This window comes from Cupressus sempervirens, chromosome 4 (assembly GCF_028749045.1).
Source record: "Cupressus sempervirens isolate cs-2001-9-10 chromosome 4, ASM2874904v1, whole genome shotgun sequence".
In the NCBI taxonomy this organism is placed as follows: domain Eukaryota; kingdom Viridiplantae; phylum Streptophyta; class Pinopsida; order Cupressales; family Cupressaceae; genus Cupressus; species Cupressus sempervirens.
The window spans coordinates 4002715-4146893 of NC_143121.1; the positions used below are offsets into that span (position 1 = coordinate 4002715).

At 35.4% G+C, this 144179-nt stretch overlaps 1 pseudogene; it reads left to right on the forward strand.

Moving 5' to 3' along the window:
- The first annotated feature begins 12984 nt into the window (after window positions 1-12984).
- Window positions 12985-95380, forward strand: LOC149559643 (plastidial pyruvate kinase 2-like; annotated as a pseudogene).
- Window positions 95381-144179: the final 48799 nt, after the last annotated feature.

Below are 144179 nucleotides of genomic sequence, written 5' to 3' on the forward strand. Positions count from 1 at the left end.
AAAGTTTTGGTTCAACATTGCATTTCTTTTGGATTTCTTGTTAATAATCCTACATGAAGTCGGATTGGCTTTCGAACCCTTCTTATCATGCAGGACCCTATGCACATACATGGCTCTTTTGTTATCAAGAGCATCTAGAAAGTGTGGAAAGTTGTAAAGCCTTGGCTTCATTGGTCTGGTGATGGGTTTCGTGATGGGCTCTCTTTGAATCAACAAAAAATTTGGTGGTCTCTGTTATTTGTCATCCACAATGTTCCTTTGGCCAAGACTCAAGGTGCAGTGCTCTAGATTTTTTCAAATATGGCATCAAGAAACCTAAGGACCTCTATTCTATGGTCTCTATGAGTATCAGATCTTGGGACAATATGCAAGTCCAATTCCATCTTGCCCATTCAGATTGATGAACTTTTGATTTGTTGCTTTCTACAATTCTAGATCACTTAATTCACAAGGTGGGTATCTAGTCTATTCAACCTTGGTGTACAAAATGGAAGTGGTATCCTTCCACTCCCTTCACTAGCTATAGACCAAGTCTATGGTATCAATGGCTTTCTCCCCATTTTCTAATGGTGGATACCCTCAACCAGTGTTGGCATTTGTAGTCTTCCCTTTCTCAGTGGAGAAAGCATTTTGACACTATTTGGACTGTCATTACAAAGCCCAAGATTGCTCACTTTTCTTAGTGTCTAGTTTTTCAAGGTCTTCCCCTTGGGCCTCAGCTCAAGCATATTGGGCTTCTGGATCCTCGATGTCCTTTTTGTGGGTAGTCATAGACATGTTTGCATAATTTTTGGTTCTATAGGTGTGGTCTAAACTATTGGAACTAGATTCATGATTTCTTTAAGTCATTTTAGCTTGAACCTTTTTCCTGGCATATGGTTATTTTGGGTGACTCCCCCAGGTTCCCTAGACAATTTACCTTGATCTGGCATACTTTCAGGATGGAGATTTTGTTTACTTTGTGGAAATAGGAATGTTGTTATTTTCACTCATAGTATTTTTGATATAAATGTTGTTATGTTCACTAAAACATGCATTTGTAACAATGTAATGATGCAGATTCAAGTACAAGCCAATAAGGTAGCTCTGGAGGTGGCCTACCTTCAGGAGTTACTCATTCTTTGGGGTAATTCTCCTTGTAACAGATTACCTCCTGATGCATTGACTAACACTACTCCACCCAGGGGCTACCACCGAGAGCACTACTCTTTTGGATGTGGCTCACAGGCTTCTTGCCACTGCTATCCCAATGGTGATGATAGTTGTTGGTGTCCTCGCTTAGCTTCCTCACCTTGTAGTCGCACAGGCTAGTCCTTGGGATAGGTGGCTCCCCCTCCTAGTGCTCGACATATTGTTTATGGTAAATGGCTTTTTTTCTTGGAGTTGGTTATTTCACCTCCACTGACTGATACCAAAGATGAAAACTAGACCCCTGATGATGCTACTCATGGCTAGACTATTCCCAGCCTACTTGCCAATCCTAACGATGACTGGGGATTTCATGTGCAGGATGAACCACCCCCTCAACTGGCACTGCATTGACAGCCTAAGGGTTGTTTCTTATAAGTTTTTTTAGATGAATAGTTGTTGATTCTAGGTTCGGCCGTGTGAACTTTTGTGGGGTGATCTTGTATCCCCCAACCCATTTTTTTGTGAATTGTAGCTAAGTATATTTATTAATAGAAAATGAGTATTCATTAAAAAAAAAAAATCAATTTAATTAAGGTCAATTATAATTAATAAAAATTTACTTTAAAAACTACAATATTATTAATATTAAACATAAATTAATAATTCTTTCAAGTTTCATTCAATTTCAAAATGCACTTGTCATGATTTTGAAAGCTTAAGCCCTAAAATTCTTTCAGCAAAAACTAGTAGAGGAGATGTGTTTGGGAGTGAACAATTTAATAAGTAGAGAGTACCATAGAAAATCACTATTTCATATTCTTAATCAATATTGTTCTATTTTGTAATTGTGATATAATGAAGCCTAAATGGCTATGTGAGTTTTGGCATTGTTGAATGAAAAATAATTATTGTGATCTAAAGAGTAATCAAACTATATAATCAAAGAGATTAATTATTATCTATTTGTTTGAAGCAAATTTATTTTGCCTCAACTTCTAGCTAGTTTGAAATTTGTGATGAATTTTATGCCTACTACTAGAGAAAAAAACTTTTCTTGTTCCTTGCAATGAGCTTTCTATGAATGAGGTTTGAACTCGTGTCCTCTGTATCTTCAATCATTCAGAGTGCACCATTTAAAATTTGAACCTCTACCTCATATTGGATAGTCAATTCTCCACTTGTAGGGGATAAACAAACATTACAATAATAGCTTCAAGAATTGATAGATTTATAAGAGCAATAGTGAACTTATTTATAAATCCTCAAGTGCAAAATTAAATAAATTATTTTCAAAATATTTCATAGATCAAACCGCGAAATGCTAAATTGGAAATTGTATAGTGCTACGGATGAGAAAGGTGATAAATTAAATTGATGTAAAGAAATTAAAACTCATTTGAAAATAATGAATTTAAATGAAATTTTAATAGTAATCCATATGAACTGATACCTTAAACTGATATGAGTTTAATCAAGTGTAATTGATAATTAATACATAACAAATTAGAATCATTTTCTTGACAATCAATTCTAAAGAAATAGTAAACTAAATTGAAATTTGTATGAATTGAACCCAATGCAATTAATAAATATCCAAGGAAATTATGAATATTAAAGATGATCATAAAATAGATTGATGCAGATAAATTATAATTAATTTTAAAACAATGAATTCTACATAGTAATGTAAGTTGATTGAAAAATCAAAAATTCATATGAGTTGAATGAGATGAATTCTAAAGTGATGGTACTATCAAAAAAACTAAATTGATATGAATTGAACACGATGAAATTAACATTTAATATCTAAATTAATCACAGAATTTACCTAATGTAGTGTCAAAGGACTAAGCTTGACAAGCTCAAGATTCTTCTCCTTGGTAGCATAAGGATTACTCATATGCCACTGGTGCTACCCTAGCCATTTCCATTGATGGATCACAAGGAGCCACCTATATCTATACTGATGGTGTGCTAAACTTTTCACTTCACAATATGCATTCAAACCCTAATCTCAAAATTTCCCCTTTTATACTTCTATGACTTTCAAATGCATGACCTAGAATGACAAGTGAATAGTACAAAAATCTTAGGGCCTTTGTTTTGTTGCATTCTCTCCCACTTAATTTGTAACTCACTTGGAACCCAAATCGTATAGTGTGAAAAATTACACGACAAACATAACTAAATTATGCAAAACCCCATTACAACCCTCACTATAGTTCTTTCAATTGTAATAGAAATTTTATTGTAGTATAATAAAACCATAACAATCAATTCGAACAAAAAAGAAAAAAATATGAAATAAACTGAATTGATAATAAATTAGAGTTGATACATTTGCCTAATTCATTGCTTATGGATATGAGGGTCTTGCAAATCTAAACAAGAAATATTAGGATAGGAAAACCTCACCTTCCTCTACTCCTATCTTGTATAATAATATTTCTTGTGATAAGATAAAAGTGGATGGGTTCTAAACAAAACATTTATAAATAATACATTTATTATTGAATACATGCAGCTCTTCGAATTGATGGTATGCCAATGTGTTGATGGGAATGTTTGCATGCAAAAGGCCATGTTAAATACTCTATACAAGTCTCTTCACCACTTGTCACCACTTCATCCATTGCTTGATGGTTGAACTCAATTTTATGCTGAATTTTTAAAAAATTTAAAAAAAGATCGCCAAGAAAAATACTTCAACAAATCAAAAATTAGTAATTGTGTAAGGGAAAATTCATTATATTAGAAATTAATCTTGCGACCATAATATAGAGCAATTTTTTTTACTATTTTCACACAAATGTATATAAAAACTATTGAAAAGAAGAGAATAAAAAACTATAGTCTCCCCCTATAAATAGGTAGGACTAAAAATATGAGTAATATAAGAAACAAAAACTTTGAAATGGAACATCTATGTCATATAAGACCTACTGCTCTGTTGTCTATTGATTTGGTTAAAGAGTGCATGGTGTACATACAAATAGATGAGGTAGTCAAAGGATACATTTAAAAGGTTCCAAGCTTATTATTTTTATTTTAATATTCAAAAAAAGGTTTATCCACTTATGTGACTACAAGCCATCTTCATTACAACCTACATGACTACAACATATTTAGTTCAAATTATCACTATATTCATTTAAACATTTTTAAGGGAATGCAAAATAACATTTAAGTGACTCTTCTTTCAAACATTGAAATAATAATACATGGAGTTAATCTCTTTCACAAGTGCTGATAGAAAAAAATTACATGGAGATCATCTCTTTCGTGAGTCCCAGTGCCCCATTGCTAGACTTTTTTTTTTTAAGTTTGATTTTTTGGACAATGTTTTTTTAAGAGTTTTTCTTAATGAAGGATTCTTATGTATGTAGATTCTTAAATTTCTTAAATTTCTAGTTATACGTTCCTTTCCTTTTAGGTATAATTGTTTACCCTTTTTCTCTCTATTGAAATTTGTTTGTAGAACCATTATGTAGTAACATTATCTGGGTGTGAATAAAATAATAATTTTTTTAATATTAGAAATCATTTATGAATTATATTCATATGATTTTTGGGCTCTTTTTAATCACAGTGTTCTAGACTTTGGACTCACAAGGACATGATCAATTAGTGTTGATAGATACTCTCTCTAGATGCAATTTTTCTTCTTTTGTATCAATGACTAGATTTTTTCTTTTCTTGTTCTTTTCTCTAGGAGCCATTTTTGAATCAGTTATTATTAATATAAATATAATGTTTTGTCAAAAAAAAATTAAATTTTTTCTGTCTTCATGAATTGTGTGAGAGAAGGGAAACAGTTGAGAGAAGGGCAACAGTTGAGGAGGCAAACCATGAATGATGCAGACTAGTATTGTTGCATGATTTTGGATATTTTTAAACCTAATATGTTCATGCATACTATATGAGGGAATTGACTTCTATTTAGCGTAGTCAGAGTTAATAAATGACCTCTTATTTATATAGATTTTTTCTTCTTATAATGCATGTGTTCAATTTAAATGTTTTATATTGTTATATATTTTTAAAATTATAGTTTGATCATTTGGAAAAAGAGGGATAAATATTTATTAATACATAAAGGATTACAACAAGGAGATCTCAACAAGGACCTCTATCTTGAGCTTCTCATCAAATTCATGTAACAACTCAGGTGGAAGCTGCCCCTATCCATAATATTCTAGCCCAAAGTATGACCAGAAGCCCATTTGGCCAAACAATCAATGGCTATGTTCCATTCATGAGGAATATAAGTAAACCTAATAAACTCAAGAGAGGTATAAAATAGAAGAGTTTGATTAACAATAGTGGCCAGCTGCCAACTAACATCCTCAAGCTTCAGAGAGGAAAGCAAGTTCACCACTTCTTGGGAGTCAGACTCACAGATAATCTTGTGCCATCCCTGCAAACAATATTGATCCACAACATTTAAAATGGCCTAAGCCTCCATAAGATTGTTAGTATGGTCACCCTTATGCACTAAGAAAAATAATTTAACTTCACGAGAACTACAACAAACCACTCCCCCAATATTAGCAGGGCCTAGATTCCCCCAGGAAGAGCCACCAGTGTTAATTTTTAGAACTCCATGAGGGGGAGGAGTCCAATTCCCCTCTCAGTTGACCCATCCTTTCCCATGTTACTGAGGTTGTTTGGGCACTGTTTGATACAATTGAGTTTCCACCCCATCCTGAAGATAAAAATTGAGGCGATTGCATATAGCAAGATCAGCTGGATCCATACCCCCTTCTAGCACACACTTCACTTGAATAGTTTTCTAAAGAGAATGTGAGATCTTCCACCAAAGATGCATAACACCAATCATAATATCTTTGAAGATTTGATGATTCCTCTCTAGCCAAATATGCCAAAGAATGAAAGATGGACCAACAATCCAAGCATCATGGAGAGGAGAAGACTTGGAAGGATCACTGCTAATTAGGCCTAGAACATGGTCAACGAACGAAGGACTTTCCTATTTTGGCATATTAAGTGCAATTGATTTATTCGTTGTTCTAGTCGACTAGGGTGATGAATATTAATTATTCTAAGTTGTATTCTATCTAACTTGACAATATGAAATATATAAATATAATGTCAAGTTGAGATTTAGAAAGTAAGAAAAATGCATGGAAGATAATTAAAGATTTAATGATTCTAAGAGGAAGAAAATCAGAAGGATACGAAGAATATCCTTGAGTAGTTGAAAAGATATATTCAATTAAGAAGGATCAAGTATACAAGCTAGAATTGAGATCTATAATCAACAATTCAGGTGCATCAAAATTTAGGTCATGTCATTGTTATTCTCCAACCATTGTAACAGTGATCTAAATCTCTTAATACAGTTGGCTTAATAGCTATTTGAAAATCCTTTAACATGGTAGCATTTCTATTGAATTGTCCAAAGACATCTAACAAGGACACTCCTAACAGGGTGATTAAATCCTCTAATAGGGTCACACCTAACAGTTTGTTTTGTAACCTTCAACAGAGTCAGCTCCTAACAAGGCTCACTTCAAAAGAGTGAAAATCAGTAATTAGTTGCAATTGGTGATTTTTTCCAAATTGGGTTTCCACATTAAATCTTGGAGTCAAATATGTTCAAGCTATTTCTCTTATATGTTTACACCTATATTAAAGTAATAACAATCACACAAAATATCTTAAGAATTACATGTTAAGTATTTGTCGAGCATTTTTAGAATTTACCGAGTTACAACATTTTTGTGTGTTTGTTGAGCATCAACAGAGTTCAATTTTTAGAGTTTATTTTGTACTAACATCTGAGGGATCTGGGATTTATTTTTGTGCTAACTGATTCACCCCTTCCCTCTTAGTTACTCCTCTTATATTTCCAACAATTGGTATCAGAGCATTTGGTGCTTGCAGAGAAGGTTTCAAGGACCTAAGCTAAAGATCAAGATGTCTTACAGAAGAGAGATTCCCAGCTTGAAATGAGACAACTTTGTAGCATCGTAAGGACTTATGAGATTACATTAAAAAACTATCAGCAATCTAGGTTGTGTTGGTTTTTGAAAATGCTAGAGGGTTTTCAATTATCCCAATGAGAATATGAAACATCTAGGGGTAGCTAACTCCAATTTTCAACATGCCATTTCAAACACCAGGCCAACTATAAGGCATGACTCTTCTTCTACTTCAGGCTCTGCTAAACCTAGGTGGGTAGACGACAAATTTAATTGATACCATACAAGTGTAAAAACATATCCCTGAATTTATTAAGCGGATGAAAACCCTTATATCTCCTAATGACATATGAAATGACACAAATTTACAGTAGCTAATGTTAGTCTCAAAATGGCTTTTGACAATTGAGTGCCAACACACTTAATCACTTTTTACATTGGAGCTAAGCACACTACATATACTGGGCCACAACATGAGCCGAGTTAGGAAACCCAATAGGTGCTGACTAGACTTCAGGTGTCGAGTGAAGATTAGGTGCTGAGCATGATACAAGTGCCAAGTGACATTTGAGTGCCGAGTCATAGATGATGCCGAGCAATATAGAAATACAACAAGTGTTGAGTAAGCCAGTTTAGTATAAGTGTCGAGCATCAGAGATCAATAAGTGTTAAGCAACACAGAATGCACATATGAGTTTGTAACATTAAAAATTTAGATGTAAACTATTTTTATGGCCGACACATGATGAATCTTGAAGGATTGAAAGATAAGATCGAATCTTTTTTTTTCTCATGCAATCAACATGCAGCTAATAAGAAAAATGGATAAGGCATGCAACCAATTGTTAATATGCGAGGAATGAGCGGGAAATAGAGATTCAATATGTATCGTAGATACATACCTAACCCTAAGTCTTTGAATGTCTTTATAAGGAAGATGAAATCACATTGAATCCTATGGTGGATGGATGAGGGTGTGCAAGGAAAATTAATTCTCAGAGTGAAGAGTATCAGATCACAAAGGATCAAGATCAGAATAAGAAGATCAAGTTCTTGCATTTAGCAATCGAAGGATTGTAAGCTATCAGGTTTATTATACTTAATACTCTCCAGCAATTGTATTAGAAAGAAAATCCTATGGTAATAGGTTAGCTCAGCAGCTATTTTTTAAATCCTATAAATAGGTGATGAAATCCTTTAGCAAGGTAACACTTCGTGTAAAGTGTTTGAAATCCTTTAACCAGGTCACTATTGATATAGTGTAAAGCCTTTAACAAGGTAGACCATCAGAAGTGGTTAAAACCTTATTGCTACAATAAATTTTGTGGGTATCATCCCCACCCTAGTTTTACCTTCTTATTTCTAGAGGGTTTCTGGGTTACCAAAATATCATGTGGTATGTGGTGATGATTATATGTTTTTCATAATTGTTTAATACGTTTATATGCATGCAATCTATTTTCAGTAAATAAAAAGTTTTAATGGACAAAGCACAATACTTCTGATTCACCCCCCCCCCTCTCAGAAGCATTATTCCTATTTGAATATTCCAACAATTGGTATCAAAGCAGCAAGGTTCTTACAAGAAGAAGTCTAACAACTTGGAGAAAAAGATCTAAAGATGGAAGTCTTCAAACTTGGGAAGATTATTGAAAATCAATTGATCAATGTGCAACTGGCTCTACACAAAGTAGAGAAAGCAAGGGAGGAATTGAGAAAATCCTTGAAAAAAAGGAAGGATATAGCCATAACTGAAATTAATATAAACTACAAGAAGATTGATACCACAAAATTATGCACCAATGGAGACACCAAAGAGTAGTTGAGGACAAAATCATGATGGAAAATGACAAAATAAATCTTGCAAATAGACTTGAAGAAAAATGTACTGAATTGACAAGGATCTTAAACATGCAGATGGATACACTTGCCCAAATGATGAATCTTCATCATGAACTCAACATAAAAGATATTGAGATTTCTACTTTAAAAATGTAGAATGAAAAACTACAAAATGAATTGAATAGAGAAAAAGAGGTAGTAGAGAATCTCAACAAATCAAGTGAAGTCATCAAGTACTTTGAACAATTGATGAAATTTCCAAGATCAGCCCATGATACATTAGGACTTGGATACAATAGCACTGAAATTGGAGAATCATCAAAGAGCATTGAACAAAGAAGTGACAAAGGTAAGGATTCTAAACCTACTTTTCATTACTGTAATAAAAGGGGGCATACTGCTAATGTTTGCAGAAGTAGAAGAATCAAGCAGACAAGCACACCCAAAAACAAAAGTTACTATCACAAATGCAACATGCAAGGACATATGACACAAGATTGTAGATCCAAAGTTACAAGGACACAAAGATTTGATGGACATTGTTATAATTGTAAGAAGTATGGATACAGAGCATTTGAATGCAAATCAAAGCCTATGTGGACATTAAATCAACAAACAAAAACAAAAGGAAATGAAAGTCAGTACCATTGGGATTACAACACCAGGTATAACTGTCATTATTGTCAAGAATATGGACATATACCCCAAAATTGCACAAGAAAATTTTTTAGAGGGAATTATAGCAAGTGGCTAAGCCAAACCACATGTTTCAGTTGCTTGAAAACTGGTCACATCAGCAGAAATTGTCCTACAAGGTCAAAAGCACCAAAAATTGAATAAAAAAAGGGCAAAGAAAAGATTGATGAGGAATACATTAGAACAAACATGAAGAAGACATGGCAAAAAAAGAAAGAATCAAGTACATCCAATGAAAGGGTCACTTCACCCACAAGGTCAAGTGATCATTTCTCATCTAATTAATCTCAAGATGAGTCTATGGGGTTGATACATACAAGGAAGTATCTTACATCAGCCCTAAATCATGAAGAAGCAATGAAAAGTACAAATCTGCATGAAACAAGATGCCAAGACTGTCTTTGGATGCCAAGTAAAATACTAGTGGAAGCCGAGTTCCTAACAGTGATCGAGTTGATGACTGATGTCAAGTTAAGAAACTCCTATGCAAGCCGAGTAAAATAAGAATGTAGTGCAAGCTGAGTAGTGTTAAAAATCCTTCATAAGCCAAGTTTGGTGTTGAGCATTTAATGCGATGGAAATAGGGTATATTATTGTGATTTCAATCATTTTTCCTCATCGTAATCAAGGAGCAGAGGAGATAAAGAGTACAGAGCAACTTCACAACAGAGAATCTAGTATTTCAAGAAAATTACAACCTCCTACAATGAGTTTTCATCAATCTTAAGGTATTTTTATTTGTGCCAAGCTACGCAGTTTCGTATTTCTATGTAAAAGAAACCCTAGTTTACATAAATGGCTTTGAGTTCCAAGAAAACCCTAGAAAAAGAATCGTTTAAAGTCCAGCTAGTGTCTAATGAAGTTAGGTAGCTTGATTTTTTCCCTATTCCTAAAGTGGCATACAGGAATGACCCAACTGGAGCCCTTTCTTGCATACCCCCAAACGTCATCATGGTTCAGGATGTAAGAAGATGTTACAATTGGAAGATAGGAGCCCTAGGAGACATGGAAATTAGAGAAGCCTTTACAAAGCTATGTGTCAATGGAGTATTAAAAGATGAATACAAAATTGTTGAAAGGAAGGGTTTGACACAAGTTTTAAGTTTTCCCATCGTATTCAAGACAGAGTGGATCAGACTTGTATTGAGTTGAATTCATGATGGTAGTCTATGGTTAGGAGATGTCCCTGTCAAACTAACAAAAGGAATAATTCATAGGGTAACTGGATATCCTACTCTAGATCGACACAAGACCTTGAGAAGTGAATCCAAGGAGATCATTGAAAAGAATACAGGTGCTCAGTGGAACAAGAGAGGAATGACTATTTATACCATTCAAGATCCTCTAGTTGAGTTTGCTGTTAGAGTTATTGCCCAAAAATTCTACCAATCCAGTAGACTCAACAGTGTGCTGTGCATAGTAGAAGATGTAGGTTATAAACTGGTGAAAAAGGATCATACTTATGATCTTGTTGAACTACAACTACAATAGATAAATAAAAACCTAACTGCCATAAGAAGGAAAATGGGTGCTCAATGTAAATTTGGAGCAATTTTGGTTTGTATATTCTTTTATGTTCAGAATGAATTTCCTTCTTTCGGAAAAGTGACATGGAGGAATGATAAGACAATTATATCCCAAATAAATGATTATATAGAACAAATGGGAGAAAATTTTGATACTTTGATGACAAGCTATTTTGAGGATTTCAAGAAATCCTTGAAGCAAAGGGTGAGAATACCAGTTTCTTTAGTAGTAAAACATATTAATGATATATGTTTCTTAGTTGATATTGACTTCACCTACATTCAAGCTGCAATTCCAAGGTTGAGATGGCTAAGGCCATTTGGTTATGAAATCAATGTTGATGAAGCATCTGCAGCAATAACTGCATTGTTGGCAGAAGAAATAGATAAGAGTGCCCCACATTTTGGCACTTATGATGTGGTAAGATAAAAGATAAATCTAGAATTATAAACTACTTCCACATTGAAAAAGAAAGATAAATTGATGAAGAAACTTAAGAAGCAATTTGGTGAAGGGGTAGACGCTGAAGCTGAAGATGACGATGATGAAAATGATGATGAAGAGGATGAACAAGAGCAAGGCCCAATGGAATTATCTCAAGGCCTAGGTGAAGAGAAGGAGGAAGGTGCTAAGGAAGAAGAAACCAAAGAAGCACCAACCTAGGCTGAGCCAAAGAAAAGAAAGACAAAAGATCAGCTTTCAGCTTAGCCCAAACCAAAGAAAGCTACTATACCATCACCCCAAAAGACAACAACCAGAGCTACAACAAGGGCCTCAACTCAAAAAGCCAAAGAGAAAGAAAAAAGGAAGAAACCAATCAAGAAGACATAGGATGAGCTTAGGAAAAGAAGAAGATATGTAGCTCAACCTGATATAGATGAAGAAGATCAATCTGAAAACGTAAGTCATTCTTTAGTTGATATATTATGTAAAAAGATTGGAAATGGAGATTTAAGAAATTTAAATAAAGTTGATTTTAATAAGTTCACTAAAGAAGAATAGAATAGAATAGAGGAATCAATTTATGGAATGATGGCACAGTTCAAGTACACCCCTCTTGAACTAGATGGAAAATTGCCAGATGAACTGTCAAAAATTGTAGAAGACAGATGACATTTTTGTTTAAGAATGGAAAAGGAGATGAGAGAAACAACTCTAGCAAGAATACTCCTTGATTTAACCAAGAAGGAAGTAGAAAAAGTAGTCAAAAGGCACAATGCCAGGTTTACACCTAAATACAGGGCATTCTTCATTCTCTAAAACAACATGGAAGATATTGTACAAAGAACAACCAAATCATGGAAGACCTTGTACAAAAAGATTGAAGATTTTTTTGAAGAAGAATACAAGGAAGAAGCCTCTGCTCCACCAGAAGAAAGAAGAAAAAGGAGAGAAGAGAAGACATAAGTAGAGCAAGGTAGAGAAGTGAAGAAGGAAGAAGAAAAGAAACAAGAAGAAGAGAAGAAGGAAGAAGAAAAGAGAGAAATGGAGGAGGCGACACCAAAGCAAGATAAAACTGCAACAACTGAGCAAACAAGATCAGAATGTGCAAGACACACAATTGCCACCACCAAGCCCTCTGTTGGTCTGATTTTTCAAACCTAAAATTCTTTAAAATCATGGTAAGAAATCATTTGAATTCTTAGGTTGCCCTAAGTCTTGCCCTGTCTCATATGTTATCAGAGTCTGTTTATTTCTCCAGGTTGATCTCCTAAAAACACCCATGATTTTGTCCTAGGTCCGAATTTGATGGCATCCCTTTTGAATTTCTCAGAAGGAGTTGTAAAATGTTTTAAGTTGGTCCTTTACGTTCCTACGGTGTGAGGATTCATGTAACAACGGAATGCCTTTTGTTTTTTTTTTTCCGTGGCCACGCTTTTTTGATACAGCAAAGAGGCGTAAAGGATTATCACACCTGGAAAAGCTCTCGTTACGGGCTTACGAGTAAATACCCTGAGCGAAGGAGCAGGGAAGCCTACAATGTGGCCTACGCATATGCACCTCAATGGGTAGCGTAAAAGGCATAAAGCATGATTTGAAGGGCACGCGAGGGTATCACGGTGTTACGAGTAAAGGTTTTCCGTAAGCACGGAAGCAAGGTTTCATGGTGTTTACGTGTCTACGATTCTTACGTTTGTAGACAATCGTAAAGCTTTGCTCTTAGTGGTGAAGGAATCATGTGGGACCTATTGAAGTGTTAGAAGGGCTCAGTTGCAGAAAATCAGATGGAGACACGACATTTATGTCAGATAGGCCCATCCCTCGTGGCATATGACTTAAGCCTTTGATATTACGCCCTTACCCTTGTGGGTTAAGCATATGAATGAAGAGCTATTTTTTCTTTCCTCCATGGTTACAGATCCAGTCTCAGTGTGTAAGCGTAAAGAGGTGAGAAGGAAAATCAGTAAAAGGGGTTTATGCTCATACGACAAAAGGAAGACGTAAGATCGCAATAGCAGTTGAGAGGGCTCTCCGGTGATATGAATAAAGCTGAGTCGTAAGAGCGGGAGATAAATTTTGAAGCCTTACGCTACTTCGAGGAATGAAGTAAGCGAAAACACGTAGAAGGAATTTCCAAGGTCTCCACAGATACGTGCACGTAGGAGCGTAAAGGCAACCAGAATGGCTTGAATGAGGGTTTTACGCTCGCACGAGGAATATTAAATCGTAGAGGCGGAGATACATAGTAATAGGGCTTGAGATCCTACGGGGTAAAAGGTTTCATAGGAACGTAAAAGGGATTTGTAAAACATTGTAAGAGCATCATTACGTTCCTACGACTAGGGCATTTTGAAGCTTTCTTCGAGTCAGCGTAGAGATCCATCAAGAGCTTTTTTGGCATCACGAAGATTGAAGATGTAACTCAGCGTAAGAACGGAAGGTAGTCATATAAGAAAGAACTTTTGATGTATCATGACAGATAAGCAAAAAGGACAAAACTACTGTAATCAAGCAAAGTAAGGTTTTGAAAAGTACAATCAGAATCAAATTTTGCAGCCGATATACCTTGATGATGACCTTGCGATCATAAGTTTTAAAGATCATGCATGCTAAATTTATTAAAAGGGTTGGCAGATATATAATTAAAACATCAAGGATTTATCTAAATTACCAGCCTCAAGAAGCTTGTTCCTGTGTTGTTCTGAAGTTTTAAAAAATACAGAGCTCTGTGTATCCTATGAAGTTGCAGAAGAATTCAAAGTAAAAAATGGCCGACCAAGAAGTTGAAGAAGTTCACGCAGAAGAATTTGAAGTCGAAGATGAGGGTGATGATATGGTAGAAGTCACACCAGAAGGAAAAAGGAAGAAAATTGTTGTTAAAATAGAAAAGAAGACAAGGATCAGAAAATCGAATAAGCATGCAGAAGACTAGTTAAAAATTCCTCCAGGGTTGTCAAATGCAATTTTTGCAAATGATCATATATTCAGGGACCCTTATGCTTTTTTTCGAGATGCTGAATGCCCTAGAATTACCGGCTATGATCTTTTCATGTACTTTTATCAGAACAGAATAGAGAATGTGCCAGTATGTAACCCTTGGAATAGAAATATGGCAAAACTAATTTTTCCAGAAGTGTTTGTTGATGTTGACCTATTGAAGGCCCTAATAAAGTCATACAATCCAGTAACCAAGACTTTTCATAGGCATAATGGGAGTGTATTATGTACATTGAATAGAACTTCTTTTATTGAAGCTTTTGGATTGATGGGACAAATGGATGTACCTATTGACATAGCAGACTTACAAGAAAAGTTCGCTAGGAATAAAACCTATTTTGTAAACAATGTCATGCTGCCACACATTCCTTACAGAGTTAAGAAGGCAAGGTTAATTCCAAGAAAGGTGGGAGATTTTTTACCTCTGAGTAGGTTCAAGAATTATTTCAAAAACACAGTTTATGAGTTGTACAAAGTATTGGGAAGTGATGGCGCAGAGGATTGTGTATATGGTTCTCTTTTTCTAATGGCATGCGACATACAGGATCCTTTTCATCATAAAGAGTATGATTATTGGCCTTTATCATTGATAGTATGCACATGCAAATCTGTGATGCTAAGAAAGGAGAACTGAAAGACTTCAAGTTCCACCATTACTCATTATTGATGCACCTTATCCTGTATAACAACATTGGGTACATCAGTGGAGACTTCATTGATCAAAATTATGATGAATTTGGTGAGTTACCTATGCAACTCTGGACTCGTATCTGGCACAAAGATTTCTTCTATTCAAATGCTCTAGTTTTTTTCAATTTGTTTAATTCTGTTATTATGAGGCAGCTAGATCATACTTTCTTTAGGGCACCCAATGTTTTGAAGACTCTTCTTAGGCCCCTTTTCTTAGATGAAAAAACAAAATTAGATCATAACTGGGGAAGCATATTTTTGTTTAAAGAATGTACTTTAATCAGAGTTTTTGCATGCCCACAGCCTCCTCATCTATTGCCTAAATATCTACCCCCTAGATTAGCCATTATTGAATTCTTTTGGCAATTCTTGGTGATGAATAAAGAAATGATCCCTCCCTCGTTGCATAAGCCTACTTTTGTGTGTAGAACCTTTAAGGTAGGAGATTTTGAAATAGGCAAGAATTCTTTTGAGGAATTGAGTGACTATTTAGGTCAGTATAAATTTTCTATTGGGCCCTATAGGGTATATGATCTTGACGGTTACATTGCAAACAAGGTTAAGACCATTAGGGGTTTTGTTCTGCCTCCAAGTAAGCCTATCCCTGTAGAGGACCTAATTGCCAACATAGTAGCAACAGGGGAGGCAGATGAGTTACTAAGGAAATATGAAGAAATAAGGAAAGTAGAAAATGCTCTGAAGAGGACCAACCCTAATTTTAAGGGTTTTTATACAGAAATCCCATATCCTAATAATTTGAGGAAAATGATTGAAGAATTTGATCATATTATGTTACAAATGCCTCATGAGCCAGAGGGAGAAGAAGCTGTTGTAAATAGAAAATCCCCTGAACCAGATACATAATTAGAAATTGATTTGGAAGAAGAGTAGCCATCAACTTTAGCCTTGATACCACAAGGAAATAAAAGAAAAAAGACAATGCACATCCCTGAAAAGGTGGTAAGCAGAGCTATATAGGTCATGTCTGGAAGTATTGAGTATTTTGCTGATATTAGGCAAAATTATTTTCATCAAAGGGCTACTGAAGCAGGAAAAGCTTCTAGTGACATGCAAATTGCAGTGTCAAGGTTGGATGACAGGCTCATTCAATCTGAGAAATTCATGGAAGATGATGATTTTATTAAATCATCATAATTTAAAAGTTTTCTCTATAAAATCAAACAAAATGAACTCACATTGAGTCTCATGCCAGGAGAAGATCCAGAAAAAAATAAAGAGTTAGTTGAAAAACTATTGGCTTATGACCCTGAAAGCGAAACAATGACTGCCATAGAAGCTAGGGAATTAGTACATAGGAGTGGTATGATTCTAATACCACATTGGGATATAGAGAAAGCTTTTATATTGGACCAAATGAGAAGACAAGATAAGGCCATCAGTTATGAAGCCACTAGCAGTGAAGGTTTTAAAAGAGGGTCAGGTTTTAATGTGGACACTAGAACCCTAGCAGTATGGAGCATGGCTCCTGACACCAAGAAGCCTAAGATGATGGATATAGAAGAAACTGCACAGGGAAATATGATTGTGTGGACATTGGAGAGCACTACTGGGAAGGAAATCTCCAGTTTGGTAAAACATTTTCCTCTAATGAATGAGGAAAAGGTTGATGAAATTGAGGATAAGTTAGCTGCAATGTTTAATGAATGCCTTGATATCAGGAGAACATACAAAGAAGAGCTCAAAATGAGCCATGTACAGAAACAAAGAATAGAGGAGTTGGAGGAAAAAATTAAAATTTTGGAAACAAAAATAAAATCCCTCAAAAAACAGCTCAAGATAGCAGCAGAGGCAGAGCATGCACCAAGACAAGAGGAAGAAAGAGGGCACAAAGTAGAAGCAGAGGCCCAAACAGAAGAAATTCTCATGGAAACAACAGTGTTAGTGCCTATGATTAGTGTGGAAACAGAAGTTTCCCAAGTTGACAATAATACCAAGAAAACTGTTTTGATGAATGTATTAAATCATAGAATCAGCATTCTGAAAAGAATATCTCAGGATACTTATAATACATTCATGAGTCTACAATCTGTGGAACAGGTATACATGGGTGCAGTTGGGTGGCTTGAGCCTATTTTTCAACAATGGGGACCCTATATGCAATTTTTTGACAGGTTGATACCCTTGTTAGACAAGAAGCCAGATCTCCCAGATAAAGTTATTATTGTGAAGGAAGGTATGGACAAAGTGAAAGAATTATTGCAAATCTTCACAGGGAAGTTGGCAATAATCCAAAGTAAATTAAAAATGCTAACAAATGGTTTCTATTCTTTGGTTCCTTCTGTTATCGATTCTAATGATAAGTTAAAAGATTTTGATGAGTGGTCTAATTCTTTTGATCACATTATAGACTTGCCACAAATGGTGTCCGTCCTCCAAGATGGTATTGATGGATGTCTTTTCAACAAACTAATTGATACCCTTTTCAAAATTGAAATTGAAGTGAATAGGTTTATCATAGAAGGAAGGTTGATTACTGATGCCAGGTGGCAGAATACAGTGAATGAATTAACAACAGTTAAAGAATGTGATTGGCCCACTAAAAGAGAAATATTTGTCTGGGAAGCAATCATAGAAATCAAAGCACTACCAACTGGGAGCAGTTAGAGAAAAGGACAAAATTGAAGATTTTATGCTCTAGCTGTCATTTGCCTTTTGTTTTATTTGTTTTGGTTTTGTTTGTTCGGCTCTCTTTTGAAAAGGGGTAATTTACCAAATTTTTGTAAAAGGACACATGTCACTCTCTTTAGCCCTAAGCTTGTTGCATCTCACACTATTTAAGTGATATCCCAAGGCTAAAGAAGGGTCCGAATTCTTTTGTTCTAAGTGTTGTGCTTAGTCTAGTTTTTGGTCCAAATTTTGAAGGCAAATTTGTAATGTGCTTTTCTGTCAAATTTTTTGAAAATACATGAAGATAGAATGAACTGTGTTTATTTCTGAAGGCTATTCTGAGTTTATTGTAAAAGATGTACCATTTTCAAAGGAAATGAATACAAACTATGAACTGTCCCCATATCAGTTCTTTCTGAATTTTGTCTCCTGCTCAATACTTAGCTACCTTGATGTTGTATGAGTAAAAGCCTGTGCAATTGAATGCAATCTAGTTAGGTTGTATATCCATCTATCATTGCTGTTAATTCAATGGATTAAGTAAAAGCTTTGATGAATGTGATAAGATTCCTTAAGTATTGAAAAGGATTTTGAATGATAAATTCTGATAAGAATTGCTGATATAATTTGTTGTAAGGCAACAAATTAGATCTTATATTTTGCTATAGACTCTGAAACCCCAATGGATTAGGCACTGATGAAGTTATTTCAGCTGAAAGAGAAGTACCTTACAAATGGTTGTTCAAATACATCATCAAATCAAATTTTACTTTTATTTCCTGTAGATCTTCAAAGTTGGCCAGCACTTGTCTGCATGAGATCTTTTTAGCTTCAGTTAGCCATTGTTGTTAAAAAAAAAATGTCTGCAGATCTATAGAAGATTTCTTGGCCATATCTATTTATGGGATGTGTTTTGGCAAATTAGTAAGAATTATGTATATATTTGAGGATTTTGAAATGCGAATCAGAATGAAACTAAGAGTAATCCTCATACAGTAGTTTCATATTTGAACCATCCCTGGGTATGCCGACCCTGGTTGTGCAGAGCCAAAAGAGTAGAAAACCATTTGTGTTTTTATTGAAGTTGGGTCCAAATACCTTACATATGCAATTGTTGATAAGAATAGGCTAGTCTTTAGATTGTGTATGTACTGTCATTCTGGTATTAAGCTTTTTGTCGCTTAGTAGTTTTATTACCTTTTCAACAATAATATTATTGCTTGCTATTCCACCCAACCATGACAAAGCCTTATTCTTATGTTCTTCCATTCTAAAAAGTTCAGACAGGGGCACTTTTACAGTAATTTGAGATAACATGGATATCATATCAACAGGTTCAACCACAGTAGGTTTTACAATAGTACCTGAAGTCGGAGTCTTTTGAGCAGTAGGCACCACATTTTTCTTTACAACATCCGGTTCTGATTTTTTTGGTTGCACGACTGGTGTTGTTGCTTCACTTATTTAAAATTGAACCTTCTTCTTTGGTTCCCATTTCTTACCCTTGTTCTCCTTGATTTTAGGCACATATACATGGAATTTCTTGTCTTGATCATTTATCTTATGAGTGATGTCCTTGATGAAGACACTAGATGGCTTTCCTGCATCATTCTTTATTGCTCTATTTCTCAAATTATAATTGCTATGAACTTGTGAAATCATTTCGGCTGTAATTCTGTCAATTTCCTCCTTGGAGGGCATTCTTGGACTTGTGAGACCTACATCAGAAAATGTACTGCATACCTTATCTGCATCATACCCTTCATCATCTGAGAGTACTTGCTGATGATGTAGCTGGTAAGCAATTCTTTGGCTAGTAACATCATTTTTAGGCTCTTCTAGATCATAATCTATCAAATCATCATACATGCTCACCATATTGCAGCTTATATCATCATGGCTTTTATCTTCAGTTTCTTCTTCAGCTTGCACTCCTTGGACTTGGGCAAATGACTGAGCAACAGCACAATAATCAGTAGAATGAGGTGATTGGCATATAATGCACCATGGTACATCATCATTCATATTTACAATGTTCTTTTGCAGGGGGTCTGGAGTACCCTTGTCCTTCACATTTTGGGTCTGGTTAGGAACCGGTTTACCATCTTTCCACTGAGTGGTATAAGGGTAATTCTGCATCCTAGGCTATCTATTGAAGTTTTTTTTATTCACTGAGGGTCTTTCAGCAACATTTGGCTTATTGAAACTAGTGGGATTCATCTTCTTGAGCATTTCTAAAACCTGGCCTATAGTAGGTTCTTCGGGCTTTTTTCCTATAGGGGTTCTGTCACCCTCCCTTTTATTATTGTTCTTAGAATTAAAAAGTTTAAGATCATCCCTCCTACCTATTTTGCCAGATGCCTTTCTATTATTCTCTATATTTACTGCAACTCTATAGGCATCTCTCAAGGTTTTAGTATCTTTATCCCTCAATTGATAAGCCATTTTGCTATCAAAAGCATTGAAGTAGGTTGTAAGACAGACATCTTCATTTAACCTCATGAATTTCAAAAAGTTTGTACATACCCTTTTGGAATCTCACATTGAAATCAAATGTGGACTCATTTGGATTCTTCTTGATATTGTTGAACTCGTTCAACATGAATCCTGCATTGGTATTGTCCCCATACTGCTCTTTAAACAACTTTTCCATATCACTCCATGAGGTAATACTGTCATCAGGCAACCTCCTGAACCAATCCCTTGCATCCTCTGTTAATGAATGCACAAACAATTTCATTACCATGTCTTCGTGTTCAACTTCATAATCATTCAACATGTCAATGAAAGTCCTCAAATGTTCTTCACCAGTAACATCATTGTTTCCAAAAAACTTAACCACTTTATCCGTTAAATCAAATGATATGGGATGGGGGGCACTAGGAATACCAGCAAATGATATCTGTCTGTACTTTTCTAGGTATATAGTTTTCTTCTGGAAACCTGGAACATTTGAGGTGCTAGCTATATTAGTTTGACTAAGGGGGCTAGCTTGGGACTGTTGTGGTGGGATAAATGGGACTTGGGTGCCAATATTTGGGTATGAGGTAGGCGCAGATTGGGGTATTCCTTGGGTTGAAATTGTGGGAGCACTAACTGGTGTAGGATTTGCAGGTGGGATAGACAAATTGGGCCATGAAGCCAATGCAGAATTAGACTTTATGAATTGGATTTTCCTTCTAGTTTCTGCAGCTTGAGCTTCATTTTCAACCTTCTTAAGTTCTTTTGCAAGATCTTCCCTCTCTTTTCGAGCCTTCTCAAGATCTAGATCTAGCTTCGACATGGAGGGTTGTATAGGTTTTCTTGGTATAGCTTGAGGCTTGTTTATGTGGATTCCTATAGCCTTGTCTTTCCCTTTATCTGGAGCTTTTGCAGTGGGCTCTACAGGATCAATTTGAACAGGTTTATAGGCTTGAACTTGAGCAATAACTGGTTCTTGCCTTCGATTGAGGTGTTTCTCCTGTTCTTGCACTTTAGCTCTCAGAGTATCAATATCTCCAAAAACATCCTTATGGAGAGTTATATTCTCTTCAAATTTTTTATTTTTCTCTTTCAAAGCAGCCATCCTTCTTAATAGAGTATCTCTTTCTATTATGGCATCTAAGGTGGCTTGCTCCTTCTCTTTTTCAACATGAATGCATTTAGCTTCTTCCTCAGCAATCCATTTTTTCGAAAATTCTATCTCAAAGTGCACTTCTTTAGGATCCGTAGAAGTTGCCTCGGAATTAGCAGGGTCATCCAGATCTATTAGGTTTGGTTCTACATATGGGGTTGCTCTAGGATTAAAAGGATTATCAGATGAACTCCTAAATCCTAGCCTATAATTTACATCAGCTACATGATCTTGTCTTAATGAAGCAATTCCCATAGTAGATACGTCCTTGTCTTAAAAAACTCTCTCATCTAGTAATGGGGTACTGAAAATGCCTCCTAAGAGTCTTGTAATTTCGGACTTAGAGCTAAGCAAAGAAGACTCTCTTCCTATTATTGGTTGATAATGGGAATTGACGGATGCATTACCTCTGGGTTTCCAAGTAGGATTTGGATCTATCTTTTTCTTATTTTGGTTCTTCCTACCACCTTGGGGTAAATCAGTATACATTGATACATCGGGATTGGCTCTTATGTAAGCTCTTGTATTTTTCCTCTTGTCGGCCATATTTACCTTTTGTTACAATAAGCACTAGCTTCAAAACCTTGATTGAGTCGCCACCCTATTTCGGGAAAATATATAATAAGACTTTTAGCTGATCAAAAGAAACTGACACACAAGTAGGAACAAAAATATACGGCACAGGCAGACTAATCACTGATGTCGTAAGACTGCAACTCTTGCTTGTTTAGATAAGACACTTGGATAGGCTAGATACGTCAGAGTGTAGCAATGGTACTTGGGCTCTATCTTCTTTAAATTCTCAAGGTTTGACACTAAAAAGATTCCCTTATAACCACGAGAAAGACATAGATCACATTGACACACATGTACACAGCAGGACTAAAGAAACTACAGTACTTTTCACAGAGGTGTCGGACAAGTCCGCAGCAGAGTCGCCATTTTGTTGGTGTTTTAAAAGGTAATAAAACTACTAAGCAACAAAAATCTTAATACCAGAATGAAAGTACATACACAATCTAAAGACTAGCCTATTCTTATCAACAATTGCATATGTAAGGTATTTGGACCCAACTTCAACAAAACCACAAATGGTTTTCTACTCTTTTGGCTCTGCACAACCAGGGTGGGTATACCCTGGGATGAATCATAATGAAACTAAGAGTAATCCTCATACAGTAGTTTCATATTTGAACCATCTCTGGGTATACCCACCCTGGTTGTGCAGAGCAAAAAGAGTAGAAAACCATTTGTGGTTTTGTTGAAGTTGGGTCCAAATACCTTACATATGCAATTGTTGATAAGAATAGGCTAGTCTTTAGATTGTGTATGTACTATCATTCTGGTATTAAGCTTTTTGTTGCTTAGTAGTTTTATTACCTTTTAAAACACCAACACCCTCCTCACGTACCCATAACTATAATAGTACAGGATGTCCCTGACACTTCTGGTCAGAACATCAATCCATTAACTGCAGAGGATCTCAAAAGAATCCTTGACCAATCTACGCAACAAGCAAGATTATTTGCAAATCCAGTATTGGTCAGTATGGATGAACTTAAAAAACTAGTAGAAAACACAATAAGAGATAAGGTGAAATCACAAGAACCACCTTCCAACATCTCTATAGCTACTAGTGGTCAACTTCAAATGCCAACAGTTGTTTCAACAGGCATAGTTGACACCACAGTTTAGAAGATAAGTGTTGCAGCAGACAAAGAACCAAAACAAATAGGATAGACTATTACATCTGATCCTACAGCAAAAACACAAGGTGCACTTCCTACAATTACAATAACTGATCAAGGAAGACAGCAGGAGGAGAAAATAGAAGAAACCCCTAAAGAGCAGGAGGCAATACAAAGATTGATAAATTTTCCTACCTCGGGGACTCCTACACAAAAGCCTTTGTAAATATCTACACCAGGATCAAGCTCTACAAATATTGCAAGAATACTTCACTATGGAGACCCTGAACTAGATGAAGAGATAGTCATACCGAGTTATGACTCAAAAACAATTAACATTGATCAAATCAATAAAGTGTAGGAAGCACTAAATAGATGAAAGAGGCAAGAAATACTCAGAAAGGAGTATCAACAAAAGAAAACAATGCATGAAATTAAAGATATATTTATGGATGCTTTCATTATTTAGTCACTAGATGAGTCAAAGCATATCATGGAACAATTATCAAATATTGTTGAACAAGTGACAAATGCAGACCTAGAAACAAATGCAAAACTCATGGAATGGTCTGAAAGAAAATTTCAAGGAAAAGTTAATGAGAAAATATCCAGTGAAATAGCACTTTCTTAGACAAAATTGGCAAAGTTCATAGACAAAGTCAAAAAGGTACTTGAGGCCACAACAGAAGAGGCCACCATCAGGGCCAAACTATTATAGCTCCAATCCTCTATAACTCCACATTTGGAAATCCTCCATAAAGAACAAGTCTATGCTGAAACTGTTCTCAAGAAATACCCTAATCTTTCTACTTCAGAAGGACTTATTCATCTTGCTACAGAAACTACCTTCCAGCATAAATCATTGGAAATTGCTTTGCATAATTGGGATGCAGCTCTTAGGATGATTATGGAGGTAAACAACACATTTTTGGCAAAATATGGTCTTAACCCTTAAAACCCTCTGACATAAGTGTCAAAAAGGGGGAGATAATAATAAAAAGGGGAGATAAGAATAAAAGGGAGAGATAATAAAAATAGGGGGAGACGAGATAATGGGGGAGATAAGACAACGAAGGCAGAGCATGATATACAGCATCAAATTTTGGTTACCAAGATAGCACTGATAATGATACAATCAACTAAGGGGAAGTTACAATACTTTTGAGGTATATATATTGTACATTACAAATTTTGACTATATATACCGAGTAGATTAGTACATGTACTCATAAGGGTAGTTAAGTATTTTTGTCACTCATGTCAAAGGGGGAGATTGTTAGTCTCAAAATGGTTTTTGACAATTGAGTGCCAACACACTTGATCACTTTTTACATTGGAGCCGAGCACACTACATATGCTAAGCCACAACATGAGCCGAGTTAGGAAACCCAACAGGTGCTGAGTGATCTTCAGGTGCCGAGTGAAGATCAAGTGTCGAGCATGATACAAGTGCTGAGTGACATTTGAGTGTCGAGTCATAGATAATGCCGAGCAATATAGAAATACATCAAGTGTCGAGTAAGCTAGTTTAGTATAAGTGCCAACTATCAGAGATTAGTAAGTGCCGAGTAACACAGAATGTACATATGAGTTTTTAACATTACAAATTCAAATGTAGACCATTTTTATGGCTGACACATGATGAATCTCGAAGGATTAAAAGATAAGATTGAATTTTTGTTTTTCCCATGCAATCAACATGTAGCCAATAAGAAAAATGGTTAAGGCATGCAACCAATTGTTAATATGCAAGGAATGAGTGGAAAATAGAGATTCAATATGGACCGTAGATCCATACCTAACCCTAAGTCTTTGAATGTCTTTATAAAGAAGACAAAATCACATTGAATCCTATGGTGGATGGATGAGGGTGTGCAAGGAAAATTAATTCTTAGAGTGAAGAGTATCAGATCACAAAGGATCAAGATCAAAACAAGCAGATCAAGTTCCTGTATTCAGCAATAATACTCTCCAGCAATTGTATTAGAAAGAAAAGCCTATGGTAATAGGTTAGCTTAGTAGCTATTTTGTAAATCCTATAAATAGGTGATGAAATCCTTTAGTAGGGTAACACTTCTTGTAAAGTGTTTGAAATCCTTTAACCAGGTCACTATTGATACAATGTAAAGCCTTTAACAGGGCAGACCATCAGAAGTGGTTAAAACCTTATTGCTGCAGTAAATTTTGTGGCTATCATCCCCACCCCAGTTTTACCTTCTTATTTCTAGAGGGTTTCTGGGTTACCAAAATCTCAAGTGTTATGTGGTGATGATTATGTGTTTTTCATAATTGTTTAATATGTATATATGAATGTAATCTTTTTTCAGTAAAGAAAAAGTTTTAATGGACAAAGCCCAATACTTTTGATTCACCCCCCCCTCAGAAGCGTTATTCCTATTTGAATATTCCAATAGCTAAATGTAGATCTATGAATCTCAAAAGTTGAGTGAGCGCATTACATTTAGGTCCTTCAACATGAAAGGGTAAAACATGTTTGATTAATAATGTTGAATTTAATAAACCCTCAGATATGCAGCAGTAAGACTTAATGATCCTGTAGCTAATTAGTGCCTAATCCATTGGGCAATTCCATGAATCAATCACACACATATATGGATATCTGATACTTATGTATATATTTAGATATACGATCTATCTATTTACCTTGTAAATAAACATCTGTGCTCAATCCAAACCTCATTCTTACATGATATCCTTCTCAATAAAATTGCAACCCTGTGGATTCACTGAAGCATTTACATAACCCCTCAAGTTACAAGCAACAATAAGACAACATGCAGCCTTAAGGAATTGCGAATACAATCTAGGCTCTTTGTTCAAACATCATAAAATACTGAAGCTCATTGAGATAGGAGACAAAGATTCAAGATGAAACTCAACCTGCTATTCTTTGTATTAATTTCTTTGAAACAAGACAACCATATCCATGAAATAAAAACATGAAATGACCTAACAGATCTGAACTATCTATATTATCCTTCCTAATGCTATTCATACAAGAGAATTATGCTGAAAGAAATGGTTTCACAGTAAAACACTGGAACCTTGCTGGTATTACCCAGAGAAAACTGCCAACCTCCTGCAAAAGAGAAGAAGGAAGAAAGATATAGGAGAAGAGTTCATTCCCAGATCTAATCTGAACATGACATCTGTCGATTTGGAAAACCTTCTCAACACGTTAAAAAAAAACTCTCTAATCTCTCCCCTCAACTAGTGAATCAAATCTTCATCATTTGGCCCTCAATAGCACAAAATATCTCAGATATTTGATGAAAAGAATAACTAATTTTATGCCTAATTTTAACTCACAACAACAAAAAAAATTAGTTGAAATATGAATTCTAGAAGCATGCAAACTTTTCCAAAAATTTTTTTAGCCTCAAAAGACTCCAATATATGTTCCCCAACTGATTCTGACTTTCCATAATGAATTCTGCCCCTTTTACTAAGAATGCCCCTGAAATTGTAAATATGCTTACAGAGTGTACCGATGAAGACCTGCACAAAAATTGACCTCAAAAATGAAAATTTGGATTTTCCTGATTCTAGTGGTATATTGGAATGTCTATTTTCAATAAAAATCACCCAAGTTATGGCCTTCTGAAGTTCAAACCCCCGTTCATAGGTTTGCATAAATAAAGGAATGAAATTGAAAATTTTAAAATATTCCCTAGTTTGAACTATAGAAATATTATAATCTAAAACCAAATTTTTTAATCCTAGAATGGATGTGCAGGCGCATTTGGATTTTTTTAGAAATTTTCTTGTATCTCCTTACCCAATTAGACAACACCACTTGGCACACCCGCACTAGCTCTAATCTACTCAACAATGCCACTTGGCACTTGGTGATAGGCCACTAGATGCAAGCAAGACCCAGCTTCAAATTCCACTAGATTCTTCAAATTTTTGGCAAGTCACCAAGTCGCTTGCTGAAATTTGTCAACTTTTTTGGTGGCGACTTGGCGTGAGATTTTTTGCCTACCTCACCTATCCACATTGGTGCCACCTCACCATGTGCCACATCATCATCACTACATCGCTATGGTTATCTGGTGAGCATCTTTGCTTAGTAAGATAGCGCTGATCAGTGGATCATCCACGTGGTGCCATCTAAACACATCTTGGGTTTGGATGCCATGTTATCATTCTTGCATCTTTGTCTAAAACTTTTCTTAGGTTACCTTCATTTGACATCATTGACAAGTAGGTTCCACCATTAACTCAACCTTTCCATAAAATGTGAGGCTTTAGATACATGTGCATTGTGTAGTTTCTTATTTAAAGACTATATAAGTCTATTATGGCCTGTATGTGGGACTAAAGGCTTCAAAAGAAAAAGGCTTTCTGTTGTACTCCTGCACGCATGTCTCCTTTGTCAATACATGGGTCTGCTGGTTTGACTTTCCCTGCTATTCTTTTATAGCTGCGAGCTGATTCTCTTAACCATGCGTGAACAGAGCTCCCTATTTTAAAACTTTTCCACTCTTCCTTTGTTGGCATTGCTCACTTCCATGGTGATTTTCTCTTGCAATCATTTCTCTACTACTTAGCATGGGAAATTGCTCCATTTTTATGAGTCCTCTTTTTACATGCATTAGGGATTTTGATGCGCAAGGTTCCTACACTGAAGAATACCTCCACTCTTGGTGGCTTTTACATACATTATTTGCAACACTATTCCAAATAAAAAAGTCCATAGGATCATCCTCTTCTTCAGCAAGAAGTTCATGCACGAACCTTCCCTTAACATTGCCAATCTCAATAAATTGATCTTTTCCCTTTACAAAGCTAGTGACCCATTATCTTCAATCTCTGCTTGAACTTGACTAGATAAAATCTTTGGGTAAGTTTTCCAAGTTGAAGATAAAGAACCCTCCTAAAGATAATTGTCCTGACAGCGTGATCCATCCAGCTCCTCCACCTTAAAAATTTCATAATTAGTACCCATACAAGGCATATGATTCTCAAGTATAGATTCTCTGATTAGGCTATCAGCAAAATCATCAACTGAGAATGAATAAATGTTACAATTCTGTGATGCCTGTGCAACTTTTACAATTTTCTATATAATTTCTTCTTCTTTAGAGGGATCATTCAGCTTCTTAGATAGAGGAGATCCAATCAGAGTTCTTGGCATGCTCAACCTTGCATCACTAAGATACCCTGGAACATTCTCTACTTTTATCATTGGGTGAGGAAAGCCTTCCTGGATTCTTGGACCCTCAAATACAGAATTGTCCTTTCCATTTTTATTTGTATCACTGAATCCAAATTCCAGAAACCAATCATGTGGAGCTTTACAATCATTCTTATCATTTAGATTTTTAGATGAAGCTGCCAAGGGCGACATCAAGTTTTCCTAGATACCACCTTCCTCGTGCCTGATTTGTCAGTATTTTTTCCTCTGACCAGTATTGAACATAGTCAAATGAGGGCATGGCTTCAAAAAAGGAATTGTTCATTGAAGAAGACTATATATTATTTCCTATTTGTGCTTCATTCTTTTCACCATTCATTTGCTCTATTCCATTTTTCTTGAAAATGCGGCACAAAACAAAAGCATCCTGCAAACCACTCAGACCTACACATTGCATCTCATCTAGACGATATTCATGCATCACCCAATCTATTCTTTTCCCCTTTGGGGCTCAGCCCATGTAGAAAACTAGGGTTTTCTTCATTCCCATCGCACCCAAGTGAGAGTTTATTTTACGATCTTTACCAGTTACTTTCCAATAACTAGCTTCAGTGGCCCTATTTGTGCGTGACCCATTTGGATACTTTCTATCACGAGGACTGAAGAAATACCATTCCAAATCCCTATTGGGCAAGAAAGACTTATCTTGTTTTCTTACTCTCAAGAAAGCATTTTCAACTTTGTCACTCATTCTCTTTTGTCTACCATATGACTTTATCAGAGGAATGAATGTCCAAACATTAGGCTTTAAGCTCAATGCTCCATTTTCCTGAATAAGCTCTTCCACAACCCCAAACATATTCCATGTACATGTCATTGGATTTGAAGAGGAATATAGTTATGTCTAACATTCAATGAGTCACAATTGTTTCAATCTACCAAATTTTGCACCATCCCACATACCTATTAGCCTGATGTAATAAGTCGGGCCCCAAAGTGGGTCTGGCAAAAATTTTTTCATTTTCAAACAACTGATGTGCAAACTGATTTATCGATCACCTTAAACTAATCAAAACCAAGTTTGACCACTGATTAATCAACTGAAACCCATTTTACCACTGATTTGCAAACTGTGAATTTCATGTCAAGAGGTCTGTTGACTGGCCTTAAAAACTGACCCAAACACCTGATTGAGCTCTAAAAACTGGCACACTGACTCTTTGTTCTGCATACTTTTACCATGTTAGATCTCGTCATATGATGAATTCCCAATCAAAAGATATTTATTGTCAAAGTTGCCTTCTTAGAATTACCTACAAGTAAACAAGTCAGAAAACAATAAATTGGGTTTGGAATTGGCCTTGAAAACTGGGTAAACTGACACTTGGGGAAACAAAAACTGGGGTGTTAGTTCATTGTCAGGATGTGAGTATGAATCTATGATTTGGGCTCATGAAAATTAATAAGACGTAAATGGTGCTCAGTCAAAGTGGGCTACTTGGAAATTGTAGACTGAAACAATGGTAGAAAAGTGATTTTGACAAATGGAATGGACCTAAAAAAGTGTGCAAATGAATTCTTCATGACTTAAGAACTGACACACTTGGAGTATTTTCAGTGAACAACATAGTGGTACAATCCATTTGATCTTACCAATCACAGATCTCAAGTTATGACGTCCCAAATAGGGGTACCAAACAATCTACATTTGTTGACACCAGTAAAAAGATAGAAATTGCGTTTGGAATCGCATTTGAAAATTGATCAAATGGATTCGTTATAAGTTGAAACTTGAAACATAACAAGTCTCTGACGTCTACAATTCAACACTAAAAGAATTTCAACATTTTGGTCAATTGGGTCAAATTTATAACACGTCAAACAGGGCTACATAGAATTTGGAATTACTTGCAAAGGCATGAAAATAGTAAATGACCAACTTTGAGGGATTCAAAATCTAGTCAAACAGACTCGAAACGACTCAAAATTTGAAACATAGTTTCTTGGATATGGACACTAGACACTCCCAAAGCAGTGAATCACAAAACATTTCTGGGTGTGAGATATTCAAATGCAAATAACGCCTCCTACCACTATTTAACAAAGCTGAAAATGCAGAATCGACACTAGCTCAAAACAAGACTTCGCCAAATGACTTAGAATCTCAAAATAACTTCATGAAACACATAAATGCATTGAATGGAAGGTGCTTGAAGCATTATACACCTCATAATCTTTTCAAGTACAACCAGGTACATAGGCATCAAAAGGCATTTATAGGGCTTAGTCTCTCAATGGAACTCAAAATTGGGGCTACAATTTTGAGCACCCACTAGTACATTTGCACTTGTTGTTTTGCCAAAAATTTTGACCAAAGCTTCTTTTTTTTTTCATTCCCGCATTGGTCAAAAATTAAAAATAATTGCTCGATTTGGTCAAAATTTCGACCAACGTAAGTTTAATTAAGTTGGTCAAAATTTTGACCAACTTGAAAATCACATTATGAATTTTTTTTTTAAATGACCTTATGTTTCAATTTTATGTTGAAAATTGCAATTTTCTTGCGGGTTCATTCATGCAAGTAGTTTTGGCTTCATTCATGTGAGTAGCTTTGTTCAGCTTCTTTTGTGCATTGGGGAAGCAATTTTGTTGTGGCTTCTTTTCCATAATAATAATGCTGATCCTTTGTATTGATTCATTGTAGTTGTATATATATCATCTACCTAGATGTTAAATCATATCAATCTTTTATCAGGGATTGTGATATCATCGTGGAAATTTTAGGGTTCTCGATCAATCATCATTTTTAATGAGTTTTTATGAATCTGGGCTTAGATCTATTTCTATGCATTTTCTATAACTATTTCTGGGCTTTAATCTGCAATGTGAGATGCTTGTTTTGTTGGTAGGTAATTTAAATAGGAAGCATTTTCTACCACTAATGTTTGAGAGTTTGTTTTATAAATGATATCTAAGTTTATTATTATCAATATGCATGAAATCTTATAATAGGAGAATATTATCAATATGCATGAAATCTTTAGGGTCATACAAGATTTTCTTTCATCTAGAGTTTCATAGGTGTTGAAACTCCTTTATTATATACAGGTTGTTGCTGGAACTAACTATTTGAAAACATCATAATGTGGGTTATTTTCATATTGCAACACTGTTAGCCAATCAGAAAAGATGTAGATTTGAAATCTGTTTCACTTTTTTTTTCATCCTAAATTAAAATACATCTACATTATTAATAGTCATTTTTTGCGTTTCAGGTGCAATTTATTAGATATCCCCCTTTTTTATATGTTTTTTGAGTTAGTCCTTTGCTCAAACAATAAATTATAAGATCATTTTATCATAGGGCAATGAAGTCAGAAGTGGAGATCTACCACAGCCTATCATGCTCACAAAGGGACAAGAGTTTACTTTCACAATCAAAAGAGGAGTGGGCTCTGAAGACTGTGTAAGCGTGAATTATGATGATTTTTTGAATGATGTGGAGAAAGGAGACATACTACTTGTTGATGGTACATTCTCTTGTGTTGGCTTGAAAATTCATTTATTAGTTGAAAAGAACAAAGTTACTAATGTTATTCATAGCATTTTCATAGCTTTCTATTTCTTATCGTGATTTGAATTTCTCTAGGGGTGATGATGTCACTGCAAGTGAAGTAAAAACCATCGGATTTTATAATTTGTGAAGTAATCAATGGAGGAGAGCTTAAATCACAACGACATTTAAATGTGCGTGGAAAAAGTGCTACCCTGCCTTCCATTATAAGTTAAGACCATCTTATCAACTCTCAGGCATGCATAGAAAATTAGATTTTTGTTGCTTATTGACATGTACATCTCAATCTGCTTCTTTCTAAAGGACTTTGATTTCATTGTGATTTCCCTTTTTTATACCTAATATTGATTGATTGAAGTTACCTAGAATATAATTGAATGATATGTTTATCAATCTTGAAATATGTGTAATATTTTTATTTTTTTGTTGCTTGGATATGTGATGAGTTGTTTTGACCAACACGACATCTAAGATAGCTTAATTTGGTATTTGATAAAATCTATTTCTTGTCTTTTTGTTTTGCAGATAAAGATTGGGATGATATTAAATTTGGACTTGAGAATGGCATAGAATATTATGTTGTTTCCTTTGTTAAAGATGCTAAGGTGGTGCATGAGTTGAAAGATTACCTTAAAAGTAAACCTTTGAAGCAAAATTTTAACTTTCCAGTGTAATATAATCCTTTGTAGACAGTATTGGGCTTGATATAGCATGTTCCCTTAATTTATATTTTAAATCAAAATTTAAAAAGTGATAAAATATCAATGCATTTGTATTTGTAATCATGTGAAGGTTGTGGTGCAGATATCCATGTGACTGTGAAGATTGAAAGTGCTGATTCAATACCAAATCTTCATTCAATTCTTTTTGCATTAGATTGGGTAAGTACAATCTCCCTAGATCACAAGTTTTAGTTGGATAAGTTATTACTTTATGATTGGTGATATTTCTTTGAATGGGGCTAATAAATTATATGAAGTCATGCTTGTCAAGCATTATATAGAAAGTTAAATGCACATGCTAATTTTTTTACTATTTAGTCATGCATGTATTTGTTTGGATGTTGGTGCTCTTCCATTGTTGGTTTTTGATGGTTTTTGTATGTGTAAGAATTTTCGTAAGGGCAAAATTCACTCAAGAACTAAGAACTCAAACGCAAGCACACAGTAAACCAAAAATGGATATGATCAATTAATCAGAGTATGTCCGAATACATTTTTCTATTCAGAATGTGATGTTCAACACAGTAGGAGTGTCTGTATATAAAGGCCTCTCAGGAAGCACCTAGAATGTCTCTAGAAACAACCAAAAGATAAGACAACTAAGCACCTTATCCAACATTCTAAATGACTGGATAAGAATTACAAGTATCATATGTGTGTAGAAGATTCTTGTATTGTAGACAACATGTGCTTAAAAGAGGTGTGGATCACCCCTGTGATGTCATCATGAAAACTCACAAGAGTGCACATACTCCTAGGTGTCTCACAAATAAAATAATGCAAAATAATTAAATAATGCATAAAATTAAGTAAACTTAAGTAAGTGTAATAAGTAAATGCTTATTTACACCAACAGTATGGCTTTGATGTAAAATACAAAATATAAAAGCTTTACTTGTGAATATGTTATAATCTTCTTTAAATTGTTGGCAAGGACTATGAGCTTCAATAAAGATGTTTTTAAATCAATTTTTTTGATTGTCTATCATTCAGTGAAGTTAACTAGAATGAGACCATCATTTAGCTACCTGACTAATTCCTAGCTATTGAGTTTTTAGATTGTAGTTTCCTCATAGAGCTCAGGATGGTTATGTCAAGAAATGAGAGAGGAAAACTTAAAGGTGGACACTAATATCTAAATTGACACTTTGAAAGGAGGGATAGATATATTCTTTATCCTATAATTTTCACATGAAATCAATTAATGTGATTTTTTTTCCTGTGTGAGTAAAATCTATGAGGCCATATAGCCTTTGGAGATTTTTCTAAATGTGACATAAGTTGGTTAAAATGGCATAACTCTCAACTATGAAAATCTTGACATCTTCCTCATTCTAAGATTTTTTGCTTCTAATGGGCATTTTTATGTCATCACAACTTCTCATAATTGATTGTACTAGGTACATTCCCATGCAAGACTTGTTGGTATCTTATGCTTAAAAAATTTTAGTGTATGTATTTAAAGATGGAATTCTCTTCAGATTCTACTATTGCAATTCATAAATTTGACATTAGTTCAATCTCATAAATTATGCCTTTGTTATCTTTGTCCTCTCCATCTTTTAGCTTGACAACAAAGGGCTTAGAAGTTGTGAACTATCAAGAAACATTTTTCTATGAGAGCAAATGCAATTTTCCAGTTCCTAACAGAGATGTTGTGGCGTGCAAGGGCTATGGGTATTTTTGTGCAGTTGACATACCATGCATGGGAAAAGATCTTCTATTTGTCATAATTTTTGTCAATGCTACCTTGAGAAGAATTTAGGGTTAGCTTTAGGTTCATTCTAGCTTTGATTCCATCTTGTCACCTTTTGTTTGGGTATGAGATGACAGATTTTGAATACATAAGATACAAGCTAGGTTTTAAAAGCTAAAAAACATTGTCTTACAAGTTAGATTTCAACAATTAAGAAACAATGATCTTATTGTTAGTCCCTGCCACCCATAGGCGGGGACTAATGTTTTCATTGCACTTTTCAATTATTAGTTGCCTCGGGACTGGAGCGAATGTTAAAACAATCCCACTAAAATCCTCCTTTGTTGTGCATTTTCATTTACCATTATTTTCTAGTTCGATTTTCCCTCTATTTCTGTTGGTTCCGGATGACTTTCCTAGTAGTCTTTTAAATTTTGTTTCTATAAAATCCACTAAAATGAAAACCCACCTTCTACCTATCATATGCACAGCCTACAAGATTTCCCTTGTGCATGTTTCACTGCAATTACTTCTTCGACCTGGGTCCCTTCATTGTCGTGGCCTGTGCTCATTTTCTAGAAATGGGCGTCATTGATTTGGGCTTACAGCGACACACCCTTTACTTCTTCCATTTAATGGTATCAGATTTTTTCTTTTTTCTTTTTTCTAGATCATAACTGCCAAAGCCTAGCGTAGTTCTTGCAATTCTCATCTATGGTTAGTTTACTGAATTATTTTTATTTGTTCGTTTGCAGTCTCACATGAGTTACAGTAGAAATTTTCATATTTTCCCTAGTTTTTAGGAGCTCGCTCAGGGTTCATTCTCTAAAATATTTTTTCACACCATCGATTTATGTGGTCTTCTTCTCTTACTTTGTCTGTTAGGGATCAATTTATTTCTGTCTATTTCTTATGTTTCATCATCTAACCGTGTCTATGTTTTATCTAGACCATAGCCTCTAAATCAATGCATCCATTGTTATAGCAACCATGGCTGATATCATGAAACATATGGCATTTGTGCAGAGCTTTCACTCATAGCATAGTGTATCTTATACTCAACACCTTCTTTCCCTTTCATCTCAAGGAAAAGGATTTTGTTCATGGGGTTAAAATAGGGCAAAAATAGAGAACGTCTCTAAAAGCTCATTGCACAGTTCTCTAATCTTGTCTAAACACCATTGTTCTCATATTATGACTCCATGTTATTAATTGAATGGTAAATCAAGCAAGGCCAAACAAAACCCATCACACTTGAGACCTGAGATGGGGCATTCCATCCTTCCCATCCTTCATTGAAGCAAGTATAGAGGACACTAAATCTTGGAAAAAAAACTTCTATGGGTTTGGGCAGAATAAATGCAAGTAAAAAATGGCTCACAAAAATGTTCAGAATGATCATGAGGTGTCACAAGAACTATCGCACAGGAGAATAGATGCATAGCTAACCAAAAATGACTTTTTCTTCCTTCACAAAAGCCTCTTCATGAAAAGCAGTGATTTGTAGGCAAAAAAGGGCTGAAAAACCCTCGATCTTGCTTTCCAAAACCTTTCAAAATTGTAGAGGCTTCACAACTATTTTTTCAAAAAATGAAAAAAATAATTAAATTTTTTAAAATTGCTCAGATTTTATTGAAAAATTGCATCATTTTAATAGACGCTTGTGGTTATCCTTGGTCTACATAATAACCTAGATTAAAGATTTGATCATATGTATAGACCGTAATCAATGGATAAATTTCAAACCTACCTTTGTTCCTTTACGTGTCTATTTTCTTGTGAGTGTTTATGCCCATGTACAACATTATTTTCTTCATCCTCTTTATCCTTTTCAAACCATGATATGTTCAATTTACCAAATCAAGCTTACTTTAATGATTCACCATCTGTTAGGTTCCCATTACATTTCTAATTTAAATCAAATTTTTTAAATTGCTAGTAGCAGAACTAAATATTGGTGAACTTTTATTGTTGTGCAGATTATATCTACCATTTGTGGAGGCATTACAGATCTCTTCTTTCACGCAGTGGGCTATATGTGGCAAATTTTGAATTGTTTGTCATAGCTTCATACTCGGTAAGTTCTGTCACTAATCTATATAGTTGGCCCAATTTGAAATCATACATTCTATTAATGTCATTTGTGCCTTTATGAAAAGACAACATTCTATACATGTTTAAAAACATGTAATTCATCCCCAGGCTATTATATACTTCCCAGAAAATAGTACATTTATTTATTCAATAACAATCCTGGCTAATATTTTTGAAGTCTACACATTTAATAAGAAAAAAGAAAAATTGAATTTGGCAAACTAGTTCTAGAGAGATCATATCCTGAGCCAACACAAAAAATCTAATTTATAACTCTCTTTACTTGTCTTATGATTCTATGAAGTCTTATCAAATATTAAATGTACAAGGACTCTCATGTAGGCACAAGAAACATAGCTACTGAACTTGATAATTTGTATTAAGACATGTACTAAAAATATCAAAGGTGCATATCAATGTTGGAACCCCCATCAAGTGGTGGAGAAGGTAGACCATTCTCATCATCTTTGATATCTTTTGGACAAACAGAGTTAGGAGATGCACTTGGAAAGAGAAAATAACAACAAAAATGCACAATGCAGCTACAGTCAGAGAACCAACAGTCCTCATCCATATATAGCTCAGATAAAAAGTGTTCTTCGCAACACTCTCTATTCTCTTTGGCCATCCACAAGGATTCCCCTGTAGACTATTCCAAATCGGCCTTAAGTCTTACTTTCCTCTTATGCACTTTTCTAGTATTATTTTGATGCTCATACAATCACTCTTATTAGAGGCATAGCTAATGCCTCTATCCACTTTTAAATTTTATACACAGTAAAACAGTTTCCACTAAATTGTTTTGTTTTAATTGGATACTCTCCCTAAATGATTTAGAGTCAACAGGTGTTTGTGTTGTTTTTTAATAGAGCCACTTGGTTGTATGTTCTAGCTTATGCTTTTCCCTATTCAATAATTTTCTCGACTTCTTTTCTTTAGTAACTGCATGCATTTTTGTTTCCCCATTTATCACTTGTGGATGTCTAGAAAATTCTTTTCTTTATCCTATGCATTGTTTTTTTTTCCACCAATTTTCAGTTTCATGTTATATATAAATTTGACCATGAAAGTTGCCAGCTTGATATGGAAATTTGTTGTTCAAACATATTAGTGTAAAATTTGAGATTCAAATAAGTTTTTGATCATTACATATTTCACTATTTTGTATCCAATGTTCCTTAGTATGCGTGTTTGTTGATATTAAGGCACCGAAAGTAGTGCATTGGATGAGAAATGGCAACAACCATTTCAGAAGTAGCAACAACAAGGTTAATCAACTATTATATCACTAATATCTGCAGATCAGCCAAGAATAGATTACAAAAGAATGGTTTTACTTGTCCACATTATTACCTTTACATGAATCTATACATAATATTAACCAACATAAAGAATTTAGGTGTCCACTGCCACATCAATTCACACAAAATATTCAAATAGCAATCCAAAAGTCATCTAAGGTATGAAATATGTGGCAATGTTCCTCCACTAAGAAGGGAGAGAGAAAATTATAGGTGAAGATGCTCCTTTATTATCACCCCATCTCAAATAGGCCCATATTCACAACACACAGTAGGCTCTGACCACCTCCACAATTGGAGCTCTACACATTGGTCAATTTGTTCCAATAGATACAAATTATGAGTATGTAAAATGTAAACACATTATGGAAGATTTTCATAGCCTTGGATAAATACTAGAAGGGTACAACATCTAGGTGCTTCCATTTTGTTCGATTACTTCTTTGAAATTTAGTTCTTGTGTTGATGGTTGGCTCGCATTCTTTTTAATCATGACAACGTTATTTTCTTGATACTTTTTCTATATATTTTTTATTTGATAAAACTCACTAAGGATCTTACATGTTTTTGTTTTCTGTAGACTATTCATGCTCCCAACATTTCTTCAACCTTTCCATCTACAACATTTTAGGTAAGTCATCCATTGCCATAGCCTCACAATTTTCTGAAAAGGATGTTTCTATACGTGTTTTCTATAAATATGTTCTGCTCTATAAATTCTTGCAACTTGGATCGAAATCATATGTTTCAAAACTAGTCATCTGCTTCAGTTTTGATAAAAAATTCCAACCCTCTACATGCAAAACATTAGCAACATCAAGAAGTGCCAAGGAAAAGCTTCGCCTAGGGTAAACTCAATTGGAGAATCGAGTCTCATATTGTAGCTCATAGGTGAACAATGAGTGACTTCCTCTATAAGAGTGGATTAGAATTAATAGTGAAGCTTTTCTCATTTCTTATAGAATATAATTTTCTCTTAAGTTTCGCTAGAATACCTTCACATGCTAGGAATTGTGTGGCAACAGCTCTCAACAAATATTTCTCAATCTCTCCAAAGAATCTAGCTCTGCAGAGTTGTAAGGGAATGTTAACTGCTGCTGATTAATGGTTCTCATTAGTTCCTTCTTCAACTTTGTGTCACTCTATTTTAGTACTTCCATGCATTTGACTATGAACTAAATCTCTAAATCTCCTACTCTATTCTTCCTCTATCATGTGCCAACTAGAGCTCTGTACTAACCACAAACATCTATTCCATCTTTACCGCTGAGCTTGCCACAAGTAGGGACTAATGCTACATGCAACACTTGTTTTGTTAATTTTTACCTTCCCTTGAACTTGGTATCCAAGATTTTTTGTTTTGTCTCTCGTAAACACCACTTAACAGTATTTGGCTAGTCTCTAGGATATCTCACACACCCAAATATTCAATCAACTCAGTTGAGGTTGAAAGATACCACCTAGAGGACTGACCAAGACAGTCTCCCAAGCAACAACACCCTTTTCTTTTGTCCCTATTCAGGTAAATATTTAGCTTTCCAGATGTCCAGAGCCCATATAGTATTTTATATGTCAATCTAAAGAAACTATGAATGATCATGCATCTCTTAGTATTCATGGCTCCACTATTTGTCGAAACAACAGTGTCAAAGTGTAGAATTGTCTTAGAGTAGGGTTTTCACAAAATAGTTTGTGTTCTCAGTCTATAGGATCTCCATTCTCTAGTACATGTGTCTAGTTTTTTGATTTGCAGAGGGAAGGGCACCATTCTTTAATGCAAGTGTCCATTTTTTATGGCCATATAGGGTTGGAGCACCCAGATATTGTGTAAGTGACCTGTAGTGGTGAATATAAGTTGTGTGTCTTTGTCCTGCAAAAGCATCCATCTTGAATGCTAGTGCTTCAGTTGATTCTCCAGAATAAAAAATTTCTTAGATCCTTGTTCCTCTATTTCTATTCCCTTTTCTTCTATCTGCTACAGCCTACAATATACAAAGGAATGCATACTCTCTCTCTCTCTCTCTCTCTCTCTCTCTCTCTCTCTCTCTCTCTCTCTCTCTCTCTCTCTCTCTCTCTCTCTCTCTCTCTCTCTCTCTCACACACACACACACACACACACACACACAATCACACATGCACACACACATACACAAGCGCATCTTGACATACATCCATGAATAGATTTACTTGTTTACATTTTACATTTCCTAACTTTGTATTGATTATAATCTTTATTAAATCTAAAATGGTTTTAGAGTACACTATCATATATAATATGATTTATTTCAGATCCGAGTGAATATAGTCAAATATAGTAAAGGTTTAAATTTAAGCCTAGTTCGAATCTGTAACTTCTTGTGACCTAAGACTTAATTTCTATTCTTTCAATAGCATAAGTTGCTGGCTTTGAGAACACTTTTGGCTTTTTTTGCTAAATTCTTAGTTTCTTCTAACCATAAGGTTATTTCTTGGCAAAGGGATTGGTGATATGATGGTGATGAGAGCTTCTAAAAATGCTATCCTTAAAAAGCAATAAAGAAGCACAAGTATCATGACTCCCACAAGTTTACTTAAGAAGACTTAATTTCTATTCTTTCAATAGCATAAGCTGCTTGCTTTGAGAACACTTTCAGCTTTGTTCCTGAATTTTTAGTTTCTTTAAACATAAGGTTATTGCTAGTCCAAGGGTAAACGTTTTGCACAAGTTTATTAAAAAGTTCATAAATGGATAAAAATTGTTGATCTAGATAGTTGTGTAAGCTTATAATTTTATGAAAGTACTTCACTGGAGATTTTTTGATATTTATATGCTAGTGGTCCCTTGGACATTATTGAATGTTTTCTTTCATTTAGTTTATTTATGACAAGTATTTACACACTACTTACATACGATGGTCATAGCCACCTTCATTTTTAGCCACACTCATTCAAGTTATGCATGTATTGATTTTTTTATGGTATTTGTATGTTGTTTAGGATTCTAACAGTTTTCTCTTCCTTCCTCTTCTTTAGGCTATGGTAGCTCAAGTGGATCTTGGATCAGAGCTTCCTATCGAGGAAGTTCCTTTACTCTGGGTAATTTTATAGAGTTTTTTATCATCAGTTAAAATTTTACACATATCAATGAACTTCATTTCTTGAATTCTATGTTTGCAACCATTCTTATGAAGGAAGAAGAATATTTTATATAATATATAAATTCTTTTGGTTCTTTAGATCCTTGTGGTTTGATTCATGATGTGAAGGTTAGCTAAAGATTTGTCTGAAGCTTTAATAATCAATAATTTGGTCCAGATTAGCAAACGTCTTTCTTTGTAATTTCTCAGTATAGAAAATGATAAAGATATTTTTCAATTTGTTAGGATACTAGTAGGGAAAAAGTGAGCAACATAATGACAACTCAAAAATGTGGAAAAATCCCTCCTCTCCATGCCCACCCCCCATCTTCTATCATAAGAGAAATAATTGATTTTTTAAACTTTTAAAGCCATCCTAATTGCATAGAGTTTGAACAAATGAAAGTAAACAAAAACTGCACACCATGAGTTTTGAAATATTAATTTTTTCTTGTTAATTTTGAGATCACTGAATATGGATAGTTGTAACATAAATCTCTTTAACACTATTGCATAATAACTCTACCAGAATGATAATGGACAAACATGTTGGAAAGTATGATAATTCACCTAATGCCAACTTGAGTAGAGGTTTTAGACATTGCTATTGTTGTACGAGAAGGTGTAGATGCTATCATGCTCTCATGAGAAACAACACATGGAAAGTATGTATTTCTTTTGACAAAATTGAAGTTTTGGATTTCTTTATTTGGAAGGCATAGTTCAAGAAGATATTGAATGAGTTTCATTTCTCCATGTTGCTTCTGTCAAGCTGTAAATGTCATGCATACTATTGCATTACACATTGAACCGACTACATTGAAAGAAGCACCTCCTACTAACCTTGGTCGTGCTTTCAAGATTGGAAAAAGACATTTATAATTGACATTATTTTCTTAAAAATGTGTATAGCCTCTGAATGATAAACTCAAGCTTTTATTTGAGAGCAAAATGATGCTCACCTGCTTAAGGAATTTCAATTTTCTAGAGACATATGAGTGAGATGTTTTCTTTCCATGCAACGATGATGTCGAACACTCTTGGAACCTCAATCGTGGTGTTTACTAGGACTGGGTTTATGGCTACTTTACTTAGCCATTATTAGCCATTATTTGCCTTTACAAATCAGTATGCATCTTGGCCATTATCTTGCACTACAGTTTTATGCTAATCATCTTGTAATCAAGTTATTTTTACAAATGATTTTCATGCAAAGCTTATTGTTTGTATTTTTTAAATCTTTCTTGCTCTCTTTAATCTATGCAATTTCTTGATTTGCAAGTTAGGCATTGCTTTGACTAAATTTGTTGATCATATTGTTCTGTGGGTACAAAGAAAGGGAAAAATAGAGGCTTGCTCTATATTGAGGTATAAAACCAATATACATGCCATTCTCTGATGATGCTGAAGAGACCTTGTCCAAGGCTTTGTCAATATTGCAAATAAATAGTGGAGTGCTTGTTTCTATAGTGTTGTCTTGTGGTAATTGTGATTTGACTAGAATGACTCTGCATAATTTATCAGATGAAAATGAGTATAACTGAAATGTTAAGGTCTAAAGATCATTTATTTTACTTTTATTGATTACAGATTACAACCGTGGATGAGGCAAAGCAGTTTTACCCTCTTTTTGGCCTGGGAGCCAACATAGCTCTGATTTTTTCAAGGCAAACTGTGAGGTACTTTTTGAATCTTCAAAAGAACCTAGGACCTAGTGTGGATGGTTGGGTAGTCTCCTTGAAGGGAATGATGAGTATTGTGGTGGTTTTGGGGCTTGGCATTTGTATAATTTACTGGGGGGTAAATAAATATGTAGTTGATGATCTTACACTTCCCAAGGCAGAAGCTTATAAAAAGAAGGTATGCTTCAATTGAAGTTAAGCATCCAATGGGTTTTTAGGGTTGACACTAATGTTTTATGTATTCTCTAATCACTTGCCATGCCTAAGGACTAAAGTGGTACCAAAAAGTAAAACACAAAAATACATTTTAAACTTTACAAATTTCTCTTTTAGGAAAGATGATGCATCTCAATAAGATTCCTAACCATCATTAGAGATAAGACCACTACAACTTCCTTGTTACAGCCTAGACAAGCAAACAATCATCTTTATATTTAACTAAGACAAGACTGATTTACTCTCTAGAGAAGACATAATGGTTAACAGAAGACACTAGTAATTAATTCATTTATTTTGTAGGATTTCTATTCCTCTTTTTGAGGAGCTAGAGAAAGTTGATATCACATATATTTTGGTGACATTGAGTTGAACTATGACATGTTGGAACTAAATTGTTTTTCTAACTAGATTATCTTATAGTTCAACAACATTTTGAATGTGATTTTCTCATCACCAGCAACAGTTCCTAGATTTATAACAATAGTATTGGATAGCACTTTGCATGTACATGAGAGTTCAACAAGGAAACATGGTAACCATTGACAAAACCCATTAAAAATGTAATTGAAGTTGTCCAAGAATAGAGGAACACTTGTGAAACTGGAAACCATAGAGACCCTAAAAATTGGTCAACACTAGTAGAACATCATGGTGTAAAAATAGGGTCCTTCTCTCTTATTTAATCATAGTGTAGTCTCTCTAGAATGTCATGTTAAGAAAAATGATTGCACAAAACATGGTGTATATATAGACATGAATCTTCTAGGCCCATTTCTTATAATTTTCATGCTGATTTTTCTTATAAGTAGAGCAACAGGTTGGGTAGTTTTTTTTATGAGTTGAAAGGGAGAACATAGAGTAGGGGTCATAATTCTGGAACCATGGTTCGATGGATTGCCCACAATTGCTCAAAAATCATGGTCCATTGCCAATCATGGTAAAACTAAAATATGTATGTCATAGTACATTCTGAGTCTGAGTTAGTATTTCTTTTGGAGCTTCTGCATGATTGATGCTGTTAACATCAACTCCTTAATTAATATATGTAGTTACTGACAGATGGGAAATCACTCTATTGAAGTAACTGAAGAGAAATGAGATTCTACCCAAGCAGCCAAGGGCAAAGCAATGGAGGCAATGTCAAATGGTATAAACTCTTTGCTAATAGAATTCGTAGAGTGGCTATCATATATTATTTCTGGAAGGGTATCACATAGATTGCCTTTTGCATTTTTTCTAATCTCAGAGTTTCTCAGGTGATTTGGAAGAGGCTATAAACCATCTTATAGATCACTGGTGATTGTGTCACTTCTTATAGGATCATTGATTGCCAAGGAGGTCTCCCCAAGACAAAATCCTCAACTGGCTTTGCACTTGGCCCTAACTGCAACATTCTTTGTTGGGATTTTTCAAGCAAGCATGGGCATTTTTAGGTTGATGATTTACATTTCTAATAATGCAATAATGTCACTATGCAAGCCTCTCAATGTTTGTCCTTCATAGGACTCTTCTTTTATAGAGAAGATACATGTGACTGTATATAATTGAGTGGGAGACTTGCACTAAAAACTCATGTAATTCAATGGTTTTAACAAGTCCCATATTTCTATTTTTAGTTATGTAATTCTGCTTATTTGGGATGGCATGAGAAAGTCATACTAATTTATATAACTATTTAAAGTTCATGGACAACACTAGAATCTTTTTCAGTAGAGCCAAACAGCTGGTTTTGGTCACTAATAGTATGTGTCACATCATTTATGATTCTACTACAAGTTGGGATTCATTATAGACTTTCTATCATATGCAACTATCATGGGTTTCATGGTTGGAGTAGCCATTGTTGTTTCTCTCCAACAGCTAAAAGGCATTCTTGGTCTTCAACATTTTACTATAGAGACAGACATAGTGTCTACCATGAGATCAGTATTGGGACAAACTCACAAGGTATGTTTATATGCAATGAATCGGCAACCTCGTGATTTGAATACATATGGAGTAAAGAATTTGTTCTTGAATAAATTATATTTCCAACTTATTGTTATTGTCTTCTTGTAATTGTATCGATGTGCAGTGGAGGTGGGAGACCATAGTGCTTGGAATATGCTTTCTCTCTTTTCCACTCATCACTTGTCAAATTGTCAGTATTATGACATAACTTCAAGATTTTCTTTCATTTTTCTCTCCATATAATACCTAGCCTTCATAACGACAAGAAGAAACAACATGGAATGACTGATGTTTGATATGGTGTTGATCTATTTTTTCATTCTTGTGGGTTGATCTGACAAAGTAAGAAAAATCCTAAGCTCTTCTGGATATCAGCAGCTGCTCCTCTAACATCTATAATTCTTAGTAGCGTGATGGTGTTTGCTACACATGCTGATAAACACGGGGTTGAGATTGTATGAGTTTCTATCACCAACTATTCTATACTGTCTTGTATTCATTTTTGGACAATGTGTTCAATTTACTTATGTCTAAGTATGGTAGAATGAATCACTTATCAAATCACAATGTTGTTCCTTCTACGACTTTTGGTGGAGCATTAATAAGTTTTGTACTATGCCCAGTAGAGTTGATAAAGGTAACAAGAACTAGACTCTATATCTATTTTATGTATATAAATTGAACTCTAGACTCCATACCATTGACTATTTGTTATTTTTCAGTGTAGATTGCAAGTTCAGGAGACTAACAATAGGCAACTGAAAAAGCATCAGTAGATATATGTTGGGCCTCTAGAATGTGCATTGCAAACTCTTTGAAATGAAAGGGTAAGGTGTTAAATTATTGTTACTATTTGGTATGTAGTTGTAGAAATGCAATATAAATACTTCATGTGGTATCCTTCATTATACAAGATACTATTAGGTTGTTCATTGGTGCATAATTTTCTAGGTACAAGGTTTGTTTCATGGTGGGCTAACTACATTTTTTAGGGAGTCTATTGGAAATGTAGTTTTCTTCAGTACTTATGAATTGAATCGTTATCATATGCTTTCACTTATTAGTATGCATGATAAGGTGAATCCCCAAATGAATTCCCAGTCTTCTCAATTTGTCAACTATTCTTCTAAAGTTTTTATAGAAGCAGGAGTTGGAGTTGTCTCTAGTGGGCTTGCAGAAATTGAGGTATCTAACCTTAATGTTGGAATTTCAATTTAAGTATTTAAACTTAGTTTTTGTAGATCAAATGTGTCCAACAAAACTTGTAATTCACTTTGCAGTTTTGGTCAGCTATTTTGCCTCTCGATGTTGCAAAAACCCATATTCCAGCAACTCGAAATATTAATGCCAACAGAAATCCTATACACACAATCAGGATGGTAGGACATAAAATTTCATTTTTACATGGACTCTACTCTAGAAAAAATGTTTTTAAATTAATTTTTAATAAAGATTTTGACTAGGCTTTTACAAAGCTATTGGATTCTTATGACAACAATTAGGATATCTATTAGGATTGATGGTTGGATTATTGAATTGGGTTAATTCATTTATTTGCATGTTTTCTTGTGTTCTAGATAAAAAAATTATCATTCATGATGCTAACACCAATTGTTTCCATGCTTATTTTATAGTGGGTATATAGAATGTTCCAATTAAAAGATTAAAATTTAAATATTCAAATACCACGGGACTTAGCTTTTGTCTTTTTGTCTAGGATCTATTCTACTAAGTAGTCTTAGATAACCAATAGATGAATTTAAAAGCAATAAGTGCTCATATTAATGAACATGAAACCATTTCCAAATTCTATGTTTGGCAGATTTATAGAGAAATTGGTTTTAGAGGATTATATGTTGGCTTGGGGCCTACATTAGTGAGATCTTTCCCTGCTAATGCTATAACTATCATCGCTTGGAAACTTGCAAAAAATTTACTAAGGGTGAAATGGTAGTAAGAGCATTACCTTCAGAGATGAATGGGTTTATACTTATGTGAATTTTTAAAAAGTGGTATTTTCTTTTTCAGTAGATTGTCCTTTATCCGTAAGAAAATGATATACCTGGATAAGTAGGCATATTGACGTACCTAGGAACTGGAATTATTTCATGGGACTAAGCCAACAATATATTTGTACCAAGTATAGTGCACTGTAATGGTATTGTTCATAAAATGTTGATATTTACTCAAGAGGACTATTTTTATTTAGTTTTATTCACCAAGTTTCCTTTTTAGTTTGATTTTGTGCTAGTGACACTTCAGACTCAAATACCTACAAATGTGTCATGCAGTGTCTAGTCTCGAGCCCTAATGACTAGGCAAGCTCCTAGCTCTTATTAGAGTTTTCTTGCTACAATGTCACATCTAGTTTGCATGTGATTCCAGTGATGTAAAGGATCCTTAACCACAAATGACAGTAGTCTCCTCTGCCCAAGATAATACAACTTTGTTTGGATTTAAACAAGAAAATTGCAATAGCATTATTATTGAAGATTTGTGTCTACTCAGAAACTTCTTATCTAAGAAAGCCTTCCTGAGGCTTATGAGCTTGTCTATTTGTCCTTTACATCAAAGGTTCAATGCAAGCATGTTGCTAAGAGCCTGCCCAAGGTTACAAATGCAAAGTGAACTAGTTTTTGATTGCCTCTTTTATTAGAGTAGATTTACTGGTGGGGTGTAGAGCACATGGAGAGCTTGCCTGCTTATTTAGAGTTTTGTTTCTCATCCTTTTCCTAAATATCATATCAAAGAAAATACAAAGAGCTTGCACAAGTTTGAATGATTCTCTTTCTAATTTTGGTAGATAGAAAAATATTATGGCTTGAGACTATGTTCAACATAATTTACAACCTCAACAAGAGTTGGAATCCCAGTTTTATACATATGTGGCATTGGTTGCAGTAACAAGAATGTCACTACATCATCTAGATATATTCAAAAAATCAATATGCATATCCTACATTATTGGCTTTCCATTAGATGACATTTCATGGAGGCAATCAATAAAATAGTTCAAACACCTTACCTATGATTACACATTTTGCATGCATGTATACCAGGGCAGTTGCAACTTAAACAAATATATTCTCTCAATATATCTATTTTGTGCATATCCAACAACCATGGCTTTTGATGACCATATTACATTCAGGAATGTTGTCAAATAGTTCACATCACTTATCTATGCTTCCATTTTGCAAGCATGTCTCCCAAGGAAAATGCTACTACTTCATCTACACCGTCTGACAATATCCTTTATGCTTTGATGGATGCCTATAGCTTATCCCAAAGCTCTCATTCAAAAATTATGAGATGATCAATCAAGAGGAAACAATTGAGAGCTTAGAGTGACACAATTTTTAGATGATCATATGAAATGAAATGGGCATGTGAGTAGAAAGAAACTAGAAACACATTGTGTACAGTTGAAGGCATGAAATGGATGGTTTTGGAGCATTCAGCATAAACACTCAGCATTTAGTACATATCATCATTCAAGATCAAATGGGTGTGTGGGATTATACGCATAGTGAATAATAAAGGAGGGAATTGAACCCTCCCTGAGGTGGTCCACTTTAGCAAGGGCCCTACTTGTGAAATTTTTGTCTAAAACCTTTCTAATGAGATAATGTGTTATGAGCTCTTCATCAGTGGGATGGAACATGAATCCAGGAGGTAGTTGTGCATCATCCATATCATGATTGTAACTAAATTTAAGAGCCTCTATTATTGAATTCTCTTCCCTATTACGCATATTCATTTCCTTTGCTATGGGAAATAGGGAAGAGAATTCAATAATAGAGGCTCTTAACTTTAGTTATAGTCATGATATGGGTGATGCACAACTACCTCCTGGATTCATGTTCCATCCCACTAATTAAGAGCTCATAACACATTATCTCATTAGAAAGGTTTTCGACAACAATCTCAAAAGAAGGGCCATTGTTGAAGTGGACCTCAACAATTGTAGGCCTAAAAAAAATTTTGACCAATGCTTGGTAATTTTCTATCAAGCATTGGTCAAAATTTTGACCAATGCCTGGATGTTTTTGACCAATCATTGGTCAAAATTTTGACCAATGCTTGGCAATTTTCTACCAAACATTGGTCAAAATTTTGACCAATGCTTGGATGTTTTTGACCAATCATTGGTCAAAATTTTGACCAACACTTTGTAGTTTTCGACCAAGAATTGGTCAAAATTTTGACCAACTAGTAGGTTGGTCAAAATTTTGACCAAAAAATTATCGACCAATGGGTTGGTCGAACTTCGTCAAGATTTGGTCAAAATTTGGGTCAAAATTTTGGCTAGTAATGGTCAAAAAATGACCTCAAATGTACTAGTGACCAACAGTGGCTTTTTCTGGGGATGCATGTCCCTTGCGGGCATGGAAAGGATTTAGATCTCTACAAGAAGCAGACCACACACCTGATAGGAAAAAAAATTCGAATAGCTTTATTGAAAGGAAGAAACTACCACTAAAACTATGTAGAAATGATGGCCCCAGGCCACTGATCTTGAACAAAATTGTTTACCTCTATCATAAACCTGATTCTCATCTGAGCTTGTATGAGATAAACTGAAATTATCATTCATATCAGTTTCACCAATCAGATACACATCTTGAAACTCAACACTTAGTAAAACTAAATCTTCATTCTTACTTCCATAATGCATATAAAAACTTGCTTCATTCTCAACAGTTTGCTCATTATGAAAATACTAATAAGCATGTTTAAACATATCAGACTAAAATTGAAACTCTTCTTTATTAGACAAATCATGCATGCTATCATTCTCAAATATGAAGGCTTCATATTCAACATAGGGAAAATGATCACACACACCTTGAAATTGTATTTCCTTATGCATATCCAGATGGCACTCTGAAGAACAATCTAACTGGTATTCACACATGTCATCAATATCATAATTTGAAACTAATCCGTGATCTTCAAATGGTTCTTCACAATCAGAAAACAAATTAGTCCTCACATTAGAAAGCTCATCATAAAAATCTTTACAAGGTGCACACTAATTTTCAATAATTACTTCATCAAACACCTTGTCATCCATCTCATCAGATGCAACATCATTATCTTCACTATCATACTGGAAGAAGAATAATCTAACTTATTACAGTAGTATGATAAAGTATCATCATTAAACTCATTATCCACTAAATTTGAAGCTTCCATGTCTTCTTCAAACAACGGTTTGATAACTCCATGTAGTGATCCTCTTTGAACATTATGACAAAAAATGGGCTGATCATCCTCAGGATTTTCATCATATAGAGCATTAATATATACTTTAAAACCATTACCCATCTTGTCTTCACGAAAACTTTCAGCATGTGAAGAAAAATTGGAACTAGATGTGGACTCACTTTCTACTACATCAACAAAGCATGTAGAATATAAATCAAAGTTACTTTCATTGTCTTCATGTAGGTGATTCAAATGTCTTGCAGACCTATCATTATTTATCTTAGTAATAGGTGCTAATGCATTAACCTTAGAATCATTCATATACTGATCATCACTACATTCATTCTCAAGAAATTCATCTACACAATTAGGTAATCCATTCTTATAAACAACTCTTTATCCTCGTATTGTGTAGACAAATCTTCACAGCTTTCAACATCTAGCTGACTTGTATAACTCTGAACTGGAAATTCACTTTCAGATTTAGAAATAAAACTCATACCTTTATTGACATAAGAATACTCACTCCTGTCATTTCTTTCTTCTTCCAAACTAGCATCAAATTCATGTGAAGATGAACATATGCTAACAATGTCCTCTTCTTGACTCGAGCAACAACTCTCATCATCATCTTCACATGAGGCTTCTTCACAATACAATGGATCAACAACTTCATTATCACTTGAAAGATGACTTTTAACTTCATCATACTCACATTGATATGATTGTCTTTCAAATTCAGATTTAATAACATTCTCAACATGATGCAATCTCTCAATAAGATAATTTATTTCTTTCCTATCTTACTGATCAAGAAAATCCATCTTACCTTCTACTACTGAAACATTATCAACATATGAGCTTAGTTCTTCTGACTGTGATTGAGATGAGTGTAACTTACATTCTTCATCCTGTGTTATCTCTCCATTACATCTCGGATCAGAAACATTAAGTTCATGATCAGAGAGATAACTTTCAACCTTCTCACTTGCACAAAACTAAGATCTAGGTTCAACAACTTCAAATTTTGAGATGTTAGTTACATCATCATACATATAATTATCATGAGAAGAACTTACTGCTGTAGCTAATTTTTGATCTGTAAAATCAACATAATGCTAAACCTGATCAATGCATGAAATATTACTCACTGCTATAGCATCATAAACATGTGTATTTCTATTTGCAATTGGACTAATCTTCCTTATACACACATTCTAATTTAAATTTTCAATTTGATTAAAACCTGCAGTAGGGGTGTTGACATTATAATTATTTGAAACCGAAGTGTCCACACTATGTTCTACTCTTCTTTCATGACCATTATACTGGCAATCATTCATAGCAAAATGACCTCTAATCAATCCATACTTCATATTATTCTCAATATCCCTAGCGGTCATAAAAGCCTAATATAATGTCTATGGTTCCTTATCCCTTAGTAGATAATTCATTTTCTTTTCAAATGCATCAAAGTAAATATCTAAACACATTTGATCATTAGGTCTATAACTCTCAAGGATTTCATTCAAAACTCTTGCAAATCTAATGTTAAATTGAGGAACAAGTTCATCACTCTCAATGTGAATCCTCAAAAACTTATCATAAGAATCAAATATGTTTACCCTTTCTCCAAATTGCTCCATGAAGGCAGAATGCAACTCACCCCAAGATAAAATGGAACACGCTGGTAGGAAAGAAAACCAGTCTCTAGCATCACCTTCTAAGGTTTGAACAAATAACTTCATGTGAACATCTTCATGAGAAATCTCATAGTCACCCATCAATTCACTGAACAACTCAACATGATGACTAGCTGAAACAAGATGGTTCCCACTAAACTTAGGGAAACTTTTTCTAACATCATTAGGAATGTCATTCAGGAAACCATGAATACCATCAAAACATAATGGTATATACTTCTTGGTAGAAATAAGTCTAGAAACTTTACTGACATGCTACATACTAGATGAAGTGAATCTTAACATCCTCTAAAAAACTTGAACCTCATTCACCCATATCCAGATTTGTAATTTGCACCAAATCTACACCCTTCTACCAATGAATCACTTCAAACTATACACTTCACAAACTTATCAGAACAAGCTGAAAATGATCTAGTGAAATGTTAAAAATATATAAAATCATTCTCTTCCTCTTAGTGCTAAAATTCACTTGATGGAGAACCATTTCACTCATTCAATCTTTCATGAAAGACAAATACATGAAAATTGAAATACCTTTATGTGTTGTTGTTTGAAACCTCTGATCTGCTAACTTGGCACTAGTGCTGACATGAACTTCTTCACCCCACATATGAAACCATTATAGATTCGCCATCTCCTTGAGGAGAACTAAATTAAATCACTGATTTGATTCATTTTTAATACAAAAATTCTTATGACAACAGGTCAAACAACACTTTAAAATTCATTAGTCAAGAACTTATATACATCTCTCTTCTTGCTTGAAACTTCACGTAACTTTCAAATCTATCCGATTTAACTAAAAACTCTTTGAAAGCATTTATACATAACAATTCTACACTAGTACAAATATCCTTTAGAGAGTCACCACTCACACTTGTGAGAAAGATTTAAAACATATAATTTATAACATGACACATTTGAATTGGACTTTCAATTTGTAGAACTTTGAAAATCTTCAAAAACATAAAAGAGAGAAACCATTGTTAAACAATTCTGACTTTGAAATTATAACAGCACTTTGAAAACAAGAACCGGTTGAACTGATTGAAAATGAAACTTAAGAACAACACAATCTGCATTCAACCTCAAAACTATTATTGCAAATGGATAAAACTTCACTAGGGTGCATGATTTGGAGTAAGAAAACTTGAAAGAACATCAAAGAACTTACTACTGAAACTTTTTAATGCACATCTTCCTATTGTATTGAATCCTTTTTTTAGAACTCAAGGTTTGTCTATCATTCTGATTCAATACAGTCTCTGATAGAGTCACCATTTTGTTGGTGACTTGGATGGGCAAAACCCAACTAAGAGTAGGACTGAAATATTCAACTTACACTAGAGATTCTTGTCCTTTTAACAAAATCAATTACCATCTTATCTCCCTAGCAGAGTCACCATTTTGTTGCTGTTTAAAAATTCTTCAGGGATTTCAATTATCCCAATGAGAATATGACACATCTAGGGGTAGCTAACTCCCATTTTCAACATGCCATTTCAGACACCAGGTCAACTATAAGTCATGACCCTTCTTCCACTTCAGGCTCTGCTAAACCTGGGTGGGTAGACCTCAGATTCAATTAATACCATACTAGTGCAAAAACATATCCTTGAATCTATTAAGTAGATGAAAATATGAAATGACATAGATTTATAGTAGCTAAATGCAGATCTATGAATCTCAAAAGTTGAGTGAGGGCATTACATTTAGGTCCTTCAACATGAAAGGGTAAAACATGTTTGATTAATAATGTTGAATTCAACAAACCCTCACATATGCAATAGTAAGACTTAATAATCCTGTAGCTAATCAGTGCCTAATCCATTGGGCAATTCCATGAATCAATCACACACATATGGATATCTGACACTTCTGTATATATTCAGATATATGATATATCTATTTACCTTGTAAATAAACATTTGTGCTCAATCCAAACGTCATTCTTACATGATATCCTTCTCAATAAACCTATAACCCTGTTGATTCACTGAAGCATTTACATAACCCCTTGAGTTACGAGCAACAATAAGACAACATACAACCTTAAGAGGCTACAACTATAATCTAGGCTCTTTTTTCAAAGATCATAAAACATTGAAGCTCACTGAGATAGGAGATAAGATTCAAGACGAAACTCAACCTACTCTTCTTTTTATTAATTTCTTTGAAATAATACAACCATGTGCATGAAATGAAAACATGAAAACACCTTGAACTATCTACATTATCATTCCTAATGTTGTTCATACAAGAGAATTATGCTAAAGGAAATGATTTCATAGTAAAACATTGGAACCCTGGTGGTTAATCCTAGAGAAAACTACCAACCCCCTGCAAAAGAGAAGAAGGAAGAAAGATATAGGAGAAAAGTTCATTCTTGGATCTGATCTAAAAATGACATCTATCCATTTGGAAAACCTTATCAACAGGTTAAAAAAAACTCTCTAATCTCTCCCCTCAACTGGTGAATCAAATCTTCATCATTTGGCCCTCAATAGCACAAAATATCTTAGATATTTGATGAAAAGAATAACTGATTTTATGCTTGATTTTAACTCACAACAACAACAACAAAAATCAGTTGAAATATGAATTCTAGAAGCATGTAAACTTTTCTTGAATTCATTTTAGCCTCAAAAGACTCAATATATATTCCCCAACTGATTATGAGTTCTCATAATGAATATAGCCCCTTTTACTGAGGATGCCCTTGAAATTGAAAATCTACATATAGAGCATACTAATGAAGACTTGCACAAAAACTAACCTCAAAAATGGAAAATTTGGATTCTCCCAGTTCCAGTTGTATATTAGAGCATCTATTTTCGATAAAAATCACCCAAATTATGGCCTTCTGAAGTTCAAGCCCCCATTCACAAATTTGCATAAATAAAGGAATGAAATTGAAAAATTTAAAATATTCCCTAGTTTGAACTATAGAAAAATTATAATTTGAAACCAAATTTTTCAATGCCAAAATGGACGTGCAGGCACATTTGGATATTTTTTAGAAATTTTCTCATATCTCCTTACCCAATCAAACAACATCACTTGGCACACCTGCACTGGCTCTAATTTGCTCAACAATGCCACTTGTCACTTGGTGATAGGCCACTAGATGCAAGCAAGATCCACCTTCAAATTCTATCAAATTCTTCAAATTTTTGGCAAGTCGCCAAGTCACTTGTTGAAATTTCTCAACTTTTCTGGTGGTGACTTGGCAACCACCAAATTTTGGTAAGATTTTTTGACTACCTCACCTCTCCACATTGGTGCCACTTCACCACATGCCACATCATAATCTCTACCTTGCTATGGTTATCCCTTGAGCATCTTCACTTAGCGAGATAGCGATGATCGACGGATCATCCACGTGGTGCCATCTAAACACATCTTGAGTTTGGACGCCATGTCATCATTCTTACATCTTTGTCTAAAATTTCACTTAGGTTACCTTCAGTTGACATCATCAATAGGCAGGTTCCACCATGAACTCAACCTTTACATAAAACATGAGGCTTTAGATACATATGCATTGTGTAGTTTCTTATTTAAAGACTATATAAGTCTTTTATGGCTCGTATCTAGGACTAAAGGCTTCAAAAGAAAAAGGCTTTCTATTGTTCTCCTGCACGCATGTCTCCTTTGTCAATACATGGGTCTGTTGGTTTGACTATCCCTACTATTCTTTTATAGTTGTGGGCTGATTCTCTTAAACATGCATGGACGGCTCCCTATTTTAAAACTTTTCCACTCTTCCTTTGTTGGAGTTGCTCACTTCCATGGAAATTCTCTTGCAATAATTTCTCTGCTACTTAGCATGGGAAAGTGCTCTATTTTTATGAGTCATCCTCCTCTTTTTACATGCATTAGGGATTTTGATGTGCAAGATTCTTGCACTAAAGAATACCTCCACTCTTGGTGGCTTTTACATACATTATTTACAACACTATTCCAAATGAAAAAGTCCATAGGATCATCCTCTTTTTCAGCAAGAAGTTCATGCATGGACCTTCCCTTAACACTGCCAATCTACATAAATTGATCTTTTCCCTTTGCAAAGCTAGTAACCGATTGTCTTCAATCTCTGCTTGAACTTGACCAGATAAAATCTCTAGGTAAGTGTTCCAAGTTGAAGATAAAGAACCCTCCTGAAGATAATTGTCCTCACAGCATGATCCATCCAGCTCCTCCACCTTAAAAATTTCATAATTAATCCCCATACAGGGCTTATGATTCTCAAGTACAGATTCTCTGATTAGGCTATTAGCAAAATCATCAACTAAGAATGAATAAGGGTTACAATTCTATGATGCCTGTGCAACTTTTACAATTTTTTGCATAATTTCTTCTTCTTTAGAGGGATCATTCAGCTTCTTAGATAGAGGAGATCTAGTCAGAGTTCTTGGCATGTTCAACCTTGAATCGCTAAGATACCCTGGAACATTCTATCCTTTTATCATTGGGTGAGGAAAGCCTTCCTGGATTCTAGGGCCCTCAAATACAAAATTTTCCTTTCCATTTTTATTTGTATCACTAAATCTAGATTCTAGCAACCAATCATGCGGAGCTTTACAATCATTATTATCATTTAGATTTTTAGATGAAGCTGCCAAGGGTAACTTCAAGTTTTCTTGGATGCCACCTTCCTTGCGCCTGATTTGTGAGTATTTTTTCTCTGACTAGTCTTGAACATAGTGAAATGAGGGCATGGCTTCAAAAAAGGAATTATTCATTGAAGAAGACAATATATTATTTCTCTTTTGTGCTTCATTCTATTCACAATTCATGTGCTCTATTCCATTTTTCCTAAAAATGTGGCACAAAATAAAAGCATCCTACAAACCAACCAGACCTACACATTGCATCTCATCTAGACGATATTAATGCATCACCTTATCTATTCTTTTCCCCTGTGGGGCTCGGCCCATTTGAAAAACTAGGGTTTTCTTCATTCCCATCGCACCCAAGTGAGAGTTAAGTTTATAGTCTTTACCAATTGCTTTCCAATAACCAGCTTCAGTGGCCCTATTTGTGTTTGAACCATTTGGATACTTTCTATCATGAGGACTGAAGAAATACCATTCCAAATCCCTATTGGGTAGGAAAGACTTATCTTGATTTCTTACTCTTAAGAAAGCATCTTCAACTTTGTCACTCATTTTCTTTTGTCTACCATATGACTTTATCAGAGGAATGAATTGCTAAACATTAGGCTTCAAGCTCAATGCTCAATTTTCCTGAATAAGCTCTTCCACAACCCCATACATATTCCATGTACATGCCATTGGATTCAAAGAGGCATATACTTATATCTAACATTCAGTGAGTCATAGCTATTTTGATCTCTCAAATTTTGCACCATACACATACCTATCAACCGAATGTAATAAGTCGGGCCCCAAAGTGGGTCCATTTAAAACAATTTCATTTTTGAATAACTGATGTGGAAACTGATCTATCGATCACCTTAAACTAATCAAAACCAAGTTCGACCACTAATTAATCAACTGAAACCCATTTTACCACTAATTTGCAAACTATGAATTTCATGTCAGGAGGTCCATTGACTAACCTTAAAAATTGACCCAAACACCTGATCAAGATCTGAAAACTGGCACACTGACTCTTTGTTCTGCATACTTTTACCCTATCAGATCTCATCATATGAAAAATTTCCAGTCAAAAGATATTCGTCCTCAAAGTTGCCTTCTTAGAATTACCTAAAAGTAAACAAGTCAGAAAACAATAAACTGGATATGGAATTGGCCTTGAAAACTGGGTAAACTAACACTTGGGGAAACAAAAATTGGGGCATTAGTTCATTGTTATGACATGAGTATGAATCTATTATTTGTGCTCATGACAATTAACAGGATGTAAATGGCGCTCAGTCAAAGTGGGCTACTTGGAAATTGTAGATTGAAACAATAGCAAAAAAGATATTTTGACAAATGGAATAGACCTAGAAAAGTGTGCAAATGGATTCGTCATGACTTAAAAATTGACACACTTGGAGTATTTTCAGTGGACAACACAATGGTACAATTCATTTGATCTTACCAATCACAAATCTCAAGTTATGACATCTCAAACAGGGGTACCAAACAATCTACATTTGTTGACACCAATAAAAAGATAGAAATTGTGTTTGGAATTGCATTTGAAAACTAATCAAATTGATTCATCATAAGCTGAAACTTAACACATAACAAGTCTCTGATGTCTAAAATGCAACACAAAAGGAATTTCAACTTTTCGATCAATTGGGTTGAATTTATAACACATCAAACAGGGCTTCCCAAAATTTAGAATTACTTCCAAAAGCATGAAAAAAGTAAATGACCAACTTTGAGGGATTCAAAACCTAGTCAAACGGACTCGAAATGACTTGAGATCTGAAAAATAGGTTCTTGGATATGGTTACTAGACACTCCCAAAGTGGTGAATCACAAAACATTTTTGGGTGTGAGATATTCAGATGCAAACAAGGCCTCCTATTGCTGTTTGACACTTGGTGAAAATGCAAAAATTACACTAGCTCAAAACAGGACTTTGCCAAATGACTTAGAATCTCAAAATAACTTCATGAAACACATAAACACATTGAATGGAAGGTTCTAGAAGCATTAAACACCTCATAATCTTTTCAAGTACAACCAAGTACATAGTCATCAAAAGGCATTTATAAGGCTTAGTCTCTCAATGGAACTCAAAATCGGGGCTACAATTTTCAGCACCAACAAGTTTTAAGTATCTTGATACTGAATACAAGACTCCAACTAGAACATTATCAGTTGAAGACATTGCTGAAAAGAAGAATCATAACATCATGATGATCTTGATATTGCATTGGCTCTTAATTATGTTGAATTTGATGAAGTGAAAGTTTGTACTATAGCTCATGCAACGTGGATCAAACTAAAAGACATTCATGGAGGAGATGATAATGTAAGAACAGCTAAAGCTGAAAGTCTCAAAGGTCAATTTGATCAAATGAAAATGAGAGAAGATAAAAACATTACAAAATATGTAGAAAGAATCAAAGAAAGTGTGAGCGCAATCAAAGCATTAGAAGGAGACATTGATGATAAAATAATATTAAGAAGGATACTCAAAACCCTTCTTCCCATCTATGCAATTAGAGTGTCTGTTATTCAAGAGTTGAGATGTGATCCAAATAGCGATATAACTCTGGATGCTCTAGTTGGAAGATTGACAACTTTTTGAGTTGGATAACTGTGATAACTATGTTCCTAGCTCCAAAGGTATTGAGTCTACATTTGAAGCCAAACTCTCACTCAAGAAAAAGGAGTAAGAAATCAAAGACCAATCAATCAAGAAGTGAAGAAGAAAAAGAAAGTTCTAACGGTGATCTTGAATTTGTTAAAGCCCTACTTGCAAAGAAATATTCCAAAGGAAGAGGAAAGTACAAAGGTGAGATTCCTCTAATTTGTTTTTCTTGTGAAGAAGTTGGTCACATTGCTACAAGATTGCCAAATAGAGAAAACAAGGATGAAAAGAAAAGTAATAAGTACAAAGGCAAGAAGGAATTCAAAAATTACAAAGAAGAAGGTAAGAAATCTTGTTTTACAACTAAAGACACTGATAGCATTGAAGATGAAATGGTATATATTGTTGTGAAAGATGAATCTGATGAAGAAGGAGATGAGATGGCACTTATCTCTCATGTTAGCAAAAATGATACATGGATTATTGATAGTGGCTACTCACATCATATGACTAGAGACAAAACAAAGTTTGAGCACATGGAATATTATGATGGTGGTAGTGTGAGATTTGGAAACAATTAACCTTATTGCATAAAAGAAAAAGGTTGTATCTCATTAACCAATGAACTTATGTGTGACAATGTTTATTGGGTTGAGGTACTAAAGCATAATCTACTAAGTGTGGCACAATTGAATAACATTGGATTCAAGGTAAAATTTACGAATGAGAAGGCCAAATCGTACCTAGAAACAAATTATATCTAGTTGGATCTAGAAAACAAATTAAAGGTAACCTATTCTATCTTGATCTCAGTGAAAGTTCATGTTTTATTCCTCAAGTAGAAGAAAGCTAGTTATGGCACAAATAACTATGGCATGTAAACTTTTATAATATGGTTAAAATAAGTTTTAAAAAAAAGAGTAAGAGGTATTCCTATCTTGAGGAAACCTGATATGAGTCTATGAAAAAATTGTCAAATTGTTAAGATGGGAAAGACTAGTTTCAAAAGAAAGAACTATCATTCTAAAGAAGTCTTAGAGCTTGTGCATACAAACTTATGTGGACCTATTGGAATAGAGAGTTATAGTAGAGAAATGTTTTTCATTCTTTTTGTTGATTACTATTCTAGAATAATGAATGTAATGTATCTAAAAGAAAAATTATAAGCTTTTCAAAAATTCAAATGGTATTCGGCAAGAGTAGAAAAAGAAACTTGAAAGAAGTTGAAATGTTTCAGATGAAACAAAGGTGGTGAATTCATTTCTAATGAATTTTGCATTGAAAAAGGAATTAAAAGACAAGTATCAACCCCTGGTACACCTTGGCAAAATGGTATAGCTGAAAGAAGGAACAGATCCATTATGGATTGTTCAAGAACATTGATGATAGAAAAGAATGTTGCAATCAAATACTAGAAGGAAGCTATCAACACTACAGTTTGTACTTTGAACACACTACAGCTGAAGAAAGATTCAAATCAAACTCCTTATGAATTATGTTATGGGTACAAACTTAATGTAAGTTACTTAAAAGTATTTGGCAACAAATGTTATATTTTGAAAGAATATGGGAAAGGTAAATTTGATGTCAAAGGTGATGAAGGTATATTCCTAGGTTACTCCTATAGAAGTAAAGCATACAAGGGTTTGGAAATAATAGAAAGTGCACATGTGAGAATTGATGAGTTTGTAGAAAAGAGTGAAGAAGAAAGTAGCAAAGAGCCTGAGGATTATAGAAGATTTATTCACTATGAACCTAATATCTTGCCAAATCTATCTAGTAGATAGGAGGCCTCACCTTCCAAGTCTCCAAAAACTCCAACAGCTACCAAGATACAGAAAATGCAACCTGAGTCACAGTCTAAAGGACCCAAGTCATAGTTATAGGCTACTTAGCTAGATGAAACTCATTCCAAATCAAAAGAAGCTATGTTAGCAAGATTTATGAAAAGGCATCATGCACCTGATTAGATCATTGGAGACAAATCCAATGGAATAATAACAAGAAATAAATTGAAAAGCATATGTTTACTTGCTAAATTTTAACCTAAAAATATTAAAGATGCATTGGATAATGAGAGTTGGATTGAAGTAATGAATGAAGAAATAGAATAGATAGAGAAGAAAAATACTTGGACTTTTGTTCCTAGACCCAAGGATAAAAATGTAATTGGCACAAAGTGGGTATTCATAAATAAGCTAGATGAAGATGGAAAAGTTTCCATAAACAAAGCAAGGTTGGTATGTAAAGGCTATTTTCAAAAAGAAGGTATTGATTATGGTGAAACTTTTTCTCCTATTGCAATATTAAAAGGTGTTAGAACTTTACTAGCCTATGCAACTCATAGAGGATTTAAAGTTTATCAAATGGATGTAAAATTTGCATTCTTGAATGTAGTTCTTGGTGAGGAAGTCTACATTAAAAAATCTAAAGGAGTCATAGATCCTGGCAAAAGGGACATAGTCTACAAATTACACAAGGCATTACATGGTCTCAAGAAAGCTCCTAGGGCTTGGTATGAAAGACTTCATAACTACTTGGTACAAATTGGTTTTCAAAGAACACATGATAATAGTAGTCTATATATGAAAGAAACACTTGACAAAAAGATTGTGTTGGAAGAAATATTTGTTGATGACACTTTATTCATAGGAAATGATGAATTGTGCAAGGCATTTTCAGAAGAAATGAGTAAAGAATTTGAGATTTTTATGTCTCAAGAGATAAAATTCTTTGTTGGATTGCAGATTCAATAGAAGAGAGATGGTATCTACATTACTCAATCTAAATATATCAAGGAAATACTAAAGAAATTTGGAATGGAAGATTCAAGACTAGTTGGAACCCCTATGTCTACTGGACATAAGCTTTCCAAAAATGATTATTCCAAAGAGGTAGATCAAACCACATACAAATCAATGATTGGAAAATTGCAGTATGTAGTGCATACAAGGCCTAATATTGCATTAGCAGTCAATATGGTGGCAAGATTCTTAGCAAATCCCAAAGAAAATCACATGATGGAAGTCAAAAGAATCATGAGATAAATGAAAGGTACTGAAGAATATGGTTTATGGTACCTAAAAGGAGGAAATTTGGATTTAAATGTGTTCACAAATGTTAGTTGGGTGGGAAGTATTGATGACAGAAAAAGCATTAATGGTGGAGCATTCTTTCTTGGTAAAAGACTAGCGCCTTGGACAAGCAATAAACAAAATTGTATCTCTCAGTCCATAGCAAAGGTAGAATATGTGGCAACAATAGTTAATTGTTCTAATATTGTTTGGTTCAAACAACTATTGGTGGGTATGAAGATAGAGATCAAGGATCTAGTAGTTATTTACTGTGATAACAATAGTGCAATCAATATATCAAAGAATCTAGTGATGCATACCAAAATGAAACACATTGCTATAAAATATCATTTCTTAAGAGAATTGGTACAAGATGAAAAAGTAAGATTGAAATATGTAAATAAAAAAGAACAGATTGCAGATATATTCACCAAGTCATTACCTAAGGATGCAATTATGTATCTAAGAGATAAGCTAGGAGTCATTCCCCTATCTGAAGCTCATTAAATGAAGTTTAGTGATGCATCAATAGGAGCACATTAAAGATCAATTAGTTGGTGCAATATTGACAAGGGAATATTGCAAATGAATCTGTACTTGAGGTACATTGATATTCCCTATCATTTTCTTTGGCATGAGATGTCAAAGAGGGAGAATGAACTTGGTCTAAGGCAGAGCTTGCTATCAGAAGAAGTTGTAGTAGACAGAAGTTTTTTGACAAAGGGAGAAACTGAAGGTAGAAAGAGTTCACACTGATAGAGGGAGTTCTCATGGATGAGAATCTAAATGAAACTAAGGATATGTTCCTTAATCTAAAATTTTTATTATGCTATGACATGTTGTGTGGCCATCAATGCAAAAGAGAGAGATTATTGGAACAATTGATAAATTGTGTATTTGTTTCATTTATTTATAATTTGAGAAAGTAAAATTGGGTCTATCATTATCAACTATCTCTATAATATTAAACATATAGCATGGGTTTTTTAAATTCAAGTTACAAACATGACAACCTATGGTGGATTTTATGAATATTTTGCAATTGAAAAAGGTTTGATACATATCTTTATTAATAAAAATAAACTAATTTTTTCATCTATTTGTAATTTGGCCTAGTAAAATTGGCTCTAATCATTATCAACTAATTATATATTATTATTAATGATGTGTTGCATTTTCTACATCTTTTTTTTACAATTAGCTTTTTGAGCATGGGTTTTTAAATTGAAGTTACAAACTTCATAACCTATGGTGGATTTTATGAATATTTTGGAATTGGGAAGAGTTGAATAAAGAGTTTTAAATAGCTAAAATTGAACAAAAAGTAAGAATTATAAATTTGTTGGAAGTTTTCTAATCTTATTGTGGATGAAAAATTAATGCAGATAGTTTTACTTTAAGGAACTAAATATTATTTGGAATGATCTTATATTTTATTTTACATCTCAAGATATTTGTTAATGGGAGTTTAGTGCACATAAGCTTTTATCTGTGTCTTTTTTTTTAAATCTACGACCTTACTTGAATTTTATCACTTATTTGTAGTAACCATAACTTTGAATTTCTTAAAATTTTATTTTTTCACCCAAAGTTTAAACTATGGTCTATTTGGTAGATGCTACTACTTGTCACTTGTTTTGAAATTTCTTGAAAGTAATTTAGATTTCATGAGTTATTTGTAGCAACTATGTATTGATGTTTTAAATGGGTCTATTTTGCAAAAGCTACTTGTTGTGGAGTAAAGAAGAGGATCAAATGATATCCTACATATCACGAAGTGTTGATAATGACATATGAAGGGAAGCACAGCCATGAAAGATCATTATTCTCCAACACTCCGCTTCAAAACCCACCATTGTTCTTGTAAATGAGGGCTTATACTCTGAAAGATAATAAGCTTGCTACTTATCAAGCTCACCTAACACATAAATTGCATGAGGCTATAAGGATTTCTATGATTTAGGGTATCATCACTTTGTGTGCTTTTTCTTTTGAGAAACTTCAAAATATTCAAGTTATGGGGGTTGATAATTGGTCCATATGTATAATATTCCTTTGTATATGTTATTTTTATCTACACTAAGTAATACATACTAGATTTGTATGCACAAGTTTGAAAAATCCTTATGTTAGATTTTTTATTTTTTTTGGTATTATTTAACAATGAATGATAAATAATAAATTGTTTTTCTAAACTGATTTATAATTGAATATTTATTTTTAATAAATAATTTATAATTATATTTATTTATAATTATTTAATTTTAAAAATTTATTGAAATCATTTTATTATGTAATAATTATGCAATTTTTAGTCAATTATATTATATATATAATACTATTATTAAATATTAATGAGATAAAATATCTCAACTTCAGTCTTATCTTACATTTATCTAAATAAGTAAGAAAATATCTAAATTTACCTTGCTATCATTTTACTCATAAGGACGTTACTTTTAATAATATTTTTTTAAATAATTTATAAAAATATATAATTTTGATTTGTAAGATGAGTGAACAAAATTTGGACTAGTCATTTGACATCATTTATTAATATTTGTATAATAAAGAATATATTTTCAAACATTTACTAAGTAAAATGTTTATATTAGATCTAACTTTAAAAAAAATAAAGTTCATTTTTTTTCTATGTGTTTTGTCAAATCATGTCAATAATGAGATCAAGATATTTGAAACACTCCTTTGTGCTCTAAGTCAATCTTGAGAATTAGAAATAATATAACTAAGCATGATTGTTGCATTCACATATATTTACTTTGGTTGTCTAATACAATGGCCTTGAAAACAAACTAATGTTGTATTTTATTATTTTCTCACTCACTTGGATTGAAAAATTGAATTTATCGATTTCAAGAAGCTAAAATGAGGGAAGAGGAATCTATCAAGATTTATTGTAGGAAAGAAAACTTGTAATGGAACTAAAGATGAAGATGAGATAATATGGAAGATCTTAAAAGCTTTGATACCACCATTCAACTAGAAAACATAGATGATTGAGATGGTAATACTATGTATTAAGAAATTTTCTAGAGGGACTCTTCTTGGAAGATTGGAAGCAACAGATGTAAGCTTGAAATAGTATGGATATTTTTCTAGAGTAGAGATTTTCTTCGATGCATTAAGTTGTTGATCTCAGATTGGTTTTGACTAATGAGTATCTACACACTTATGTAATTTACTTAGTTCATGTCAAACAAGTAGCACATGTCGAGCACAACATGTATATGATAGAGCATGCCAAGTTCACAATGACTGCCGAGCCACTCATGTGCCGAGTGACTCAAGTGTTGAGTAGACAGTGTATGCAAAGTGATTATGGAGCTAAGTAAGTAGACCATGTTGAGTGATACAAATGTCAAGTCATAGTATAAAAGTCAGTATATGTCAAGCATCAAAGACTTCAAATGCCAAGTAGGATAGTTTTGCCACAATTGTTTGTAATGACACAAACAACTATGTAAACTATTTTTAAGCCAACTTAAAGGTTGAATTACAATATTTTGGAGATAAGGATGAATCTCAAGTTAGAATCCCTATGAATTTCATGTAGCCAATCAGGTAAAGAGAAGATGTAAGCGATAAAATGGATGAATCAGAGTCATTGATTCATACCTAACCCTAAGTCACCCATGTCTTCCTCAAGAGGAAAAATCCTAAATTTTCTAAGGTGTAGTAAGGAGCAAAGAGAGAAGCTTTGCATGTGCAAACTGAGCATTTGTGGTGACTAAGGAGTTATCATCTGAGATTACAATGCATAATCAGTTAAAGGACAACAGAGGAAGCGAATAGCATATAGAAACAAGACATATAATCAAGAAGGATAAAGAATACATTAGTTTAGAGGTGATCTATCATTGAGCAACCAAGTGCTAACCACAAGATCAATGTTGAGTCATTCTAGCAGGCGAATTAGTTAAATCTCTTAACAGAGTAGTCCTAATAGGTCATATTGAAATCCTCTAACAAGGTGCTTACTTAATTGTGAGTTGAAGTCCTTTAACAAGACACACATCTAACAAGGTGTTGAAATCTTTTAATAGGGTAAGACCTAACAATATTTGTTAGCCTTTAACAGGATAGATCATATCTCATGATCAAAACATTGTAACCTTCATGGGGTACACTTTATTACTGCAATAGTGAAGATTTGTGGGTGACATCCCCACCCCATTTTCACCTTCTCATTGGAGGGTTTCTGGGTAATCATATTTGGTGTCATATACGTGTGAATGCTTACTTGTTTACATATTTTAGATGTACATGCTTTACATGATATTGTAATCAACTTATTGAATGTATGAGATAAATGTGTGGTGAATGTTTTTATGTGTCAAAGTTTAAACTTTTGATTCACACCCCACCCCCCCCCCCCCCCCCCCCTTCCCCCCCCCTTTAGAAGTTTACCTTTCCTAATATAATTCCAAAAATTGGTATTAGAGCCCAACTCTCTAAAAAAGAATCTTTGCAGCTTTGAGGAAAGATCTTGAAAATGGAAGTCTTAAAGTAGGGAAAGATTATTGAGAATTAGGGAATTGAAATACAACTCATTTTACATCAACTAAATGAAGCAAGATAAAAACTAAAGAAATATTTGAAGAGAAGGAAGGAAATTGTTATTGAGGAGAATGGCATATAATATAGAGAGATGGACACTACTAAGCTATTTTCTAATGGAGATTCCAATTAATTTGATGTAGTAGTTGCAAATCTAATGGAAAAGAACTAAGTGAAAGTTGAGGAAATCAGAAATAGATAAATCTAGAGCAAGAATCAAAAGCCATACTACTATGTGAAGTGACTGAATAGAAGAAGAAAGTCATGGAAGACAAAGCCATAGTTGAAGATGACAAAAGAGTTTTGACCAATAGACTAGAAGAGAAATCATTAGAGCTAACCAAGATTTCCAACATGCACTTGGACACTCTAAGTCAAATGATGAATGACAATTATGAACTAAATGTCAAGGACATTGAGATAACAACATTGAAATTGTAGAATGAGAAATTGCATAATGACCTAAAAAGGGAAAAGGAATTTGCGAAAAGTTTCAATAAACCTAATGAAGCCATCAAACACTTTGACCAATTATTCAGATCCCCTATATCCAACAATGATACATCTGGACTAGGATACACAAGTACTAAAGAAGGAGAGTCATCCAAAAGTGCTGAGAAAGGAGCAACAAAGGTAAGAACTCCAAACCTACTTGGCATAATTGTGGTAAGAAATGACATACTACTAATGTGTGTAGGTGCAAGATTGTAAATAAAAATGTCAAGCGTAAGGGCATGGTTCACTATTAGAAGTATGGACATAGAGCTTTTGAGTGCAGATCTAAACCCATGTGGTCATCAAATAGGAAAGAAAAGGTAAGAAACAATGGAAACTCTTATAATTGGGATTATTATAAAAGCTATGGCTATCATTATTATCAAGAATATGGATATGTTCCTAATAATTCTATTAGGACATACTTCTAAAATGACTACAAGAGGTGGTTGAGTCAAACCACATGTTTTAGTTGTTTGAAAACTGGTCACATCAGTTGATATTGTCCAACAAGGTCAAAGGCACCAAGTTGTGAATATGATAAAGTAAAAGGAAATGTAGATGTTGAAAATGTGAGAACTAAAATGAACAAGACATGGAAGAAAAAGGAAGGTTGCAACACATCAAATGGAGAAAGGATCACTTCACCCAATGGGTTAGGTGATCACACCTCATCAAACTAAGCAATCAAGAGGTATGTGGGACTGATTTCATAAGTTATATCATAAATCAATTCCAAAAGGATTTAGTATTGAAATGATTACATAAGCATGAACAAAGATGCAAGAAGTTGTTACGAAACAAATAAAAATCTTCACATTTTTCATGTTACTATCGAGCATGAAAAATTTCCTATGATTGTTGAGTGAAATTCTAGAGGATGCGAAGATAATAGACTAGTTAGTTGGTGCCAAGCTCGTAATGGTTGCCAAGTGAATGAAATGTTAATGGATGTTCAGTGAGCCTGAAATTGGTTGATGTCGAGCTTACAACTGTGTAAGCACCCAACATTAATTGCAATACATCAAAGGGTTCTTGATCAATTTTCAGTGCAATTTTCATCATTTCAAAATTGCGAAAGAACAAGGAGAGCAATAGGAAATCTGGAAATCCATCAAAAGTGATTGTAGAAGATTTGAGCAGTGATTCAACACAATTTTGTTAGATCTTGCAAGGTATTTATCAAGTGCTGAGTTACACTATTTATATTTTCATAAACCCTAGTTTTGCATAATAACATATAGTTCAAAGAATGTAGAGGGTAAGGAGGTTTTGAATGTTCAACTAGTTAGTGATGAGGTCAAGAAACCGATATTTAAGGCCATACTAGACATTTCTTACAAAGAAGAACCTTCTAGTGTGTTATCCATGATACCACTGAAAGTTTAAATGGTTCAAGATGTTAGGAAATGTTCCAATTGTAGAATTGGAAGTATAGGTGATATGGAGATCAGGCAAGCATATGACAGATTATGTGAGAATGGTATGTTGAGAGAAGAATTTAAAATTGTAGAAAAGAAAGGGTTAACACAAGCCCTAGATTTATTGAATGTGTTCAAAATAAAATGGATAAGAACTATATTAAGCAGGATTCATGATAATTCACTATGGTTTGACAATGGGGCTATCAAAATAACCAAGAGAATAATCCATAAGGTAATAGGGTATCCAACCCTAGATTAGCCTAAGACATTGAGGATTGATTCAAAAGAGGTTATTGAAAAGAATACAGGAGCCATGTGGAACAAGAGAGGAATGCCAATTGATACCATTGCAGATCCATTGTTAAACGTTGTAGTAAGGGTTATTTTACATAAGTTTAACCAATCCAACAGATTAAACAATGTCCGTTGTATTGTAGTGGATGTGGTTTATAAGATTGTCAAGAAAGATCACACATATGATCTTACAGAGCTACAACTACAATATTTGATTGAGAATATAGGAGCAATAACAAAGACTAAGAGTGCTCAGTGAAAATTTGGTTCTATTTTGATATGCATTTTCTTTTATGTTCAAAACGCATTTGCCACATTTGGCACAGTTGCATGGAAAACAAATAGGTTAGTAGTAGTACAGATTGGTGAGTTCATTGAACAATTGAGTGAGAATTTTGAATTAGTTATGAACATCTATTTTAAAGACTTTAAGAAATCTATGAAGAAAGGAATGAGAATTCTAGTGTCACTAGTGGAAAAGCATTATGATGATGTTTGTTTCCTAATGGATGCTGACTACACATTTGTTCAAGCAGCAACTCCAAGGGTAAGATGGTTGATACCATTAGAATATGAAATAAATGTCGATGAGGCCTCTGTAGCTATTATAGCATTACTTGTAGAAGACATAATTAAAGATGCAAAGGCATTTGGAAACTATGAGATGGAAAAATCCAAAATCACTATGGAACTAAAGATTACCTATGCTATAAAGAAGAAAGAAAAGTTGGTAAAGAAACTGAAAGCTAAATTTGGTGAAGGTGCTAATCAGGAAGAGGATGAAGAGGAAGAAGACTCCCAAACCCAAGCACCACTAGATTTAACATAAAGAATGGGAGAAGATCAGCTAGAGGAGGAGAAATAAGTTATTGAAGGTGTTGAGGAAGAAGTCGAGGAAGCACCTACACCTACTAATCAAAAGAAGAGGAAGGCTAAGGCCCAACTAGTGACAAGGGCTAAGAAAACTACTAAACCAAGCTAGCCCAAACCTACAACACCTACTACAAGGGCTAATTCATGTGTCACTAAACAAAAGAGAAAGGAAAAAGCCAAACCAGAAGAGCAGGAAGGAGGAGTGTAGAAAAGACCGAGGAGGAAATACATTGCACAAGATGAATCTAACAAGGAGAGAACATAATCATATGACAATAGCCAATTAGAAGTGGTGAGTCATAATCCACTATTAGATCTTGAAAATCTATGTGAAAATGTTAAGAATACTGTAAAGTTAATAGGATTTTCTCATATTGATTTTAATAACCTTGGTAAAGTAGAAAAGAATCAAGTGGAGGAAGCTATTTATACCATGATGGAAAAATTTAGGAAAGCCCCACTAGAAATTGCTAACTCTATGCCTAAAATTTTATATGAGAGAGTTGAGTAGAAATGGCATTATTTTCTAAACTTAGAAAGACAAATAAGGGAGACTTCACTTGCACAAGTTATGCCTAAAATCAATAAGGCATAAATTAGTAAGGCTATGAAGAAATATTTAGTTAGGTTTATACCTAAATATAGAGCCTTTAGCATATTGTAAAATAATATTGAAGATGTTGTGAAGAAGTCCACACAAATGTGGAAAGTCACATATGGACTAGCAATAGTAAAGGTAGGAGAACAAGAGCCTATAGAGGTAAAATATGATGAAGAAGATGATAAAAATGAAGATACTATTGAGAGAGATGCAAAAATGAAACTAGATGACTAGACAATAGTTGAGGTAGAGAAACAAGAAGAATAGAGTGTACAAGATACAAAACTGCTAGATGTTAGCCCCCAATAGACACCAAGTGTAAATACTAAAACAATTACAGTAGAGGATGTTTCTGATCTCACAACTCAAAACATAAATCCCCTAATAGAGGAAGATCTCAAAAAGATAATTGATCAGTCTATACCAAGAAAAACTATGTGATAATCTTGTATTGGTGAGTGTAGATGAATTACAAAAAATAGTGACTAAAACTACAAGGGAGGAGGTGAATACACAAGAACCACCTACCATGACCCCTCAAGTCACTAATGTACAACCTTTGGATGAAGTACCTGAAGCTACATCTGAAAAGGTCCATAAATCTTTCTTGGAAAAACACACTATTAGTGTATAGCCCATTTTAATAAGTGTGAAAAGGGGGGAGATATAGATTTTGGGGGAGATATAGAATTTGCGGAGATAGAGAGGAGAAATAAAGCAGTAAAGAACAAAGGAGAAATAAGGTTAAGTCAAAATAGAAGTAAGAACATGGGTGAGCTTCAAATGAGAAAAGTTAGATGAAAGATTATCAGTTGAGACATATTTACTCAGCAAGAGTACAACATTTTGAATATAGAATAGACCTATCAACTCAAGGTGAGTTATCAAATTTTGAGGTATATAAGTTGTTTACAAAATTTTAAAATTTTGTACATAAGATGAATAAGAGATATTTTATGCTTGTAAGGGTAAGGATATCAATGCATGACCAAGTTTTTTTGACACTCATGTCAAAGGGGGAGATTGTTGATCTTAGATTGGTTTTGACTAATGAGATTCTACACACTCATATCATTTACTTAGTTCATGCAAAACAAGTAGTACATGTCAAGCACAACATGTATTTGATAGAGCATGCTGAGTCTAGAGTGAGTGTTGAGCCACTCATGTTCTGAGTCACTCAAGTGCCGAGAATACAGTGTATACCAAGTGATTCAAGAGCTAAGTAAAGAGAGAATGCCGAGTGATATAGATGTCAAGTCACAGTATAGAAATTAGTATATACCAAGAATCAAAGACTTTAGATGTCAAGTAAGACAGTCTTTTCATAGTTGTTTGTAATGGCACAAACAACTATGTAAACCAATTTTTAGTCGATTTAAATATTGAATTACGATATTTTGGAGATAAGGATGAATCTTAAGTTGGAACCCCTATGAATTGGATGTAGCCAATTAGGTAAAGGGAAGGTTTAAGTAGAAAAATGGATGAATCACATCCATTGATTCATATCTAACCCTAAGTCACCCATGTCTTCTTTAGAAGGACAAACCCTAAATTTTCTAAGGTATAGTAAGGAGCAAAGAGAGAAGTTTTGCATGCACAAATTGAGCATTTATGATGACTAAGGAGTTATGATATGAGATTACAATGCAAAATTAGTTAAAGGAGAATAGAGGAAGGGAATAACATACAACAATGAGACATATGATTGAGAAAGATCATGAATACATTAATTTAGAGGTGATATGTCATCAAGAAACCAAGTGCTAACTGCAAGATCAATGCTAAGTCATTCTAGCAGGTGAATCAATTAAATTTCTTAATAGAGTATTCCTAACAGGTTGTATTAAAATCCTCTAACAAGGTGCTACTTAATTGTGAGTTGAAGTCTTTTAACAAGGCACACTTCTAACAAGGTGTTGAAATCCTTTAACAGGGTAAGACCTAACACTCTTTGTAAGCCTTTAACAAGGTAGACCTTTCATAGGGTAGATCATGTCTCATGATCAAAACATTGTAACCTTCATTTGGTACACTTTATTACTGTAGTAGTGAAGATTTGTGGGTGTCATCCCCACCCTGGTTTTACCTTCTCATTGGAGGGTTTTTGGGTAATCATATCTGGTGTCATATATGTGTGAATGCTTACTTGTTTACATGTTTTAGATGTACATACTTTACATGGTATTTTAGTTAACTTATTGAATGTATGAAGTGGATGTATGGTGAATGTTTTTATGGGTCAAAGTTTAAATTGCTAATTCACCACCCCCCCCCCCCCCCCCCCCAAACAAAAGTTTACCTTACCTATTGTAATTTTGACATAAGTGTCTACACTTACTTGTCAAGAAGTGCAAGCACTAGTGGAGATTATGCTACTAGCAACAAATCCAAATCTAAGGACGATAGAAAGATTGAAAAATTATGTAATGCTCTACTAGGGAACCCAAAAGAAATTAACCTAAAGTTTCTCTAAGTTTGCCAAAAAAAATTATTTATTTTAAAGATAACAATTAAACAATAACAAATATGATATAGCGGAAGCATTAACTCACATACATAACAACCATCATAAACAAATTACATCTCCTATGGGTCCCATGATGTTGAATCACATTTAAGTTTAATTAATACTAAAATCAATAGATAACACATCCACATTAAAGAATAACTACAAGTACAAACCTATTTAAATAATATACAATTAAGGTCTTGTATTATTTTATTATTTAAAGTGTGGTTATAAGGTTATACATAAAATTTGGAAACCATAATGATATTATTAATTAAAGAATTTTAGATGGATATTAGTGTTGTTATCTTCTTTTTATACAAAGTGAAGGTTTTATATTTAAATGACTTCTATATGAATTATTAATTCCTTTTGAGATTTTGTAAACTCAAAAACCCTTAGCAAATATAATTCTTTGAAAAGATGAAAACTATTATGTGTATGTTTACTGAATCTTATGTTTTGACAATGAATTGAACTCTGAAACAATGTTTAAACAACTTTATATGAATTGTTGAATCATTTAGGATTAGTTGATACGTGTGTCTTAGTAATCTTTGAAATAGTTTTCTTTTAGGTGTTTCCTTGACTTAGATGTTGGTTTTTGACTTATGTTTTGTTATCCTGTTTGGGACTTGAGACTATCTCCTCAGCACGGTTGGAGTGGGCCATTTAGGTTCCACAAGGTTAGGGGGTAGTACATTTTCTTATACCATTGAGATCTGACCATTGGATGCCATTGCAAATGTTCCTTTCTATCTGATCTTGTATTTCTATGATGGATGGCTATACTCTAAGTGTATTGCATTTGATTTCATAGTTCTTATGAGAAGATGTGATCCATTTTATGATGTATATTCTTTTAGCCTCTCATACCCTCTGACTTGTACAGTGGATGATTGTGAATTTTTTTTATTGCCAAGTGGCATCCTGTAATTGTATATTATTTAAATGGATTCATGCTTTTAGTTATTCCATAATGTGGAATTGTTATATTTTAGATTTAATATTAGTTAAACTTAAATGTGATTCAACGTCATAGAACCCTAAGAGATGTAATCTATTTATGGTGGATGTTATGTATATCAGTTAATGCTCCTAATATTATTTTATCTCTTGTTATTATTGCTTCCACTATATTATCAATTAAAATTATTATCTTCAAAAATAAAATGTTTGACAAACTTAGTGAAACTTTAGGTTAATTTCTTTTGGGTTTTTGGTGGGGTGTTACATCTAGTATCAGAGCCTGAGAGCCTGTGTTTCTACATTGGGAGCTTTGGGTATATATTGGAATGTCGCTAGTTGTTAACTTGTTGAACTAAAACAAAACTTGAATTGTTATATTTATCTATTACAAACTTGAACATAAACAGTTTGGACAAAAAAATTAGAAGCAGTGGAACTTTTGAATATGAAACTTGAAAATTCATAACATTTATGCTCTTGACTTTCTATTTATGTCTATACATTATAACTTTTATGTTTTCCAATGGATTTACAGATGTTGATCTTTTGTTTGGAGTATTTTAGGGGATCTATTTTAGTGTTTGTTAAAAATATGAATGTTGGATCAATATAGTTTTTGGCTTATTATCAAACTAAAATCATATTGCTCTAAGTGACTAAAAGTGTATACATAGTTAACTTAGTTGTATTAGTTTCTTAAATAAGTTCTTTGTTTGAAATTATAGATAGTACTCTTTGACTTTTAGTTACCCTAGTCATTGTAATAGGCTTCCAAGAGTAAGCCTAACTCTAGGGGGTGGATGTAATGCCTACCCCTAGTTTAGTTGTATCTTTCTTGTAGGGTTTCCGGAGTAAGCCTAATTCTAGGGGGAGTGAATGTAATGCCTACCCCTAGTTGACTTTTTTTTTTTATTACTAGATTCTTTTTGGCCAATTTTTATTTTTATCTTTTTAATGATTATTGGTACTTGGTTACCATATTAGATTAAGCGTATTTCATATTCAGTTGATATATGTGATGAGTTATTTAGTTATTTTAGTTATTTCTGGATTACTTCAATGATGATATATATATATATATATATATATATATATATATATATATATATATATATATATATATATATATATATATATATATATTCATTTAGTGACTTTAAATTATTTCGTGATGTTATTTAGGGGAATGATTAACATACAATTTCTATGGTTATTTATCCCATACTTGCATGTGTATGGTGCACATGTATGTTTTACTTTATGATTGATGTTATTGATGTGGTTGAGGGAGGGAGTCATAGTCACCTGCTAGTCGGGATCTACATGATGCACCACTTCATGTCATTGCCTATTTAATTTAGATTATATGTGTATGTACATGGATGGATTTTATGTAGATTACAGGTACCGAGTATCGACTTTCCTAAATTGCTAGGATGAGCATACCCTATCACAGTATCTCAATGGTATAAGTGGGGAGAAAATTCTTGAGTTTGAATCCTAACCTGAGCCAATTGTCCTAGAAAGTAGGACAAGTATCATAGTTGTCTACCCATCTGAATTTGTCAAGTGACATGAATTAAAGTGACTTTGACCATGGAGCTTGATTATGTACGTTGTCATCAGTTGGGTTGTTGTATTTGGTTTTGTGGGTCTGTTGTGATTTTTTGCTATAATTAAATCAAATTAAATGATTATTCAATGATTTAATTTAATTAAAATTTTATAAATAAAATCAATATTTAATTAATTGAGAAATTAATTACATTAATTAATTAATTTTAAAGATTTTATCGAAGTTCTAATTTTGGCGTTTTATATTTACTTAATTTAATAATAATTTATTTAGGAGTTTTATTTTAATAATAAACTCTAAATAACATTAATATTTAAATTAATTAATATTATATTAAAAATGTCTTCCAAATTAATAAGAGAGAGTAAGAAATAATTTAATAAAGTTTATTTTGATTAATTAGAAAAAGGTTATGTATGAAATTAAAATATAATAACAGTTAAAGATCAACGAGTCTTCTTGCATGATTACACAATTGAAGCCCTAAACTTAGGGGAGAACTCTTTATCAGAAAATTAGAGTTCATTTCTCCATACACAGGTTTGGAGGAGCTAATTTTCGAGAATAGCATTTTCGAAAGGAAGGAAATTCTTGCATGTTTTGTGTGTTCATTGTTTTAGCATCAAATCCAAGTAGGATCTTGTGGGTTTGTCTAGTAGTTGCTTGTTCTTTTTTTCTCTATCTTCTCCATTTTTGCAAATCTATTTTCAAAATTCAAGTGGGTTGAAACCCTTGTATGTGATTTTATTGTTCTTTGTTTGAGAAACCTCTATATATGAATTCAATCTGAAACTCTTGTTGTGATTCTATTGTTTTTTCATTTCTAAATCATCTATAAACAAATGAAGTTTGAAACCCTTGTATATGAATTTGATTGTTTTTTATTTTTGAAAACCTCTATAAGCAATTTGATGATTTGAAAACCTTGTTTTATTATTATTTGATAAAAGAAATCAAAATTTGATAGGGTTAAATTCGATTGGTTGCTTGTATTTTCCCTATAAATCTATATTGTAATTTGGGTAAAAATAAATTATAAAATATAAAATTACCATAGTAAATTTGATTTTATATATATATATATATATATATATATATATATATATATATATATATATATATATATATATATATATATATATATATATATATATATATATATATATATATATATATATATTTTTATTTATTTATTTATTTATAGTGATGTGTTCTGAATCCCAATTTAAAATAAATTGGAATCTACATTTTTGTGCGGGGGCGATTTGAGAGTTTACGTTTTGTTTTTTACAAAAATATATAAAATAAAAATGGGAGATTGGGGCCCATGACTTCCCCTGTCCCCCTTCACATTTGTGTTGGTTGCTAGCTGTGAAGGCAACCTGGCCTACCATCAACATCATAGCTACTGCAACAGCCAAGGCTAACTTCGTAGCTAGCGCTGCTATTGGTAGCATTCCATTAGAGTTAGTGGGCTATAAACATTGCTGGTAGTTTTTTTTTGTTTTGTTCAAAATTTATTTTTTAAATAATTCTAATTTATGTTTTATTTAAAACTATTAAATATTTTTAAATATGTTAAATGTTATTAATTATTAAATATTAAATGTAATTTAATAGTAATATTATTATCTTTATTAATTATTATTTTAGTATTAGATAAATAAGTATTTTATTAATAATTTAATATAAGTTAGTTTATTAATAAATAAATGATTATTATCTTTAATAATTTAATGATTATGGATTTAATTTTAATAATATTTAATTGAGGTCTTGTATTATTTTATTGTTTAAAGTGTGATTATAAGGCCATCCATAAAATTTAGAAATTATAATTAGAAATTATAATGATATTTTTAATTAAAGAATTTTAAATGGATATTGGTGTTGTTAAATCGATAGTTCTTTTTATACAAAATGAAGGTTTTATATTTAAATGACTTCTATATGAATTGTTAAGTCCTTTTGAGATTTTGTAAACTCAAAAACCCTTAACAAATACAATACTTTGAAAAGATGAAAATAGTTATGTGTGTGCTTACAAAATCTTATGTTTTGATAATGAATTGAACTATGAAAAAATGTTTAAACAACTTTATATGAATTATTGAATCGTTTGGGACTAGTTGATACTTGTGTCTTGGTACCCTTTGAGATAGTTTGCTTTTAGGTGTTTCCTTGACTTAGATGTTGGTTTTTGACTTATGTTTTGTTATCCTATTTGGGACTTAAGACTATCTCCTCAACGTGGTCAGAATGTGTCATTTAGGTTCCACGAGGTTGAGTGGTAGTGCATTTTATTATACCATTGAGATTCGACCATTGGATGTCGTTGCTAGATGTGTTTGTTCAAATGTTCCTTTCTATCCAATCTTGTATTTCTATGATGGATGGTTATACTCTAACTGTATTGTATTTGACTTCATAAATCTTATGAGATGATGTGATCTATTTTATGATGTATATTCTTTTAGCCTCTCATACCTTGTGACTTGTATAATGGATGATTGTGCATTCTATTTATTGCCAAGTGGCATCATGTAATTGTATATTATTTTAATGGATTCATGCTTGTAGTTATTCCATGATGTGGAATTGTTATGTTTTAGATTTAATATTAGTTAAAATTTGTTGGTAAACAAATTTGTTCTTTCAAATTATTACACTTAAATGCCCACTTTAGAACAATATCTCATCACAAATATTTGGAAAGTTACTTATGGATGATTTGACTTTCCTCTGAATTGGTAGGTACAACTCCCTAAAATAGATTTGCAATAGTACTTTGGGGTATGTTCTTAACCTGAAAATAGTAGAGGTATAACCAAGCTAGACCTAAATAGAATCTAACTTAGGAAAATATAAATTTCTCAATTCCAAAATGGTTTTATGCACTCACAAATCTTATGAATTCATAAAACTTATCTTCACAATAGTGGATACTAAACAAAGAAAATTTGAATCTGAACTATGATTAATGAATTTAAAAGAAAAATGCTAGAGGGATTTCTCCTTGAATGAACGATAACAACACCTATTACATTCACTCATTGCCTCAAAATAGGGGAAGTAAAACTCTGTTCTTCCCTTTTTTTGATTCAAACAAAAGAGAAAATATAAACTAAGTATAAAATAAATTGAAATAGAAAATGATTGACATAAAATACCATTTAATTGTCTCTGCAACAAAGAGTACTTCACACCAAAAAATTGCTCGCCTTTCATTCATCTTTTAATTTCATACATATAGAGTTTTTGAGATGACCATTACAATGGAATCTTAATCGGTTCATCTTCTAAGGATGACAAATGGCAAGGTGCCAGTTTGTCATATTACAAAATTACAAAAGAAAACAAAAAGGGGGCACAATATGAATCACTTAGACTTCTTCCCCTTTTTGATTTTTTCCCTATATTCTTTAGCAGCAACCATTATCGGGATTAGCTCTTCATGGTTGGGCACATGTATATTAGTGAATCTCAAAAGCCATTTTGAATGTTCCTTTACCAGCTCCTTTATAGCATTCAACTGATTTAGCAACTCCTCCGCAGCCACATGTATCCAACCACTGAGTGTTTGGAGTTCTGCAATTCTGTTCTAACTATTGGAAGGCACTCTGAATAGATTATCTAGAAATGTAGAGAAGTTACTTTTCATTACATCTACTCCGATGAGAGGTTTACCTTGACCATTGGTTTGAGAATTAGTGTGTAGCCCTCTCATAAGCTCAAATCCCCTACTTGAGACTTCTTTACTTTACTCTCCATTTCCTTGAGTCCCTTCTCAGCTACTTGGATCATTTCTAGCTTGAACTACATACTTTGTAGCCACTCAAACAGAGGCTCATTTCCATTCTTTAGAATCTTTGCTTCAACTGCTTCTTTTTCTTTCATTTGGATGATCATCTTTAAAAGGGAGATGCAGTCATCACATCTGACCCTTTCTCCAGGTAGAGTATTACTATTAGACAATATGTTATCCTTTTCTATCTCCAGTCTAAGGATAGCATTTCCAATTTGATCTATAAGAGAAACTCCTTCTAATTTAAGTCTCCCATTCCATTCTCTACCAATCTGGCCATAATGCCTATCTTCCTAGAGTTGGGAAATGAGGGCTTCCACTTCAACTGCACTAGGAGTCTGGGTCACAAACATACCAAAAATAGCTACTAGTGGAGTGACTAGTTGTGTGATAAATTTTTTCAATTCTTCTATCTCAACTTTCATCTTGATCTTTGACAATTTGAGACTTTCCAATTGTTCTTCTATAACCTCATTACTTGATCTCCACAAGCCAACTTTTGTATCATGTCTGGCTCTCCAATATCAATTGAATGTAGAGTAAAATCATTAGGTGTCATATCCTCAATTCTCCCTCCTTTGTTTGGCTTGGAAATTTCCATTGTCAAGTGCCCTATTTCTAGATCTTGCCCAAGTATTGATAAAGTAAAAATACTTTCATCTTTTCTCTTTCTTTTCCTTTCCAAAGTATCTTCTAACCAGGAATCACTTCCTATCACTTTGGAAGCTATTCCAAGCGATTCAATACTGAACATTTTCTTCTTCATTGTAGTCATTGTTATGGTAGTTAAAGAGAAAGGATTCTTTGAATCCTTAGAGATGAGTCTGGAAGAATTCAGGCCCTTCTCCATTTCTAAAGTCTTCTTCATCTCCTCATCAGACTCAGTAGACTTGCTGCTGCTACTCTTTCCATCTGCTAGGTCCACTATCTGTATAGGGGAACCACTTGGCTTCAAAAGTGAAGCACTTTCTAATGGCACGGGGCTATGATGAGGAGATGGAATTGGGGTGGTATGTGGAGAAATAATAGGGGTAGTGTGAGGGGATGGAACTAGAGTATTATGTGGGGAAGGTACTAGAGTAGGGGCAATGTCCTTTGATTCTTCCACTTTCTTCTCTTCAGTACTAGTCTGGGTCCCTATGACTAGTAAGGAACCATCATGATAGGTATGGGCTATAGGAACATTCTTGTCTGGAGGTTGATCACCTCCACCTGCAAGTTGAGCTGGTCCTTGGGTGGAAGCTATGGTCACACCCACTATAGCACTCTAAGATGAAGTAGGCATTGTAGCTGCTAGAGAAGCTTGAGTGGCTACACCCTTACTTCGGCTCTTTTTGGTTGTCCACTCGACCCATTTCCTAGTTCTCTTGATGATCCTAGCCATCGTGATATCAAGATTCTCTTCCACATCCACATATGGTTCAGAACTAATAGGAATCCCCCTTAATTTGGTCAAATATGTATTGCTATACATATTTTGACCATCATCCTCCAATCCTTCAACATTGAGATCAATGCCATATGTCTTTATTTGTTCCACTGTGACCCTAGTGAAAGCAAAATCTTGGCTCTCCAACTCATCCTTGCAATCTGTCTAACAATCCTCTATAGTGGTGACGTGCTTGATCACACTCCCAATTTGAAGCACCTCTCTTGCATATCCATTTGGGTCAAACATGGGTCTCACAACCTCATATTCTTCCAATTTGTACTTATTCTCAAATGCCTTGAGCATGTTTTTGGCTTCGCACCGAGAATCACAACTGTAAGCCCTAACCTTCATGGGGAACTCATACCCCTTCTTCCTTAAACTGGCACTCAGCACATTCACTTGGATAGCTTGTCTCATGATCTCTATCAGCACAATCATGTCACTTGGGAATCTGGGAAACTTCAAAGGAAATTCGTTGAAAGTTGCAAGATGCAAATACGAGAAGGATGAGAATTGAATAAAGTAGCTACCAAACTGACTAATGGCCACTATCGCTTATGGGCTAAACCTCCTCTCTGGGCATCCTTGGAATTCCCTGAAAATCCTCATTATAAACAAGTCATTAACTCTAACATATTCTGCATAGCTATTTTGTAACTGTAAGGATGGATAAAATTCATAACTTTTCACATCATTAGGGAAATTCTCTAGTATGGGAAGGCCTAGCCACAATTGTAGAGAGGCTAACATATAAATCAAGAAAGAATACATGTAGAAGGTATTGTAAAACTTTGCAGCACTGAGGGCTTTGGATAGATGCTCACTTACCTCATATGCCCAATCAACATAATGTGTATCTAAGTAGATGATTTGTACCAAAAAGAAATATTGTTCTATGAAATTGAGTGCTTCTACCTCACCTTTCAATCGATCCAAAAGAACCAAAATGTCCATGATCTCGGTCTTGAGATCGGTGCCAAAAAGAGTCTTAGGAACCTTACTCTTAGCTCCCCATGGCTTTTGGAACTAGGACCTCATAATTTCCTTCTACCACACCATCTTCTTCAAAGAGAATGTAGACATGGCTCCTCCTATTATCAATTTAGAAAAATTTTCTCACTCTGGATTCCAAAGGAAATTTACTATAGTTTGTTGGTCAATTGAGATCAAGACTATATGATCAGGTAGCAAAATTTGTTTAGTGTCTAGATTGTAGTGGTTAATACATTCGACAGTCAACTCGGGAGCTTGAACTACCACTGGAAACTTGACTGTCTCCACTAGCTTCCTTCCTTAGAGTTTCTCTATTATTGGGTGAATTGGCTCCATCCTCATCCTCCTTTGAAAATCTTGCACTTCAAAGAAATGGAGCAAGGTTTCTATAACATTTTGTAGAGTCGACTTAATTCCATTCAGTCCATCAAAACCAGTAAATCTAGGTGCCATCTAATCTAATATAGATATGAATTGAAATCTTGAATTTGAAAGCAGTGTAGAGAGTACAACTTGGCAACTGTGAGAGCTTTGAAATCACTATTCAATTCAATAGCATAACAATTCAATAAAGAGAGCAATAATTTGAAAATCCATTATGTTCATCTCTATATAGAAATCATAATTCACCCGTTGATCTTCAAGATCCACACCACATGAGTGAATTAAAGGATAAATCTATTAAGTTAGTAAATGCAAGGGTTTCTAATGGATTTTTCCATGTCTTTTCACTATTTTTGTTGGCCCAACGATAATTTTCCTTTATTATAGACTTACTTTCCCATTTTTCACCAAGTTTTAGAATATTGAGAATGGAGTACTCCGTAAAGAAAAATCTCCTCAGCTAGATTTTTCTTAAGATACATTCCCAAATGTGATTAACTTGCTTCCATTACAATTTTTAAGTATCTTGTGATCAATCTATGAGCCCAACATGCTTGCAGAAGTGATTTTTCAATAGATGTCGAAAATCGCTTTCGAGGGTTGAAAACCCACTCAGGAGAAGACAACTTCTATTTTTCTGCCTTTTCTTTTATTTTTGCTTTACCCTTTAATTCAAAGTACCTCTAAGCTTCAAAAAATCTAAAAAGGGTCTATGAAAGTGAAAAAGGAAGCCACTTGCTTGCTTTTCTCCCTCACAAATGTCTTTGTTGGAAAACTGACTTCTTGGGTCGAAACCCACCATGGAGAAGTTACTTCAATGTTTTTCACTAGATGTTATTTTGATCATTATGATGAATTATAAATGATTCCCAAGGTAGAATACTGCAATGTAGGGATGATCTATCCATAAAACAACTCATGTCTTCCTTGGTTGCGCTTGTAAACCTCATTCATTGACCTCTGCAAAAAATCAACTTCACGGGTTGAAAACCCGTCGAGGAGAAGGCAATGCTGGATTTTCCACAAACTTCATTTTCTTTATGTGCAAACTATAATGAGCCACGAGAAAGTTCATCCTTGGAAATAACTCTATGAAAATCATTATATGACCCAAGAATCTCCATCAAATAAGGTCCTAGACTACCCACATAACTCACAACAACAAGGAAAACCCACCTGGTTATGTAATGTGGGGGAAGAGGAAAGATGAAAACCCAACAGAGAAACTTTTTGCTTGAGGGGAAAAAAATAGACTTTGACCTGAACAAACTAAATTAAGACACAAGATCATTTTCCATTTTGTAAAATGGGTACAGGATGAAAAGTGGGGCAACAAACTTAAATGTGATTCAATGTCACGAATACCTAAGAGATGTAATTTGTTTATGATGGATGTTATGTATGTGAGTTAATGCTTTTGGTATTATTTTATGTGATGTCCCCAAAGTGGGCCCCTAACGGAAGGTGACGTAGGTCTGTTCGTGCAGTTTTTTGCTACCGCGTGTCCGGGGTCCTCACTAGTGAGGCTATCCTGGGGTTGCCCCCTTAACGCGGGGAGGTGTTGTTTACTAACAGTCCGGGCTTTTGGTGCAATGGTTACTAACTTGGTATCAGAGCTGGAGGTCTCGAGGTCGAGACCCGTGGAGCGTGGTGGGCTGTGATGTCCCCAGAGTGGGCCCCTAACGGAAGGTGATGTAGGTCTGTCCGTGTGGTTTTTCACTACCACGTGTTCGAGGTCCTTGCTAGCAAGGCTATCCTGGGGTTGCCCCCTTAACGCGGGGAGGTGTCGTTTACTAACAGTCTAGGCTTTTTGTGCAATGGTTCCTAACTTGGTATCAGAGCCGGAGGTCTCGAGGTCGAGACTTGCAGAGCATGGTGGGCTGTGATGTCCCCATAGTGGACCCCTAACAAAAGGTGATGTAGGTCTGTCCGTGCAGTTTGTCACTACCACGTGTCTGGGGTCCTCACTAGCAAGGTTATCCTAGGGTTGCCCCCTTAACGCGGGGAGGTGTCGTTTACTAATAGTCTGAGCTTTTAGTAACCGTTGCACCAAAAGCCCAGACTGTTAGTAAACGGCACCTCCCCATGTTAAGGGGGCAACCCCAGGATAGCCTCGCTAGTGAGGACCTCGGACATGTGGTAGCGACAAACCGCATGGACAGACCTACGTCACCTTCCATTAGGGGCCCACTCTGGGGACATCATAGCCCACCACGCTCTGTGGGTTTCGACCACGAGACCTCCGGCTATGATACCAAGTTAGTAACCGTTGCACCAAAAGCCCAGACTATTAGTAAACGGCACCTCCCCGCGTTAAGGGGGCAACCCCAAGATAGCCTCGCTAGCGAGGACCCCGAACATGTGGTAGCAACAAACTGCATGGATAGACCTATGTCACCTTCCCTTAGGGGCCCACTCTGGGGACATCACAACCCACCACGCTCTACGGGTCTCAACCTCAAGACCTTCGGCTCTAATACCAAGTTAGTAACCGTTGCACCAAAAGCTCAGACTGTTAGTAAACGGCACCTCCCCACGTTAAGGGGGCAACTCCAGGATAGCCTCGCTAGTGAGGACCCCAGACACATGGTAGCGACAAATCGCACGGACAGACCTACGTCACCTTCCATTAGGGCCCCACTCTGGGGACATCACACAAATCATTTGTAAAGGAAATATTATCCATTTTAATTTATAATTTAGAAAAATTAAGAAATTATCATTAACAATATTTATAATTAATTTTTGTGGATGACAAAACATTTGTAATAAATTACAATAATTTTTAACATAAAATATTACTCTCTTATATATATAATCATTTTGGACACAAAGTTAAAATGTATAAATTTTGGCCTTTGCTAACCATAAAATAATTATATTATATTTTAACCAAACTACAGTGACTTGATAAATTCTTATAATTAATTATTTTTACCTTTTTATTTGTTTATGTATCTAATATAAAATAGTTGTACTATATTTTAACTATACTATAGTGAGTGATATTACATTTTTTTATTAATAACTTATTTTTTACCTTCTCACTTCTTTATGTTAATTTATAGCATTAAGTATTATCAAAGTTAATATTATAAATACTATCATCATGCTTAAATATATACAACTCAAAAAATAAAATAAAAAATCATACAATGTTTATTTTATTTATCAAGGAAGCATGCTACAGTATCGGGTAGTGCTTGCTTAAAAGCCGCATGAGCCTAACGATATGAGAATCAAGTTCAAGTAAATTAATTTAATCTTTTTAGAATATAAAAATTTCACACATAAACATTACAAAAATCAAAACTGCAAATTAAAAATAATAATACTTACATCTCCTTAGCTTGAAAGATTTAATCACTAATTAAATACAAGTGCCACGTAGTGCCGTTATAATTTTTATAGTAATTTTAATTGAAAATTTAAATAATAAATTTAGAAATTTTATTATAATAGTCTATCTTTTGAAAACAAAATAGATTAGTGAATTGAAATAAATTTTTAAAAATGTTTTAGTATTAGCTACAATTATTATTTTTCATTTATCTATATTAATATTGTAGAAGTAATAGAATTTAAAGATGGTAAGAGTTTTAATCTTTTATATATGTGTGTCTTTTATGTATGTGTGTTTATAATAAGTTATAAGACCAAAAAAATAGTTATTTCTAATTAGTGAAAACTAATTACTAATAGAAGAAAGTGAATATTGTCTTTCTATTAGAGCCAATAGAATTTGAGATAAATAATTTTATAATAAAAATATTAATAAATTAAAATCAAAACTTTATAGATATTAAATTTGTGGAAAATACTTATTGTTGATTGGTGAAAAGGATAGGATAGAATTATTACACTAATTGTAGAGAATTGAATGTAATAGTATATTGCCTATGGCAAATACAATAAGTTATATTAAGATAATTGACCTTGTGTCTTAGGTGGAAGCATTTGTGCCATGTTAATTAAATTAGGCATCTCATGGTCCTTCACCTAAGTTAAGCTATCTAACTCCAGACGTTGTCATCTACTTAATAAGAAACAACACAGCCTCGTACTAGTTTAGTACAAAGGTGAATGAGACCCAAACATGTCCCACGATATCTTGATGTAGTGAATCTAAATTACAGATCTTCTATTTGGTATCTAACTAAAAGGCTCTAATTGTATACATACAATTAATAACAAAAGCTAAATTACTTTGGAAAATCCACGGAGTTGAGCTTAATTAGTTAAAAGCTTTGGGTTTTCATTGCATAGATCTAAGCTCAAATCTCAATACGTGACTCTTGATCTTCCTAGTTGGCGTATGGTTTCTACTAGAAAGATTTCAATTACTGATAAATTAGACAATTGAAAAAGAAATACATTAGATTGCCTGTAATAGATGGTTGTAGGATGAATCCTTCTAGCGATCATTTTATACCCAAATGGTCAAAGTAGAGAGGCAAATTACATTTCTTATAGTTTTTTTCTCAGAACCATGGTTTATAGCAGGTACACCTCTAAGTAAAACCAGGCACTTAGCATGATGGCGAAATTACAACCTTCTCGGTAGCCTCCGATATACTAAATAAAAATGCATAATCTACAATTTGATTTGGTCAATGCTGTTAGATCCTTGCGAGAAAGGGAAACATTATTTTGATATTAATTTCAGATTAAATAAAATTTATTTTAACTTTGGCCTACGTAAACCGTGGGTCTCCCACTTTGTCGCTATTGTACTGTTCACCTTATACATTTTAAAAGAACAGCTATATATATATGATAAGGTGAAAATGCATCTGTTTCATTCAAACACAGAACTTGCTTGGTGGATTAAAAAAATACTTCTATAATACAAAATTTGAATTGAAAATCATAAATGAGACCCACATTGATAATTGATTGAGAAATGTCTTACATACGATAGATGACATTGATAAAAGGTCAGAGAGCCCTGCCAATGATCGATCATCTTGTGCCTTAAGCAAGAAGAGGAACCTCTTTATTTTTTCTGCTCTGGTTTGTTTTCTCAGTGCAATAGTAATGGGAAAGTTTCCCTCTCCATTGCGGTGTTTCTCATGCACTTGCTTCTCATCTTCTTCTCGTCCATCTCAACAGCCAGAAAATGCTGGGCCTTCTGAACAACCATCTCAACAACCAGAAAATACAGGGCCTTCTACTCCTCCATACTCTTCTCAACCTTCTCAGCAACCAGAAATTGCTGGGCCTTCCACCACCACAAGTTCTGATTTGGATAGTTTTCTACGTAGTTTCAAAGATGTAAGCCAGCTTGACATACTGATTAAGTTCATCGGAGATCTATTGAAGAACGCAGTGAGTTATCTGATTATAAGAATCTGTGGAATTCTAATTCTAGAATATATTTAGCTTTCCAACAATTCCAGTTATCTACAATTTATTTCCTTAATATAATTAGTGTGAATGCATTGTTGTTGATGGGGACACAACCCAACAACCAGAATAGACACAATAGAAAGGGGAAATTATATTAACTGAGAAAATAAGCTGGTACAAACAGTGCAGAGAAAATAAACTCAAAACATGCCCTGCAAGCTTACAATAGCATAAATCTAGAGAATATTTCTCCTTTTAGCACCTCCTCTCAAGCTCCAATCCGAACTGCCTTTTACAATGCCAGAAATCTCCTTAAATAGACCCCGGAGGGTTAAGGACTAGGAGTACATTCTAGAAAGTGCTAGTAGACATTCACCGACAAAATAGAAGGTTCCGGAAGCTGCGTTAGAAGTCGGTGCAATTCTAGAAGAATCCAGAAATGGTAGCCGAACTTCCGGGAGGCATAACTTTTGAACCGTAACTCCGATTGACGAACCGTTTACATTTTCGGAAAGCTCTCGAAGCGCTCTATAGCCCTATGGACAAGCTTCGCTCGTCCCCCATTTTTTGACCCTTTTCGAGGTCATTTAATGCCCCAAACCTGACTTTGAAGCATTCTTAGGGGGTCTCCAAAACCCAAAAAACTGCAATAACTTTAAAACCGTGGGGCCTTTTGACCTGATTCTTTTTCTGGAATGCTCTAAATCTCGATTACATTCATCTGGCCAAGTCACACCTTCTAAGTCACCAAAATGATGGTCAAATTGCATGCTCCTATTTTTTCGGAATTTTTAAATGCACTGATAGTTGAACTATGAGAGTTGGAACCTTTATTTGAGCCAAATGGGTATCCAAAAATGTAAAGACATAAAATAGAAACTAAGTCTAAGTACATTTTTTTGGGTGACACAGGATTGCCCTTATACCTCTGGATGCTCCTGCATCAGACACCCAGGGTAGATTGAAAAGTGACCCTGTCACTTTATGGATGGTAGAGGAAATCCCAAATGGAAAACCTCAGCTGCTGAAATCCAAGTTGAGTCCTCGATTGGCCGTCCTTTCCATTTGACCAAATACTCTTCATACTGCCTGTTTCTGGTACTCCTACCCACACGATGATCTAGAATGTCTTCTATCTCCTCCTTCTTAGAAGCAGGAATTGGGCATGGCTCTAAAACCAGCTCCTCATCTGCACCATCATCATGATACTCTGTTAAATCTGCAATGTTGAAAATGGGAGAAATGTGAATACCATCTGGCAGCTCCACCTCATATGCATTTCCTGAGTTATGTTTCTTCAAAACTTTGCAGGGGCCAAATTTCTTCATTTTCAGCTTGTTGTAAGTACCAACGGGAAATCTTTCTTTTCGTAAGTGCACCATGACTAGATCCCCTACTTGGAATTCCTTATGTCTTCTCCTTGCATCAGCCCTAGCTTTATACTCTTGATTCATCTTGATAATGTGTGCTTGAACCTCCTCATGTAGATGCTTGATGTGTTCAACAAATTCTTCAGCTTCAGCACTTGTTCTCTCCCCTTGTTCTATCTTCCTCAATTCTGGTGCAGTCCTTGGGCTATTCCCATATACAATTTGAAATGGTGATTTTCCAGTACTCCTATTTACAGAGTTATTATAAGAAAACTCTGCCTGTGGTAGAATCAAATCCCATCCCTTGGGCTTATCTCCAACTAAACATCTCAGCAAATTGCCCAAACTTCTATTTACCACTTCTGTTTGGCCATCAGTCTGTGGGTGATGCGTGGAACTGAATTTCAAGTCTGTTCTCAACTTCTTCCATAATGTCCTCCAGAAATACCCCACAAATTTAGTATCTCGGTCAGAAACTATACTCCTTGGAAGACCATGTAGTCTTACCACCTCTTTGAAAAACAAGTCTGCAATATGGACAGCATCATGAGTTTTGTGGCATGGAATGAAATGTGCCATTTTGGAGAACCTATCAACCACCACGAATACTGAGTCATTACCCCTTTGTGTCCTTGGCAATCCAAGAACAAAATCCATACTTATGTCCTCCCATGGCCTTGATGGAACAGTCAATGGCTGATATAGGCCAGTATTTTGACTAAACCCCTTGGCAACTTGACAAACCTGGCAACTCTGTACAAACTTCTTCACATCCTGTGTAATTTGAGGCCAAAAATAATGTTCTCTAAGAATGACAATGGTCTTATCCCGACCAAAATGTCCTGCCATCCCTCCACTGTGTTTCTCCTTAATCAGATTTTTCCTCATGGAACTCCTTGGAATGCACAATTGACTACCTTTGAACAACATGCCATCCTGAACCAAATAGTCTAACCACTTGGTTCTATCTACAGCCATAGGTTCTTTACAAGCTTTCCATGCTTCAGCAAAATCAGGATCCTCGGGGTACAAATTCTTGAGTTCATCAAACCCAACTACTTCAACCTGCATTGTTGTAAGCAACAACTGTCTCCTACTTAATGCATTTGCAACCCTGTTAGATTTTCCACTTCTATGCTTTAACACAAATGTATAACTCTGCAAGAATTCTACCCACTTCATATGCCTCTGATTCAATTTACCTTGGCTATTTAGGTACTGTAATCCCTGATGATCAGTATACAAAACAAATTCCTTTGGCAATAAATAATGCCTCCATTTCTTTAAGGCCTAAACTATCGCATAGAACTCTTGATCATAAACAGAATACTTCTTCTTTGCATCATTCAATTTTTCACTAAAATATGCAATAGGCTTACCTTTTTGGCTTAATACAGCCCCAATAGTGCTACCACTAGCATCACAGTCCACCTAGAATACTTTTCTGAAATCTGGAAGTGCCAACACAGGCTGTTCAGTCACCTTCTTCTTCAGCAATTCAAAACTTCTCGCAGCTGCTGTAGTCCATTTGAACTCTTTTCTATCCCCTCTTATTGTATCAGTTAGAGGTGCACATATGCCACTGAAATTCTTAATAAACTTTTTGTAAAAACTAACCAGGCCATGAAATGATCTTACCTCAGTAGCAGACCTTGGAGTAGGCCATTCCAAGATGGCTTTTACCTTCTCTAGATCCATTTTGAGACCTTCAGGTGATATAACAAATCCCAAATAGACTAACTCCCTTTTTGCAAAGACACACTTCTTTAGATTAATTAACAGTTTCTCTTCCCTTAGCCTTTCAAGGACACTACGAATATGCAGTAAATGTTCTTCCAAAGTCTTGCTGAAAATTAAAATATCATCCAAATAGACAATAACAAATTTTTCCAAGAACTTCTTAAGTACCTCATTCATGAGCCGCATGAAGGTGCTTGGGGCGTTCGTCAATCCAAAGGGCATGACTAACCACTCATAAAGACCCTCCTTGGTCTTGAAGGCTGTTTTCCACTCATCTCCTTCTCGAATCCGTATTTGATGATAGCCACTCTTCAGATCTATCTTTGTGAAGTACTCAGCTCCACTCAAGCAGTCCATAAGATCATCCATCCTTGGCAAAGGAAATCGGTACTTGATGGTTATCCTATTTATAGCTCGGGAATCTGTACACATCCTCCACTCTCCATCCTTTTTTGGTGCGAGTACTGCAGGTACTGCACATGGACTCAGGCTCTCTCGAATCAAGCCCTTCCTCAACAGCTCCTGAACCTGTCTATTTAGCTCCTCTGTTTCAGTAGGAGTCATCCTGTGAGCAGCCTTGTTAGGCAAACTAGCTCCTGGAATCAGATCTATTTGATGACTGATTTTTCTTACTGGTGGCAATCCATCTGGAACATTATCAGAGATAATATCTCCAAATTCTCCTAGTAAATCTGAAACTTCAAATGGTATTTCACTACTACCTTCTTTATCTTTTCTAGGAATCAAAGCATAGCACATGCGCTGATGTTTCATGCCATCTAAAAACTTCCTTCCATCAACAAGACAAATCCTAGCACTGCTACATACCTTTTCACCTTCCTTTTTCATGGGCTTCAATTTGTGGCGAACTCCATCCTTTATCAGAGAGTATGTGTTTGCATGTCCATCATGTATTGCATGTCTATCAAACTTCCATGGTCTACCCTACAATAGATGGCAAACATCCATCGAAATAACATCACAAAGAACTTCATCATGGTAACTCCCAATTTTGAATTTTACTAAACATTGTTCACTTACCAGGACCTTATGATCATCTTTTACCCAAGAAATCCGATAGGGCTGGGGATGTTTCTCCCTCTTGAGCTTCAGCTTAGAGACCATCTCTTCGGATACCAAGTTATCAGTGCTACCACCATCAATGATCACATCACAACATTTATCCTCACACTTGCATCTGGTACGGAACAAGCTCCTCCGTTGTCCTGGTTCATTTTCACCACTTAGTAGGACTCTTTCATTTACCAAGGTCTCTCCTCTTTTTGCATCCTCTGAATGTGATGATTGTGCATCCTCATCCACATGAGCAACCCTAGCTTGGCCCTCAGCTCTCCTATCTATCCTTCCTTGTCTTTGAGGGCATTCAAAGGCACGATGACCTTCTTCATTGCAATGGAAACAGGTACCACGGAAGCCTCCTCTTCCTTGCCCATGTCCTCTACCTATTCCTCTTTGATTTCCAAAGTCTTGATCACGGGAGCGGTTGAAACCCTCATTCCTCTGGTTCCTGCTAGTACCCTCATCTTCATTTTTCTTTTGAGTTTCATTGCGGCCTCCAGATGATCTACTGCTTCCCCTTCCTCCTTGACCGTGCCCTCTTTGTCTTCCTTCAAACCTTTTACTCAGCTTCTCTTCAACTCGTAGGGCAAACTGGTATGCTTCTTCAACGCTGGTCATTCTTACCAGACTTAGTTCCTCTTGGATGCTAGGTCGTAACCCACTGATATAACGAGCAACCTTCTCCTTATTTGCTTCTGCATGCCCCGCTCTAATCAAGAGTCGGTAAAACTCCTCTGTATATTCTTGGACTGATCTTCCTGCTTGTTTTAACCCATGCATCTTCTTAAACAAATCAAGCTCGTAGTCCACAGGAATGAACTGCTTCTTCAATTTGTCCACCATGCGATCCCATCTTGTGATTTTCTCCTTTCCTCTTCTAAGTCTTTCCAGTTGAACCTCTTGCCACCAGATTTTGGCATGGCCTTTTAGTTTGGCCTTTGCAAACTTAACCCTATCTGGATCCCTTATATCCTCATACTCAAAGTATTCGTCCAGTTCATTGATCCAATCGATCAACTCATCTGGTTTCAAATTTCCCGAAAATATACCCACTTCAATTGTAGGTCTTTTCCCAAACCTAGAAATGGCCCTAAAAAGCCTTTCCTCTACAGGATTTAGAACTTCCCCGTCAACTTCCATTACTTCCTCTTCATTGTCATCCTCACTATTGTCATCTGCGGCAATATTTGCTCTTCTACGAAGCTCCTCTTGCAATGCTTGTACCTGTCTCTGGAGGGCTCTAACCTCCTCAGGATCAACAGCTCTAGCCCTTCCACCATGCTCTCTTCGTGGAGGCATCTTCTAACTCGAACCCACAACCACACAGTCCTGGTGCAAACTGCCTCACAGTCGGCGCTCTGTCTACACACTCAGGAAAATCCGCTCTGATACCACTTGATGGGGACACAACCCAACAACCATAATAGACACAATAGAAAGGGAAAATTATATTAACTGAGAAAATAAGCTGGTACAAACAGTGCAGAGAAAATAAACTCAAAACATGCCCTGCAGGCTTACAATAGCATAAATCTGGAGAATATTTCTCCTTTTAGCACCTCCTCTCAAGCTCCAATCCGAACTGCCTTTTACAATGCCAGAAATTTCCTTAAATAGACCCCGGAGAGTTAAGGACTAGGAGTACATTCTAAAAAGTGCTAGTAGGCATTCACCGACAAAATAGAAGGTTCCGGAAGCTGCGTTAGAAGTCGGTGCAATTCTAGAAGAATCCAGAAACGGTAGCCAAACTTTCGGGAGGCATAACTTTTGAACCGTAACTCCGATTGACGAACCGTTTACATTTTCGAAAAGCTCTCGAAGCGCTCTATAGCCCTATGGACAAGCTTCGCTCGTCCCCCATTTTTTGACCCTTTTCGAGGTCATTTAATGCCCCAAACCTGACTTTGAAGCATTCTTAGGGGGTCTCCAAAACCTGAAAAATTGCAATAACTTTCAAACCGTGGGGCCTTTTGACCTGATTCTTTTTCTGGAATGCTCTAAATCTCGATTACATTCATCTGGCCAAGTCACACCTTCTAGGTCACCAAAATGATGGTCAAATTGCATGCTCCTATTTTTTCAAAATTTTTAAATGCACTGATAGTTGAACTATGAGAGTTGGAACCTTTATTTGAGCCAAATGGGTATCCAAAAATGTAAAGACATAAAATAGAAACTAAGTCTAAGTACATTTTTTTGGGTGACACAGGATTGCCCTTATACCTCTGGATGCTCCTGCATCAGTTGTCGATACGCAGTCACGAGAGAAGAGTGAAGGAGGAGTATCTGGTTCAGAAGTGGGTTCTAATAGCCAGGATGGCCAAACATTCCTCGAATTTGTAGATAAACACATTGACAAACTTTCCAAAGAGGTAAAGTTCCCATATCCGAACTGTAAAATCAACTTACAGTCATAAAATCCCAATTTCATTATGATTTAACTCTAGTCATTTATAAATCATTGCGTGGCAGTAGATACAGATATCAGAGAAGAAATTGGACTAAATAAAGGTTGATTCTCGTAGCTTGTTTACATATCATGGATTTCTCTGTCCAGAAAGACACCGTGGATGGACTGAGTGCAGAGTCAAAGAAAATTCTCACAAGTTTGCTGAAAGACGCCGGGAAAATTCATTGGGTGGGGGCAGCACTTTCTGTGGTGGGATTCGCACTTAGTAGATTTAACGACATGAGTAAAAACCAAAAAGAGTGTCTTGAAATTTTGAAAGCTATTGTTAATCTTGGGAAGCAAATTAAAAAATTGAATGAGCACATGCCAGAACAGAAGCAGAAATTAAACAAGGCAGTGGAGTACATCGTTGTAGGATGCTGTATGTGCACCTCTCAACTTGTCAATTCCAAACGTTTCAGGTCAGTTCCGTTATTTGAGTTAGTTTTGGCCATTCTTAAATATTACAATACCCTATTCCTCATAGGAAGCCAAGCCAGATAATTGATTTATGTGATACAACAATTACGCCCATCTACTATTTTAGTTTGATTTATATTTCTACAACACGCATGATATTTGTCTTTTAATTCACCTAAGTTGAGCATGATTGTAAAGAACATGTAGTCCAAAACAATTTTCACCTCTTACAAAATTGTTGAAGATTTAGTGACTTCTTTAATATACTTATTAAATCTATATTAATCTACTCCACTTATATAAACACCACAGTTCTTCTAATAGATCCAAAACCCTTAATATAGATCCATTTATGCCCTTCACAATGACGAAACAAAATTAATAATAATAATACATTACCCATTTAAGTCCAAATCTAAGGACAAGCAACCTAAATTGAAATGCTCTGTACACTTTTATATGAAACGAATTGATTTATTTATAATCATATCTACATGAGAGAATACACATCTACCACCTATCTATCATCAAAATCCATCCCAAAGTTGTCCAAAGAAGCAACCTTGCCCTTGGATTCATGGTATACATAAAAAGACTCCACTCCTCCCACATTTGATGCATGTTTACATAGAGGCAGTTGATAACAACATCTAAAACTATAAAACTATCTTTATGAAATTAATAAAATTCATCTATTAATTAAATAAATATTTGTACTTAATCAATTTATATTTTAGCTCTTCATTTGTTATTTAAATGAATATATTTTACATGTTTAAATAATTCATTATTTTTCTATGCCAAAAGCTTCAATGTAAACATTTAGCTATTTTAATAAAATTTGACAGGTAACTGAGAGTAAAGATGAAGATGATTGATTGAATAAAAAATTGACTGCCAGCTGGAATAAACTATTTACATTTGTGAAGGGTTACTTTGAAATGAACAGTCACGTGGATTAGTGTGCTGCATTTGTGTTGAATTACAATTCCATTAAATTACAGTTGTTGAAGAATATGAAACGCATAGAACTGGAGATGAAGAGGAATCCACCTCACGTACTCATATTCCCATTCCTTGTATATGATTCGTCTCTTGGATCTCTCTTTCTCTAACCTTCAGAGGTGTCGTGCTCACTATGCTAATCACATTAGGAAGCGAGTACCTGCGTGGCCTCCATTCCAATCCCTCATCCTTCCCTTTCTTCGCATGGAAGGACTAGCCCAAATATCTAAGGATCAAGGGCCCATGCACATCTTCGAATGCTTCACATCTGTACAATAAACAGGTATGAATTTTAGAGTTCAAGCACCCATAGCCCTAGAGACCTCTTCTATAATTTTGTTTAATTTAGATACCATATTCAAGTATATAAATATGTTGAAGAGTGCTTTTATAAGTCCTTATACACATCCTCTATTCTGTTAACTGGGCGATCTAATTCACACAACCTACCTTGGCCTCCAAATTTTTTTTACCCTCTTACTGCAGGCTACACTGGTGTTGACAAGGGCTACAGTGTTTGTCTTTGCACCTGGCAGCTTAAATTTTCAAAGCATCTAAACCTACACATCTTTCCCTGCACTATGTACATTGTAAACTCGCTAGCTCTCTTGCACGAGTCACATAGATGAAAAGTATGTTGAAATATAAACCTTGTTCTTTCATTCTGCCTTATATACAGATTCCAATACCTAATACTTTATGCAAGTAGAAGTATTAAGTAATTTAAGATCTTATAATTTTATTTTTTGGAACCAGTTCTTCCTTAATGGTGAGCGTTGAGGGCACTGCTCGATCCCTAAATGTGTAAGGGCCTCTTTCTCAACTCAAGCTTAGTGAGAAGATGATTTTTTATTTCCCTTTACCTAAAGAAAATGTCCACATTTCCTTAATTGCGGGAAGTTATAGAGTCTAATGATTCTTGGGGGCCTTCATCACTCTAAATCTTTGGTGGGAAGAATGACAAAACGAAAGGAATTCAGGTTTGTTATTGGGCTTTCCTTCAATCGCTCCATGGCTCTTATGTGCTGCAGAGGATCATATAGATGAACTCGTGGAATGTAATGGAAGTTATTTAGTTAGGGGTTTTTATTTTTGTGGTAAAATGCTCTGTAGATTCTATGATAAGTTTAAGTAAAATGCTATGTAGAATACATTAGGAGTATGATATAACCCTTTATTTTTTCATATTGGTTTACATCTATTGAGTGCTATGTAGAATATATTAGGAGTATGATATAGGTGGAAATTAGGGGGGAGATATGGTGAGAGGTGGGGAAAAGAGAAAGAAGGAGAAGTGGGAGAGGAGAGATGAGGTAGACATGGAAAATGAGGGGATGAGATCAAATAGATCACAAGAAAGAGTATCATTAGTGTTCAAGATAGATAGGCATGACAGACAATGAGAGTAATTATGGATGGAGAGAGAAGGGGAGAGAGAGAGAGAGAGAGAGAGAGAGAGAGAGAGAAGGGGGTAGGGGGAGTGGGGAGGTTCTACATAATAATAGGTGGGGGGTAATTATAGAATGGGACATGTGAGAGAGTGTGTGACAAGGGGATGAGTGTGAGGCATGAAGTAAACACTATATAAGAGAGAAAGAGATAAAGATACACAAGACAAAGAGAGTAGATAGTAATAATAGGAGGGGACACAATAGAGGGTATGGGGGGTCATGAGAGACATGAGGTGGACATAGAAAGATTGTGGGAGATAAAGAGATATGAGGAGGGGACATGAGAATGAGATGAGAGGAAATATGGTGAGAGACATGTGCAAGAGATATTGTGAGGGATAAAGATACATGACTAAGAGATGCGGGGTAGATATAGAGGGTAAATAGGGGGAAGAGATTGTGAGAGGAGGGAGAGGAGAGACTTAAAGATATTAATGATGCAATGAGGGAGAGAGATGATGTAGAGATAAATGGTAATAAAGCATAGGATGTGGTAAGTAACAATTGAAATAGGAGAAAGAGAGAAATGAGGGAAGGAATAAGGTAGAAAGAGACAACATTGAAGGAGAGAGAGAGAGAGAGATGAGGTAGAGAGAAAGAGAATAATTAAGGCATCGAATTGATACAAATGATGATGGAGGGAGGAATTTTGAAGAGAGAGAGAGAGAGAGAGAGAGAGAGAGAGAGAGAGAGAGATGGTAATTAGGGGGAGGAGATGGTAATATGTGGTGGGAAACATGAGAAAGGGAGTAGACAAGAAAGAGAAAGAGAGAACATGGAGAGGGAGAGATATGATGTAGAGAAAAAAATAGGAGAATTTGATAATCAGAGAGAGGGGGGGGATACTTTGTAATAGAGTAATTAGCATGTGACCCATATGAGGGAGAAAGAGAGAGAAGAGGACCCATGGGGTGAGAGAAATAGGCTAGGGATATATGGTAATCAAGAGGAATAGATGGTGAGAGGGGGAGGCATATAAGAGAAAGAGGAAATATGAGAGGAAATAGGGAAGAGATGGGATTAATATAATAATTAGGGCATAGGATAGATGGACATGGTAATGAAGGAAGGAAGAGAGGATAATACTGATAAGTATGGGGGGGAGAGAAGGGGGAGTTAAGCAGGAGAACACATGCTAAGAGGAGGGTCAGGAGAGAGGGAAAGAGAGTAATTACGGGGGAGATATATGTATTTATATGTTCAAGAAAGAGAGATGTGTGTGTGTGTGTGTGTGTGTGTGTGTGAGAGAGAGAGAGAGAGAGAGAGCTGATGTAAAGATATATTAGGTATTTATTGGGAAGCAATGGCTAGAGGGGAAAGGAGATGGAAGAAAGGTAGAAGGGGGAGTGGGGAGAGATAGAGATAAATATAGAAAGAGGAAAATTTAGGACCAAAATAGAGGGGGGGAGAGAGAGAGAGAGATAGAAGGGGATGATAGTAAGGCATGAGGTATACATAGTGTGAAGGATGAAAGATAAAGAAACATGAGAAAGTTTTTCAGACTTTAATTTAATGATTAATAAACAAAACTATGTATTATAAAAGTTGAAGGCTTAATAACTCTCTAACTCTTGGTTTCCTTAAAGAAGTACCACTACGACCTTTTCTCTATTGCAAATAAATATCTAGCTTTAAAGATAAAACTTATGCTAACACTAATGCAAATGGAAACTCTAATCTCAATCCAAAGTTTAATTCTAATTACCTGAAAAAAAAAAAAAACATTTTGTTCATACTAATTATTATATATGTGGTGATTTTTTTAAAAAAAATTCAAAGGGAATCTATTACATTAACCATATTTTTTAAGCGAACATCTAAATTATAAAATGTATTATAAAATATATTTAATAATTATTATTTGTTTCAGTAGATTAATAACAATAATGTCTTTCATTCTTCCGTTGCAAGTGCTACTAGCTTATATATATTCTATATATAAAAAATAATCTGAGAGATATCCTTCTCGAGGCACCTATTTTCATAATCTAACTCAGTGCAACAGGCGCCTCGAGAAGGATATCTCTCGGCTTATTCAAATGAATTTATTTCACCATGTGCAAATTTAAAAAAAATCATATTCCGTATAAATCATAATAATAAGAAAATGCATATATCTATTTTTAATTTTCTAACATGTAAATGAATGTCAAATTTTTTTCAAAATAGAAAATGTTTACATTGAAAATTGCTACCATTGTAGAAAGCCTCTCGGCTTAATAAAACTATCTTTATGAAATTAATAAAATTCATCTATTAATTAAATAAATATTTGTACTTAATCAATTTATATTTTAGCTCTTCATTTGTTATTTAAATGAATATATTTTACATGTTTAAATAATTCATTAATTTTCTATCTTAAATTTTAAATTAATTTAGTTCAATTTAATTTCATTTTATGAATTTAATTTGTCTATTCACTTGTTTCTCTTTTTGTCTATTTATTAAATATATATCTTTTTTTGTTTAAAATAATAAGATTTCTATAGTCTATCTGATTTGCACAATTTTTTATTGTGTGTGATTTTTTAAAATCAACGTTTGGGATCAGACTCTGTGATCCATCACTGGGATGAAAGAGCAAACAAGAGATGTAAAATCAAACATAGAAGAGCAAGATCTTGCATTTTACATCTCATGCTTACTTTTTCATTCTAATGATAGATCACAAAGTGTGATCCGAAATATTGATGCTAAAAACTCACACAATAAATAACCAAAAGCATTTTGCAGAAATCTTTCTTTAGTTTATAAATTCTTAAATCCCCTTCTTTCATATATAACCCATCACTATTAATAACATTCATCAACTAGAAAAATTTGAGCTTGTACCACTTGTTGCATGTCTCTTCATATACCTCTACCTACCACTTAATCTCAGCCACTCATATCTTGGTACTGTTAATTATTGTTAGTTGGACAGCTGTTATTTCTGACCCGAAAATAGCAGCACTATTTATGGGTAGCTTGGATAGTTGTTCGTCCTTATCTATGAATAGAGGTTGTATTTATGGGTGGTTTGGACAGCTATTTGTACACTTGCCAAAAATTAGTAAATGGTTATTATTTACTAATTTTAGTGATTCCTTTTGGACACTTTGCAACCAATTCTATTATTGGTTGTCGAGTTGTCTTAATCTCAGCCGTTGGTTAGATTTAATCTCGGTCATTGGTTTACCAATAGGAGTAGTATAGAAAGGGGTCATTGGGTCATTTGGATGTGAAGAAGCTTTTGTGAAGCAGTTTGCAGTGTTAGCAAACAGTCTTGCAGTGTTAGCAAGGGCATAGGAAGAAGCTTTTGTGAAGTAGTTTGCAGTGTTAGCAAACAGTCTTGCAGTGTTAGCAAGGGCACAGTGAAGTGAAGCTTTTGGAGAAGCAGTTTGTAGTGTTAGCAAACAGTCTTGTAGTGTTAGCAAGGGCACAAGAAGAAGCTTTTGTGAAGCAGTTTACAGTGTTAGCAAATAGTCTTGCAGTGTTAGCAAGGGCACAGTGTTAGCGTGGGGATAGCAGTGGGGAATATCAGCGGGAGAAATTAGGAGGTTGTCGGAGTTCTGCCAGTGAGAGGCAAAGAATTTTGTATCTCTTGATTTGCTGAAGTTTAATATAATTTCTCATATGTAGAACTGGTTTTCCCTTAGGGGTTTTTCCAGGGACAATTTGTCCGAAAATATTGTGTTGATTCTGTTGCGCATTTCTTTCCGTATTTTAAGTGAAGTTGCAGTTGTGTTATTCTTTGATATTAGCTAAGAATTTATTTTCAGTAGTTTAATAATCATTTGTGATAGGAGATTAATAATCAGTGACTGCAATAGTTTGATTTTTCACATGGTATCAGAGCATTGTTAAGGGTAGAAGAGTTTTGCCCTAGAAAAGAAATTTTGATCTCTTTAGATTTATTATTGCTTTAAACCCTTGAGATGGCTTCAGCTAGTTTGAGAGATCAGGATAGATTGGATGGTGCCTCAAATTTTGGTGTCTGCAAGGCTAGAATTTTCTTATTGTTGGAAGAGAATGGTATCAAGGATTATGCTACCAGTGGTGTACCTGTACCAACGGATGCAACACAGCTTGCAGCATATAGGAAGGACGATGCCAAAGCGAGGAGGATTATCCTTGATGGTGTCAAGGATCATATTGTTTCACATATCTTGGAGCTAGATACAGCAAAGATGTGGGACGCCATTCTAAATCTGTACCAGAATGCTACCACTAACAGGAAGTTGATTCTCAGAGAGAAGCTAAAGAATACCCGGATGAATCAGGGAGAAGACGTCACAAGTTACCTCACCAGGCTCAGACTTGTCAAGGATGAGTTAGCAGCTGTTGGAGATAGCCCTAGTGATGATGAGCTAGTGAGAATAGCCCTAAATGGGTTTACTAAACAATGGAGTGTCTTTGTTCAAGTTGTCAGTGGACGAGATACTTTACTGAGTTGGGATCGACTATGGACTGATTTCACTCAGGAGGAGTGTAGACTAAGTCTTGTCAATGGGGCCAACAAGAGTCAGAAAAATGAGGTGGAACAAGAGAACGTTGCCCTAGCGGGTAAAGGGAAAGCAAAGAAGGGATCTAGCAAAGGATCAAATTCACAAAGTGAAAAGAAGAAGAAGGACCTTTCTAAGGTCAAGTGCTTTGGATGTCACGAGTTTGGCCACTATGTCAGTGATTGCCCAGAGAGAAAAAAGGGTAAGAAGTAGGTGGCAGCTTCAGCAAGTGCAGAAGAACTCTCCAGTAGAATGGAAGATGAGTTTGCACTCATAGCTTGTATGGTTAGCTCAACCTCACAGTGTGTTTGGTATATAGATAGTGGGGCGTCATTTCATATGACAGGAGTTAGAGAGTACTTCTCTAGTTACAAGGAGGAGGACACCAACATCCAAATTTCTATGGGAAACTTGTCCAAACTCAACCCTATTGGGAAAGGGACTATTCAGTTTCAGAGGGAGAATGGAAAGATAATTCCTCTTCATGATGTGTTATATGTGCCGGGCTTAGGTATGAATTTGATTTCTGTATCTGTTCTTCAGGATAGGGGGTATAATTTACTCTTTAGAGGGACACATGTGTTGATTAAGCACAAGGATTGGAAATCACCCATAACTATTGGAGTTAGGAGTGGTCACCTTTATAGATTGCAGTTTGATACTCCTAAGGCACTTATGAGCAACAATAATCCTAGAGATCTTGGAGAGCTATGGCATAGGAGGATGGGCCATATTCATCATGGAGCACTTAGATTGCTTCGTGAGACAGTGACAGGTGTTCCAGAGGTGAGCACAGAGCATGACGATGTATCTAAGGAGAAGGATGTAGATCCCACTTTATATAGACAGGTGATTGGTTCGCTTATGTATTTGGTCAACACTAGGCTAGATATAGCATTTGCAGTAAACTCTCTTAGTCAGTTCATGGTTGAACCAAAGAGAATGCATTGGATAGCAGCTAAGCATGTGCTATGTTACTTGTGTGGTACAGTCGAGTATGGGATCAGATATGTTCGAGGTGAAGGTATCAGGTTGATAGGCTATACTGACGCAGATTGGGCAGGAAGTACAATAGACAAAAGGAGCACTTCAGGGTGTTGTTTCGGCTTGGGATCAGGAGTTGTATCTTGGTTCAGCAAGAAGCAGAAGTCTGTGGCTCTAAGTTCAGCAGAAGCAAAATACATAGCAGCTAGCATGGCGACATGTGAAGCTATATGGCTTCGAAAGTTGTTAGTAGCCTTGTTTGGTCAGAAGGTTGAGACTACTGTGATACATTGTGACAATCACAGTTGCATCAAGTTGTCTGAAAATTCAGTGTTTCATGATAGGTCTAAACATATAGATATCAGATATCACTTCATTAGAGATTATGTACAAAGGGGAGTTGTTCGACTATAATACATACCTACAGATGAGCAGGTAGCAGACATTCTGACGAAGGCTTTGGGAAAGGCCAAATTTATCTTCTTCAGAGATAAGATGGGTGTCCTGCAGAACAGCTTCCTCGCTAAGAGGGAGTGTTAATTATTTTTAGTTGGACAGCTATTATTTCTGACCCAGAAATAGCAGCACTATTTATGGGTAGCTTGGACAGCTATTCGTCCTTATCTATGAATAGCGGTTGTATTTATGGGTGGTTTGGACAGCTGTTTGTCCACTTGCCAAAAATTAGTAAATGGTTATTATTTACTAATTTTAGTGATTCCTTTTGGACACTTTGCAACCAATTCTATTATTGGCTGTCGATTTGTCTTAATCTCAGCCGTTGGTTAGATTTAATCTCGGTTGTTGGTTTACCAACAGGAGTAGTATAGAAAGGGGTCATTGGGTCATTTGGATGTGAAGAAGCTTTTGTGAAGCAGTTTGCAGTGTTAGCAAACAGTCTTGCAGTGTTAGCAAGGGCACAGGAAGAAGCTTTTGTGAAGCAGTTTGCAGTGTTAGCAAAACAGTCTTGCAGTGTTAGCAAGGGCACAGTGAAGTGAAGCTTTTGGAGAAGCAGTTTGCAGTGTTAGCAAACAGTCTTGTAGTGTTAGCAAGGGCACAAGAAGAAGCTTTTGTGAAGCAGTTTGCAGTGTTAGCAAATAGTCTTGCAGTGTTAGCAAGGGTGCAGTGTTAGCGTGGGGATAGTAGTGGGGAATATCAGCGGGAGAAATTAGGAGGTTGTCGGAGTTCTGCCAGTGAGAGGCAAGGAATTTTGTATCTCTTGATTTGCTGAAGTTTAATATAATTCCTCATCTGTAGAACTGGTTTTCCCTTAGGGGTTTTTCCAGGGACAATTTGTTCGAAAATATTGTGTTGATTCTGTTGCGCATTTCTTTCCGTATTTTAAGTGAAGTTGCAATTGTGTTATTCTTTGATATTAGCTGAGAATTTATTTTCAGCAGTTTAATAATCATTTGTGATAGGAGATTAATAATCAGTGACTGCAATAGTTTGATTTTTCACAGGTACCTCTTAATCTCCTTGACTTATACACAAACACTACCGCTCCTCGCTGGTATTTACTAGTCTAACACATTTTAATCTGAAGATATTGATTTCCTTCTTGTATTTGAGATATCTTGCAATCAACATGATTCTATTGTGATCTTGCATTTTTGAACCCTTGGAAAATTAATACCTTTACATCGTTGAGAGCACATAGCTACCATTTTCAATCTACTATTTTGCTTAGAAATCTGAGAGCACCCACATTCCATCCACACAAGCTCTCGAGGATAAGAAAATGGATTCAAAAGTCTCTTGAATGCGTGAGGTATGATTTGATTTGACGTTGTATTAGCGTAAAGCCATTTTTTGCACTCCACCTTCAAATGATCATTTTTTAAGCTCCAACCTTAAGTAGACATGAAAGTGATTGATGGTTAAAGCTTCAACAGAATATGATATCATGAACATTTGAAAATAATAAAATTATAATTATGATACAAAAGGACCGAAAGAAATAACGATTCCACCTGCACATGTTCATTTCTGAAAACGCAACATTAGGTTTCATTGACAGAAATAAAAAATAATGGTCGATAAGTAGATTTTTATTACTTGACTTCATTTTGTCCCGTAAGGTTGAGCTTATCAGATGAACATGAATTACTGAAACTTTCGCTAGCATGATCGAAGCACTGATTATATTAACATGTTTAGGAGACAGGAGGAATCATTGCTCGCTATTTTTTATTTGTTTTGATACAAATGCAAGGAAGGTTGAAACTAGAACGCCTTGTCTGCTATGATGGCCCATTAATGCAAGGCATGAGGTTTGCACAAGGTAAGATTTGCAAAATTTATCTTTTCAAATAGCTCTGATTAGATTTTACAATGGCATTTGACATATTCTTAATAATTGTCGTGAACAAATATGTATCTTCCTCCAAATCTGCGTGCTATGTACATCACAAATATAATTTGTTCTGAAAGCGGAATTGCAAATTCTAAAAACTTTCCCGAGGTTGCTCAAGATTCTTCTCTTGTAAGGTTGTGTTTTTGGAGAATTTCAAGTATGGAAAGGTTACCACATGGAGTAGAAACGCTAACAAAGCTAGAAGAATTAAGAGTTTCCGATTGCCATGATTAAGAGAACTTCCTTCCAAGATTGGCCAACTCAGAAATTTGGAAACATTAGAGCTGAATAGCTGTTCCATGTTAGAGGAATGGCCATTAAGCTTTGGAGATCTCTCAAAATTGAAGAGATTAGATTTGTCGGGATGTTCTTCAAATTTAAAAGAATCCGTACCTAACAATGTAAAAGAAAATTATAAAATATATGAAATGTATACTCTTTAATTGTTATTTTGAAATTTTTTTCAATTGTTTAATTTGTGATGACATAGCTGAGATGTGAAATTTCAATGACATTTTATATTTAATTTCAAAATATTCGATTTTACTTATATATAATTCTTATTTCAAGTTAAATATAACATATATTGACTATGATAAAATAATATAAAGAAAAAACATAAATTCTAGAATTAAGTTATATATAAATGCATATTATTGAGGCTGGTTTGAAAGTATAATGCATTTTTAGTATTATTGTGTACATGATTTTTTATTTGGAAGATGAAATCTATATCCATATTTATAATGTAAATAACAATAAGAAATATATGTTTAAAATTAGTTTGTATTTTCATGATATAAATTAATATATTGTAACAATACTAATGATTTATAAATTTTAATTTTTTATAGAGAAAGAATATAATTTTATTAAAAAATAGTTAAGCCAATAATTTTGATTGATGAATTTTTTGAAAAAGGTAAAGGATGGGAAACAAAAAGGACATGATAGCTTTTTCCTCAATAGCCTAAAGGCAATAATGTTCATTTTTAGCCTCAAGATACATTACACAAGAGAAATAAAATAGGTTTCACTAACTATTTATTTATTAATATTTTTTAAATCAATTTTATTAAGAATTACTTGTGATTATGGAATGTTATAAGTTTATTATATAATTTTTTTTTTTTGTATTAAATATAAGGAGATCACCAAAAAAAATTACTTACATTGAAATGTACATTGTAAGAGGTAAAGCCTCCTAACAAGAGTTCTACAAAGATCAACTATGAATTGGTCCTATACATAGATACATAGGGGAAAAAAGTAATCCAAAATGCTAATGTAAAATTTTTTCATGGGTGTCAACCCAAGTAGTCCATCCCGACTTCTCTTCCATCCATACAATGCACTTTTGCTCCTGGATATGGACTAGTAGAAAAATCTATTATTTCTTAGAGTTCTTGTTTTTCTTAACCTCTTTGTTAAGTTTCTTGAGTGTCTTGTCAAACATCTGCATGTCATCCATATTCTTTCTCCACTCATAACCATCCTTCATCTCAAAGTTGAAGAAGGTGGCATAACCAATTCCTAGGAACCTCTTGAGCTTCTCCTTATCAATCAACATCATAGTATGAACCTAAAAGAAGATTTTAAAATGCATGAGTTTTCAAAAATACTCAGTAAGAACTCTAGGATTATTTTGATACCTTTCTTTGTTTCTACAATTCCATATCCACCATAAAATATTAGGTTAAAGAATATTCTAGAATAGATTACTGTCTTTTTCTATCCCATCAATATGCCCAGTAACAATATTAAGAATAGTAAAATTGATAGGGTAAGTGATGCGAAACATTTGCCAAACCTCCTTAGAAAAGATACAATAAAAAAATGTGTCTACTAGTCTCAAAAAGCTTGCATAATTTACAAAAATTAATATAAGTATTGTTATTTCTAATAGGTAATCTGTCAAGGAGCAGGAACCATTTAAAACATTTTATTTTAGGTTCAATAGAGCCCTTCCACGAATAGATGTCAAGAGAGGATTGAAAAAGAGAGTTGACATGGTTAATTATGGAATCATCATATCCAATAATATTATATTTATATTCTTTTCTTTTCTTTTGGATAAAATGGTTGCATCTAGCCATTTATAATTTAGGTATCTATGAGAGTCCACATGGGGAGGTAGTAGGAAAGTCTTTGGTACCTTTTATGATCATATTGTAAGGTTTTTTTTTCTAGGAGGTCAAAATATCAAACTTATTTTTAAGGCCCTCCTAGCTGATCAACCTATCATGTTCAAAGAGATTAGTCAACTAAGAGATGCCTTTATTATTCCAATACTTAGCAGAGCAACTGAAATGTCCCTTTTCTGATTTTTCATGATATTTCCAACCTCTAATCAGATCTTTAAAATCAAACAGCTAATATCCCAAAGATCCACCAAATTCCTCAAGAAACCCCAAATCGGGTATGTTGAAAATAGTGCTAAAAGCTTCACAACTTCACAAATTATTAATGAATCTGAAAATGGAAATTTTTACAGAACTTTCAGCAGCATAACAGCCTACAAATTGACATTTCCAGATCCGTATAGCCTTTACACAAGAGCTCGAAAATGTAGGACCAAAACTATGCTCATCGGGCTCCCGAAATAGCACAAAATATGCCCGGAAACACCACAAGAACACTAATAATCTATCTCAGAAGTTTAATCATGTCCCAATATATATATTTAGCTCTATTTTAATAGCTTAAAGTATAAAATACAGCAGCAACCAAAACTGATATGAAATACTCAACCGGAAACACCAAACTCTTACAAAAATACACCCGGAAACTCACAAATCTGCACTGTTCAGCACAAAGGCAAACTCTGTATGAGCATGCACATGGAATGGCTTCAAACTCCCGTCCTTAGCCTTCCTGGAAACCTGCAAACTCCCGTTCTTGGGTCTCCCTGGAAACCTGCAAACTCCCGTTCTTGGGTCTCCTTCTCCACAGGTTTGGCGGCCTCTGAAGAATAATAAAGAATGAGCAAAAATCAAGTTCTGGAATGGGCCCAAAATGCCTCCAAACCCCTTAAAAGAGGGCATAACTGTAACTCACGTCCAAGAGAGGTTAATGAAACTTATTTTAATAATAATTTTCATTTATTAGTCCAATGGTTTCCAAAGATTAACCCTCTTTTTCCGAAACTTCACTTTCTTGGGCCTGCCTGCCTTAGCAAAGATTTTCTTTTTTAATTATTTGAAAAGGGGACATGACAAGTCCTCCCCTCCCAATCATTGCTTGTCCTCAAGCAATGGCTGAACAATAAACCAATCAATCCACCTGGATCCCAAATGTAGTCATGAACTATACTACTAACAATTAACACAGGGTCCTGTAATATCCTTTGCAATATGACCAAGAGGAATCCATAATCAAATTGACAATTATAGCTCAACCAAACTCCAAAATCACCACTACCACAATCAAAAACCCATGAGGCACAAACTCTTAGAACATCAGAACCCAAGTAAAGTGGACAAATCAAACTACCAACACAGTAAATACCATCAACGCATCCCACTGGCCTATATGGAATGTACAATCCAACTCTGCAACAATGGTGAACCCTCTCAAATGAAACTGTACCAAGTATGGAGAATCCACACACTGTACAACTCCTGCAGTCAACACAACTTTGCAAATCATCGGCCACTGTCTCATAACCATAACTCCCATACACTGCTGATGGTGAAAAGACATTACAAGATAAAGAGTAAGAAATGGAATCCAAACCAAATTTGTCTGCCATCAACTCCTCAGCGCAAGGATCAAATGCTAACTGATGTACATACCCTGCAATATAATGTTGATAAAAAAAACCAACCTCAGTCAACAGCTCACCATGAAGAAGTGATACAACCCACTGTGACTGATCACCAGCTAAGTCAAGAGATGTCATAGCCAAAGGAGTAAAATCAATAACAACACCTGCTAAAGCATCACTCCAAAACTCTTGCTCTAAGTCATGTATTATCAACCTCACAGTGTAATGCCGATAGAATGCACCAATCTCAGTCAGTGGCTCAGACTGCAATCTAGATGTAAATAACTGCAATCGATCATTAACCAAGTTGGAACTGACTACTACCTCTGAAGACATTGCGAAGGGAGTAGTATTACTAGTAGGAACCATGCCAACTATCAGCTCACCAACGTCACACATGGTCTTTGATACAACATCTCTAGTCTTTGTGCCATTAGTACTAGAGGTCACCACCATGTTAGGCACACCACAAAAATCTGCTACAGCACCCAACTCAATTGAACCCGACTCTAGTGGGAATGAACCTGATATGCCAATGTTAGTATCAAGGATGGATGCATCCCCATCTCCACTGTCTCTAACAATCTCGGCCATGGACATCCTCGGATCACCAAACACCACAGCTTGTGACTGTATAGAATTAGGTAAAGACTGTAGTCGCTCTAACTCCATGGTCACCTTAGCCAAATGAAACTGTGACTCCTTGAGAGCCAACTGTGTACTCTCAAGAATCTCAGAAGTCACCTCAAGCTGCTCAGTAAGCTCACTCACCTCATCTTCCTTGGCCAACAATGCATCATATGCTGTACTGCCCCACTCCATAAGATAATCTTTGTCGGCTACCAACTGCATATAATTTTGTCTCAAAATCCGAATAGCCTCCCATAAAGAGTGGATCTCTGTCAAGGAAAGATAACTTCCTCCCTGCTCATCACTAGTAGGAGAACCCCATCCATAAACTGCTAACAACTGACGAGCAGCATCGAAATGTTGGCAAGTGATAGCAATGTCTTGGTCACTAACTCTCAACTGATTAGACACATGATGGCACTGGCTTGACTGTCTCCTACAAACCTCCTCTGATGCACTGTTTGAAGGAGTGTCCTCAAAGTTACTAGTCTCTAGAGTATTACCATCCATATCCTGTGAATCAAATCTAAAGCTCATATCAACATACGGAGTATCAAAAACATTAGCATTGTTGTCCAAATCCTCTGTACCCAAGGAAACTAAGTCTTCAAAACTGCCCACTGCATCCTCCTGGATGTCATCAATGCCAATATGATCCTGGGACTCATCTATACACACTGCCAAATATGAAATATCATCAACACATTCCAGCAAGTATGGTCGACTGGATATATGAACAAAGCCCAACATTGGTGTATAAAAACTAATACCAACATCAAACAAGATACTGGCACAAGAAAAGACAACACCGTGTAATCTGCTAATCAAATCCATGATAGCACCCAAACAAACACTGCTACCAAAAAGTGTTAAAGATCTCCAGTCAACTGAATCCCAAATGCCAATATAACAATCTCGAGTCCATATCCGTAAACTAGAATCAACTGGTAACTCAAGCAAACTCCTCACCTGAGTAATATGACCAATACCAACTAACTCTACATACCTGTCATGATGAGATAATGAAGTCACAATACTATCTTGGTTCACCTTCAGCTGGCTGGACAAATCATGTGAAGTACTACCAGCCTCAACCTCATGTGATGAAGCATCTAACTGTGCCTGGTACTCTTTCTCAGCAAAGTCATGAATGCTCAATGTCTGCTCATCTCTACCAGGTATCTCACCATCTTGCACAACAACATCCTCATAATCATCATCTGAACCCACTACACTGTAGTCACTGCCTGTTGTAACTATACCATCTTGAATACCTGTGGCATCACCCTTTGACGACCTGTAAACAATTGTCTCAATTTGAGTATCAAGTTGACTGTTACTATCAATCTGTGTGATATCCTTTCCCACCACCTCCTGTGGCAGAGTAGAATCTAAGACCTCTACCTGGCTATCAGCTAGTTTCTCAAACTCCTCATGCAAGTTCTTGGGAATTGTTTCATCTGTCCTGTGAGAAAATCTGCCAAATAGAAATCCAGTCAACTTATCCACCTTAGCTGGGTCAGATAACATATCATTTATGCGGTGGTGCTCAACCAACTGTTTAGACATGTCATGGCTTATTTTCATAAGTTTATCTCGAATGTCTAAATAACCATCCTTTCTACTGTTTTGACTCTGGCTATCAGTTGTCCAAGATCGTTTCCTCTGAGACTCTGTACTATACCTGTCCATTCTGGATAAAGTAGAGTGTAACCCCAATAGGATATAACTTCTTCAAACACCAAGAACTAACATGCAAATGATTAGAAGTAGCATGCAACCATAGATTTGGACATGCAACTGATTAGAAGCAACATGCAACCACCAAATTATGACATGCAAGATCTGGGTAGTTGTCAAAACTGACATGCAAGATCTGGGTACTTGTCAAAACTGAAATGCAAACTTCTACAACCACCAAATTCACCAAGAACTAACATGAAAATGATTAGAAGTAGAATGTAACCATAAATTTTAACATGCATCTGATTAGAAGAAACATGCAACCATAAATTATGACATGCAAAATCTGGGTACTTGTCAAAACTGACATGCAAGATCTGGGTAGTTGTCAAAACTGACCTGCAACTTCTACAAACCCTCAGGCTGGCAAGATCATGGCTCTGATACCACTGAAATGTCCCTTTTCTGATTTTTCATGATATTTCCAACCTCTAATCAGATCTTTAAAATCAAACAGCTAATATCCCAAAGATCCACCAAATTCCTCAAGAAACCCCAAATCGGGTATGTTGAAAATAGTGCTAAAAGCTTCACAACTTCACAAATTATTAATGAATCTGAAAATGGAAATTTTTACAGAAATTTCAGCAGCATAAAAGCCTACAAATTGACATTTCCAGATCCGTATAGCCTTTACACAAGAGCTCGAAAATGTAGGACCAAAACTATGCTCATCGGGCTCCCGAAATAGCACAAAATATGCCCGGAAACACCACAAGAACACTAATAATCTATCTCAGAAGTTTAATCATGTCCCAATATATATATATTTAGCTCTATTTTAACAGCTTAAAGTATAAAATACAGCAGCAACCAAAACTGATATGAAATACTCAACCGGAAACACCAAACTCTTACAAAAATACACCCGGAAACTCACAAATCTGCACTGTTCAGCACAAAGGCAAACTCTGTATGAGCATGCACATGGAATGGCTTCAAACTCCCGTCCTTAGCCTTCCTGGAAACCTGCAAACTCCCGTTCTTGGGTCTCCCTGGAAACCTGCAAACTCCCGTTCTTGGGTCTCCTTCTCCACAGGTTTGGCGGCCTCTGAAGAATAATAAAGAATGAGCAAAAATCAAGTTCTGGAATGGGCCCAAAATGCCTCCAAACCCCTTAAAAGAGGGCATAACTGTAACTCACGTCCAAGAGAGGTTAATGAAACTTATTTTAATAATAATTTTCATTTATTAGTCCAATGGTTTCCAAAGATTAACCCTCTTTTTCCGAAACTTCACTTTCTTGGGCCTGCCTGCCTTAGCAAAGATTTTCTTTTTTAATTATTTGAAAAGGGGACATGACAGCAACCCTAGGAGAGAGCAAGGGGCTTGCTAGATAACTACAAGTTTGACCAAATGGATCTTTCACCATAAATCTTCTTATCATCATGGTAGGGCTTGTTAATAATATATTTTCTAACTTGATTCCAAGCTTACCAAATGGATCTGAATTTAGTTTATCCTTGCATAGAAATAGGGAAGTTTCCAATAATTGAATCACTAAAAGGTGGATCCTTTCAAGACTTTGCATTTTTTGGGAACCCCCTTTCGATGTTATGTCTAAAAAGAATTTTCCATGGACCATTACCATGCATAGAGTGAAAGAACCATTTGGTGGAAAAGGTTACCCCTTGGAGCTTAAGATCCTTCAATCCAAAACCCCCACGAAGTTTATCAGAGTGACACTAGTTCCATTTAACAGCATGAAACTTTTTATTTCCTTTTCAATTAGACCGAAGAAAGTTCCTAATAACGTTTTGCATTTCAAAATTTTTATAATTACTAAACATTCAAGAGGAGCAATAATAGATATTGTAGGAAGAGAGAATTATTTGGAAAACTTCTACTCTACTAGTCAAGGATAGGGACATGTTGTGCCACTTATCCAACTTCTTAGTAATTTTCTCTTTAACTGAAGACCACATATCCTCTAATGAGGGATCAATAGAAAATGAAATGGCAAGATATCTCATAATTTTATGAGTACCTCCCCATTGGTAATCATAATTATTAAACTAGTTAGGGGGTTGTTCATTCCATCCAAGACATATAGTTCTAGAGTAAGATAGACGAGGATAAGAAATAGTACATCAAAATTTGAGTTTGGTTTGTAAACCTTCAAAGTTATCAGCAACAACTTCAAACAAAATAGTAGTATAATCAACAAACTAGTAATTTATAAGCTCATCATCATTAGGGAGAGATATTCCCTTAACAATATGGGAGATAGAGTTATCTCTGTAGACACCTAAAAACTTTTAGAAAATAAAGTATTTTTATTTTTTGAAAAATTCCTGATGACATCATCATTTATTAATTGATTAATTATTTAATTAATTTATTTATTTTTATGCCATTAAATATCTTTATATTAATTAAAAATATTTAATTAAGGAATCCCTCCCAAAAATGTTTAAATCTTATTTAAACATTATTTCCTTATTTATTAATTATTTAATTAATAAATTGACCAAAAAACCCAAAATAAATTAAAAAATTATTTTTTGCCCAAAACTTGGCCAATTTCCTTAAGACCACTAACCTCTTCCAAAATCTTCTAATCCTCCTTTAATTTTGAGTAAAGGCTAATCCCATCATTTCCTACCCCTAATCCCAACTCAAAATATTTAATTAAGATTAAATATTAATCCTCATGTTTATTAAAAAAGTTTTAATAAATATCTCCTCAACCCAAACCCTTGAAATAAATAAAACTTTATTTATTTCTTAAAAATCTAATTTATCCTCATCCTAAGAAGTTCTGGACTCTTCTAGAAAGTCTTCATCCTCATCCTAGGAAATTCTAGACTATTCTAGAAAGTCTTTATCCTCATCCAAAGTCTAGACTCTTCTAGAAGATGCCTTTAAACCTAATCCTAATCCCCTCCTAACCTTGTCACATTCTCTAAACATGGGTTAAAACTTACTAACCCAAGCCAAAGTTAACAAATATCTCCTCCTTCACCCACCCTCATTAAATACCATCCACTTGCCTATCCCTAAGTTAATCCTAAACCATCCTAATCCATCCTCTAATCATTTGCACAATCCTAAGCAAGCTTAAAACCTTCCTAATCAAGCCCAAGTCAAAATTCCTCTCATCTCCTTCAAAATATCCCAACCATAAAACTTTATGAAGCCCACTAGGCCATAAATGACTCTTCCAAGCCCTTTTATTGCTCTTACAAGCCATTATGAGGGTCTTTATGAAGATTTTATCCCTTGAGCCTCCTTTGTTGACTCATCCTTTCCCTTTCATCCATCCTCTCACCCTGTGACATGTGTCACTCCCTGATTGGCTATAAGGAAGCACAATCCATGTGCTCTCCTCTCATGCAATCTGAGCCCCCATGAGCTTTTTCCCATCCTTTCATCTTAGCCCTCAATCCCTCAAGCCTCTTGCCTATAAATTGGATCCTTCCCCTTTGCAAAACAACACAATCCATGAAGTAAAGTCATAATGTCATTTTAAGAAGCCATTTTACATCAAAACCATACACTCACACCCAAATTCCAACTCCATTTGAAGCCCTTTTTGAAGCATAAAGCTTGAGCATACATTCTATCTATTTAGACAAAGCTACTCAACAAGAGAGCTTCTCATTGAGAGAGCCCATTAATGGCTCATATTCTCAATTAAGAGCTCATCTTACTCTAGCTTAAAGTTTATGAATTTTTTTTTAGTTTGTAGAAGCTTTATTTAAATTTGGTTTCTATTAGCATACTAACATTGCTCATATACATTTTGGCACACCCTGTGGGACCTCGCATGGGTCATCTTCATTAGCTTTTTTAGTCAAGTTTTGTATGTCATTTGCTAATTTTGGCTAATTTTGCTTGTTTTTGTGATTGGTAGGATTGTATAAATTGGTTTTGTAGGTCCACATGAGCATGAAGAAGAAAAAGGAAATCATAGTCTATCTCATAGTGTTTGCAGATTTTTCAAGCTTATAGGTGGAGAAAGCACTTGGAATTCTTCTTCTTCTTCTTTTCTATATTCTTCTTATTCCATCTACTTCTTCTTCTTCTTCTGGGAGATCTTGGCCATTTTTTTTTAAGGAACCAAAATCATACACACTTCTTTTTAGTGCTTAAAATGAACCCCCAAATCATACTTAAATCCATTAAAAAACTAAAATAATGCAAAAAAGAAAAAATCCTTTAACAACTGAAACTAAACCAATCCAATCATTTGCATCCTTGCAACATCAAGGTTTTAGATGCATTCATGCAAAGTTAGGAACACTTCATTTTTGGGAATTTAAAAAGAACTTCAAGTTTCCATTTCAAAAGGTTCAAAATCAACACTAAGTGCACACTAAAATCTAAATCAAACTCAAAGCATCAATCAAGGATAAAATGAACCTCATTTGCAAATATTTTAAAGTTCTTTTAAAAATCTCATGAAAACTAAGAGCCCTAAATGGTTGCCAAAAACTGTCCTAAAAGCTTTGTTATTTGTTCCAAACAAATGTCTTGTTGCAAAATCTTGAATGTTTCTTAGGTTTTTCATACATCAAAACAATCTAGGAATATCATTTTTGGGCTTAAAATATGCAAACTAGAACACAAAATTTTGAATGAAAACCAAAGTCCAAAGAGTCATTTTCACTTTTGAGTCCAAAACAATCTTGAATGATCTAAGGTTAAAACAAAGCACTTCAAAGTTCTTAAAACAACACACAAAATCTCAATCTTGAATGCACTAAGGAAAAAACTTGAATGTTTAATCACTTGTCTTTGAATGCATGTTGCTAAAATCACTCTTGAGTGCCATGGATTAAAATCAAGTTTATTTTTTTTATGAATGCATGATTAAAAAAACAAATCCAATCTTGAATTCCATAGATCAAATAATCATCTTTTGGGGCATAAAAAGAATCCACATTTTTGAAATCTTCTAAGTTATAAAAACTAATAAAGATGCTTTGAGTAAGTTTGCAGTTGGACTCACCCTCTTTAATCATCCATCAATTTAACCATTGGTTGCAATCTCAGTGTCATCTATGGGGATGGGTCTACCTAAGAGGGTGTTAAGTGCTCCACAAAGATCAAACTCCACTCACTTGGGTCTTTAGTGGTTTTTCTAAGTTAGAAAATTCCTTGAATGCACATTAATCTCGCTCACACTTCATTTGGGCATAAAAATTGGACAAATCTTGACATGGAGGACCTCCGGGTGTGTGCTTGGCAATCGAGTTTCACAAATCTTTGTTTTGGGCTTAAAACAAACTCACACTCAATCTTGAATGCCTAACAATCAATGAACATCACATAGTTTTGACACATTTTCAATGACGCTCGCATTTCTTATGTTGACGATCTCTCAACTTCCATTATGTTGACGATGCTGTCAAATTGGAATGAACATTGTATGCCATAATCACAAGTGTCTTCAGTCATAGCTTACAAAATATAAATCATCAATTGGAATGAATGCATGTCTTTTAAAACCAAGATCATGTATGTGGTCTTGTTTTACACTTTTTAGGAGGCTTGCTTGGGGATTTCATCACCCCTTGGGATGACCTTAACTCCAGCGTTCTAGCGAAGTATAAAGATCGGGAGGTGAATCCAAAGACACCTCTCTTGAAATCAAGATTTTGTCACTCGAGCTAAGCCTCAAGGAACTTTATACCCTTGAGAAGTGAAAGAGGAGAATTGGGTTACAACTCCTCTTGACTGTGTGACATCTTTTTGTTTTCATCTACGGATTTGGGCCTCATGTACCTTGCGTATATCAAGGACACCCTAGCTAAACCAGATTTCATCCTTGTAGAAAGCTTCCTAGGATGTTGGTGTGTTTGACGTACTTGCTCCAAAATTTTGTCTTCTTGTTTGTTCATAGCTTTTGAATGAATGTTTGCCAACTTTGGTCAAAATCCCAAAAAAGCAAAAATCTCACAGCTCAAGGCATACTTAGCGTAGTCACTACCTCATCAGAAAATCATCCAAGCTCCCCCGCTGCAACCGAATCTATCTATTTCCTTGCTTTAGAACAATCCCAAATCCAAAGTCTCTCTAAATCATCCCCCCCAGCCAGCTAGCAACCCAATCCAAAATCACACCCAAGCCTTTAGAGAGTTGTTGTCATTCTGCTAGAATTTGCTATCCAATCAATTCGACCAATCCACCAGCCTCACCAAGGTTATCCTTTTGATAGAGCTTTGTCTAGGGTAATCTAGCTTTGTCACTTGGTATCCCTCATCACCTTGAGCTAAAGTTTGGGATCCACAAGTGGTCAATCTCATGTCATGCCCATAGGATCATTAGTCTATCCTTAAGTTGACACAATCTCCACCAATCCAGCGCATAGGAAAGCAAAACTCTCACTTTTTGATAGCATGCCCTTGAAGTCTTCCATCCACAGGAAAGCCAAAAATCTCCAACCAATCCTCCTTAGGTCTATCATACAGCTTTGACTCTCCCTAGGAAATCCTTCATCAGCCAATCCAAAATCTGTGCTTAATCCAAATCCAACCATGAGCTTTCGTGTTCATCCATATGCAAGACCCCATCCCCATCCAACTCATCATCAAAACATGAAATCCCAAACCTATCATGATGTGTTCAGTTGTATTGTCCTTGCTCTCGCCACCTCCTATTCCAATGATGATGAAAATCCTATTGACTATGACGGGTATATTGAAAGCCTTAGAAACATTCCCCCAAGCATCCCACAAAATCCATGCATTCTTCAAAACTATCTAGTCATGCCATTTAATATCCCAGCTTCTCCTCTATCACCTAATCAACCAAGCTTCCAATCTTCCACCCCCACCACACTAGCTATTCCTATCAATCCACCACCTCCACCTCTAACAGACGAGTCTCCCAAGAATCTCCTAGAGGAAATACAAGGAAAGCCACCTCCAACAGTCGATAAGCCATGTCATCTAATCCAACCATGTGAAGTAGTTAGTGATGAAGCTTCCCCATCTATAATATCACCTCCATCTCCCAAAGCTATCATCCCCATACAATCCATCAAATTGCTTAAAATCCTTCCACTTTTCGCAAGCATCAAAATCCTACCACCTGTCAAATCCCTCCAAATCCTATCCACATCACCTCCAAGTATTTCCCAAATCTTCGGTAATGACCCTTATGCATCCATCTTCTACTCGCCCATCTCCACTACTGAATCTCCCATCTATCCATCCGCTGCCTTTGAAGAGTCCATCCCTTCACCTCCTATCGCACCGTCCAATCCAAACCAATCCTATCAAGATCCTGCCCAAAAGCATGTTGACATCCCCCAAAGCATAAACGAAGATATCATCGTACCATGTCTTCCATCCATAGTGCAATCACTATCCCCTCCATCTCCAAAACCTCAAGCCATACCTCCTCTACTGCAGGATATCTTTTCATCCCATCAGCTAAATTAAGATCCTATCCTACCATCTCCTCCACTCCATGCTTCCATCTTACCACCTATCCAAGCTATTTCACCATTTATAATATACCCTCTTGGTTCACTTACATTCATCCATAGTGGCCTCCTCTCAGCAGAAGAATTAAGAATAGTATCTCCCTATTGCAGTACATCTGATAAAGCACTTCCACCATTTTTTGCAAGCAAACAGTATCCTCAGCTAGTTCAAATGCTCAATCGATGGCATTATCAAGGTCAAGGTTTAGGACCACAAGAGCAAGGAATCAGAAAGCCTATTATTGCACAAAAAAATCTAGGATTTCATGGTCTTGGATATGTATCCAAAGGCTCACCATCTAAAGGTGTTGGTACACCACACCTCCAAACCAAGCCTATCTCCAAACCCCCCATGCCAACCTCCCATCACTCCTTCAAGAAATCTTATGTCATCCCCCCCTCCACCATCTTTGCAACCTAAAACAACCTACCATATCCCCCCTTCATCTGCTAAATCCATTTTGGGTCCCTATGTCCCAAAATCTACCATCCTCCTATCAGCCATCATTCAAATCCTATTCCCTCCATTCCTATGCAAGATCAGCAAAGGCACATATCGAGGCACATCATCCATCATCATTCCCCTACATGCTCTCCCATATCCTCTCCATCTCACAAAGCTTCTCCTAACCATCTTTCCAAAGCTTACCACAACAATGTAAATGCCAACTTCAAAATGCATAAAGCTAAAAATCCACATCCTAGGCAATCATATGTCTATTCTAAAAGACATACTCCAAAAAGGAAAAATCCAATCAAAGAATGCAAAATAATGCAAAAGCCTAAGAAAAGAAAATCCAAAACCATGTGGATCCCAAAGAAAAAAGTTGAAACCCAATGCATAATGGCATCCACCATTGCTAATCCTCCATCCAGTGACTCATGTCCCCCATCTCCTAACTCCATCTTGGGTGCCTATATCCCCAAGCACACTTCCACAAATCCTCCATCATGCCCGCATCTACCATCTATCTCCCATATGCTCTTTTCACACCCATCCCAACATGTGCCAATGTTGCTCTTGCAAGCATCCCCATCTCATGCTCCTTTCCAACCTTTTCATCCCTCCATCTCCTACCATTAATCCCATCTAGTCCAATCTATTGCATAAATCACACATCCGGTGTACCAACAGCTAGCAACAAAATTGAACATTCCAACAGCCAGTGAAAAATATCAAAAAAGTCAAAATAGCTGAAGAAAGCCAAAATCATTCCAGCTAAGTCCAAAGTCAAAAATTCAAAAAAAATAAAGAAAAATAAAGTTTCCACTGGGGAAAACTTGGCAATTCAAGTGCCTTGGACAAGTACCATGATGAAAACTTGGCAAACAAGCGTCATGCGTAATCTCGCCATCCCCAGCTTAGCCTATCACCCTCGTGCTTTTGGTCATCTCTTGACATCCAACTCCATCTTCCAATCTATCCACCTATCCTCCACCCTCCATCTTCAATCTCACACCATCTACTTATCTCCTGCAGCTTCAGCGAACCATCCCAGCTATCATCCATCTCCCTAGCCCCTTTAGCTTTTTCCATCCTAGCTTCAATCCTATCACATCCATCATAAGACATCCTTCCTCATGTTATCTTCTAATTGGGGGCACTATATTCCTTGTAGATCTTGTCTTTTCCATCCTCCCTTGTCATTGGTATCTAGCTCTAGGCTATCCTCAAGAAAACCCAATGTCATCTCTTTATATCCATCATAATCCTAGCTATCTACCATCCTATCCAGCCATCTCATCCTACTCCTCTAGCTATCCTTGGTCACAAAATCTATGATCATCATTAGATGCATGCTGCCAAATCCATATCTTTTGCTATCACCCCACCCTTAGCTTTCGCATCTTGCACAAAATCGAAACATCCCACTATCCTATCATCCTAAGCTTTTGCCTGCTTGTAACTATCTTGGTCAGCTTCAGCTTGTAAATATCTTGGTCTGTCAGCGTGTACATCCTCTTTAGCTTAGTACCATTGTACCTATCTAGCTTTTGTGTCAGTTCCTCCTTGATCAGCATCTTGCACACATCGCACATCTTGGTTAGCTATTCCAATGCATCCTTTAGCTAGATCTCCTGTCACCAAAGTGTTATCCCTATTAGTTCAGCTTGCCAGATGCATCACTCACCCAGATCCATCAGCTTAGGTGCTCTCTGATAGATCCTTGTAGGATATAGCTTTCCTCATGTCTGATCTTGGTCTGTTAGTACCTCGTCCTACCCATCTCGTTGGCAAATGATTCTCTTTTGAATTTTCACTTTCTTTTAATTTGGAATCTTCCCTTTTGGGTCTTGAAGTATCTTTTCCAAGCAATCTTTTTGTTCCCTCCTCAAGGTTGCCACAATCTTCCATATCATGGTATGCTACGAATAGGGTACTATGAGCATACAGTCTTGATCAAGTCTTTCGTTTGTTTCTTTTTTGCTTTTGGGTTACCCAGTGTCGGTTCCACACTGTTTCCTTCGGGTTTCATGTGTGATGCTGGGGCAATCCTTGTGTGTTTATTTCAAGTCAGTCTGTTAGTCCTCTGGATGGTTGGTGACACGGCCTTGATGTTCTTGGTAATCTTGGCAATTAACCAATATTCCTATAGCAAATCTAGTGCTCAACTACATGGTGGTACTTCTCTTTGAAGTATCCCCCTGCTCAAAAAAGCTTCAATGGTTTTCCTTCATCTCCATTATCCCCCATCCATATCCAGCATTCGTCTCTCCTACCCTAGCTTATGCATCAGTATCTCTTTGAATCACTCCTCACTTTTAGCTTTAGGGATCCACAATCCTAGTCTTAGGGATCCACCAATCCAAATCAATCCACCAAGCCTCATCTTTCGAGATCCACAATCCTTGTCCTAGGGATCTCCGAAACCTATCTTCCGCCAATATGACTCTTTGAAATCTTGTTGCATTAGCTTTTTAATCCCCTCATCCATCTTCCCATCCTAGATTCCTTTTATAGCGCTCTGCTCCTTCATCCTTTGCAATCCCTGAGATCTTAAGCTTGCTTCCTCTTGTGCCTCTGATTCTCCCTTTATCATTCTCCCGTAGTGAGTTTGAGCTAACTAAATCTCTTCTCTTAAGCCAATCTGAGTCTTCTTGCTCATCTCGGATTTTTTTACTTTTCAAGAAGTCGTCGAGCCTCGCTTTCTCTCCCTGTCGCCTTCTTGAGGGGGCATCTCGTAGTCCATTCTCTCCTCTTCTGCTCTAGCCTTGGGCATCTTATTTTCTTATCTTTGATGCCATGCCACTTGCGGCATCACATCAAAGAGGGGCAAAATGTAGACACCTAAAAACTTTTAGAAAATAAAGTATTTTTATTTTTTGAAAAATCCCTGATGACATCATCATTTATTAATTAATTATTTATTTATTTAATTTATTTATTGTTATTCCATTAAATCCCTTTATCTTAATTAAAAATATTTAATTAAGGAATCCCTCCCAAAAATGTTTAAATCTTATTTAAACATTATTTCCTTATTTATTAATTATTTAATTAATAAATTGACCAAAAAACCCAAAACAAATAAAAAAATTATTTTTTGCCCAAAACTTGGCCAATTTCCTTAAGACCACTAACCTCTTCCAAAATCTTATAATCCTCCTTTAATTTTGATTAAAGGCTAATCCCATCATTTCCTACCCCTAATCCCAACTCAAAATATTTAATTAAGATTAAATATTAATCCTCATGTTTATTAAAAAAGTTTTAATAAATATCTCCTCAACCCAAACCCTTGAAATAAATAAAACTTTATTTATTTCCTAAAAATCTAATTTATCCTCATCCTAAGAAGTTCTAGACTCTTCTAGAAAGTCTTCATCCTCATCCTAAGAAATTCTAGACTATTCTAGAAAGTCTTTATCCTCATCCAAAGTCTAGACTCTTCTAGAAGATGTCTTTAAACCTAATCCTAATCCCCTCCTAACCTTGTCACATTCTCTAAACATGGGTTAAGACTTACTAACCCAAGCCAAAGTTAACAAATATCTCCTCCTTCACCCACCCTCATTAAATGCCATCCACTTGCCTATCCCTAAGCTAATCCTAAACCATCATAATCCATCCTCTAATCATTTTCACAATCCTAAGCAAGCTTAAAACCTTCATAATCAAGCCCAAGTCAAAATTCCTCTCATCTCCTTCAAAATATCCCAACCATAAAACTTTATGAAGCCCACTAGGCAATAAATGACTCTTCCAAGCCCTTTTATTGCTCTTACAAGCCATTATGAGGGTCTTTATGAAGATTTTATCCCTTGAGTCTCCTTTATTGACTCATCCTTCCCCTTTCCTCCATCCTCTCACCCTGTGACATGTGTCACTCCTTGATTGGCTTTAAGGAAGCACAATCCATGTGCTCTCCTCTCATGCAATCTGAGCCCTCCATGAGCTTTTTCCCATCCTTGCATCTTAGCCCTCAATCCATCAAGCCTCTTGCCTATAAATTGGATCCTTCCCCTTTGCAAAACAACACAATCCATGAAGTAAAGTCGTAATTCCATTTTAAGAAGCCATTTTACATCAAAACCATACACTCACACCCAAATTCCAACTCCATTTGAAGCCCTTTTTGAAGCATAAAGCTTGAGCATACATCCTATCTATTTAGACAAAGCTACTCAACAAGAGAGATTCTCATTGAGAGAGCCCATTAATGGCTCATATTCTCAATTAAGAGCTCATCTTAGTCTATCTTGAAGTTTATGAATTTTGTTTAGTTTGTAGAAGCTTTATTTAAATTTGGTTTCTATTAGCATACTAACATTGCTCATATACAATCTCAAAGAACATAATAAAGGGAATTAGAAGCAATAAAAAATAGGGTAGGAGCCAAGGGGCAACCTTGCTTGATAGATCTACCAAGAGGGAAGGAGTCAGAGAGGGAGTCATTGACATCAACTTGGGAAAAAGCATCCTTGAGAAATATAGTAATAGAGTTGTAGGACATATTTGAAAATCCAAAAGCCACAAGAATCTTGGAGATAAAACTCCATTCCCCTCTATCATAGGCCATAGTAGATTTTTGCTAAGAGTAGTTGGCCTAGTTCATGGCCTCCCAACTAGTGATCATATTTTCAAGGATATATCTACCCTTAATGAAGCCAATTTAGGTAGAACAAATAAAATTGGGCAAGATTTTCTCAGGTCTAAGAGAAAGGATCTTCGAAAAAAATTATAGGAGACATTAAGGAGAGTGATAGGTCTCTAGTTTTTAATGAGGGCTTTGTCCCCATACTTAGGAATTAACATAATTTACCCCTATTGATGGAGCTACCCAAGGAACCTCTAGCCAAAGATTTAGAATAAGTGTCTTCAAGATCTTTGCAGATACAACTAGTATTAGCTTTATAGAATTCAGTAAGAATTTTCCTTAGGGAAAAATGATGGCAAGATCAAGAACCTCAAGCACCTAGCACAATATGGACCAATAATGTATGATCATAATAACAATAATGAGAATGAATATCATATTGAATACACACTAGAAGTGCTTTAATATAAAGGCATCTAGAATGACTAGGAATTAGCAAAGTGATAAGCCTCACAACTAAGCACATGTCCGCCAAGAGTGGATTATCCTCCATTGAGCACAAGAGTTTGTGTAATGATAAGAGGATAAGATTACATATGTGTATCTTGTAAAGAGATTTTGTAGACACCATGTGTTCAATTGGAGTGTGAACAATTGTGTTGTCTACGTGACAACTCAAATAAATATGCAAACTCCTATGTTGTCAACAACACAACTCATATGACTATGCATACTCCTAGGTTTCTATATGATAATACATTTAACCTAAGTCAATTTAAGTAAAGTATAATAATAATTAATTATTTACACTAACACCCCTCCTTAAGTGCAACTTAGGGGAATGCACTTAAACTCACAAAAGCTATGATGAAAATGGATGATGGGTCTTGACTACTAGGCCATGTTAGGTACCCATGTACAAATGCAGTACTCTACATATAATGTGATGCAATGCAATGTAATCTCTCTAAAAATAGAGAACGAGGGAAAAACTAATGGGGAAAACCATCCCCCAAGAAGAGAGATAAGTACAATAAAGAAGAGAAGAGTCATGTGACCCCCATAGTAAAACATCTTGCATCACCAAGAGATATTGTAAATGGATATACTTGACCTCAGTGAAGGCTTTGGTGAAGATATCTACAACCTGCTCTACTATAGGATAGTACTACAATGCAATGACCTGCTCATGTATTAGCTCTCTGATGTAATGCATATGAACCTCAATGTGTTTGGTTAGCTAATGTTGAACTAGATGTTTTGAGATCTCAATAACACTCTAATTATCACAATGTATGACTATAGACTGTGGAAAGTTGACCCCAAACTCCTTTAGGATATGTCATATCCATATAGCCTCTATAGTTGTAGTAACAATCCCTCGATACTCAGCCTCAATCAAAGAAAGAGAAATAGTATTTTGTTTCTTACTCTACTAAAAAATGGGGCCGGAACCAAGATGAAACATGTAACATAAAGTAGACTTGTGAGAATCAAGATCCCTCGCATAGTTTGAGTCTATATATCCAACCAACTAAAGTCCAATACATGCTGCATAGTGTACCCCACGTGTATGTGTACCCTCTATGTAGTGCAAGATACATTTGGTGACTTCCAATGAAGCTCATGTGGCTCTTGCATGAAGCAAGAAGCCATGCCAACTACAAAAGCTCTGTCAAGGCATGTATGTGTTATGTACATGAGACTCCTAACCAACAATATGTATAATATAGCATCAACAAGTGGAGTTGAACATTTTTCTTCTAACTTAACACCGAAAAGAAAGGGAGTAGATGCAAGCTTACAATCACTCATGCAAAAATGAAAAAATAAATCAAGAGCATACTTGGGTTGAGAAAGTGTGATCCCAGCTAAATACTGTGTGATCTCAATACCAAGGAAATAATGAAGCAAACCCAAGTCTGTCATAGAAAATTTGTCCTGCAAAGAAGTCTTGACACTAGTAATGATGGATGAAGTACTTCCTGTAATGATCAAGTCATTTTCATAAAGCACAAGTATCAAGTGTGAGTCATCCCTTCAAAGAATGTAAACATTTGAATCTGAACAACACTTGGTGAATCCTGTTGAGAGTAGGAAAGAATCCATCTTGGCATACCAAGCCCTAAGATACTGTTGAAGGACATAGATAGACTTTTTCAATTGGAAAACCAAAGTAGAATTTTGAATGAAATCTTGTAGCTATTCTCATGAAGATCAACATTCAAGAATGCATTCTTCACATCCAACTAATGAACAACCCATCTCTGATCTGCATCAATAGCTAGTGTCAAACGAATGGAGTTCATCTTAGCTACCCATACAAAGGTCTTAGTATAGTCAATACCATGAACTTGTGAAAAACCTTTGGCAACATGTCTAGCCTTATACTTATCTACACTTCCATTCACTGCAAACTTGGTCCAATAGATCCACATACATCGAACCAACTTTCTTCCCTTAAGAAGAGGAGCTAAGTCCCAAGTGTTTCTTTTCATTAAAGAGTTATATTATTCCTCCATGGCCTTGTCCCATTCAAGAACCTCTGATGCTTCCTTAAATGACTATGGGTGAGAAGAAATGGAAATATATGCATTTGGAAATTATTTGTGTTGTGACCATTTCATCCTAGTATCTAAAGGATTCCCCACCAATGAACTTATTAAATCAAGTGTTTGTTGTGCCCAATGAGGTCTAGTGGAAGAAGAAGAAGGAATATCCTCAACTATTTATGGACCCTATGAAGTTGGAGTCTTGTGAATCAAAGTTGAAGGAATAGCATCTTCCAAGTCACTATCATCACTATCATCACTTTCCATGAAGGAGGAAGGAGGAGTTAAAGGAGCCAAACTTGGACAAGTTTCATCAAAGTGGACACTCCTCTCAAAGAAGATTTCATGTGTCTCTAGATCCATGATTTTGTATGCCTTAAGGTGGTCATGATATCCAAAAAATATACAAGGTTTACTTTTTGGTTCTAATGCCTTCCATTTTTGTGGAGGTATCCTTGCCCATATTGGACAACCAAAAACTTTTAAAAATTTTACACTTGGTCTTCTTCTGCATCAAGCCTCAAAAGGTGTAATTCCATCCAAGGCCTTATGGGGACTTCTATTTTGTATGCAATTGGCACAACACATAGCTTCTACCCAAAAAACTTGATCTAGAGACTTCTGTTGTAGCATACAAGTGATCATCTCCTTAAGGGTTCTATTCTTCCTTACAACAAAGCCATTTTGTTGTGGATTGCATGCAATTGAATGTTGAAGATCAATACCCTCATGAGTACAAAATTCTATAAGCCTTGATTTCAAATATTCCCTTCCATTATCTATTTGAAAAATCTTGATGGTTTTCCCTAATTTCTTCTCAACTTGAGCTTTAAAGGTGATAAACTTATCAAACACTTCACCCTTATGAGCATGAAAGAAGACCCAAGTGTAGTGTGAAAATTCATCAATGAAGGTGAGAACATAGTGAGCCTTTCCAAATGATGGTACTAGAAATGGGCTAGCTAAATACTATGAACCAATTAAAGAACAACTATATAGCTCTCCAAGACTTTCACTTGTCAAACTTCTCTTTCGGATGCTTGCCTACTTCACAACCTATAAATGCACCCTCTAAATACTTGACTTGAGGTAGACCTATGACCGTATACTCATTGCTAAGCTATTGAAGGTAGTAGTAATTGAGATGTCCAAACCTCTCATGCCATAGTTTACTTTGTGAATTTGAGTGGGTCAAAAAGGCAAGGGAAGTGGACTTAGGCACAAAATGATAAAAGAATAAAGTCTTGTATCCTGACTAGCCTTTTGAATTGCCACCATAGAATCATCCTTTAGATTTTTCACCACAATAGAATTAGGAAGGAACTCCACTTTGTTTTCACATCCATAGTTATTTCATAGGTTGAAAGGAGTTGGTGCTAAGGTTGGGAACATGAAGAACATCCTTCAAAACTCCATTGTCCAACTGAATATTCATTTTTCGTTCAACTTCCACTTATGTGTCATTTTCCACATAGATGTAAGGTACATGTGATGATTTCAAAGAGGAAAAATGCTCCCTTGAAGCACCCGTATGATGTGCAGCTCCTAAATCAAGAGCCCATTCCTTAGAATTGTTTGTACTTGCTACCAAAGCTTGTCCCTTACCTTTTGAAGTGGATGAAGATACCTTATCCTTATACGCATTTGTCACATCAATTTTATTTTTCCTCATTATGTTTAGCAGTTCATAAATTTTCTTATCCTTACACTCATGTTCATCATGACCATTCTTCTTAAAATAGGCACAATTTTTGTTCTCCCTTTTGTTGAACTTATTCCCCTTCTTATTATTTTTGTAAAAAGGCTTGCCTTGTTGTGAGGAAGATTGTTGTGTTTCATCTTGTGGCTTAGCCTTCTACTACTTTGTTTTCTTGTTGGAATTTTTACCACCTTGATTTTCTTTATTAGCAACCAAGGCTTTGGTCGTAGAAGACTAGAGAATTCACAACCTCGCAATCTTTTTATGTTCTAAGACCAAAATTCTTGAAAATGACTTGAATGAAGGTTTATTGAAGGCACTTCCCATTATTAACCTGTGTGTATTATAACTTGAAATAAAAGCGATGTATTTAGGAGGAAGATGAGTCATCACATATTTGATCAACTTTCCATTCTTAATGGGTTCACCACAATCCTTAAGTTGTGCCTTATACATGTCTACTTGGGTAAGATAATCTTTTATGGTATCAAAATTCCTAGGATCCAATTTGAGAAGATTGTCCGTAATGGTGTAGGCCATATCTTCATCTACTATCCCATACAATGCTTCAAGTTTATCCAAAACTTCTATTGGATTGTTAAGGTTCTTGATGTAATATTTGACAAGATCTGAGATATTATTTAACAAGGTTCCTAGGGCCATTTCTTGTTTTGATGCCTAGTCTTCTTTATGAGAATCATCAGCATCATCATTAGGTTTCTTGCTACACTAGTTACATAACACAATAAACCTTTTTCAACTAATGGTTCCTTTATCTTTTCTTTCCAAGTAGCATAATTGTGTGGTGTTAACTTAGAAAAGGAACCCATGATGCAAAAGAAAGGGCACAATATCAAGGAGATGAAAGAACATAAGACACACATCCTCCCCTAGTTCCACTCAATCAAAGAACCCCCCCAGCCCTAAATGAATGTTTTGGGCACTTTATACTTAGTGCGATTACAATAGGACACTTGTCAAAATGGAAAAAAGTGGACTTCTAATTTTGTTTTTTATAAAATGTAGCTTAGATATACAACAATTTTGAAGTTTAATCAAAGCAATAAAATGCAAAAAAGGACCTATTTTTGAAAGTGGTATTTATGTCCACACAAGCCTATAATATAATTGCAAATATGGAATGTAGACAATAAATATGCACTTTCAAAAAAAATGGAACCTAAATATATGATGAGCCCACACGAAGCATTTGAAGTTGCAAAATGCAGGACTAGATAGGTACATCCACCAAAAAACTGATTTTTATGAAAAATATGTACACCACAACTAGAAAATAACAGAACCACTAAAAAGTTTAGGGAATCATAGCCAAAATTTAAAAAATTACACCTGATTTGGAGTCTAAATGATTGAGATATTGCCTCCCAAAGCTAGACTATCGAATCAAAATTGCATATGGTGAGGGGTCTTCCTTGATGACGTTAGGAAAACACTGCGTTAAATTTGACATCCAACTAGCCTTTGAGGGCTACAATATGGCCTTCTTGTGATGGTAAAATGACTATCAATTTTAAGATTGTATGATGATGAAATCAACAAAAAAATGGGTCCTATTGGTTGACGTGGCAATCCATACAACTAACATTGTAGGGGCTTTTACAGGGTAGCTAACGTTATGCTCATGTGTCCTACTATGTTGTAAATTGATGAAGATCCACGTGGGTGGCCAATAAGTGGATGGATAGTGATGACATGGTCACTGGTAAGAGCAAAAGCCAGTGTTGGTGTTGGGATTGAGTGTCATTGGTGGTGTGATCTATAGAGGAGTAGAGCACCAATGATGGGTGTGGAAATTTAATCCCACATTCACCATATAGTCAATATTTATGTGTCTAAAAACAAAGAGCCAAAGAAGGTAAAGTAGCTTAGAAGACACCGCTATATGACCCACCATGATTTGGTTATCGCTGGTTTGTGTGGAAGCTTGTTATTGTCATAGTTTAGATGATGTCAATGATTTGGAATATACCAACCACAAAGGAATATATCGACCATACAAGAATATACCAATTTCAAAAATTGAGCCTTCAAATTATAGTTTGAAAAAAAATTTTCCTCAAATTGGACTATGGCCTAGGGTAGAAAATTTTATAATCAAAATTCACCGAATCGACACTCCGAACATAATGGTAAGGTCCACTTTGGCTCTAGATGCTCCCAATAGTTGTAGATACTCTAGATCTAAATCATGGCCCTCTGAGAAGTGAAGTAAAAATGGTCTATAATGGATATGAAATGAAGCTCCCCTAAGCTTTGAAACCATGTAAGAATTTGCCTTATGGCAAAATTACAGCAAGATCAAGAAGCTCAAGCACTTAGCACTATATGAAACAATAATATATGATCATAATAAAAATAATGAGAATAAATATTATATTAAATACACACTAGAAGTGCCTTTATATAAAGGCATCTAGAATGAATACGAGTTAGCAAAGTGATAAGCCTCTCAGCTAAGCAGATGTCCACCAAGAGTGGATTATCCTCCATTGAGCATAGGAGTTTGTGCGATGATGAGGAGATAAGCTTCAATAGGTGTATCTCATAAAGAGATGTTGTAGACACCATGTGCTCAATTAGAGTGTGAAAAAATATGTTGTCTACATGACAACTTAGATGAATATGCAAACTCCTGTGTTGCCAACAAGACAACTCATATGACTATGCATACTCCTAGGTGTCTATATTAATGCATTTAACCTAATTATACTTAAGTAAAGTGTAACAATAATTAATTATTTGCAATAACAAATTCCATAGCCCAAGTCCATCAGGTCTAGGGGCCTTGTCATTATTGAGGGAGTTAACAAATTTTTCAATTTCCTCCATAGAAATATCCTTAGACAAAAGGTCAAGATCTAGATTGGAGATTGTTTTAGGAATAAGAGATCTACATTGATTTCTAATGGAATTAACTTATTCCAAATCCTTAGAGGTGAAAAGACTTTGGTAAAATTTAGCAATGGCCTTATTAATATTTTCAAGGTCAGTAACATCTTGATCATCAACAAGAATTCTTTCTATAGTTCCATTGGTTTTCTTACACTTTATGAAGTTAATGAAACATTTTGAGTGCCAATCACAAACTATAGCTAATGAGCATGGGATCTAATCTTGCCACCTTTAGTATTAGCCAACAAGTACTACCTAAGGGCTTCTTTAGCATTAAGCACTTGGGAGGTGAGGTTATAGTCAGAGGGGTTAGATTAGATGTTAGCTTCAACAATCTAGAGGTAAGAGGAGATCTTCTTCTCAAAGAATTTATAATCTTTGGCCCTTTTTTGGACAATGGTTTTTAATAAATTTTTCCAAGCAAGAATATTAGTATTACATCTATCCATGTGAGTACTAGTAGGATACTTGTTTCTATTAACGAGTCTAATGATATCGATGCTCATGAGAACATCTTCATCTTTAAGAATGATAGTATTCAAGATAAATTTGGGATAGGAGCCTTTGTTTTTCATAGGGAAGTTATTAAAGGTAAAACATGTAGAAATAGGATGGTGGTCAGAAAGGGAAGTGGAAGTAACAAGGACAAAATTTCCAACCTTATCAAGATCCATAGAGAAAAAATTCTTATTGGCATAGAATCGATCGAGTCTAGAGTCAATTCTAGAGGGCCCTTTTAGAAATTGCACCATGTGAAATGCCATATACTAGGATTGTTGTCTATATTTCTAGCTAGAGGGTCAAAAGAATGTTTTGCATTTTTCATACTATTCCAAAAAAAAATTATGTCCTTCCAAATAAATGGTAGACCACCCACTTTGTCCTCCTAGGATTCAACCATGTTGAAATCCCCACCCACCATCTACAAAATGCTAGAGAGAGCAGCCAACCAATCCCAAAAGGCTAGATCTCTCCCTAAAATCATTTGAGGCATAGATCGAGGAAATGCAAAAAATATTACTATTGTGTTTAATAGTGATCCAAATGGATCTATTACAGGGGGAGATCCCATTACCAATGATGTAATTCCTCCATTTTGATTTGACAAGGAGAGAAACTCCACCCCTAACCAAGGGGTGGCAAGTGTAGAATTTAATAGCATCTTTCTAGAGGAAGTTAAGATTGGAATCAAGAACAAAACCAACAACCTTAATCTCTTGTCACATCAAAAAGTCCACAGAATTGCAAGTATCAAGGTACCACATAATGATAAACTTTTTCTCTAGGAGTTCAAGTACCCTTATATTCCATCAAATACAATTCATGGGTAAACATGTAGAGGGAGAACAATAGTCAAGAGCTCCCATATTTGGATTCATAGTAGTAGAGGAGGATTCCGCTTGCTTTTTAATACCAAATTTTATTTTATTTTGAACTCAAGGGTCCCGTTTCAAATGTGGGGAATTCAATTTGAGATTATCCTCATTGTTAGAAATATTTCATGACAAGATATCTACATCCATGGACTTTTTGATGTGTACAATAGTAGAATCAAAGGGGTGTTCATAAATGGGAATGATTTCAAATACACAACGATTGAAAATTTCCTTGCAAATCTTATGAGGGGAGGTTTGTTTAGGGGTTAAGTCAATGTATGAGCACATCATAATGGAGGGTGAGCTAGTTTGAGAAATGTGAGAGATGGTCTAGTTGGGGATGTCCATGTTTGAAGAAAGTATAGGAATATGGGCTTGGGTATCCATAATAGAGGTATTATTTTTCATTTTGGTCCTTCTTTGATGCTTATTGGATTTTTGGTGATGACTTGAAATCCATCATTATGATCCTCATTTTCAAGAATCATAGAATTATTTGAGATTAATGTAGGGGAAGGAGTAGTGGGTATGGATGGGGAGTTGGAAGCTAAGACAGAGGAGTCTGTCTTAGGAGACTTGGGATGTGGGTTTTTGTTCATAGAGGAGTCCACATTGGGGTTACAGGATTAAAATTATTTTTGAGGAGGCATGGATTTTCCTATGAGGGATTTTTTTTCTTAAGGATAGAGAAGTATTTTCTCAAATGCCCTCCCCTTCTACACAAAAATCATGCATTCAAATCACTGAGAACCTCTACAAGACAAGAGAAATGTTCCTCAATGATGTTTATGATAAAAAATACTTATGCAATCTTTCCATGAAAAATAAAAGAACATTTATACACAAATTGTGGAAATCTGATAGCTTTGATATTTATACTAATATCAGTTAGAATTTGACAACTAAGATTTAAAGAGATGAGAATTTAGGCATCAGTATGAGTAACCAACCTCACAGTGTCATCCATTTTGATGATCTCACCAAGAGTTTCTAAGAATTTTGTCAAAGGGAATTTATCTATTTTCACAAAAGAGAAGAAAATTGTAGAATTTCTTAATCTATTATTTTCTCTCACTATTTCAATAAGCATTTCCAAATTTGGAGTGACAAAGAAAGCTAAATAGACAACCCTAGGGAACTTATCAAAATCATAGGCTACATGACCACTAGACAAGAAAAACCTTACACTCATGTCAATAGAAATGAATGCATTCACCACCACCTCAAAGAAGGATTTGGATCGAGAAAGTAGAGAGTTAACGCTTTTTCTTGGATTTAAAGGCATTTTAGATTTAATAGATTCCTTTGAAGACCTAGACATATGGGAGATAGGGGGATGGCCTCTGCCAAATGGGAAAGGGGGGAAGGTTAATTAACACTCATTTCATATGCATTAAAACAAGGAGTAGACACACATTGCACATAGTCATCGCCAGATAGATGAAGTTGTCCTTCACCACCTTTTCTAGAATTCGCCCCTACTTTCTCTAAAAAATAATTTTTAGAAATGCATACTTTGTTAGAGAGGATTATCCTCTATAGAGTATTGAAATTTATTTATTTATTTTATTAAAAATAAATATTATATTAAGCAATAATAGTCAATTTACAAAATTAAAAAATATGCATAGTTAATTTATCAAAATATTTAAAATTATTTACAAAATTGTTTTCTTTTAATATTAATTATGAGAAAAAATAATGTGTTTTTCCTTATAATTTAACATTGGAAACAAACTATAATTTGACATGAAAAAACAAACAACCTAAAATAAATTAAGCCAGAAAGTAATCATAGGTCATAATAAGCCAACCCAAAATGATCCAAGTTACTATGACATGACACATTAGTAGCATACAAAAATCCTTATATTATCAAAGAGAACAACAAAGAAACCTTATGCATAGGTATAGATTTAAATATCGCCACTTAGAATAGGGCACTACATATCCAACATCTATTGATAAAAAATTATTAACTTTCAAAATATAATTCCTAGAAGCATTTAAGCATTGGATGTGTATCTATTATATGGCTTTAACATCACACATTAAGGTTTGATTCCTAGGCTAAAAGTGCTAAATAGTCAAACTTGTGTCACTTTTCTAAGCTTATTTTCTTCCTTAGTGTGTGATGTTTAAGGGTAGCTAGTGTCCATAGGTGGTAGTGGAAGCCTTAGGTCTAGGAGGTTTGTACAACATTGAAAGTGGACAAAACAACAAACAAAAAACCGTGTGTACAATTTTGATAAATTAATGTAATTTTAATATTTTAATCAATATTATGTTCAATTATAATAATATATTTGTAATTATTAAACAAGTTTCGTAATTTAATTTATCAAAATATTTATAATTATTAAAAAAGAGTAATCAAGTTTGAGAAAATGATATGTTAATTTTGAGATCAAGTTTTGAACACTCTTTTGCGCTCTAAGGTGATTTGAGAATTAAAAAGAACAACTCTATGTAGCTAGAGTCACCAACTTAGGTAGGGGATATAAGAGAAAGTGTTGATTTGATTAGATCTTGCACAAAGGACAAAATTGAAATTATAAAAATAATGTCAATGCAGGACTCAAAAGATGAAGGAAGTCATTATGAACCAAACCTAACCATAAAATGAAGTTTCTTGAACTTAAAAAATTAAAATTATATTTACATGCTAAAATTTCTTTAATTCTTATAGTCTTCAATGAGTTTTTCATTTGTAAAGAATTCATATTTATGATAAGGAGAATATTGAATTAAAAATTATCTCCATATTTCAACATCTCAAATCAAATCTGAAAACAAAGTATCAATCATTTGATTTCACAAGTGGGTCATGCTTGTTGTCCTCAAGTGTGAAGATTTAAGATACAAACCATCATGATTGGCGGATTTCTCCTCCTAGGTTTTTTTATTAACTAGACCCTATCATGCATTGAGTCACTTTGTACTTATGGTTGTGACTGAGAGTTTCATAGAAAAGGAAAATGGTTGTCAAAAAACACATGAATAATTAGTGAACTTTGGAATGCATATTTTTAATAACATAGAAACATGCTAAAGAGAGCTAGATGTTAAATCTAAGTATTAAAAAAAAATGTAAAATTAGTAGGAAAAAATAAGGGGGGGGGGGGGGGGGGGGGTGAAGATAAATTAGTAACATAAAAAGTAAGGAGACAGAAAAGGGTATGTGCAGGATCATGGTGTGCCAAAAAGTGGCAATGTGAAAAAAATAGAGTTTGAACTCGTCTAAAAGCGCTTCAAAATGATCTGCTCTAACTTTTTTTCACCTATTCAGGTACCAAACCTGGAAAGTAAGGCCCAAGCCTTATCGGATATCTGATTTAAGATCGGATATCCGATTTAAGATCGGATATCCGATATGAGATCGAATATCGGATCTCATATCAAATATCCGATATGAGATCCGATACCTGATATCGGCGGCATAAAAATTGGAGGGAAAAGGCACAAAAATTAGAGGGAAAAATAAATTTGTAAGTGATATAACTAATTTGAGTTATGAAATGTGTAAAGATATAATATATAACCTATAAATATATAATATAATAACAATACTATTATATATAAAATAATATATAATCTATATATTATATAATAATATAATATTTTATATATATATATATATAACGTAATGTAAAGATATAATAAATAATTTATTAATATATATAATAATGTATTATGTTATTATTATTATAATCTATAAATTATATATATATATATATATATATATGTATGTATGTATATATATGTATATATATGATTGTTATACTATATTATTATTATTTTTACTATATTATTTCTAGTGGAGTCATTTATATGGGTCAAAAGGGCTCACAAGATGACTTATGACCCTTTTCGACACATTCCATAATGACATATGTCCCTGAGGGATCCTAGGACCCCTAGGAACATATTAGAATAGTTTATATGGGTCGACGGGGGTCACAAGATGACCTATGAACCCTATTGACATATTACAAGATGGCATTTGTCCCTAGGGGTCCTAGGACACTTAGGGACATATTAGAATCTTCATATGGGTCGAAAGGGGTCATAGGGTGACCAATGACCACTTTCGACACATTCCACCATGACATATGTCCTTAGGGGTCCTAAGACCCCTAGGGACATATTAGAATCATTCATATGGGCCGAAGGGGATCATAGGGTGACATATGACCCCCTTCAACACATTCCATGATGACATATGTCCCTAAGGGTCCTAAGACCCTTAAGGACATATTAGAATCTTTCATATGGTTTGAAGGGGGTCATAGGGTGAACTATGACCCCCTTCAACACATTACATGACGACATATGTCCCTAGGGGTCTTAGGACACCTAGGGACATATTAGAATGCTTCATATGGGTCAAAGGGGGTCATAGGTTGACCTATGACCCCCTTTGACCCATTATATGATGACATATGTCTCTAGGGGTCCTAGGACCCCTAGGGACATATTAGAATCATTCTTATCGGTCAAAGGAGGTCATAGGGTGACCTATGACCCCCTTTGAACCATTAGATGATGACATATGTCCCTAAGGGTCCTAAGACCCCTAGGGACATATTAGAATCATTCTTATGGGTTAAAGGGGGCCATAGGTTGACTTATGACCACCTTTGACACATTACATGATGCCATATGTCCCTAGGGGTCCTAGGACACCTAGGGACATATTAGAATGCTTCGTATGGGTCAAACTATGTCATAGGTTGACCAATGACCCCCTTCGACCCATTAAATGATGACATATATAGCTAGGGCTCCTAGGAACCCTATACACATATTACAATCGTTCTTATGGGTCAAAGGGGGTCATAGGTTGACCTATAACCCCCTCTGACCCATTACATGACGACATATGTCCCTAGGGGTCCTAGGAACCCTAGGGACATATTAGAATGTTTCATATAGCTCAAAGGGGGTCATAGGTTGACCTATGACCCCCTTCAAACCATTAAATGACAACATATATCTATAGGGATCCTAGGACCCCTAGGGACATATTAGAATCTTTGACCCATTACATGATGATATATGTCCCCAGGGGTCCTAAGATCCTTAGGGACATATTATAATCATTCATATGGGTTAAAGGGGGTCGTAGATTGAACTATGACCCCATTCGACCCATTACATGATGACATATGTCCCCAGGGGTCCTAGGATCCCTCGTGACATATTAGAATCATTCATATGGGTCAAAGGGGGTCATAGGTTTACCAATGACCCCCTTTGACCCATTAAATGATGACATATGTCCCTACCGGTCCTAGAACCCCTAGGGACATATTAGAATTGTTCTTATGGATCAACGGAAGTCATAAATTGACCTATGACCCCCTTCAACCCATTAAATGATGACATTTGTCCCTAGGGGTGCGAGGACCCCTAAGGACATATTAGAATCGTTCTTATGGGTCAAAGGGGGTCATAGGTTGACCTATAACCCCCTTTGACCCATTACATGACAAAATATGTCCCTAGGGGTCCTAAGACCCCTAGGGACATATTAGAATCCTTCTAATCGGTTAAAAGGGGTCATACCCTATGACCCCCTTCGACCCATTACCTGGTGACATATGTCCATAGGGGTCCTAAGACCCCTAGGGACATATTAGAATGCTTCATATAAGTCAAAGCGGGTCATAGGTTGACATATGACCCCCTTCAATTCATCAAATGATGACATATCTTCCTAGGGGTCCTTGGACCCCTAGGGACATATTAGAATCATTTTTATGGCTCATAGGGGATCATAGGTTAACCTCTGACCCACTTCAACATATTACATGATGACATATGTCCCATGGGGTCTTAGGACCCCTAGGAACATATTAGATTTGTTCATATGGGTTAAAGGGGGTCAGAGGTTGACCTATGACCCCCTTCGACCCATTAAATGATGACATATGTTCCTAGGGGTCCTAGGAGCCCTAGGGACATATTAGAATCATTCTTATGGGTCAAAGGGGGTCATAGGTTGACCTATGACCCCCTTTGACCAATTACATAATGACATATTTCCCTAGGGGTCCTAGGACCACTAGGAATGTCTTAAAATTTTTCATGACCCATTACATGATTACATATGTCCCTAGGGGTCCTAGGACCCTTAGGGACATATTAGAATCTTTCATGTGGGTCTAATGGGGTCATAGGTTGACCTATGACCCCCTTTGATGCATTATATGATGACATATGTCCCTAAGGGTCCTAGGACCCCTAGGGACATATTATAATTGTTTATATGGATCAAAGGGGGTCATAGGTTGACCTATGACCCGCTTCGACCTATTAAATGATGACATATGTTGTTAGGGGTCTTAGGACCCCTAGGGACATATTAGAATCATTCGTATGGGTCAAAGGGAGTCATAGGTTGACCTATGACCACCTTCGATACATTACATGATGACATATGTTCGTAGGAGTACTAGGACCCTTAGGGACATATTAGAATGCTTCATATGAGTCAAACGGGGTCATATGATGACCTATGACCCCTTTTTACCCATTAAATGACAAGATATGTCCCTAGGGGTCTAGGGACCCCTAGGGACATATTAAATTTGTTCTTATGAGTCAAAGGGGGTCATAGGTCGAACCATTACATGATGACATATGTCCTTAAGGATCTTAGGACCCCTACGGACATATTAGAATGCTTCGTATGAGTCAAAAGTGTTCATAAGTTGACCTATGACCCCCTTTGACCCATTAAATGATGACATATGTCCTTAGGTGTCTAGGACATCTAGGGACATATTAGAATGCTTCATATGGGTCAAAGGGTGTCATAGGTTGACTTATGACCCCCTTCGACTAATTAAATGATGACATATATCCTTAAGGGTCCTAAGACCCCTAGAGACATATTAGAATCATTCTTATGGGTCCAACAGGGTCATAGGTTGACCTATGACCCCTTTCGACCTATTACATGATGATATATGTCCCCAGGGGTCCTAAAACCCCCAGAAACATATTAGAATCGTTCTTATGAGTCAAAGGGGGTTATAGGGTGACGTATGACCCCATTTGACCCATTAAATGATGACATATGTCCCTAGGTGTCTTAAGACCCCTAGAGACATATTAGAATCGTTCTTATGGGTCAAAGGGGGTCATAGGTTGACCTATGACCCCCTTCGACCCCTTAAATGATGACATATATCCCTAGGGATCCTAAGACCCCTAGAGATACTTTAGAATCATTCTTATGGGTCAAAGGGGGTCATAGGTTGACCTATGATCCCCTTCGACCCATTACATGATGACATATGTCCCTAGGGGTCCTAAGACCACAAGGGACGTATTAGAATCCTTTTAATAAGTCAAAAGGGGTCATACGGTGACCTATCACCCCCTTTGACCCATTACGTAATGACATATATCCATAGGGGTCCTAGACTCCTAAGAACATATTAGAATGCTTCATATGGGTAAAAGGGGGTCATAGGTTGATCTATGACCTCTTTCAACCCATTAAATGATGACATAGGACCCCTAGGGACATATTAGAATCATTCTTATGGCTCAAAGAGGGTCATATGTTAACCTATGACACCCTTCAACATATTACATGATGACATATTTCCATAAGGGTCCTAGGACCCTTAGGAACATATTAGATTCATTCATATGGGTCTAAGGGGGTTATAGGTTGACCTATAACCTCCTTCAACCCATTACATGACGACATATATCCCTAAGGGTCCTAAGATCTATAGGGACATATTAGAATCATTCTTATAGGTCAAAGGAGGTCATAGGTTGACTTATGACTCACTTCAACACATTACATGATGACATATGTCCTTAAAGGTCCTAAGACACCTAGGGACATATTAGAATGCTTCATATGGGTCAAAGGGTGTCCTAGGACCCTTAGGGACATATGTCATCATTTAATGGATCAAAGGGGATCATAGGTCAACTTATGACCTTCTTTGACCCAAATAAACAATTCTAAAATGTCTTTAGGGGTCCTAGAAGCCCTAGTGACATATGTCATCATTTAATGGGTCGAATGAGGTCATAGGTCAACTTATGAGCCCCTTTTACCCATATGAACAATTCTAATATTTCCTTACGTGTCCTATGACCCATAGAGACATATGTCATCATGTAATGTGTCAAAGGGGGTCATAGGTTGACCTATGACCCCATTTGACCCATAAGAATGATTCTAATATGTCCCTAGGGGTCCTAAGACCCCTAGGGACATATGTTGTCATGTAATGGGTTGAAAGGTGTCATAGGTCACCCTATGACCCCCTTTGACCCATAAGAACGATTTTAATATGTCTTTAGGGGTCCTAGGACCCCTAAGGACATATGTCGTCATGTAAAGGGTCAAAGGGGGTCATAAGTCAACCTATGACTCCCTTTGACCCATAAGAACAATTTTAATATGTCTTTAGGGTTCTTAGGACCCCTTTAGATATATGTCATTATGTAATTTGTTGAAGGGGGTCATAGGTCAATTTATGACCCCCTTTGACCCATAAGAATCATTCTAATATGTCCCTAGGGGTCCTAGGACCCCTAGAGACATATGTCATCATGTAATGGGTCAAAGTGACATATGGCCCCCTTTGACCCATATGAACAATTCTAATATGTCCCTAGGTGTCCTATGACCTGTAGGGACATATGTCATCATGTAATGGGTCAAAGGGGGTCATAGGTTGACCTATGACCCCTTTCGACCCATAAAAATGATTATAATACGTCCCTAGGGGTCCTAGGACCCCTAGGGACATATGTAGTCATGTAATGGGTTGAAGGGTGTCATGGGTCACCCTATGACCACTTTTGACCCATAAGAACGATTCTAATATTTTCCTAAGGGTCCTAGGACCCCTACAGACATATGTCATCATGTAATGCATTGAAGGGGGTCATGGGTCAACCTATGATCTTCTTTGACCCATAAGAATAATTCTCATATGTCCTTAAGGGTCGTAGGGACATATGTCGTCATATAATGGGTCAAAAGGGTTCATAGGTCAACCGACGACCCCCTTTGACCCATATGAACAATTCTAATATATCCCTAGCAGTCCTAGGACCCCTAGGGACACATGTCATCATTTAATGGGTTGAAGGAGATCATAGGTCAACCTATGACCCCTTTCGATCTATATGAAAAAATTTAATATGTCCCTAAGGGATCTAGGACCCCTAGGGACATATGCCATCATGTAATGTGTCGAAGGGGTTCATAGGTCAACCTATGACCCCATTTGACCCATAAGAATGATTCTCATATGTTCCTAGGGGTCCTTAGGACATATGTCATCATGTAATAGTTCAAAGGAGGTCATTGGTCAACTCATGACTCCCTTTGACCCATATGATCAATTCTAATATGTCCTTGGGTGTTTTAGGACCCCTAGGGACATATGTCATCATTAAATAGGTCGAAGAGAGTCATATGTCAACCTATGACCCTCTTTGATCCATATGAACAATTCTAATATGTCCCTAGGGGTCCTAAGACCCCTATGGACATATGTCATCATTTAATGGGTCGAAGGGGTTCATAGGTCAACCTATGATCTCCTTTGATCCATATGAATGATTCTAATATGTCCATACGGGTCTTAGGACCCCTAGGGACATATGTCATCATTTAATGGATCGAAGGGGGTCCTAAGTCACCCTATGACCCCTTTTGACCCATATGAACGATTCTAATATGGAACCCCTAGGGACAAATGTCTTCATGTAATGGGTCGAAGGGTGTCATAAGTCAACCTATGACCCGCTTTGACCCATAAGAATGATTCTGATATGTCTCTAGGGGTCCTAGGACCCCTTTGGACATATGTCATCATGTAATGTGTTGAAGGGGGTCATAGGTCAACCTATCACCCCCTTTGACCCATAAGAAGCATTCTAATATGTCCCTAAGGGGTTGTATGACTTCTAGGGACATATGTCATCATATAATGGGTAAAAGGGGGTCATAGGTCAACCTATGACCCCTTTAGACCTATAAGAACAATTCTAATATGTCCCTAGGGTTTCAAGGACCCTTAAGGACATATGTCATCATGTAATAGTTCGAAGCAGGTCATAGGTCAACCTATGACCACCTTTGACCCATAAGAATTATTTTAATATTTTTCTACGGGTCTAAGGACCCCTAGGGACATATGTCATCATGTAATACGTCAAAGGGGGTCATAGGTCAACCTATGACCCCCTTTGTCCCATAAGAACAATTCTCATATGTCCCTAGGGGTTGTAGGACCCCTAGGGACAAATGTTGTCATTTAATGGGTCGAAGGAGATCTTAGATCAATCTATGACCCCCTTCAATCCATATGAATGATTCTAATATTTCCCTAAGGATCTTAGGACCCATAGGGACATATTTCATCATTTAATGTGTTGAAGGGAGTCGTAGATCAACCTATGACACCCTTTGACCCATAAGAATGATTCTCATATGTCCTTAGGGGTCCTAGGGACATATGTTACCATGTAATGGGTCAAAGGGGGTCATAGGTCAACCTATGACCCCCTATGACCCATATGAACAATTCTAATATCTCTCTAGGGGTCCTAGGACCCCTAAGGACATATGTCATCATTTAATGGGTCAAAGGGGGTCATAGGTCAACTTATGACCTCCTTTTACCCAAATGAATAATTTTAATATCTCCCTGAGGGTCCTAGAAGCCCTAGTGACATATGTCATCATTTAATGGGTCAAATGAGGTCATAGCTCAACCTATGACCCTCTTTTACCCATATGAACAATTCTAATATGTCTTTAGGTGTTCTATGACCCGTAGGGACATATGTCATCATGTAATATGTCAAAGAGGGTCATAGGTTGACCTATGACCCCATTTGACCCATAAGAATGATTCTAATATGTCCCTAGAGGTTCTAGGACCCCTAGGGACATATGTTGTCATGTAATGGGTTGAAAGGTGTCATAGGTCACACTATGACCCCTTTTGACCCATAAGAACGATTATAATATGTCCCTAAGGGTCTTAGGATCCCTAGGGACATATGTCATCATGTAAAGGGTCAAAGCGATTCATAGGTCAACCTATGACTCCCTTTGACCCATAAGAATGATTCTAATATGTCCCTAGGGTTCCTAGGACCCCTTTGGATATATGTCATTATGTAATTTGTCAAAGGGGGTAATAAGTCAACCTATGACCCCCTTTGACCCATAAGAGACATATGTCGTCATGTAATGGGTCAACCTATGACCCCCTTTGACCCATATGAACAATTCTAATATGTTCCTAGGTGTCCTATGACCTGTAGGGACATATGTCATTATGTAATGGGTCAAAAGGGGTCATAGGTTGACCTATGACCCTTTTTGACCCATAAGAATGATTCTAATACGTCCTTAGGCATCTTAGGACTTCTAGAGACATATGTAGTCATGTAATGAGTTAAAGGGTGTCATGGGTCACCCTATGACCACCTTTGACCCATAAGAACGATTCCAATATTTTCCTAAGGGTCTTAGGACCCCTAAGAACATATGTCATCATGTAATGCATTCAAGGGGGTCATGGGTCAACCTATGATCCCCTTTGACCCATAAAAACAATTCTCATATGTCCCTAAAGGTCGTAGGGACATATGTTGTCATGTAATGGGTCAAAGGGGGTCATAGGTCAACCTAGGACCCCCTTTGACCCATATGAACAATTCTAATATGTCCCTAGCGGTCATAGGACCCTTAGGGACACATGTCATCATTTAATGAGTCAAAAGGGATCATAGGTCAACCTATGACCCCCTTTAATCCATATGAACAATTCTAACATGTCCCTAGGGGACCTAGGACCCCTAGGGACATATGTCATCATGTAATGTGTCGAAGGGGGTCATAGATCAACCTATGACCCCCTTTGACCAATAAGAATGATTCACATATGTTCTTAGGGGTCCTCAGGACATATGTCATCATGTAATGGGTCAAAGGGGGTCATGGATCAACCTATGACCCCATTTGACCCATATGAACAATTTTAATATGTTCTTGTGCATCCTAGGACCCTTAGGCACATATGTCATTATTAAATAAGTCAGAGGGGGTCATAGATCAATCTATGACCCTCTTTGATCCATATGAACAATTCTAATATGTCCCTAGGGGTCCTAAGACTCCTAGTGACATATGTCATCATTTAATGGGTTGAAGGAGTTCATAAGTCAACCTATGATCTATTTTGATCCATATGAACAATTCTAATATGTCTCTACGAGTCTTAGGACCCCTAGGGACATATGTCATCGTTTAATGGGTCAAAGGGGGTCCTAGGTCACCCTATGACCCCCTTTGACCCATATGAATGATTATAATATGTCCCTAGGGGTCTTAAGACCCCTAGGGACAAATGTCTTAATGTAATGGTTCGAAGGGTGTCATAGGTC